This window comes from Meleagris gallopavo, chromosome 1, assembly GCF_905368555.1.
Source record: "Meleagris gallopavo chromosome 1, MGAL_WU_HG_1.1, whole genome shotgun sequence".
In the NCBI taxonomy this organism is placed as follows: domain Eukaryota; kingdom Metazoa; phylum Chordata; class Aves; order Galliformes; family Phasianidae; genus Meleagris; species Meleagris gallopavo.
This window is the reverse complement of record NC_139404.1, coordinates 128320133-128464311: the sequence shown is the minus strand read 5'-3', so window position 1 is coordinate 128464311 and position 144179 is coordinate 128320133. Positions and strand designations below refer to the sequence as shown.

Below are 144179 nucleotides of genomic sequence, written 5' to 3'. Positions count from 1 at the left end.
TAGATTTGTTATGGCCAGTTAGCATTAGGTTATTGAGAAAGAGATTTCCTGGGCTCAAGCTAAAGCATTCAATGCTGCTGCAAAGCAGTTTGTCTAGCAAGGAGTTTTTAAAAAGCAAGAGGCTTTTTACTTTCCTATCAGAAGTTGAAGCATCAACTGCACTTGTGTGTATCACATACAGCCAGCCTAAAAGGAAAGGAAAAAGAAACTCTCAACATAGCTGAGAGGTACTAGAGAACTGACCTAATAAGGAGAGAAGCATATTGTGAAGAAAAATTTACAACATGGCTCAGTGAATCTGCTTGTATAGATCTCAGGGCAGCTCAGAGCTGCCCTTCCTCACCCCAAATTCCATGTCCTGCCTTCAAGCCCAATCCCCAGGGCTTTTCAGCTCCAGAGCTGCTGGGGTAGCTTTGTTCTTCATGGCCCTTGTTGGACTTCTGCAGCATGAATTTGCTCAGCTGCTTTCTGAACCCAGGAAAACATCAAATATTCACTATTTACTGTTGCAAAATGTTCTTGGAGGATGAAAGATCATTGAAAATGATGCTTTATTGAAAGGTCATTGCTGGACAACTGCAGACATTCTGGTTACAAGCAGGCTTGAAAGATAGACTCTAAATTATCAAAAGTCCAGAGGCTCATTGGAAATACAACAGAGCTCTCTGTTCAATCTAAAGCTAAATTTTTATCTGAATGTTCATTCATCCCAGCATATGATCTGATTTTGGGAATTCAGCTGTTGATATCTACCAGTTGGTAGTACTGTACTACTGTTGGAGCTATACTAATTTCTGCAGACAGATTGAACCTATCTGTTGTTGCATACCTCTTGGGTCAGCGCAAAGAAGATTGGCAGTTTGTGGTAAGGGCATTCATTTCTTGCGTGGAAGATGCAGCTTCGGATTTCTTACTTCTCTGAAAGACTTGTAGCCCTCTGAAGTCCCATACAGAATAAAAACAATTCCAGCTGGGAGGGATCTCTAGAGTTCACACAATCCAACCCTTGCTCAAAGGAGGTCTGGCTTCAAAGCTAGGTATGGCAGATAATAAACAATTAATGATGGATCAGATGGGGTACTCAAAGCAGCCTAGGAACTCCCTGAGTTCGTGAAACCAATGTGAGATGAGATATGAGTACAGAGTTTGTGCCTCCCACAGTGAAGCTTATCAACACAGCCACCAAGCCGTCCTTACTACCAAATTAATTATTTTTTCTCAAAACCAGTGGGAAAGCTTTGGAATTGTTACAGTTTCTGAGGACCGGAAGACTAATTCAATAGTGGAAGGAATCAGGCAGAGATGGGTATCTCCCTAATCATAGAATTGTTTGAGTTGGAAGGGACCTTTAAAGGTCATCTGGTCCAACTCCTCTGCAATGATCAGGGACATAAATCAGCTTATGAGACTGGTTTTCAAAACCAGTGCAAGTCCTTGTTTTATCAAGGTACTTCTTTAAAGCTTATCCTCAACCTCATCCCTGCAAGGCACTGCCAGAAACTACACCACATACCAGGCCCCCTAGCAGAACATTTACTGAATTTGAGATCATGATTTTTGCAGCAAAGCATACCAGGCGAAAGCCGGGCCCTGGCACACATGACAGCAGCGAGTGTACTTGGCTGACACTCATTCCTCAGCTGACTGTCCTGATCATTATGTAAAATTCCTCAGCTGGCAGAGCAACGCTTCTGGTGAGATACAGCCGGCCACAGGAACAGCTGGATACAAATTCACAGCATGAGGAGGCCTCATTCCCCCGCATGCTGACAGCAGTCCCTGAGTTGCTGCTCTTCCAGGGGCCTGGGCTGTCACGCAGACAGAGCTGCAGCTCAGGTGATGGATAATTGTCCACTACTGGATACAGAAAAGCATTTTTTTCTCCTGGGTTTCTTAGTAAAACATGCCAGGAAAAATTATTTCAGCATGAAATTGTATCTGCGGGGTGAAGTACCAGCTTATAAATTAAAGTAGCCAGATCCAATGCACTATGCAATTTTAAAGTAAATCAAGCAAGCGCGTGCAAACACAAGACTGGGGTTTGGGAGGAAAAAGGTAATATAAATTCAAATATGAAACATAGCACAAAAATCAAGGGAGTCTTGCTTTCAGTGGATTATAACAGGTTGAGTATTGCTGAAAAGATCAGGTCCTTGACTGAATCGTGATATATACTTGGGGGTATTTAAGGGTCTTCCAATAAGCTTTCTTGTGCCTATTAAGTGAGTGTGTTCTGCTGCCTTCTATGCAAAAGTGCTGCTGAAGCGTCTCTTCCTCTCTCCCCTAAACTGATATCCAGGAACTTTATCTCTGATGTGCAAAGATGTCCCCAGATAGAACCCCAGACAGAACCCCAGACTTCTATGTGTTGGGTTGGTTTTTTCCTTCTTCTGGCAATATTTTTATTCAAGGTTCTGTAGTTTGCCCACCATCCTTCACTACAGCCAGGTGAAAATATGCCTGCTGATGATGAGAAAGGGCAAAAAAAAAAAAATTAATTACCTAATCAGGAAATGAGGAAATTATTAAGAGTGGTTTATGAAGGTGTCTATGAAAGATAAATAAATAAATAAAAAGGTTGCCAGAGCTACAAAACAGGTACAAACTTTCATAGTTTAAATGCAGTCCTCTTAACCAGAAATGTTGTTGTTTCTAAATAGAATTGGTAGGTATTCAAAAGTGCTGTGTGATAGGAATGGTGACGATAAATATATACCACTTCAGCAAATATTTCTGCCTACACAATTCTAGTTATGTTGACGAAAACAAATCTCTAAAGTAGCCATTGATCATGAGACCTCCACAACACTCTAAAATCTGCAGAAGCTCCAGTAGCATAATTTCTGCCTGGGACTAAAATTAAACAGCCCTGCAAAGAATCACAATGTCTGAAATTACCAGACAGCATTTTTAAAATCAATGACTAGGATAGATACACAAACACTGAAACATCTCATCCATAAGTGCACAAACTTTGGCTGATGCCTCTACAGACAAAGAAGTATTGCCTCAGCTAAGCATGAGCCTATAGATTACACATCTTGCACTGCAGAGCCCGTAGCTTAAGAGCAGTCTTAGGCTGAGAGCAGTCTGTCGTGTTGGATGCTAAACAGTTGCAATACCTCCTCTTCTTGAATCTAAACTTTCTTTTGGCTCTTTTCACCTTGAGCACTACAATGTTCCCAAGAAAATTTAAAAATTATGTACATATTGGAGTGCTTGCGTTATGACTTAAGTATAGTGTTAGAGAATCATTCTCACCAATTATGCTGTTTTGCTCAAATCCCCTATAACACTCTTCAGGTGTGTTCAGAGACGGGTACCAAATGTCATAACTGAATTTCTGCTTTGCTTTCATCTCAGCAATCAGCTTCCAATCAGCTTCTCAGCATCCCCACTGCAGCTGCTGAAGCTCCTGCCTTGCTGTGCTCACCCCACTGCTCCTGACAAGGCACATAGCACAGCAAAGGTGTACAGCCGTCTTGAGGGATGGCAGCACTTCTCTGTGCTGTATTTAACGGTTCCACACTAATCCATCACAATGAATCCTAAACAAATCATGTAACTGCATTGGCTTTCTGACTGGGAGGAAAATGTATGCTCTGAGTCCTCCTGGTCTGATGACAGAAGAAAAGGAAATTTTAACAAATCAGCCCATGAATAATGGAAAAGAAAATACCACACAGGCCAATAAAATGTTGTATCTGATTTAACATGTCTCAAGGTGACACAGTTTCATTGTTTCAATGAAAAGGGCCTTATATAATGAAGCGAAAGCTTCAGTGGACAATGGAAGGGCAACTGATGTCGCCTATCCAAACTTCTGCAAGACCTTTGATATGGTCCCACACCACATTCTTGTCTTTAAATTGGAAAATACAAATTCTAAGGATAGACTATTCAGTAGATAGGGAATTGATTGAGTGGTCGCAGCTAGAAGGTTGTGGTCAATGGCTCTACATCGACGTGGAGGCCTGCAATGAGTGGCATCCCCCAGTTCTGTCTTGGCCCCAGAGCTCTTTAACATCTTCAAAAATAACACAGACGGGGATTGAGTGCAGCCTCAGCAAGTTTGCTGATGACCAAGCTAAGTGCTGCAGATAGAACCATAGAGTCATTAAGGTTGGAAAAGACCACTAAGATCATCTAGTCCAACCCATCACCACCATGCCAATTAACCATGTCCCCAGGTGCCACATTTACCCTGTTCTTGAAACCCCAGGGATGGTGACTCCACCATCTCACTGGGCCACCAGTTCCAATGATTGAATACTCTTTCTGAGAAGAATTTTTCTTAATATCCAACCTGAACCTCCTCTGGCATAACCTGAGGCTATTACCTCTCATCCTATCGCTAGTTATATGGGAGAAGAGACCAATAACCCCTCACTATAACCTCCTGTCAGGTTCCTTCTCATTACTTTATGATAATATAAAAGCAGCTATATTGTAATATGAAAGTTTCACATGCACATCCTCCCTCCTGCCTTACCATTTAGGAGCAAGAATTTAGAGGGCAAAGAGAGTCTCAGTACTTTCTCCCACCTCTGGGAGAACTAAGCATCAGGATAGCTGGGGGCAAAGATGTCACTAGATCATGGTAATTTCTGGTACCAACCTGAAGTTACATACGGATCCAGAACATCAAAGCAAACATGTGAGAATGAAATGGGATTCCAGTAAGGACTCTGAACTTCACATCTCCTGCAAAGACAGAACTGCCAAACCTGGTAACTTTCAATATCCAAGCCTCTCAGCATTTCCTCAAATATACAAACTGCACAGATCATTTGTTAAGTATTACTTAATATATCTTGTGTATTAACAGAAGGCAGTTCTGCTGGGCCTGAGCAGAATTCAACAGCTGGAAACTAGCACAAAAAAAACAACTACTATAACAGGAACAACAACAAAACTGCTGTTTCTTTGTGTGAGACAATAGAGATTGCAGCCCTGTCAACCAAAAAGGAATAATCAAAGCTGTTGTCAATTTTGAAATTACTACATTATAAGGCTTATCATGCCAACAATCCTTATTTGATTAAAATAGTAATGTAGCAGCTGGGCTTTCTGTGTTAAATTAAACTAGTAGCTGTAATGATATGTGTAAAAGAGATGAAGTTCTCTGCTAGCAATAGATTGCATCAGTGAAGGGAAATGATTACAAGAAATCTCAAATGCAGCACCCATAGGGTGTGCTGGTTGTCTCATAGATCAAGCAAGCACAACAGTAATTAGCCCTCCCAAGAGATCATGTGTTTATTCAAACTAATAAAAGGAATTGAGCATCAAATGTCTATTGTGTTGAGCCACCCAACACTGAAAACCTCTGACTTGTGACATATGACCATGAAAGATAGGGGTAATTGCTATTAATGGAAAGGGAGGTTGGAAATGTAGAGTAAAAAATCTGCACATGACAGATGCCTCCATGACACAGTCACATGCCATGTAGCTAAAGAGTGTTTTATGACATTTCAGTAGTCCCTGGACCAGGTATTTCTTGTTCCATTTTAAAAGACAGCTTGAGATACTTCAGGGCTCCAGAATTCAAAGAATCATTAAGGTTGGAAAACACCACTAAGATCATCTAGTCCAACCAACTCATCCCCATGCCCACTAAACATCCCTCAGAACCACATCCACATGCTTCTTGGACACCTCCAAGGACAATGACTCTGCTATCTCCCTGGGCAGCCTGTGCCACTGCCTCACCACTTGTTCTGAGAAGAAATCTCCCTAATATACAACCTGGATATCTTCCATATTAAGGCCATTTCCTCCATATCGTTGTTATCTGAGAGAAGAGGCCGACTCCCTGCCTCACCACAACTACCTTTCAGGAGAACCTTATTGTTCACCTGAGGCGAACAATAAGGTCTTCCCTGAGCCTCCTCTTCTCCAGACTGAACAATCCCAGTTCCCTCAGCCACTCCCCTTAAGGTTTGAGATCCAGAACATTCACTGTTTTGTTCCCCTTTTCTGGAAACAGTCCAGGGCCTTGATGTATTTCTTGTAGTGAGAAGCCCAAAACTGAATACGGTACTTGAGGTGCAGCCTCATCAGTACAGAGTACAGGGGCACAATCAATTCCCTGCTCCTGCTGGTAACACTATTTCTGATACAAACCAGAATGCCATTGACCTTCTTGGCCACCTGGGCACACTGCTGGCTCATACTCAGCCAGCTGTCTGCTAACACCTGCAGATATTTTTTCTTCCATGCAGCTTTCTAGCCACTCTGTCCCAATCCCATAGAAATGCATTGGATTTTTCTGATGAAATTGCAAGGCCCAGTACTTGGCCTTGTGGAAATTCATCCCATTGGCTTCAACCAGTCTGTCCAGATCCCTCTGTAGGGCCTTCCTACCCCAGGCAGATCAGCACTTCCTCATAGCTTGGTGTCCTCTGCAAACTCACTGAGGGTGTACTTAAGCCCCTCATCCTGGTCATCAGAAAAGACATTAAACAGGACAGGATCCAGTACTAATCCCTGGGGAACACCACTCGTGACCAGTTGCCAGCTGGATTTAACTACATTCACCACCTCCCTCTGGGCCTGGCCATGCAGCCAGTTCTTTAGCCAGCACAGAGTGTACCTGTCCAAGCCATGGGCTGCAAACTTCCCAAAGAGAATTTTCCTGCTGTGCCCAGTGCTGCCAACTATCTAAGTCCTCTTGACAGTACTTATTCTACTCTTTCTCATAGGCTCCTGAAATAACAAGGACATGGGGCCGAACCCATTGAAAACTGCAGGATTTCTGCTGGTTTAGGTGTTTTCTCAATAGGTGCCATGAAGATTGTTTCCAAAGAAAAAAAAAAAAGTAATGCATGCCAAAAATCCATTAAACAACCAAAAGATGCTGCATCCTACATATAAGCAGGTTCACTCATTCATTTGTTTATTTAATTATTATTTCTTACTGTATTACTCATTTGCTTCATTTATTTAACTCTACGCTATCATTTTTTCCTCTAAGATGACATCTCTTTTTCTGCCTTTTTTTTATAAGAACATGCTGGGTGCAGTTATATTCCCATAGAGATCAAGAATTTCAATGTTTTCAATGAGATCACAGATCTGAAGCATGGAAATGAGAGGAACATGAAAGCCCAAATGTTGATTTATGAGTGAATAAGTTTATGTTCCACACATCTTTGAGAAAATGAATGGTTTTGGCAGCACTGTACAGTTCTTCTGTGAACAGAATGTTTTCTTTCTTCTCTCAAGCAAATTATAATATCACTGGGTTTATTTCTCTTTCTTGTTTGATCTGTGCCTAGATAGACAGAGAGATTTTAAAGCGTGTGATGGTCCTGCAGTGACCACATCGAAAATGCAAACATCTGCCAACCGTTACCACAGAGTGGTTTCTGAAATAATGCTCCATTTGTCCCCACTCAGAGTAGAGATACACACAGCATGCAATCCCTAACTGTAACAGCAGGTGCCTGTCAGAAAACAGTAGGGTTTTTGCAGTGTTCTACCCTCTTTGCCCCAGAATCACAGCAAAGATCATCCAACCTTTGGCACACAGACTTCAGTAGTTTTCTTTGGTAAGTATGGCAGGCTGATGTGGTTTTGTAAAGGTCTTGAAAAAGAATCTGAGTCGTCACTGTATCAATAAGCAAACTTTATGGCACTATTAATGATATTCTGCAAATGTAATTTGCTGAAGTCCCAGCAGCTTAATCTACTCTGTGAGAGAAACAATGGCCAAGTCTCAACAGTAAGAACCTAAAGGCTTTCTGCTGTAACAGGATTTAGCAATAACTTTTAATTGGCAGTTCAAAGTTAATCCTCAAGAGAAAATGCGATCTGGCGAACGTACCCAGTCACAAAGAAAAAGAAAAATCATTAGACTGTGGAGCCTTTCTCAGCATTTCTTCAGTTATTGTTACTGGGAAATTTTATAGGCATAATTGTTGCATTGTCTCAGACTAACAAGGGTCTTCTTAGCTAACATATTTTATCCCTTTTGTATTTTATTTCTCTAGCAATGAAAAAGATGGCAGTAAGTTCAAATTTTTCAGTGCTCCTAGTAGGATTTAGCCTTATCTAATGCACTTTCTAAAGGGAAAATCAAAGGCAAATCCCCTCAACTAATGCTCTGCTCTTTCTCTTTTGTCCCTCAGCTACAGTTTCAGATGTCCACACTCTCATATTATCCTTCCATCTCCACTCAAACAGCATCCCCAAAGGCTTGCAGTGAGGAACCATTTTTCCTCCTAGATTAAGTTGAAGGAAAAGCCCATCACCCAGGCAAATCTTATTAACTCACTGGGATCTGTTCAACTCTAAACTTCAGCAGCTCTGTCATCCATGATTTCCCTTCTTTGTTCCAGCAGTATTTAAGATTAACTCATAGTGAGTTGCTTAACTCAGAATAAAACATATGGATGCCTCCACTGAGAACAGATGAGGTCCAAATCAGCCTCCTACCAACAGATCAAAGCCTGCATACAAAGTTGAGTTGTCAATTAAAGCTCTGGAGCTGCCCTCAAAAAAACACCAGAAACTCTGATGATAGGATATGCTTTGGCAGGAGCTCAGGTTGCAAATGGCTGTGTTTTCCATGAGTGTTACTGAGACATATGAAGAAATTCCAACACATCAACTGATCCACGCTTCTTGAAAGGTGCAGCTCTTCAATGCCTGTTTTGCATGAGTACTATTTAATTCTCACAAAAATACATTACACAAATATTCACCGTAACAGTTACATAGCCCACTTTAAGTGACTGATCCCCTGAGCTCTTGCCTTAACCTTCATTGAAATCCAAATGCTCACATCCAGTTTGTAAAATGTCAAACTCTGAGGAAGGCAGGCGGTTTTACCCTCATCCTCACACACCAAATGCCATGCTGAACAGAACAGAACAGCCCATTGTTGGTCATACAGACTGCTCTCTTTCCAGCAGACTGCTCAAACAAGACGAGAAAATCACAACAGCTTGTTACAAGTACAGCCAACATGAGTAAAATCCATGAAAATGAATGCTTCAGAAAAGTAGTGGGAGTACATACATACTTTGTTCACTTTTTATTAAATTTTTTCACTTAAGAGATGCATTCACTCTACAACACCCATGTGTTGACTAACTGTGTATAACTAAGCACATTTTCAAAGCATAAGCGTTTCTACTTTACAGTGTTCCTAGCCCAAACTGTAAGCTCAAACTAATTCTTTTATGCGTAAATGGAATAGGAAGGGTAAAATACATACATCAAAAAACATAGCAAGTCTGAGCCTCCAAAGAATCTACAATCTTATGTAAGTAAATTAGAAAAATCTTTTAGATATTTAATATTCTGGGAAAGGCTGATGGTTGAGACAATGCAAAGCTAAAACAAAGTGTAACTAAAAAAAAAAAAAAGTACAGAATTTTATAACATATACTTGATGTGTCTCACTAGTGTTTTAAAATGCTGAATGCTCAGGTACTGATGTTAACCTGCTGTGCTATTTGCAAAGTTCAAGTAACTTTTAATATGTATTATTTGAATGCCCAGATCAAAACTACTCTCGAAACAACAGAACTAAACCATTCTAGAAAAAAATGTATTAAAGAAAGATTGCATTTTACCTGCTTTTTAGAAGAATTCTTGAAGCTTGAAAATTCTTTTACTTGAAAATAGAAATTCCAAAAGGGAAAAAAAAGAAGAAGAAAAAAAAAGAAAAAGAAAAAAGAAAAAGAAAAAAGTGTACAGGCGCTAAAAATGAAAGATCTGCTGAGGGAGTTGCAAGATGCCTGTCGTTTGGTGACTATAACATTTATTTGGATGGATGGCTTTGTTGATGTGGAATCCAGCTCAGCTGTTTGTAGTAAGCATCTCTGGATAAGGAGAGAGTGACATTACGTCCTGTGCACTCTCATAAATGAAGCAGGAATTCCCAGATTTGCTGTCACATGCTTTCAGTGAAGAACTAGCACTCAGTTTACACCCAGCCCCACTACTCGCTGCCTAAACAGCACTCATCTGAAGCCTGAGATAACTAGAACAAGTGGCAAAGATTGAAAGGAAAAACAGATCGGTGTGAGCTTCAGTGAGTAAATGCTTAACATATTGCCCTGAGTTCAGGCAAGAAGCAGGAATAAATATGCTGGGGAGAACAAAGCAGACATACCCTTTTTAAACTACCATGGGAGTTATAAAGGAGCAGATTTAACAGTGCTCACTAAGAAAAACTGAAAGGGAAGAAAAATCGAATTCTGTTTTTCCACCATAAGAAAGTACTAAAAAGATTATCCTGACAAATACTCATTCTCATTCCTTATATTGGAATTTCAAAGATCTACACATTCCAATACAGAACTCAGTGCGAGGTGAGTTAAGCACCATACCAGCCAAGCTCTTTTTGCCCTGTCAGAAATAAATTGGTTAAAAAAAATAATCATACTCCTGCCTGTCTACAGTCCCTACAAAGTATATGCCAACTGAAAGAATGAATGCTACATTAATGATAGCTATGAGCAGAATAGAGAAAAGGAAGATAACATAAAATCCATTCTTCACAAAGAGAATGATACTATTGACATTTTGCCATACAGAATTGTACATTATTAAGTATTAACAATGATTTTTGTTGGCTGAGCCTTCTGAAATAAGCAATTGTTCTTCAAAGATGAACAACTACTTTTGACCTTCCATGACTCAAGGCAGAGATGAACACTTCCAATTCCACTCATGATTATCCATAAGGTCATCAATAGTTATGTTCAACGTTCTCTTTTGATGTAAATCTAAAGCCTGTTTCTTCTCTCTTGTTGCTGGGGAGGTGCTCCTTACATGAGTCTGGTGAGGAAATGCAGTAAGGTGGAGCATCACCCAATTTCTGTTACACTGTTCCATTTGTGCTGTTGCTGGAGGTTCTTAACTATCACTTTTTAGTGGTTAGGCTTTTTTGGGTGATTGGTTAGTTGGTTGATTGGGCATTTTAGGTTGTAGAGCACATGTAATGGTTGCTCTTTTGCTGTAAAATATGTTCCAGTTAAAAAAAAACATGACAGCTGTTTAAAGCTCTAGGAAGTTACTGACAGATCTGTAACTCAAGAAACGTCCAATCATGTTTTGTGAATGTAAATCTAGTTATACCTTTTCTATAAAGGCCTTTTGCATAAATGTCAACATCATCGCCACAAAAATTGCAATTTAAAGGTATCTTATAAGCAAAGGTGATATTCCATCCAATTTCAAGATGAGTTATGCTGGTTTGGGGTGCAGTAGAAATCATTTTTTTGTAGTAACTTGTAAAGTGCTGTTTGGGATTGGTGACAAAACAGTGTTGACAACATGCTGATGTTTTCACTACTGTTGAAAGCAGCCTCAAGATATTCTTCATTTTTCACACCATCTCACCAGCAAAGAGACTCGGAATGCACAAGGAACTGGGAGGGGGCCCAGCCAGGATCACTGACACCACCTGACAAAACAGATATCCTATACCATAGCACATCAATCTGAACAGTGGAGAGAAGGAAGAGGAAGAGAGGAAGAGGAATCCAGTCCAGAGCTGCAGTGTTTGGCATCAGTTATATATGCTGGAGCCCTGCGGGCCTGGAAATGGCCTGCTGACAGGAAGCAGTGAATAAATTCTTTATTTTGCTTTGCTTGTGCAGGCCATTTTAGCTTTACTTATTAAACTTTGTCTCAATCCATGAAGTTTTTCACTTTTGCCCTTCTGATTCTCTTCCCAATTCTGCTGGGAGGGGTTAAGTAAGAGGCTGTTTGGATGAAGCTTAGGTGTCTACCAGAGCTAAATCATGTGGGAAACCAGTGCATCTTTTGAAGATGAATGTGATACCAAGAAAAAAAGGATCCTTTTATTAAGATAAATGATTCACTTCAATCAATGTCATCATTTATCTGTGTTTCCGTTGCTTAGATGCTTCAGTTGTGGCTAAGGACCCCAAAGTAGGAGATGCTGCACAAGCATACAAAAAGATTGCATTTCCATTTCTGCAGGTGATGTGCAAGACACAAGTTAGCAAACACAGTCAGAAGTGGCAAAGACATCACCAATCAGCATAGTAACATCATATCAGAAAGGCACACATCTAAGGGGTGAAGACTACCCTATTTACCATAAGAGTTCACCAAACGCCCATCACTTCATTCAACCTACACTATCATTACACTTTGTACTTGAAAATTGCCACATCAGTATAATAACCCAGAGCAGAAGAGCAGAAATGGAGGCCTGATGGTGGCTGCAGCTCCTCACAGGGAGCGGAGGGGCAGCGCTGAGCTCTGCTCTGTGTGACAGCGACAGGGCCCGAGGGAACGGCATGGAGCTGTCAGGGGAGGGGCAGCTGGGAAAGGGGCTGCACCACAGGGCGGTGGGCATGGAACAGGATGCCCAGGGCTGTGGGCACAGCCCCAAGTGCTGGAATTCAAGGGGCGTTTGGACAATGCTCTCAGAGTACTGGGTCTGGATTTGGGGTGGTGCTGTTTGGAGGCAAGGGTGGGCCCCTTCCACCTCCAGATTGTATGTGATTGTATGGCTAACGGTGGATGGCCAGACAGAAATCCCAAGAATTCAAAATAAGTATTTTCTGTGAAGTTTATACCTTTGTGGTGGTTCGATCTTGTCTGGTTGCCATATGCCTACTCATCCACACTCTCCCCATCAGCAGCAGAACAGGAGGAGATGAAAAAGCTTGTAGGTCAAGATAACGACAGGACCACCACTTCACCAATTATTGTGATGGGTAAAGCAGACTTGACCTGGGGAAAAACAATTTAATTTACTCTCAGTTAGTAACAGAGCACTGAGAAAGGCAGACAAACTAACACAACTTCCTTCCCACCTCCTTTTCTTCTCAGTTTCAAATTCACTCCTTCATTTCTGATTCTTCTCCAACCTAGTTCTCTTGTTAAGTTTAAGGAAAAAAAAATTAAAAAAAAAATGAAAAACAAAAACAGCATAGTAATACCATACGATTGCACCAGAGAAAGTTATACTTTCGTGTCTCAGGTATCTAAAAATAATTCATTTAGTATATACTGAGGTAATATAAGGAACATCACACATTGGGAACAAAATATAAACACACAATACTATTAAATTATGAAATCATGTCTGCAAAAGGTTTCAAAGAGAAAACTGTGATGTTGCTCAGTTTGATTTAGGATTTCATGCCCATGAGGCTGAACAGCGAAGTAGAAGCTAACTGAGGTCTGGACTCAAACTGATTTTTCTAATACTGAGCTTTGACAGTGCTCTGTTTCCGTGGAATAAAACTGAACACAACTGGGAAAGCAAACCAGGCTTGGTTTTAGCTTTATGCTCTGCCTTCAGAGCAAAAACAGGACTACCAGCATTTTCTGTAAATGTTTTTATGGAGAACACTACCATGCAGTTCTGTTTTTCTTATTAAGACACATAAATAAATAAGATCAGTAGTCTCAGCAAGTCCCAGCTGTAGCCCTGGAGCAAACATTATTTTCTCAGTAGGGAAGAAGAAGCCTACAGTCAGGCTGGCCATTGTGTGAAAGTCATGTAACTCAAACTAATGGAGAGGGGCTTTTGCATTCCTGAGAGACTTTCCAGAAGGTGAGAACTGCTCATTCAACACATGGGGGAAGCCAGCTGGACTCAGCTATGCCCACAGGACCACCTCAACAGTGAGCAGCCTGCACAAGGCACGGGTTGCATGGAGCAGGGCACGCACCAAATGAGGCCAGCAGGACCTGCCCTGGGGAACTTGCTATTTTAGGAATCCTGTATCTTCTTTTGGGATTTATGAAAAACACGCAATGGACTCGCAGACAAACTTCAGCCCACTGATGCACAGAGTTGATACTGCTTGTGGTTTTGATCAGCACACGTCCATGCTCAAGAAATCACATGAGGCCACAACTTCCATTAAATCTGTTTAAAAGTTTACCGTTGAATCTAATCAATCAGTCTCCTACACTTAATGCAGATACAAACAACTAATGGACAAATTGTTCCATCATAAGGTAGGAAGAGATTCCTGCTGGCAAATTTTAGAAGTCAGTGTGAAATCTGAAGGTCTCAGCTCCCACTTGTGGTCCCTGAAGGTGCAGATTTAATGCAATTTATGGAAGGAATGCTGCAACCACAACCAAGTATCTACTTCAGGGTTAGATTAAAAACTCTCAAGTCTCTATTGATTGGGAGGGCTTTGCTCCACTGAAGGTGGTGTCTTGCAGCAGCACCCCTGTTTGCCCACGTTTTCTGGAGCTACGTTGAGCAAACACACTGAGAAAAGGCTCAGGCAGGCACAAGACCATCTGTGACTGGGCTTTTAACTAGTCTCAGACTCTTTTAATCTTTTCTCCTCAACGTATTTTTTTCTACTTATGTGTTTCTCTCATTTCCTGGCAGGCAACCCTGTGATCTTTTTCTTTTACAGTGAAGCTATCAATACTGGTTGTCTGCAGTATACTATCAGTCCGCAGTGATATTAGACAAACCTACCCCAGATGGCTACTGGTGGAGGTCTCCAGGGCTTCATACCAAGGTTTGCACCATATCAATCAGCCTAGCACTGTGTGCCTGACTAGCAGTGGGAGGAAGAGCAGAGCACTCATGAGCATTCCATCCCCCCTCACAACACATTGCTGGCAAGGAGATAGGCAAACATCCCAGATTTCTCATCTCTGCCTGCATGCACTATGAGAGGCTCCATGCACCAGGTCATAAGATGCAGTCAGGAAAGACACAAATCACAATGGCAGCCTTTCAGCTCTAGACCCTGAAAAATGGCATTGATGGTCTGCCCAGCACTGATTGGCTCCACCACAGCCCCTAGCCACCACAGCCATCCTGCATGCCGAGCACTGCCTGTCCTTGCAGGCCAGGAAGGTTGCCAAACAGCCACCGTTTGCTTCAGGGCTACAAGGAGAGGAGAGCAGCATCCTGAAGATAGAGAAAGGGCTGTTTTGGATCATTCAGTGACTTTCTATATAAGATGTAATTACATACATACAGCCATACGTCAAAACAAGCATGAGACAGTAGTCCTTGCATAAGGAAAGGTTCGTTTTCAAAAGTCATCTCTTGTCCTGAAGGTTAATCATAATTCAGCTGAGGAAATTATAAAGATAAACCCTCTTTTAGGCTGATATCCCATTTCCACAGAGAAACAATCAGTGACTAGCTCCAGTGCCCCATCTCTCAGTGCCTGTCTCCACATCTGTTCCAGAATAATGGCATGTGCCCCTCTTCCATTCCCCATCTAGCAATAATATGTAGTGGAGCAAGAGGAATAATTACCCCAAGAGATTAATTTAACCCAGTGTTAAATTGGGTTATGCTGTCATTATTTCTGTGTGCTGGGCAGAGCAGATGTTATGTCTCTGGAAGATTTGAAACCAGTTTGCTTAAACTGGGAAGTTTTCTCAAATTTTGTAAAAGAAATTTAAGAGTAGTTCATTGTGTTGAGGGATATGGTTTAGTGATGACTATTGGGATAGATGGATGGTTGCACTGGATGATCTTGTAGGTCCTTGCCAACCTTGGTGTTTCTGTGATTCTGTGATAAGACTTCTTTCTTCCCATCAAAGTTACTTATTCTTCTTCTTTTTATTTCTCTCAATAAATTTGTATGATTTATACATACATACTTTATATACAATTCTTCTAAGAAATTTAGAATCACAGAACCATTAAAGTTGGAAAAGACCTCTAAGATCATCTAGCCCAACCCCAGTACATTTCCACCATGCCCACTGCCCACGTCCCTCAGTGCCACATCCACACAGTTCTTGAACACCTCCAGAGAGTTACTGCACCATCTTCCTGGGCAGCCTGTGCCACTGCATCACCACTCCTTCTGAGAAGAAATGTTTCCTAATACCCAACCTGAGAGTTGTAATGTTAATACACATAACAACATATCCCAGCCCCATTTTCCAGAACAGAAAATTCTCCCAGTTCTGCAGGGTCTAACTCAATATTTGACAATGCTGGTGAAATGAATTTTCTCTCCAGTAACCTTAACGCATAGTTGGCTCATATAAGCTACCCTACATGAATATCTCACCATAAATCTTTATCTACATATCTACTTGAACAGAGGTGTATTTGACAAGTTACTGTTTCAACTCACTTCACAGTTTTTGTTTCTGACTTCTTACTCTACCAGGAAGAGGAGCATTCTCATCTTTGGGAATGACAGAAAGATCTCACATTAACATCAGTAGGACTGTTAAAAGCTCCAGACTCAACAGTACCCACTGGCTCTTTTGGGGCTTCTCCTGCTTTTCTACCTGCCATATTGGTTGTTTTTTTGTTGTTTTTTTTTTTGTGCCAGTCACAAACTGTCAGGTCTCTTCAAGAACTAACTCATCATGGTTAACATGTGCCTTTCACTTCTTTAAGGGTCCAGTATCCTGTGGCAGAAAAATGCGGAGTTATAATGAACATATAACAATTTAGTAAAAACTCTATTGCCAGTGCAAATCCATCAGATCAAAAGCCATGGCAGCTCTGCCTCATCACAAGGGGCATTCTCCAGTGACCAGAGCCAACCTCATGTATCTGAACTTCATGAGAATGCTCGTCTCTGATGAATGGATTTCCTCATGCATGGTGCAAGGGGGCTGGACTCAGTGATCTCCAGAGGTCCCTTCCAACTCCTGTGATTCTATGATTCAATGACTGGCAACCCAAAGTACATCCCAGTGATAGGAAAGCATCATTTCACTTTCTGGCAATTCATAATTCACCAAATGAAAGTCCTCTGTCATGCAGAAATCTCAGATGACCAGGGGAGCTCATCTTCTGGAGACTGCCTGCTCAGTGCACAGCTATGGAAAAGAACCAGAAAATCACAGGATCACTGAAAGGATGAAGTAGGAAGGGATGTCTAGAGGTCACCCAGTCAATCCCCACCTAGAGCAGGTTGCCCAGCAGCAGTTAGCACGGGCAGTGGCATAGTGAACTTAGAAGGCAATGACACCTTAAGATTTTTGCAAGACTAAGGAGATACACTTTCCATCTATTCCCCGTAATGTGTATTTTATTGGGCTGGTGAGCACTGGTGCTACTTGTCCTTGCTCCCTTTTCCAAGTAGCAGCCTTCTGTAGGTAGGAAGAGCCGGATCTCTGCAGTGCACTGATTGGTAGGAATGACCCATCAGCCCCATCAAAGAAATGCGTTTAGCACTCCTGTGAGATTGCTCTCATCAATGAAGCCTATGTGTTGAAATGGCTTTTCTGTATAATACAGGAACTTTGATCTCCTGACTCCCAGTCCTGTGCCTTAACCACAAAGCTTGAAAAGCTCCCACAGACTTCTCCGGTCATGCCCATGCACGGGTTTCTTAACACCGCTACACACTGTCTGGGTTTAAGCAAGGCCATCTTGAATTTGGATCTATGCACAACACACTGGAAAGACAAGTTACCTGGCCACAGGATGGCATCTTCCCACTGATGTAGCCAGGGCCTACACTACAAAATTCATAGCAGCTTCCTGTGAGTTCCAGGGCACCTGGTATCTAACCTCACAAAGGGCTTAATAATATCTATAGGTAATCATTTGATCTAGTTTACACTGGTAAAATGTGTTCACACAACATTAGGTTATTCATGCCACATGATTGTGGCATTTTGCTGTGACAGCAGCAGCCTCAAGGAGTCCCCAGTCCTCTGCCCCAAATACACACAGTTATCCCTAAGATGGAGCTTGGAGGAGAGCAGATATTTTGCAAGATATTAACAGTCTCAGGGAGTTGTTACTGAGGAATTACAGGAAGGAGTCAAGGGCAGGGACATGGTAGAGGCATTCGCTTTCCCCTGTTCCTGGTCTCCCATCTCCATCTTACGGGGCCAATGCAGTTGGTAGCTGGGCCACATTATGCATCAGAAGGAGGAAGTGATTTCATCACAAAACAACCAAGAGAAGCCTTGGAACAGAGGATTTCAATGCAGAAGTGATTCTTCAAGAAAAATAAATAAATAAATAAATAAATAAATGTGATGGCTTAACCCACCAATTGCTTCCAGAGCTGCTTGGAAGACTGCCATGAGGTGCTTTGTTACTCCACCATTCATTTTCTGCCCTGAGGCTGACAGGTATAGCCACACTACTGTCTGAAACAGAGCTGGCAGGAGAGGGTCACAACAGCTAATTTATATGTGAGCAACTACGTTGTGAGACCATAAAACACAAACGCAGATGCAAGGAGAACAAAGGGAGGCTCCTGGAGCACTGAGCTGCAGTGCATCTGTATCTTCCACTGCAGGATAAATCAGCAAGCCCAGATGGAGACAAGGAGAGCTGTATGGGCAGAGGAGCTAACACCTGGTTGAGAACAATGTTACGAAAGAACAGAAGATCTGTCTAGCTGGTGGAGGGCCACTCTGGAGAGCTGAAAAGCTTCGGTGTCTTCACTTAGAGTATGTGATGGGGATTTCAAGATTTTTGTCTACAGTAAATTTGGATGTCTTTGTTAGAACATGATGAATAGAGTACTATTAACAAAACTGTCCTACTCACAGGAAAAGTATTTTAGAGATAAAGAATAAAGCTCTGCAGGAATAACAAATAAGCTGTAAGGACTCAAGAAATCAGTTTGGGCCTTACTGAAGGTAGATCAAGTATTGCTAGGTCATGACCAAGAGATGCCTAACAACGTTTTTAAAAGTTCTCATTGACCCAAATTCATGATCTGCCAAGACTGCATTTGGGTGGAAAACTCTCCACAGTAAGAAGTGGTAATGATGAGCATCTGGTGTTTCTACTGTGAGAAACCTATTTCTTCCAGACCTGTTATGAATAACCATGGAGAATGATTGTTTCCATTTTTATCCCAAGGTTTTAAACACTGAAAGATTCATCATGGTGCTTTTATCCAGCGTTTCTGCATCAGAGATTCCCACTCTCCAACCTCGCCATTTTTTTTCCAGCACTGTCAGAGGTTTGATTCCCTCTGTGCTTCCCCCCGAGGTGATGTTGGTGTCTTAGGAATACTGAAGAGTATTCCGGCCAAAGCTTTTTTTTTTTTTTTTTTTCCTAAATCTATTATTTATTTTTAAAATAGACTTTATGACTCTAAATAGCCACTCAACTCCTTGGAAGGATAATTGTTCTTTTTGTAACTGCTGCTCATTGCTGAGTTGTTCAGTCTGAGGTCCTCAAATCCCTCAAATCATTTTCTTTGCTAGCATAGCCTAAGCAAGAAACTCTTCCAAGGTGTGGCCCTGAACTACCGATAAAGGATTATGCGCAATCAGGACATCTTTGAGAAGGTGAAGGCCACATCTTCACTTGCACACATCATGTATCCAGAAGAGCCAGTGGTTCATAGATCACGTTTGTGCCACAGAGGCTAAACGCATCAGAACAAATGTTAGGAGATTTATCACTTGAAATTATGGAAAGAACTCACTCAAACAGATTATCTTCTGAAGCTGAAGAGCATATTTTCCTGAACATAGTGGTGAAACACTTTACAAGGAGAAATAAATTCAAATACGCATCTTCTAGGTAGACAAATAGCAGTTTTGTCTACTTGGTTGTCTTTTATTTCTCCCTTTGTGGATCTTCGGACCAGTGAATACTGGTTTTGGAAGAGAAAAGCAAGGCTTATCACCAGTGGTGAGTATTTGACACCAACCCGGTTACAGAACAGACCTTTAGATTCTTTAGTGGATTTTCTATTATATCCACCACTCCACAGACAAAATTTTGAAAACACTGCTGTTGAAACATTTCTCAGGATGTGATGTGAGCACATAACGTCCCAACTCATCAGAGAGAGCTAGTCATGAATTACCACAGCCAGAAACCAGTCAAGACAATGATGGTCTGTGTTCCTAGGAACTCCTTGTCCAGGCTCTCTGTGCATCAGATGACTAAATACAGAACGGATGAACTTGCAAATATGCCATCAGTACTCCCATTTGAGACAAACAGGTAAATCAGCAGACTCTTCTGCAAGCTTATAAGTCTGTGTGTCATATTACGCTGCTTTTTTCATAATCTAGAATGCACATCTGAACATTTCTTTGACTAACATAATGGTTAGGAACAAATACAGGAAAATTATGTTCCCTATGCTCTCTGAGGGGGCTCAGTGATGTCCTGTCCAGTGATACCATTAAGTGGTTTTAGAAGAATCAAGAATTAACATAGGAAGCAAAATAACTTTGAATACGAGAATCACAGAATCATTTTCCAGCCAAGGTTGGAAAAGACCTTCAAGATCATCCCGTCCAACCACCCTCCTCTCACCAATAGTTCTCACTAAACCATGTCCCTCAACACAAAATCCAACCGTTCCTTGAACACCTCCAGGGTTGGTGATTCCACCACCTTCCTGGCAGCCCATTCCACTGCCTGACCACTCTTTCAGAAACGCAGTATTTCCTAACGTCCAGCCTAAATTTCCCTTGGCGCAGCTTAAAGCCATTCCCTCTAGTTCTATCACCAGTTACACAAGAGAAGAGGCCGACCCCCAGCTCACTACAACCTCCCTTCAGGTACTTATAGAAGCAATAAGGTCTTCCCTGAGCCTCCTCTTCTCCAGACTGAACAATCCCAGCTCCTTCAGCTGCTTCTCATAAGGTCTGTGCTCCAGAACCCTCACCAGCTTTGTCGCCCTTCTTTGAACCCGCTCCAGGGCCTCAACGTCTTTCTTGCAACTAGGGTCCCAAAACCAGACACAGTACTTGAGGTGCGGCCTCACCAGAGCTGAGTACAGGGGGACAATCACTTCCCTGTTCCTGCTGGCAACACTGTTCCTGATGCAAGCCAAGATGCCGTTGGCCTTCTTGGCCACCTGGGCACACCGCTGGCTCATGTTCAGCTGAGCATCAATCAATACCTCCAGGTCCGTTTCCTCTACGCAGTCTTCCAACCACTCCACCCCAAGCTTGTAGCGTTGCCTGGGGTTGTTGCAGCCAAAGTGCAGGACCCGGCATTTGGCCTTGTTGAAACTCATCCCATTGGCTTCAGCCCAGCGATCCAGCCTGTCCAGATCCCTCTATGAGTATGGCCTCACTACCCCCAGGCACATCAACACTTCCAGCCAACTTGGTGTCATCCGCAAACTTACTGAGAGTACACTCAAGGCCTTCATCCAGGTCATCAATAAAGATATTGAAGAGGACAGGCCCCAGCACCAACCCCTGGGGAACACCACCCGTGACAGGTCGCCAGCTGGATTTAGCTCCATTCACCACCACTCTCTGGGCCTGGCCTTCCAGCCAGTTCCTTATCTAGCCAAGAGCGTACCTGTCCAACCCATGAGCTGTCAGCTTCTGCAGAATACTGTGGGAGACAGTGTCAAAGGCTTTGCTGAACTCTAGGTAGACTACGTCAACAGCCTTTCCCTCATCTACCAGACAGGTCACTAGATCATAGAAGGAGATCTGGTTGGTCAAGCAGGACCTGCCCTTCGTGAACCCATGCTGGCTAGGCCTGATCCCCTGGTTGTCCTGCACATGCCGCGCGATCTCCCTCAAGACAATCCGCTCCATAACCTTCCCTGGCACCAAGGTCAGGCTAACAGGCCTGTAGTTCCCCAGATCCTCCTTACAACCCTTCTTGTAAATGGGAGTCACACTGGCAAGCCTCCAGTCTTCTGGAACCTCACCAGTCAACGAAGAGCACTGATAGATAATGGCGAGCGGCTCAGCTATCACCTTTCGCTAGTTCCCTCAGCACTCTTGGGTGAATCCCATCCGGCCCCATGGACTTATGACAGTCCAGCTGGAGTAGTAGGTCTCTGACTGCGTCCTGCTGAATCATGGGGGGTTCTGTCTGCACTCCAGTTGACACCAGGTCAGAGAGTGGAGTATCCTGAGGATAACTGGTGTGACCTTTAAAAATAGATGTAAAGAAGACATTCAGAACCTCTGCCTTTTCCTTATCCTCAGAGGTCATATTCCTAGCAAGGGTTTCTTGTTCTTTTAACCCCAGCGGCCAGGTTGAGTTCAAGCTGGGCTTTTGCCTTTCTGATTTTCTCTCTACACATCTTAACAACTTCTCTGTACTCTGAGTCGCCGTCCCTTCTTCCACAGAAGGTATATTCTCTTTTTCTCCCAGAGCCTCAAGAATAGCTCCCTGTTCATCCACGCCGGTCTTCTTCCCCACAGGCTCATTTTGCGGCGCAGGGGGACAGTCAGCTCTTGTGCCTTTAAGACTTCCTTCTTGAAGAGCAACCAGCCATCTTGGACCCCTTTACTCTCTAAGACTGAAACCCAAGGGATTCCCCCTGCTAGCCTTCTGAATAATTCAAAGTCCGCCCTCTGGAAGTCCAAGGTAGCAGTTTCGCTGTTCCCCCTCCTGGCTTCACCAAGACTCAAGAACTCTACCATTTCATGGTCACTCTGTCCAAGACAGCCCCCAACCTCCACATCTCCCACCAGACCTCTGTTTGCAAACAGCAGGTCAAGCAGGACAGCTCCTCTCGTCAGCAAGTTATCCTCCATACACTCCAGAAACCTCCTAGACTGGGAGGGAAAGGATTTGTCTTTTAGTCTCCTGTAATTTCCTGATGGTACAGCTTTTATAATAAATCTAATCATCTGGCCCTTTGGTTTCATAGGGAAACAACGCACAGAGGGGAAAAGAACACTAATACTTCAATCACCTGTTGCAAAGCTGTTTCTTTTCCCTCTCAGACTATGAATCTGCATCTAAAAGCTGAGTAAGAGCAATTCCCATTTTTTGGCTACTTGAAATAATGACTTTCAAGAGGAAAAACTGGCTGCTCAGAAATGCTTCAAGTCAGACCCTTAGGTGACAAGCATTGTGAAAGGCCATCTGGGACTTCTGATTAGGATGGGAAAGCAAAGAAGGAAGCTTGAAAATCTTCCTTTATTCCTCCACAAATTATCAGTGTGAACTACCATCTTACAAAAAAGTATTTACATTTTTTCCCTCTACTGGGGGAAGAAAGACTGATATTTGTGGTATGGGTTTTTGGTTTCTTTTTTCCCCCCCTAAAAGTTACAAAACTTCAATGTTTTATCGTAGCTCATATGTTCCTGAAATGAGGCTTGAATTCAAGAATGGTAGTTGAATGCAGCCTCAGTCCTTGGGCCTGTGGCATTTAGATACAATTTACCGATCACCATCTCCTGAAAAGAGGGCTACAGCATCTCTTTGATCAAGCTGAACGCCTGAAGGGCTCCTGTGTTTCCATGGCAAAGGACATCAGACAACCACATGAGCACTGCTGTACCAGATTATCTCCTGATATCCAACCTAAACTCTACCTCAGAGTATTCAGGAGAAATTCAATTCAGCAGCAAAGGTAAAAGAGGTTGCTTAACGTTTTGAGGACTTGAATATTTTTTAAGGCTTAGAAAAGGCTCAGCTTTTTCAGCAGAGAAAGTGTGGAGGAATGAGCACGGGCCTGCATTCCGGAATCACCACCAAGACAGAGGATCAGGACAGGAGCAGTCACCACAAGAGAACTTCAGCACTAAATAGAGTTCTCCAAAGCTGACAAGTTTCAAAACTTGGCACATTTAAAAACAAATTATTTCACCACCATTTGGAAACATCAAGTATGCCTCAGGAAAAGTGATTTCATGATGACAGTTAATATATTTAAATCAGAAGTTGGAATAGGAGCCATATATAAGCACTAAAGAATCAAGTCTTGATTGTACAAGGTTAAATATTTGCATATTGCTATCCTAATAATTAGTGAAGAAAATGTTAACATTACTTTCTACTGATTTTGAAAGTAAAATACTAGTGACTTGGCACAACTAACTCTTATTTTCCTATTCTGAAAATCTAGTGTGCTCACACAATACTGCCTGAACGCCACTTGACTTCAACAAGTTATTCAAAATATTCAAACTCTGGACTCACATCTCAAGGTTAAGCCTTATGAAATACTCTGAATTTCTCAGGGACATCCATCCCCTGCACCTCCTGAAAAGCAATTTTTTTTCCCAGATGTACAAGAACAAATTTACCATTACAGACAACAGCAGCATTAGAATCATAGAATTGCTCAGGTTGGAAAAGACCTTAAAGATGATCAAGTCCAACCACAACCTCACCATACTACCCTAACTCAACAACCCTCCGCTAAATCATGTCCCTGAGCACCACATCCAAATGGTTTTTAAATACAACCAGGGATGGTGACTCAACCACCTCCCTGGGGAGCCTATTCCAGTGCTTAACAACTCCTTCTGTAAAGAAGTGTTTCCTGATATCCAACCTAAACTTACCCTGGTGCAACTTGAGGCCATTTCCCCTCGTCCTGTCACCTGTCACCAGTGAGAAGAAACCAACCCCGTTCTTACTGTAAGCACCTTTGAGATATTGGAAGAGAGCAATAAGGTCTCCCCTCATCCTCCTCTTCCCCAGACTAAACATCCCCAGTTCCTTCAGTCTCTCCTCATAGGGCATATTCTCCAAGCTCTGCACTAGCCTTGTTGCTTAGGAACTGCATAAGCAAAGTGTCCATAATCACTGCTGTTAACACATTGTGCAGACTTGCTCTGAATTTACTCTATTTCCCTACTACTCTTGACATATATTGGTTGAACAGCAGTTCATGACAAACAAATGTAAGTGGCAGGAACATTTCTACCTGCGTTGAAAAATGCTCATTCCACCGAACAGCTGGATGACCATGAAAAACACATACTACTTTTTTTTTCTGTGGCAGAGTTTTTATTTGGAGGGAAATTATAACTTTTGCATTTACATGGCACAAATTATATACAGTACACTTTCCATGATAAGAATTATGATGCTTCACAGAAAGGTATCAAATTTGAGATAAATAATGCATAAGCTAAAATATACAAACCTGGGGTGGAGGTGAAACTATTGGCCATTTGTATTATCTATAGAAGAATTTCAAGGAATAATGTTAATTCAATGTTCAAAAAATTTTAACAAACTTCTAGTAAAGTTAATTGAAATATTTATAATTCCATTCAGTTGTTGCACAGTATTTCCAATATACAATCAAGAAGATGCACAGAACACAACACAATATGAAAAAACCTACTGCACCCACAAATTAAAGGTTTCACTACCTTTTGGATGCTGCACTACCTTATTTATATAAACATTTACAACACTTCAGTAAACACAAAGGTTCTAAATGTAGTGCAGCATTATGGGAGGCCGCTTTCAGCTCTTGAAATAAATGTTAAATGCCCATATACTGTGCCATTTATTCTAAGCTGATGGTTTAAGCTGTCACCCTTAATTCCTACCACGTGTAGCAAACACTCCCAACTTTCAGAAGATTACCATTCTTCTGACACCACAATCTATACTCTGAATCCTACATTGTCCTTGGCTTCACTGTCATTTTGGCATTTTGCCTCAGTGCTTGTAACAGCTATCCCTTACGTTATTTCTGTTTTAATGCCCTGTTAAGTAATCCTGTGTAGAATCTGAAGCAAAAGAATCTGCATCTTCATTATCAGAATCATCACTACTGTCATCAGCAGCTGGCTCCCCTGTCAGCGCTATCCGGGCATAATCATCAGTGTCTATAGATTTGCAGAAATGAATGGCGTATTTCAGTTTTTCCTCTAGTACTTGCTTACAAGAATACCTGGGTAGCTTCAGGAGAAAAAAGCAAGTGTATGACTCAGGAAGGAAATGGTCCGGAGGATTGTATTTATCCAATACCTGTCAAAAACAAAGAACACAATGTTTTTTTATTTGTTACCCAAATCACAAATAAATATTGCCATGGTACTTGTGAATTTTTCTTAAAAGAACAGTAAAAACACCAAATTCATCTTCCCTCCACTAAGCAGATAAAAACATATGCAGAAGCTTTCTTGATTATAAATATGTGATTGGGAACAATCTAAGATAGATTCTGTTGTTCTGAAAATGCCAAAAGATCAATCGAACACTGTGATTTCTAAATTTAGCTGAAATGGGTGCTGAGCTGAATGAAGTACTGAACAAAAGCAGAAAAAAACAGTTGATAACAGATAGTGGAAAATAATTAACATCTAAAGAAGCAAATAGCTGGTGATCAGAAAGAGTAGCCAGTTGCCCAAATTAAAACAAGAAAATAAAAAAACAGATGTTTTACATCTTCATTGAACTGCCAAATCTACAGTACAATTTCACATCAGTAATAAAATTGGCCTGTTCTCCTCTTCTATCACTGCACTGGTTTTGGCTGGTACAGAGTTAATTTTCTTCATAGTGGCCAGTATCTTGCCACTGTGTTCTGGGTTCATGATGAAAACAGTGTTGGTAATACACTAGTGTTTTATTTCTTGCTGAGCAGTGTTTACATGGAGTCAAAGTCTTTTTTTGCTTCTCATGCTGCCCTGCCAGCAAGGAGGCTGGGGGTACACCAGGTGGGAGGGAACACAAGCAGGACAGCTGATCTCAAACTGACCAAAGAAAGGCTCCAGACCATATGGCATTGTGGTCAGCAATAAAAGCTCAGGGGGAAAGTTTGCTGGGGCTGCCATTGCTCAGGGGCTGGCTGGGCATTGGTCAGATGGTGGCGAGAAGTTCTGCTTCTCTTCAGTTTCATCCCTTCCTCATCTTCATCACCCAACAATTTATTAAACAGTCTATGTGAACTGAGGAGCTGTCAAAATTTTTTTGCCTGATTCCCTCCCCACCACTCTGCAGCATGGCTGGAGCAAGCAAGTGGCTCTGTGGTGCTCAGCTGCCTACCAGGGTTAGATCAGAGCAATCACGCTACTTCTTTCCCATAACTAGCTACATAAAATAAAATCCCCACACCCCATCCACCTTACCTGAATAACAAAGTCCCTCCCTCTAAAATCTGCAATAGTCCTGGGCAGCCTTGTTCTGCCCCATACAAAACGTAGAAATAGAGATCGCTCTGTATTGGAGAATGACTCCATCACTTCCCAGAACCACTGTATCAGTGAAGCAGTTGGTTCAATGCCTTTGTAAGTTGCTACAGACTTCAGAAGATGAAGTGGAATATCTGGGCTTCCACATACCTAAAAAATAAAATACAATGATAAGCTAATAAAGTCTGACCAAATCATTTGCAGGTGATTTGTTTCCCTCCCATTCTCTTTAAATGTTTAATCGGTTTTTACACTGACAAAATGAACATTCAGATATTTGAAGTGCTGCGCAGAAACTTTTTTTTTTTTAATCTCCATAAATCATTCATTACATCAATGCTCAGCTATATAAAAAAATAACCTTTTGAACACTAAGAGAACAATTAAACTTTTTCTAGTATTTCCTTGAGCAAAGTGTTTGCAATTACAAGCAAGCACTGCAAACAGCATCACATGTGGGGTTTATTATTCAAATTGGGATTAATAAGACTTAAATGAAGAACACAAATCAGTTTTGATAGAGGTAGCAAAACAGAAATTGATACCATAGTTTCCAGTTCATATCCTGTAAAGAGCGAAAGCAGAGGAACTGGAACAACACGGGCCATTCCCTCACGAACTGCTGCCACCTGTTCATCAAATTCATGAAGTCTGCAGAGACATATTTCCAGAATTTACGTGAATGCCATTTCTAGTAATTATTGGAACTAATAACTATTGCAATATTTAGGAACCTTTACGCTTTCTCCTTAGGTCTCCAGCTATGTTCCAAGGAACACTTATCATACAAGATGCCTGACCTATACCGGTTTATCAAACAATCCATACTGCACAGCACATATCTCACTGTATATCTCTCACTTTTTGGTACTTTATTATTTATGCACTGTGCCTGGCAAGAATAGACCAATACTCCATATTGAAATACCATGCTCTTGGGAAAAGAGCATCTGCGTCCTCGAACAATCCTAATACTAGACAGGCATGGTAAAAGAAAAACAGGTCTCACATAAAACATGATGTCTGAGGAATGGATATGCCATCTTTTCAGATAGTGATAGATTGCCACCCATGATTTGTATTTTACCCTTTTTTTTTTCCCCCATCAAGTTAATTTTTAAAACATCAAGTTCTGCAAAGCAGAGTTTCACATCACTGCCATGTCCTGTCTTCAGGCTTGTCATCACCAAAGTAAGCAAAGATCTCAAGACATGCTTTTACCTATGCATCCACATGGATTCTATTAAGATGCCAGATTTGCTCTCAAAGAGATTCACATAATTAAAAATTTTCATATTTAAACATTTTTCTTAAAAGATTTCTAACTGCTGGTGTCCTCTGAGAATAGCCAGAATTTTGAATAGAACAGAAGCATTTTTTTAAGTTAATGTAATTCTTTAGGATCCATTTGATATTTTATATCGACCTATAATTAATCCATCACAAATAATACTCATGCCTACTGTCAAAAATAGCTTTAGATAGTGGCTCAGAACTGCTTATAGCAAAAATAAATAAAACAGTAAAGCAAAGACTATAATTCAGATAATCGTTGGCAGATACTGCACTGCAAGCTAATAAGCATATAGCAATGAGATAATCTTGCACAAGTATCCTCTAAAACAGATGACTGTGGTGAAGAGAATAAAACAACTATGAATCAGTTTTTTGACAAAATTATCTTATCTCCATAATTTAATAGGAAAGACGGCTACTAGGCTCCCTGTTTCCCATAACAAGATGCCTGAAGTTCAATGTACTGGTCTAGATTTAGATATTTGGGTATCTAACTAACCAAATGTTCAGCATTTGTGAAAATGGACAACTACATCCCACAGAGTTTAGAGCAAAGTTCAGCTTTTGGCACCTATGCATGAATTTAGTTGTCTGCACATAGATGTCAGGATTATTTTACAGGGTCCAGGGTATAAACGTTTTGTTTTGCATATTCTATCTTATATGAGAACAGGAAAACCATTCATCTAGGACCGTTCTTGGCTAGATTATCTTACTGGTCTTTTCAAACTTTAATGATTCAATAATTCAATTGATGGTATTTAAAAACAAACAAACAAAAGCCTGTGAGAGTAGTAGCACTGAAAGTGCTATTCACAAGTTGCTAAATGATCAAAATACATAAGAGAATGCATGCAAGGTAAGGCTTCAAGCCTAATTCTTTGAAATGAAAATGCTTATTCATTTAACAATTTGAATGACTTATTCAACAAACCTGTAGTTTATTGCCAGCCTCACATATTCAGCTCTGTTATCCAGTGTAATATGAGTGTACTTGGAACTCAGCTGAATATCTTGACCACTTGCATTAGGCACAGTGAATGGAAGGCTCATAGCTTCAAACTCTTCTGATGTAGCTTCATTGTCTCGAATGTACATAAGTCCAGGAATAAAATCTTTATCAACCTTTTGAAAAAATATGCCTGAGTTAAAGTCAGCTTATTAGCACCCTACAGCATTGTGTCCTTCCTACCAAAAGCATGACATCGTGTGCCATCTACCAAAAGCATTGGGTAAAACGTCTGACCATACCTCATCTAAGTGAATTCCAAAACAGCAAAATGGCTCAGTCTATTACATGAAATTTCATTATGCTGAAATGTTGAAAGGTACACGTGTTCTGGATTTCAAACCATTCAGGGAACATTTGCCAAGAAACTGTATTATATAAGAAAATGGATTTAAAGCTTAAAAAACACGATCAACTCTGTAAAATCCAATGGTTGTTTTGGTTCAAAAGAAATCTCCTTACCGACATATGAAAGACCCAGTACTTTTACAGTAAGTGCATTTCCAGACGACAGCAGTTGAAAAGCAACTCATCTTTGTAACAAAAGATCTAACTCTTAACTCCACATTTAGTGAGTTCAGTAAACAGGAAGTTTGTGATTCTCAGTACATTGACTCAGACTATCTTCCATAGTAGTTTGAACTCATTTTCAGACACTAACAGCTATGGACACATTTTCTGGCAAGAAAGAGTTGGACTACAAACATTTATCTAGTCAAACCCACAAGTGGATTTGAGAATGCTCTCAAATTCAAAGAAGTTATTTAATTACTTCTGACTTAAATTTACAGCTTTAACAGAGAGTACAAGCGATCCTTATGTATTGGCTCAGAAATGTGAAAGGTCAGACAAAACACTACAAATATGCACAGCAGGGAAGCCAATCACCAGAGAACTGTTTTATATTAGAGTCTGCTTGTCTTCTGTAAGTTATAACTTACAAAGAAATAGCACACTTACCTCACTGAGATCAGCAATTGTTAGGTTCATTCCTGCAAGCTGTTTCCATACTGGTTCAGCGAGGTTGAGGCTCAGAGGACTGCCAGTCCGGATAGCAATACCCAGAAGGACACCTGTAAGTTTAAATAAGGGTGGGGAACTTTGTATTATATATTTTTTTGAATAGATTACTAATATTCTGAACTTGTAATGCAAGTAGAATGTCACAGCGTTGCTAATTACCCAAGAAACGGAACATGTTCATATGCAAAAGAGACTTGGCAGCAGGATTTAGTAGGAAACAATCTCTGTTTGCTCCAGATTCATCTCTTCCATTTGGTGTCACGATTAACAGAGGGGTCAGCCCATTCTGAAGCTCCTCACACATTTCTGCTATTGATTCACTGTAACCTCCACCGCAATCATCCACAGATTCACCTTGGAGAAGAAAACAGGCTCATAAATTTACATTATTCCAAAAATATGTTTACAAATGAAGTCTTGAAATGAACTGGATTTCCTTTCACATGGATAACTGTGTAAACAAAAGTTTACTAAAAGCTACATCTGTTCTTCTGAAAACACCTGATGTTTTCCTTTGTATTTGGATTTCTCCAGTTTCTTGGAAATAGTATTGTTTTAGAAGATTATCAACAACATACCAGAGTTTCAAAAATATTCTTTTGGCAGAGCTTAACTACCAGTTTTGTTTTAAATACTTGTCAAAATAAAAGAGATGGCAAACAGACTCCTGTATGTCATTTTAAAGTAGATACATTCTATATATTTTAGTAGATACAGTGCAGACTCAATCTAAATTGTATTTCATCAAAAAATTCAAAGAGACATGCAAATTGTGAAAAGAATGATGGAAGTAGGAACAGCCAGTCTGAATTATTTTTGGATTCTGACAACCGAAAAATAGGCTTCGGTTTTGCAAATACCCTTCATAAGTAAAAGAGTTGCCTTCAGAATTTGAGGACAATTACAACCCTGTTTCCACTAATCTTAAGGGTTGTTTGCAGATTTTTGGTTGTTTTTGTTGATTTTTAAATTATTTTTAAAGGCTTTATTATTTCCTAACATTTTAAGCACATTCCTCTGCCAACATGCTGTTTTACTGTATCCCTTCCTTTCCTCAGATCCTTCAAAAATAAAAGAGAAGAAGCCAGAAAAAGATAGGTAGAAAATAGTTGAGACAAAGATGGTACGAAACAAAGAATTCTCTTACCAACAAACTTGACTTTCCAAACACGATGAGGAAGCAGAAGGCTATCAGGGCTGAAAGAGCTCATTTTAGCACACATCTGTCCAAAAACTGACTTTGTACCATCTGGCCCAGCCAGTCCACCTTTACTCCTAGAACGTTTTACCTGTCAATTAAACACATGATAATAGTCACTACAAGAACATATATCAGCCAGATATATGTTGCAGATCAGAGATGAGATTATAACATTAATGTGTTTAGTGAAACATTTGTAGAGGCCTACCCTGTATTTTGTATACATGTATATTATAAACAAAGTAAGAACCAAGCTTCAAATTACAACACTGCAATATTTTTCTCTGCTATTTCATATCTAATCAATCCTGGATATAGATATTGCAGATTCTTATTATATATCTTCACCCTTTAAAAGAAGACAAAAGAATTTAAAATTTGTAGTTATTAGAAGGCCAGAACTATTGAAGAATAGCTGAGGCTAGAAGGGACCTCTGGGAGCCACCTGGCCCAGCCCCTGCTCCAGCAGAGCCACCCAGACCAGAGTGTCCAGGGCCAGGAAGCTTTTGGAGATCCCCAAGAAGGAGACCCCACAGCCTGTGCCACTGCTCTGTCACATGCACAGCACGGGAATGCTCCTGGTGTTCATTGGGAGCTCCTGTGTGCCAGTCTGTGCCCAAGACCTCCTGTCCTGGGCACTAAGATCTTACTTAGCTCCACACTCTTTCCAGCCTCCATTCATGTGTATTATACTCATTGATAAGATACTTTGAGCCTTCTGTTTTCCAGGCTGAACAGTCCCAGATCTCAGCCTTTCCACATAAGAGAGATTGTCCACTCCCTTCATCTTTGTGGCATTCCTGTTGGGCTTTCTCCAGTACTTATATACCTTTCTTATACTGGGGAACCCGGAACTGGACACAGTGTTCCAAGTGTGGTCACACCAATGCTGAGTGGAAGTATCACCTTCCTCAGTCTGGTAGCAATGACTTGCCTAACACAACCAAGTTTACCATTAGTCTGCGTTGCATCAAGGTCACACTGCTGGCTGATGTTCAGCTTGATGTTCATCAAGACCCCCAGAGCCTTTCCCACCAAGCAGCTTTCAGGTTGGGCAGCCTCTAGCCTACATTTGTGTGTGGGCCAGTTCCTCCTCACATGCAGGACTTCACACTTCTCCTTGTTGAGCCTCATGAGAATCCTATCAATCCACTTCTCCAGTGCACTGAGGTCCCTCTGGATGGCAGTAAGACCCTCTGGTGTATCAGCCACTCATTCCATAATTATCCTCAGCAAGTTTTGTTGCTGACACACACACTCTACCTTATATTCCAGATCATTAATGAGTATGTTAGAACAGGACTGGACCCCATGATATGCCTCTACATACTTGCCTCCAGCTCGACACTGTGCCACTAACACCTGACCCTTTTAGCCTGGCCATTCAGTCACTTCTCAACAACCTCACTGTCTGCTCATCTAGTTCATACTTTAATCATGTTGTTCCCAACAGGTGAAAATAATGTATACCTAAACATCAATCAGAAAAAGATGCGTGCCAACTTCCACTAGGTCTTATTTCTGTGACATAGCTGTTTAACTGTGATTACTGTAATCACCACTATTAGCAGAAGAAATTGGCACAAACATGAAAAGCACAGTATCTGGTTACCTAGGTGCTTCCACACCACATCCTGCATCAACTGAATGACTGTTCTGAACAGGTTGGTTAGATCTTAGTAATTTTATGCTTAGAGCTGGAAACATGTGAAACAACTAGGGCACGTTCCCTGCAGCTAGACAGAATGATTCTTACCAGCCCTACTGACAACTCTGTGGGCTTTCTTCCCTAGATAAGGAATTTTGTGTTCCCCTCAACCACCAGTAACCATTTTTAACTTCAAATGGCTCATTGTTCATCTGTCTCCACTCAATATTTTATCTGTTCATATTGGAAGCAAATGGAAAGACAGTGGAATGCCAGTAACAAAGTTTTTTTATTAACAAAGTTTTCTTCCTTTATTGATGAAGAAAGAAATAATGATTTGGTATATTTGTTTTTTGTTTTGTTTGTTTGTTTTTGATTTTTTTTTTGGGGGGGGGGGAAGGGCTTTTTGTTTGGTTTTGTTTTCCTGGATTGCAATAGTCTTCTCATTAGCAAACTTGTTTTAATTTAATGGATCTCTAAAGAATTCAGATGCCTAAGAAATTTGAAGTTGGGAAGCTGAGAGCCTTCTCTTGAAAAGATTAGGTATGAGTAGGTGGTCTGTGAATGCAGTAGTTAATTCACTGTTATTTCAAATCTCAAACTGAAAACACAAGTCAAGTGACAATAAAATGGCCAACAATCTAGACTGAAGTCAATAGGAAAGCACTCATAATTGCTATTCCTATTGTACATCTTATTTAGCAATTGTTCACTAGCTACACAAGGTTTGCATTTAAATCTGATCACGTAGATGCTCGAATAGTTAAAACTCAACTTTAACAAAATAATGTAAGTACATCACAAGGGATTATTGACACTTCTAGCACTATGATATTTTGCTGTGCCAACACAGACAGATGTCCATATTAAAATGTATTAGGTTATTAGCAAAGAGCAGAACTCTGGCAAAATTCAAACAAATTTGTTTAGGCCACATTTCAGCACCGGTGTTTTAACTTTTCATTGTAGAGGTCTAGAACATGAAGCTTTGCTCCTGTTTCCAAATTGTGTCCTTTACAGATGTAGTAAGTAAACCGTGGAATCCATTTTACTGAATAGGATAAACAGTTTCAGATATAATTCTTATTTACTATGTCTCACTAAACACAGATTATGCAACATAAAAAATTTTTGAAATACAGTTCTAGCATTTTTGCTGTTGAGGTAGCTTTTTAGCACAACACATGCTGACCAGAGCCCCAAAAGAGCTTCTGTAAAACAGTCAGCCATCAGAAGATGCTAGCCTATGGAAACGCAACTTTTCCCGGACCAGAGAGAAATGCAGCAGCTCACTAGCAGCATACAGCAATGTGTAGAGGAATCAAGTTCAAAAATGTGCCTCAGTAAATAATCAGTTATTGTGAGCACAATCACTGCAACAAGGAGGAAGCACTTAAATTCATCTCTTACCTGGCTACAGCATTTTTAAATAATGAAGATCAAAATTTAAGTTCCTTCTCCAAATCTGAATAAAAAGACCTATTTGCCCTAAACATCCTCCTAGAACTAGAGAAATACCAGCCATCCTGTGGGACCATCTCCAGTTTCAGCCTGGTAGAAGTGTATTATGTCAAGCCACACACTTAGGGACTAATAAAAATGCTTATGAAAAGATGACAGTTTGTTAGTTGGAATCAGCTAAGAGAGAGAAGAAGGTTCTGTTAACACAGAAGACATCTATGAAGAAAAGAAACACCGTTTAAGGAAATGTCATGAAATCAATTTTCAAAAGCAGAAAAGAAATGTCAGCATGATAATTCCAAGAGTACAGACGTCATCTGTATATTGAGGTTTCAGTTAACTATGCTCAAACTGAAACAGCAGTGAAAAAATACACTATCAAAAGATAAGGAGCACTGAAAGACCATTCTACAAAAACAGACACACAAAAAATCTTAGCTTATTCAATGTAGGAAAAAGAAAGTTGATGTGTTCTTTAAAAGCACACTTGGTTAAGGTACAAGGCAATAACCAGGAAGGAGGAATGTCACTTAAACTGAAGTGCAGCACTTGCAAAAGAAGAAAACATTCATTCATTCATATCTCGTATAACTTAACATATCAGAAGTGCAACATTCCTCCTAAGAAAGCAGAAGACACTGAACCAGGAGTACTCGTTCTCCTTAATAACTAAAATTTCTTTGCCTATTAAAAGGAGGAAAGATCACAAAATACAAGGCATGCTCTGAAAGTAATGCATCCTGTTTTATTATGCTAGCCCATGGACGAGGCGGATGTTGGTGGCAGAGCAGTGGAGGTTGAACCTTCTCACTAATATTGTTACATTTTTTTGCCGTGCAACAATGGCAGCAGAGGGGCATGTGAGACTCCAAATGGAGACCCCAAACAGGACCTTCACATGGAAGTGTATATGAGGCAAAGGTGTGTTACTGAACTCCTCCATCTGGAAAAAATGCTATCCACTGACATTCACTGATGCTTGCTAAACATCCACAGAGATCAGAAAGTGGATGTGAGGCAATGTGTGGTGCCTTGCAGCAGTAGCACGAGATATGATAAAGATAAGCCATGTTCCAGAAGGCCGTGCACAGCTGTCACCTCTTCTGGAGCAGATTTTTACAAGTGCAGCGTGCAGGCTCTTGTCCATCACTGACAAAAATGCATAGCTAATGCTGGTGACTGCTGAAAACCATGTTTTGTGTTGAGAATTTTCTCTATCAAACAGAGTTTTTTGTAGCTGTTGTAGTTTCCATGGAAATAAATAAGCACTGCTTTGGAACAACCTACGTATTTTAAAGAACAAGTCAGTATCTGAACAACTTTAAATTAAAATCTCACTCATTTATTTTACACAGAGGAAGAAGTAGTGAACTGACTGCACCACATAATTTACAAACTGCAAAAAGTATCTTTTGACAGCAAAGGAATTTTCAAGTCTTACTACAGTTGAACTCCCATCTACAATTAAATTGAAAACTCTGTAGCTGTTTGAGACTCCATAAAGCAGCTTTGAATCGCTACTTAAAGGATCAAATAATTTCATTCAAATAGATCTTTCACTCAATTGTTTCATTCTCTCCAAGACCTAACTCAAGAGATTATAATCCACATTTTGTACTGTATAAGCAGGGCAGATTACGAGTACGGTCTTTTTTAGTCTTGGCTAAATCTTGGAAAGGCTTGTGTTACAGAAATATCCCATTTCCTAAAGAAGCTATGAAAACTGAAGCCTCAATGTTACCAGTTTTTTTCTGAATTTATGAATTAAATATGATATGAATTAATGAACAGGAATACAAGAGAAGCCCATCTTTAATAATTAACACAACAGTAGAAGAATACTAGGAAACAAGCCCCAAACCCAATCATTTGTTTTCAGCTTAAAGCTAAATATTTGCACTGCTTATTTTGAATTCCGCCCCAAAAAATAAAAATAAAACTCTAGCTTCCCAGAGTATGTATTAAAGCAACATATTTTAATCACATAACGTTAGCAGAAAAAGTTTTAAGAGCCTGTGGAAAATGGCAAATGAACAGAAAGTATCATCCAGCCAAAACAGAAGGTATTTCAGCTCACTGAGAAATAACTCATTATTCAAAGGTTTTGCAGCTTCTCAATTCTAATTTCACAAAGAGTAAGTTTTCTTACTTCCTAAAGTATATTTGAAAAAATGAGAAAAACCACACGACTAAAGGAAAGAAGCATATGAGGATTCTGTAATACCAAACATCAGTCCATTCAAACAAAAACGTTTTAGTATTCTATGTTACAAAAACATCTATGGACAAAAAAAAAAAAAAAAAAAAGCTCTATTTGGCCTAAGGCACAACATTACATTTTCTAATGTCAATGACAATAAAAAGCCCTTTTATATCAAACAGCTCTGCAATCGATATATGATCACATGCAGTGACCTGATTCTTAATCATACTGAAGCGCCTTCTTCCTGTTCTCCCTGTAACCCTTCATGTCCTCTGTTCTGAAAGTAACACTGGAATAATTCATGTGATCATCTCGGAAGGTAAGAAAGGCATCAGAATCTCTGCTCTCTAAAATCATCTAATACAGTGAATTTTGAAAAAGCCATTCTTTGTCAAGCAGGACATACTTCGCTCATTACACTCCAAATCATACACTTATTTCAACTGCTCCCTCCCCTCCCCATACATCTATAGTCTGGATGAAAACCTACTGAAAAGAAAAAAAGCTTCATTGTTGTATCCACCAACGTAAACCCGAGTCCGCAGTACTCAGACACCAAACAGCTGAAACACGAAGGGACCTGAAGAATGTTAAGCACTGGTGACTAAACATATGTACTAAAAACCAAACTTTGGATACCTGTATTCTATTGAGCTCAACAACTGGCCCATGCTGACGATCTCTCACCATAGTTGCTTGCACAACCTTTCGGAAAGCTGCCTCCTAATAAAGGAAAATATAAAAAATTAAGTGGTAAGATTGCAATCAAATAAAAATACCGCATATATTTGACAGATAAATATATTCTTAGTTCAATTAAGGAAAAAGCAAAAAAAGACTCTTCAACGGAACAGAGAAACTGATGCTATTGTACTATTCTTAAGCAATTTTTTTCCAAGTACATCACAAAACACTGAAAAGGCATAAAGCCCTTGAGACGTTCTTTAGAAAACATGGAAACAAACGTCAACTAATTCTGAAACGCTCAAAAATGAACAAGAGCAACAGAATATAAAATTGTGAGATGTTACTTAAGGAGCATGTTAGTTTGAGCTAATGCAATCCATACTTGAAACACCTGAAATACTAAAAACTAAAGAAGAAAATCTCTCCTGCATCACACAAAATAGTGGCTTGAAAAGTTCTACTGCATCCAGATTCAGTTATTACTAGACAACCAGTATGCTACTGAGTGTAAATTAACTTATACTGCACTAATATGAATGTAATTAAAAGTTGGAAAAAAACAATCAAAAAGTCAAAGGGGAGACCATCCTGCCAAGGAAGGACAGAAATAAACAAAGAAACCCACAATTTTTTTTGGTGCAAATTTAATTATCTGTATTTCTCTCACTAAATATTTGAATCCAATTTTACATTGTCAGTTTCAAGAAAGGTTTAAAAACATTTTAAGTTTGTTTGGTTTTTGTTTTTTAATATCCCTCATCAAAATGAGGTCAGGATGCCTCTTGTAGCTGAAGCAAGGAGGCCTCATCCACAGGCTCCCCACAGTCAGGCAGCCTGTAGCAGATCCCAACCACCAAATGTCCTTCATTGGTCCAGCCAGCAATTTTAACCCACAAGCTCTCAAACCAGTCATGGCTGTTTCTCAGAGGCTTAGAGCTCTTCACATCCTATTTGCTTATTAACATGGAAGTCAATTCCCCTCCCCTCTTGCTCTACCTATCCCATCTAAAAAGTCTGTAGCCCTTAGTTGCAGTATTCTTGTCATGCAATATATCATACCATGTTTCTACAATAGCAAATACAACATTTACAATTTCTGGCATCCCTGATGATTGTTTTTGGCATAAAATATGCCTAATACCACATTTTATCTTCTATCTGAAATCTTTCGACAACTGTTCTTCACACTGTAAAGATATTGAATATTACTCCTACACACAAATTCCTGTACTTATACCTAAAGACTCCCATTAATAGCATTAAGATGCACAAGTATCATGAATAGAATGGACTTCCCTTTCGCTCTTTTGATGAAAAATTGCGGTGTTCTCTTGGCCCACGAAGCATATATTCAGCCAGATTTCTTTTCTACATAATTTTATTGGGGTCTAGAGAGACTGTGAGACAGTGTGTTCTAAAGAGTCTAATAGTAGGTCATGTGTCTTATTTAAGGATACAGAGCAGCACTGCAGGAAAAAAAAATTGCTTCTAGTTTCAATTAGATCACCTAGTAATTTTTGCCTGTTTACATATGGCTATCACTTTTTGTTAGATTAGACAAGTTACTAGGACAGCAAGAAAATTCAGATCCAAAGCTAGTGATCATACAGAAGGCCAGTCATCTTTTTAAAGGCTTTCCATAACTGAAGTTTTGAATTAATGTTGCATCCTTCAAGAATCTTAAATATCTTATATGACATAAATATCAGTCATGAAGTCTGACTTTCTATATAGCTGTGTATTCTATGTTTCTTTATTCATTTGAGATTGGATCCTAGGTATCCTTTCTTTTAACATCATTTAAAGCCACAGAACTTGCTTTAGATCAAGTATTATATCATCTGATTATTGCAACTGAAATACAAAAAGCAGACAATGACTATTTGAAATATATCTTGTTGTTTGTTGTTGGCTTTTTTTTTTTCCCTGATTATTCTAAAAGAATTTGGCTCTAACACAAACATAAGACCTACAACATACAGTTATTTTTAAGACCAATACGCAGTCCAAAAAAAGGCAGAGGAAAACCTAATAAAGAGAACACATTCGCGAAGAAAGATATGTGCATAACCAGAATGCATACGTTCTGACATACAACTTACAGAATAAATTAAGATAGAAGTTCAGTTTTCAGAACTTCAGAAACAGTTTAAGCAGTACATTTAAACAGTATAGTTACAAGTGACTCCTTTAAAAATCTATTCAGATAAATACCTTTCCCTGTGATATCAGTATTCCCCGTAGTGTGTCAAACCCAACTGATGGTCCTTGGCCAGTTTCATCAAGTCTTCCTTCAAGATCAAACATTGGAATACAAGGACAAAAGAGTTCTGAAATGTGATGCAGCAGTAGAAGCCTGTTTCTCAATGAAATGATGGGTATTTCCTGTAGATGGTTGTACTCCATAGGAACCTATAATAATGTAATTATATCCAATAATTTAGGATTATTCTATCCTTTATTTTGTTAAACAGAACAGAAACTTAAGACTGGTAGGCAAATTTGTATCAGAAATTCAGGAATTGCTTATTCACAGTGTAAAATCTTAATATGGAATCCAGTTGTGTCTAAAAGATATGTAGAGTATACATCTAAACTGAAAGCACCTGCAAGTAATAAAATACAACAGTTACACTATTCTTGTCATTTCAAATTTTACTATTCTCTTTATCCATAAATAAACACATTTTACATCCTGTCACCACTCCACCTAGGCATTATGCACCATTATTATAGCTGAAAAACTGAATGTTCAAAAAACATTCTCAGTGCAAAGCAAGCAATGATGGATTCACGTAGAAGAGGTGGGATACAGAATTAAAATTCCTTCCAGTTTACTCTTCAGTATCAGATTAACAACTGAATGAAGAATCCTTTTCACTCGAAAAAAAAACAATCTATCTTTGGAAATACAGAAGCAGAACACTGTCTCCAAGCCAAATTAAAGCACACTAAACTGATACAAAGATTTAGAAAGGAAATATATCTGCTGAAAGATAAGCAACAAACACTAGTACATTAAAACAACCGAATGCAGTAAGCCAAAAACATCACCTGTGTAGGAAGCTTGCCAGCATTAGCAGGTTTACTGGTTGACCAAGCTAAAGTATGTGCTGAGCCACAGGCAACTCTGTTGATCTTTTTACCCTGGAGTGCTGCAACCAAACGTGGTCTTTGGATGGCATTAGTTGTTCCATCTCCAAGCTGTCCTTCATCATTATCTCCCCAGGTATACACTTCCCCTAAATCAAGAAAAAAAAAAATTATTTCTGAAGATAGAAATTTGTTTGTTTGTTTTAAATAAGCATTTAGAAATCATTTAACCAATTGAAACCATGGATAGTAATTAAGATTTCTAGAACTGACAGCTGTCCTGACATCCTGCAGGTAAAAGTGAATGACACAGTTACAGCTGTACAGCAGCTAGTATTAAATGCATCAATTTCCTCACAGTTTATATAATAAAGTTCTATTGCAGAACAGTAGGAAATGGTAGTGCAGAAAGATAACAACAGATACACCAGAAACAGTCTGTACTTCACAGTTTCATAGCAAAAAAAAAAAAAAAAAAAAGAAAGCTAAAAAAAGAATTAGAAAAAACATCATTTTGCGTAAGAGTCTGTAGTAGCTTATGTTATTAGAGTGGACAGTAAAATGGGTGTTTAGTGTTGTAAAATTGGAAAATATTTTTTTAAAAAGCAACTTTGATTCAGAGCTTTCATTTTCTGCAGCTATATCCTATTATACTAGCATCTACAAAACAGTTCTGCAGATCTGTTACTTAAATTTGGAAATATTCAGTATCTCAATCTATTTTAGAAGAAGCAATATTGTTTGTGCAATGCTTCATCTACCAAGTTAAAACACCCAGGCAATTCAGACAACCCTATAAAAAAAAGCTAATTCCATTAATTCTACTCCTTGATCTACTCATAATTACTTTTTAAGCTGTGTTTTTCTTCTACCATCAGCATTTATGAAACTTAATTTTTATTAATTCAAAACCTTCAGTTGTTTTTAAGTGATCTCTGTAAATCAATGACATGCTTTGTGCTCAAGAAATATGCAACTTCTGAAAACCCAAAATATGTAGATGCACATAGAGGATCAGCATTTTTAGCAAGGACAGCCTACCAATACTCAACTTAAAGTTTCCTTTTTTTATTCCCTCTCCAAATTTGGTACTAAGTAACATATTTAATTTTTATACCATCTTCAGTGCAGCAAACACAGTGTAAAGACCCAGTAGCAATTGCAATGACTTTCTTTCCTTGCAGACCCTGCACTTGTCGTGGTCTTCTAACATGGTCATCAGATCCATGGCCTAGGCGATGATAATCTCCTTTGCCCCTGCACAGAGAAGACAGAACATTTCAAAACTGAGTTTTAATATTAGAAAGAATGAAAACACGGAATGTGTCATATATTTGGCCTGGAGAAGTATTTATAAATATCAGGCAAAAATATTTGATATTTAGCAGAAACAGTACAGTTCTGACTCCAATTATTCAAAATGAATAATCCCTAGTTCATAAGACATGGATGTGACTCTGCTGTTACAATAAAAATACATGGTTCCAGCTTGCTCTTCATAGGTTCTTTCACCACATTCACATGTGTTTTGTTGTTTTTGTTTTTTGTTTTTTGTTTTTTTGTTTGTTTCTCTTAAAAAAGACTCGAGGACTAGGCTTCTATCAGTTGCAAAAGCAGTACCAACCTCAGAGACTAACTTCATACAGTTTGAGGATATCACATGGAGGTAGTGTTTGGAAGGTATTTTGTTTTGTTTTTCTAAACACTTCAGTCTGGTAGTTGTTTAAACTACCAGAATTGCACAGGAAGATTAAAACAACAAACTAGATATACAAATTCTTAGATAAGAAAGATTTTGATAATATATGAAAATGTTATTTACGCTGTCATCTTCCAGACTGCATGACACTTTGAGCTTACATTTTTAGTGATCTCCTTTGAACTTTTGCATTTTATAGTGGTCAATGTCTTGAACAAGAAGTCTGTGTTTACATCTCCATGACAAAACACCTTAGTTTTTCATGCAAATAGCACTACAGTATGCTCCTCAAACTGCTAGATTTTATTACTAATCAAAACAGAGAAATTCAGAAGAGTTTTCCATATGGGAGAAAAATCAAAGCAGCGAAGGCAGCATAACAGTAATACTTGTTGCAAAGAAGGCTACATTTAATGCTGTCCAAATAACTAATATAAAATACTTACCAGGTATATACTGCTCCAGATTTGGTAAGAGCCACAGAAAATTGTGATCCACATTCTACTTTAACCACTCCAAGGCCTGTGAGAGAATCAATCTAGGAAAATAATAGCAAATAAAATAACAATCAATTATGGAGACTACAGTTTCATCATCCATCCAGTGTTTAGTCATATCTTAAGTACAATAAATTGTCTAAATGTTGCAGTACCTATAAGTAAGCTTATAAATTAAAATGTTTACGTAGATCATTTAACAGAATTCCACTGCTTTCATCTTTCTATTATTTAATACTTAAACCCTAAAAAGAAGCTCAGATTTGGAAAACCACTGAAGATCTTAACTAGTATTTTTTACCTGCAGCAATATCTCCTTAGTAGAAATAATAAGGCTCTGTCTCCAGCTACTCAACATTAATTATCACTAGCTCCTCTGACACGGATGTGGTCTTCTGCCTTTGTAAAAATACTTGAACCTGCAATACGCTGTTCCTATTCGTTCTGTATGTGCCCTTACATCATTTTATCATCAATCCTATGGATTGATCATCAACAAGACTGATAAGCTATGTTCAAATTGTGTTACATCATGCAATAATTAAATAAAAAACACCCCTACTTGGAACAGGCCAGTAGACTGTTCTTTAGGAAAGGAAATGGAAACACCTGCATCCATATAAAGAGGTGCAATTCTGGATTAAAAATATAAAATCCACTGTGCATAGGTGTGCACAATGACACTGACGTAGTTACACGTTATTCTCAAATACAAACAGTGCTCATCTCTATAACAACTGCTATTATTCAAATTAGTTGGCTACATGGATTTTGTTTGAAATATGAAGATTCCTTGGGAAATTTCTAACCTTTCAAAACGAAATAACATTAAAGCAACAAACCAGAAATGCTCTCCAAATAACAAAATCGTAAAACCAACTGTTACTCAGCACAAAAATTGAAGACTAGTCACTGTATCCTACAAAGCTCATTGTTAACATCAAAAGGATCCTGATGTCCCATGGTGGGAGGAAATTTGCTCATATTAATGTATGTCTTCACTAATTTCTATTAACCTTATGGTTTATAAAACAATTGAAAATATGTATTCAAATACCTTCATCGGCACTTTACAGCCATCACTGCCTCCTCTCCCAAGTTTTCCATAATCTCCATCACCCCAAGACCAGACTGTATCATCATCCGTCAGGCACAATGTCTGTGCATCTCCACTGCCACAGGCTATGTCAATCACACGATAGCCCTGAAGAGCTTCTACCTGTAAAGCAATCACCAGTTTTTGTTTACAATAAAGACTCAGTCACTTAGTTTCAAGAAAAGAAATCAAACCCAACTTGGAGCGAAGGAAGCATCACTGGAACTACAAGACCGAAATACAACAGAATCTTGCAAATGAATTCAAATCAAAAGGCTTTGCTCTTTTCAAACTAATAAAATAACTACATATTTCACATACTGAATTATTCTTTTTTACTTGGTGAACAATTTTTTTTATTTTTTTTTATTTTTTTTTATTTTTAACCTTAAAAAAAAAAAACACCACAGGGAAAGTAACTCATACAAAACATGTAATGTTACCAAAGGCTATATTCTATTTATGTGTTCAGGTCCTCTGCTTCACTCTTGTGTACACTAAGCACTGAATACACTGCTTATTTTCAAATAGCCTCTTACTATTTTACAATTCCACTGTTTTCTGAATTAAATCAACATCTTGACTTTTGAAATGCTGCCATCTAGTGATGATGTATGGAATTGAGATTCACAAAGCAAAAGAACTCTTGACACACAAACTGCATTTTCCTAATCCACATCCCTCTTGAAATAAGGGATTTGAGGAAGCTCAATCCGTCATCCAAACCAGGATGGAACTTCACATACTTCAAACTGATCTACGGATTTGTTATTTTCATTCTAATCAAGAAAATGGAGGAATGTTATACAACAAAGTCAGGTAGACTTTGCTTTGGGGGGCAGGGGAATGCAAACACCTGATTACTTTCAGTGCAAAGCACTCCTGTGGAAGGTTGCAGGCAAGTTAATCCCTCTTCAAGATACCTCCCACCCCTCACCCAAACTGGAACCAACAACAGCATGTAATCCGTTTACAATTGGTACAGGTTACGTCCTTTGCACTCACAGAATTGTTGTTTGGCTTTTAGAGCTGCTGTTTTGTTTGGCAGGGAGGGTTAAGTCCTCTCCAAAACAAATTCTTTATAAGCTGCTTAGTGATCTCTAGCAAAGTTTTGCAGCTCAACTTTTACTGCATTCTTACAAACCACTTCTGTTCTCTGAAGCAACCACTGTTTCCTCCTATTTTTTTACAATGCAGAAATACTGAAAGTCACAGATCAGAAGTTAAGAACTGGAATAAAAGACCACACAGAATTCCAAAGGCTTCTTACCAGTTTAGGCTTCAGTTGGTCTTCGCTATCTCCGTGCCCAAGCCGCCCATATCTTCCCTTTCCCCATGTGAAAAGGTCTCCTGCAGCTGTAATACATGCACTGTGTGCTCCACCAGCAGCGATGTCAACCACTTCTATACCTCTCAGAGATTCAATTACACGAGGACGATCACAAGGGCTGAAATGAAAATACTTTTTGACACACCTTTTGGAATAGACAACTCACATAAACCAACGTATAAAGAGCTTTGCAAAATGAGTATGAGGACATCTACCTCACTATTTACTTTTGTTCCAGATTAACATCCTCAGGATTTATGTTAAATTATTCATTCTAAAAATTTTTAGAGGTCTATAAAAGCTGGAAGTATTTTACTACCTGTTCTACTAAAGCATAACAGGTTAAATGAAGCTACAGAAACATTTCCATTAAAACTTAAGAGTTAAGCATTTACTGTGGAAAAATCAGTCTAATTTATTATACATTATTAAAATTTCTAGCATAGCATGTACTGATTTTCTCCATGGACTCGAGCATTCTTTTTTTTTTTTATATCTAATTATTGTCTATAACAACAATACCTGTGTTAAAGCTTCTTTAACACAGGTAACTGCAAGTGAATATCAGAAGCAGAATGGTAGTTTTGTTTCCTCCCTGAAGTGCTACATACACACAGTGTAGATACCAAAGGAAATCCCCTGGACTTCAGCATCAGCAGATAAGCTAGAAGATAATATTTAGTCACAGAAATCCAAGTAATTTTATCTGACAAAAATTTTGTGGTTCTGCAACTCGAAGACATACATTTCTACATCACTACTTAACACTGACTTCTACACACAGACTGTATTCATGTAACACTTCAAATACATTTCAACTATTATAAGTATTCATTCATAGTTGTAAAAAAAAAAAAAAAAAAAAAAAACAAAACAAAGCATTACCTTCGGTTTCCATGGCCAAGTTTACCATCTTCTGCTTCACCCCAAGAATAAACTTCTCCCTCAGAAGACAATGCCAAACAGTGCTTCCCTCCTGAGTTCACTGCAACTTTCTTTATAAACACATGTTGAATGGATTCCAGTAAAGTCGGAGTAGAAACTGACTCTGTTCCTCCAATTCCAAGCCTACCACCTGCTCCATATCCAGTGGCATACAGCTTTAGAATAAAAAGTAAAGTTTAATTTTGTTTATGTCTTGAAGACCATTCACTATGGCTATAGAGAAGAATGCTTAATGTGTACTAAAACAGAATTGATGCAAAGGCCACCTCTATATCCTCCTTTGGAAATTTTGAGAACGTATGTATTAACAGGAAGAGGTTTTTCTTTTTTTCCTTTCAAAATAAAAGTGGCATTGTTTTAAAGACTTAATTTAAGCAAGCAACATCAGTACATGTTCTACACTGAAGCTCCTGAATGTGTGGAAGGAGAAGAGGGAGTACTCAAGCTTTCATTTTGGCCTCACAGTACTATATAACAATAGTCTAAGGACAAAGCCAAGTAAGTTGAAGCAGAGGTCATATTCAAGATCAATACAGATGTAAAGAGGAGACCAAGTTTAGGCAACAAATTCTTCGTCAAACCTGAAGCAGAAACAGCTTACATTGCACACAAATATAATCTAAGAACAACTCCTCCAGTACACATATCTCTTTTCCCCTTAGAAAGGACACTTGTCATTCAAGGCCCCTTTCCTAATAGCGTGATCTCTACTGCATAGACATGAGCTTCTTTTGCTTTCAGTCTGCACTTAGCTTTAAAGTCTTCTGCTTTTTACTACCTGAAGAAGATCTTCTGTGTCCAAAAACTGTCTACTTTTCCAACTCCACAAGCTGGTCTTGGAAGAAAGAGAATAATTCTACCTATCAATGTAACTGTGACTTAATTTTGCTTATCAGTTGTTCAAAGGAGCTCTTTCCCATTGTAATTCAGGTGAATTTTCAAGCCCAATCAGACAAGACTCAGAAGCTATAGCTTCCAACTATTCAGTTTCACAAGAAGAATTTAACACTACCCTGCTTCAACATACCAGGTCAGGTGCACATACATATGTTCTGGAAAAACAATTTTCCACACTACTTTCGTAGCAATACAATCTAACCCTTAATCAAGGAAAAAATAAACACAGACATTTCTTGTCAGCAATTTCAACCTGTGTTGCCAAAAAAATCAATCAGAAAATGCATGATTATGTAAACATACAAATAAAATTCCACATTAGATTTTCAAACTTGTACTGAAGTTTTATAATAACTGATGAGCTCATTTGCACACATTCTCCATAAAAATTGAATTTGTTATAGAAGGTTTTACACTTTCAAAGTTTCTAATCCTGTCCCAATAAACCAGAGATTCTAGACTCCTATGCATTTAGTTTTCCTTATCCCATAAACATTCAATTACCCATTCTTGAAAGTACAATACATGGAAGTTAGTACCTCTTATGTCAGGAATGAAAATATGGCTACATTCAAGTTAATATGAGCTGTCAATGACTAATGCATTTTATTTTAAATCCCAATGCTGATTTTGTGAAAATATCAAGAAAATATAACTTTGTGTAATAACATTACAAAACCACCTACCATCTGCGGGTGTCTTTCAAGCATTACTACTCTAGTTTTCTTTCTTCCATGGGACACACACATTCACAGATGCTTCTTTGTACTCTGTCCCACACAATTCTTTAACTACAGTACTGCTTTTTAATCTGTTTGTCTATTCAAAAGTAATTTACCTCAACACGATTATGTCAAAAGCAATGTCATTAATCTGTCTCTTTTCCCTTGGTGAAAAATCAAACAACGATGATACTGACTGTCCAGGACAGAGCTGTTACAGTGTATCACTAGATGAATGTAACTGCAACAAGAAAGTTCAGCTACAATTCTGTACCATATCTACAAACAAAGCTGCCATTTGTATGAAAATTAAGATATCTTCAAATTCACAAATCCATTTTTTTCCCCTACATGACATTACACTAAGTGATCCATCCTCAACATTGCGCATCCAAGTATCTGCAGATTAGATACTGCAATATCTAACTTTCAGAAGTCAGCTCTGAACAAAGTCAGATCCCATTTACATCTCTCTCCTGTCAGGGAGAAATCATCACCATCACATTTTACTGTCTGTCATGTTGTACAAGACTCTGTGAGCATGCTACTTGTATTCTTTATTTTCCAAAATCTGACAGCAGTTTTGAATCAAGAACTAAAATATGCATTACTAGTTTCAAGTTTAACGCTGCAGTTCACTGAGTTCTTCTGTTTTAATGGCAGAATGGGTACAGTTTAGTTTCTTTAACATACATTTATATATAGATATATAGATATGTATGTATGTTTGTATGTACGTAAATGGTGAAAAACACACAACAGGATGAAATTTTTACAAGGAGTTTAACAAACATTTATTGTACACTTACCTTTCCATCAGCAGTCACTGCAAACAGTGTCTGCTCACCACCAATTAATTGCACTGGTCTAAGAGTAGCAAGAGCTTCACATGGAGTTGGGACTTTGACTTTTGCCCCTTCAATTCCACCAAGTTGTCCTCTGTGATTATGACCCCAACCATAAATGGTTCCACTGCCTCCAGCAGAAAGCGTCCAATCGTCAGGTCGTCTGTGTGACATTCAAAATAAAGCATTATAAATGAGCTTAATGAAAGTCATGAAAAAAGTTTATTTGTACAACAACAAAGCATCACAAGACAAAACAAATGACAGTTGAAAGAAGTAACCTATTCATCCACTGGACAAGCTGTTCATCCTGTTCTCTCTTAAAGACATCATGGCATTCATGAAGAACATCCATATGTTCGTTATCTGCCATTAATTCTCGAATTTTCTTTGCTACCTGTAAAATATTTTGCATTAAACAAAATTATTCCAAATATACCATATTCTGATCACAGCTGGCATAAACTAATTCAAATCTCAGTCTTTTAGATGCAATGCTTTTCTAAGTTCCATGAGCTATTTAAAATACTCTGGCAATACCTCATCGAGGAAAAGGCGAGGTAATGGTGTCCTTTTATCAAGGGCCACAGCAACCCTGGATGCCATACAGTATCTTCTGAACCAGGCCCATTTGTGTGTCTCAGCACAGCAAGGGAGAGTATCCAGCTCTAGATCACAAGCAAGAGCCACAAGAACCTGCAGACAAAACAGATTTTAGAGCTGCAACAAAAGTACGTAATAGAAACTAACACGCATTTGATGTAGCAGAACAGCTCATAGACCAGCAGGGCATCAACAGTCTCAGAAAATGTAAAGTGCAGGGGACACTAAGAGCTATCCACCTACATTATCCTCACTGATGGGGCAGCATCAAGTGTATGCAAGCTGATCTCACACAGTTAGATATCTAGGTTTCCTCCTCTAATACAGGAATTTTCACAGTACACCTGTGACAAACATTCCTAGATTAATTGCCTTTTCTATATCAAAAATGACATGCTGAACATTTTATCTTCTATTTCTAAACTAAGTAACCTTCCTCCAATTAAATCAAGTATTTCAGTGTGTTACTGGCAAAGACATTATATAATGGATTATTTCTGCCCTGGAAAACCTTTTACATATTTTAAAACTTCTTTTCTTTAAGACAGATAAATCCTTTTACATTTACTACAGTGGAAGCTTTTTTAAGCCTTTTTATTCTTGTTGCTCTTCTCTAGACTGGCTCAGCATATTTCTCTGTACTTTGAAGTACATGGCTCAAAATAGAAGAGCTCTCCTTTTACAATATTCTTATTTGTTCCTACTGGAGGTAAGTAATACCCTCAAGGATATTTTAAAGGACAAAAATATATAAATATTCCTGTTAGGACAATTCAGATATCAATTGTCAAAAGTATAGCTGAAGCTGCAGTGTACTACACTTCCAAGATATTGTTCTTAACTACCTACCTCAGTCTAGCCAGATGTTCCTGATTTTTGTATCTGCATATTTGGTTCTCATTTTAGAAGTAGTATTCTGATTTTATCATTAGTCAAACTAATCTTAGTGACTTCAGACTAATTTTTCAAAATCCATTAAAAGCAGCCTTTAAATGAAGTTTTTTCTATCAGGATGAAGTGAGCTTGTCACACACACCAAAAAAAAAAAAAAATCACAAAAAAATTTTACTCATGAATTCTTTACTGATTGTATCCCATTACCTTAAAGAAAGGGCTGTGGAGTAGTTGCTTGCCACCTCTCACAATGGGGTCTTCATAGTCAAACTGTCGCTGCAATGCTTCTGGAAGACCCTTAACCAAAGCAGCTAAAGCACTCCCTGTAAAACTCTAGAGAAATCAGAGCAGTTGAAAATTACACTGTGTGCTATAGGAAATTACTTAGATGGCCATGACAAATCATTAGTAACTTTCCAAACCATAGTTTGCTTTGTGAAGCATCAGTTCCATCCATTTCCTAATACAAAAGTATTTCTATCATCTTTAGCAATTCCAAAATTACATGGATATAAAACTGGAATTAGCTTTAATTTTTTTCTAAAACAAAGCCTCTGTACAAAGACTTGCAGACATGCTCAAGTAGGCTATTCATTTAGCACATTTCCTATTTTGCGGTTACCAATAAAAATCTTGTAAATAAAGGCCAACATTTTTAATGCTTCACAAACATCTTAATGAGAAAAATGTTAGAGGAGAGCTTCTGTGCCCTCTTACCAAAGTTCGTGCCTCTCCATCATTGTCTCCAAGAATCCGGTTGATGTTAATAGACTGGCCAAATTCTGTTGTGAGCAATTTCCGTAGTCTCTGCAAAGCCCACATTCTATGGCCAGCAGCTAAAGAAGCAAAAAGCACACAATACCCGGAATTAATTGAAACAACAATTTTAACTTCAAAAAAGTAGGTTTAAAATTAGGACTTACACCTACCTAAGGCACTCAGTTGAGCACAAGCTGCAAGAGAAGCTGCCAAGCGAGGAACTATACTCCTGTTGGAAGCAAAATTTAAACGAAAATCCAACAAACACGTAACCAAATCCATTGAGGGGCATGAAAGAATGCAACGATCTGAGAGAAGATCTTTGGGGCCTGCAAGAAATATAAAGAAAAGGTAAAGAAGATTTGATGATTTTTCCCCTTTTACTGAAATTAGAACAGAAATAAGAGCAGGATCTGCTGAACAAACACAGCAGTCTACAGTGCCTGAGTTGGTCCACTCCACCTCCCTTTGAAGGAACTGGAAGAAAGAGCCATTTTCATTACTTACAATATCTTGGGTTATAATGGATCCACACAAGGATCACTGAGGACAACTCCCAACTCCACACAGGGAAACTTAAGAGTTAAACAATCCATCTAAGAGTATTTTATCCTAATGCTTTATGAACACCAAAACATTTAGGGTCATGACCACTTCCCTGAGAAGCCAGTTACAGTGCTTGACCACTCTCATCTCAGTGGGGAACTGTTCCCTAATACTCAATATGAACTACCTCTGCCTCTTGCTTTAAGCCATACTCTCGAGTCACACCAGTCATCATATAATTCACCTAATACCCTGGATTCATTAGGGAAAATACGTGTCTGTCTGTCTCTCTCTCTCTCTGTCTCTCTCTCTCTCTGTCTCTCTCTCTCTCCCTCTCTCTCTCTCTCTCTCTCTCTCTCTCTCTCTCTCTCTCTCTCTCTCCTGTCTCTCTCTCTCTCTCTCTCTCTCTCTCTCTCTCACATGAAGTAGCCTCCCCTCACAGACAGACAAACAAGAGCAACTACAAAACATTTTTCTCTCCCCCATGTGCACCTCTCAAGCCTCTGCTGAAAATGCTTGCTATGTATGAAAGAAAACATTTTCTTAGTATGAATACAAATGAACAATTAACCTTCGGCATGTAAATATTTAAATTACATTGGTAAATATACTCTCACTCTTTTATAAATGAGACATATTACTTTACCTGCAGCTGGCATGATAGGATAAACAGTGAATCGCCATCCCCATCCATTTACAGAGCCATCACTGATGAACTTCCACTTTAGTTCATCCCCTGGAATTCGCAACTCACTAGACCAATCTGACCACTCACGACCTGTTACAGTAAGTAATATGAACATGTTCACGTACGCTGATCACGCCGATCCAATCTACCCAGCAATAACAACTTCTCTCTATGGTTATTTTAATATTACAAACATCACATAAACATATTCCAAAACAAAAGTGTATGTGAAGCACATGTACATACCTATAATGATGTTACATAACCAAAATAGAAGTCTTAAACAGTTCAATTATCACTTCTATTGTATGTCTTCAGTGCTTTTCATACCACTTTCAGAAGACAATTATGAGCTCTTACTACAACCGCACTGTCCTATCTTCAAATTATCTTTTCATATTACAAAAATATATTAAAGCATTAAGCTTTAGGTCTTTTTCCAATCAAAAACAGCTCAATAATAAAGCACATGAAGAAGTGCATCTGAAACAGGTTGGGGAAAAAGTCATTCATAGTAAAAGCTCACATTATAGGGTGTCACATTACGTGCTGAAAAACGTTAAGTATAGGTAGTACTACTTAGATTCTTGCACATGATGTCACAGATGGAAAGGGTTAAGGTAAGATTTGATGAGATTTCAAATACTCCTCTATCATCTACACAAAGGCAACAGTGTTTAAAAATGAAATCATAGACAACGGAATAAAAGATGTGGAGATTTCACATCGAGTCAGGTACATAGACCAGAGCAGAAAACAGAAAGACAGAGCCTAGATTCTATTCTGGGCATTCAACAGAAGAAGATCATTTGTCTTGACTGTAAAAAAAAAAAAAAAAAAAAAAAAAAAAAAGCTCAAATTTCTGCAACTATTACTTGAAAAACTCAAAGGGTAGCAAAAAAAAGTATTCTCTTCCAATTGTTTTCCAATTTGTTCAAATATACTTTGATTATGCAGAAAATCATATATGGGCTGTGAGCGCTAGAAACTTTTTTTTTTTACATTCTAGCTGCTCTTAGAAAAAATATAACAACATATATGTCTGAGAGTCTATATATTCAAAGATTCAAGTTCACTCTTGTATATCTGCACAAGATCATCCTTCCTTTTTGATTTAAAATGGGACATCAGCTTATACGTTTTCCTGCTTTTTAATGGCACATCGCTCACAAGGACTATGTCACAGTGGCACATTTCATTCAATGTTTAACAGTAAATCACACAAGACACTTTTGAAAAGCACCTGATCGGACGGAAACAATTCTGTTGACACCATCCATGATGGTGAGTGGATCATGACGCCGCTCTGTAGAACACTGGCGATCAAATTCTACTCTCAGTCCCTCAGCACCTAAACAGCAACAAAGAATTTACACACTTCTACAGAGCAATCAATCCCACAAGCAAACGCAGTTCTTTCGAAATCCACATGAAATCAAATGCAATTGTTTGGAAGCCATAGTGCTCATTAATAAAAATAGAAATGTGAACTTGCTTTGGTTTAATGACACTGTTTCTAACTTCTGCTTGAAAGACCTACATTACAGGTAGCTCACATGAATCGGGGCTAGCATACAGCAGACTACGTTCAGAACATTCCCAATTGAAGTTGCCACAGCAAAAAATGTCTATTTACAGTTAAGACAAATATCAAAAGGTAAAGGCAACAGAGAGTTTAAGTATCAGTACTGGAGAAAGAACTAGATGAAAATACAGCACAGAAGGAGAAAAGTATTTTCTAATGATCGAGGCTACATGATGAGCATTCAGTTACTGACCCTGAAAATGACTGCAGTCATTCTCAGCTTCATAAATGAACAGAAAACAGCAGTAATACACAGCTGCAGAGAAGCAGTGTACAGAATTCAGTCACAGGACCCAAACTTGGGTAAATGTGTATTTCACATGACTGAGATGTTCGTGCAGTATACAAGTGTTTTAAGAAACGTTTTATTACAGCAATAGAACACATAATATGACCTTAGAAGTTCAATACTTATTTTTGTAAGCTGAGAAAAAAGGATTTACATATGCAGGCTTGCAAGTACCTGAGTTTTAGCAATATAACTCTAGGAATCCTATACCTGGTATTTTAACTGTGCCACTAGATGATGTATCATCAGTATATGGATGGCTGCTTTCTACCACAACTGGCTGCGAAGAGAGGCGGCCACTCTGTGAGTCAGTTGCCACATCTTCTAACTCAGTAACACACAGCTCCAACAACATATCAGCAACCTAATTCAAGAAAAACAGACACACACCTAAGAATCAAGCTTATGAAAACAGTGCATGGTTAGTCCAAGAACTCTAAGCCAACTATCATTCTTTCTCACTTAAAAGAAAAAAAAAAAAAAACATGTATTCTGATTCATAAACTACCACATTCATTCAGAATATGAAAAAAATTAAGTAAATGCCAAAGCAACTAATGATTTCCATTGCAGAAAAACTGAATTATAAAGCATAAACCAATAGATTAGTGAAAGAGGTAAGTATATAACCAATATGCAACATTAAAATGTGTTGTTTAGAGAGAAAACCTCAATTATACTAATTTCTGAAGAGCAGTTTCAAGCAAAAATTCTGAGTAGGAAGAAGAAATTTTTAATTTACTTGTTAATGCTTGAACAATTCAAAAAAATGATATGTAAATGCATGTATTTAATTGGAGTAGGAGGAATACGACTACATCTCAACTCCAGAATAGAATATCATTGATATACATACGATCATTGATACATACGGTCATTGATATATATATATGATCATTACAAGGAATTTAAAGATTTGAAAAAAAGGTGTTTAATAGTTTCTGAAATACCACTTTGTTACTCTTATAGCATGTGTTAGAGTGGCCTCGCACAATCCTGATTTAATAGAACAGATACACCCTAAGACTTCATTTTTTAAAGTACAGCTGTCTTGTCATTTATATCACTAATTAAAAAACCTCAGAATACTTAGCAAAGTCATTATTTATCTTTTTGATTAGTGAAAAAAGAAATACAAATGAGAGCTTTGCACTTCCAAAACATGTTTCAAAGCAGACTCTAAGCAGTGCAGAGCCATAAATGAAATGTCATATCAGCATTTTAAAGCAAATGCATCATTACTCATTAAAAAAATATTAAAGAAACATTAAACAACATTCAGTTCATTCCCATAAGACGACATTATGTGCAACAGTTATGACTGTCATATTCTGTTGTACAGCTTTTGGTAGCCAGTATTACAACATTCATTCACAGTTTGCTAGTTATCCAAGAAAAACTCACACCCATGAACATTTTACAAATATTTCTCAACTTCTTAACTTGGTTGATTCAGCTTCATGCTTTGCCAGAATGATAAATCATATATGATTTATATATGAAATTATATATGCATATTATGGCATAAATATCCAACATGATTACACTTGTTTCAAATAAATATATTTATGAAGCATTTCCATTACAGTCATTAAGGTTCAGATGCATTAAGTTCAACTCTAATTTTCATGCTTACTAATCTTCCCAGTATATCAAACTATACCTCAAATAGATGAAAATATTCCAGTAAGCTAAAAATATAAAGGACATAGTTAAAAATGCAAGATAACAAAATCTGACCTGTGGGTAAGCTGTGCCCATACCAGACAGAACAGCTGAGAGAACATCTCTTCCCTTTTCACCTGCTCGGTTGGACACAGCAAGCTTTAGCAGGTCAACCATGACTCGCGTGTCATCTGGGACTAATAGACTAGTAAATTCATCCAAATACTGAGGTTCTGGGCCAGACACTTTACTTTGGCTTTCTACATCCTACAAAACAAATTCCAGAAAGATTTAGACAGGGAAGATGAAAGAGGAATCTCAATGAATACAAGTGTAGTAACTTGTCTGAAGAAGTTTGAAAGTAGTTTAAGACAATTCGCAATTCTGGGACTACGTGGCCTCAGAATTTACCTACTGTTAAACCAGTTTCTCAACCAAAAACCTTTCCTAAATTGAATTCCTTCAGCTTCGGAAAAAAGGAAGAAAAAAAATAAGTAGCAGTAATCACCCAGTCTCTGAATATACTTTAAAAATGCAATCATTTATAGACTAACTTCAAATGATCTAAAACAGAAGAACTGTTCAGTAAATGCATTATAAGGACTTAAGTTTTAAGGAAGTCATTGACAACATTACTTCTTTGGTTTTTGTCATGGTTTCTGCAATGATGCTGGCAGCTCCAGGATCATCTGTGACTGGAATGAAAGGACGGGAAGAGGCAGCAGCAGCTGAGGGAGTTACGGCAGATGGTGTCACAGCATCTTCTGAAGAAACAACCTAGCCAAAGCGAACAAAAGTAACAAAGGCTGCAATGAGTGCAACAAATCCTTTAGGAGTGTATTTATTTTTCAGAAGGGTTTGTGTTCAAAGACAGCAGCAATTCAAAAACAGTCAAATTCAAATACAACAGATTCATTCCCTGTTTTTCTAGTCCTATTTTATGTTCCTAACGTGATAAGTCAGCAATGACATCCATATACTACAAAACATACACAGTAAACCATCAGTGTCTACAGTGGAGTCTGCAATGCAGAAGACAACCCCATAAATACATGTCAAATTAGTAGTCTGTGAAGGAAAAGATCTTCAGCAGCAAGTCTTTCTTTATGGTTCTACTAGCAGTTCAGAATCAAGAGAGTGGAAACCCATTTACGCTCTTCTGTCTACATTAGTTAACATAAGTTTACAATGATATTTCATTAAAAATTGTTGAATAGTCTTTTAATCCAGATTTTTAATCAGTCTTGCAAAATTACTTTGCTATCTGACCAAATAATAAACATTTTTAAACCAACTTTAAAATGCTGCTATAAATCATAATTGCATTTTAATGACATACTGCATGCTGAAAGTTCAAAGTTGATTCCACCAAAAATTTGTTTTTCCAAATCTGACATACATAAAGCATCCACTCCATAAATTAGAGCATGAAAACAACTGTTTAATCTCTGCTGCTTTACCACCAAACTAAATACTATACAGTATTTTTCAGTTTTACTCTTAAACAATGTTGAAAAAAATTCATTAGACACTACCTCCCCTCTCCTGTCCTGCCACGGGTTTGGGCTCAGCCTCTCTTCTATATCTCCTACAAGCATGCATTCATCTCCACTTGAAGGAGTTCCTGTAGAAGTAGCATCTGATGGGGGGGCTGGTGATGAAGAGGGACATTCTACTGGTGCAATCATACTTGCAGGCATCAGTGCTCCAACAACTGCGTCCCTGAAATCATTTAGGACAGATTCATATAAGCTTAACTATACTCCTTTGTTAAACGAGAAAAAAAAAAAAAATGGCATCAGCTTGGCTTAATAAAATAAGCAAAGGTTTCCACAGGTAGAGTTTAGCTCCATTCTCAAAGTTAAATGCTTAAATATTGTGTCTTAAGGTCATACTATTTTACATGAGCTCTCCTCTAGGTAAATTTTAACAGCAATACTCTGTTCTCTATCAACAAGGAATGGTAAAGTTTTATTATTCTTTCAACCCTGTTCTCTGCTGCTTCTTCCACTACACCTATCGTGACATATTTATACCCCTATTACACAGCGTACTTGAGCATTCCTGAATAAACATTTTTCCCCAGGTAGTGAAAGCTTCTTATTCTAAAGAAATCTAATATGAACATTGAAAGAAAAATTAAGTGAAGCTTGGCCCTATCCTGAGAAGTCCAAACTCGTAAAACCATTTACAGCTGGCTCAAGAGACAGTGAAACATGGCACAGTATGACATATATTGCTCTTTAAAAGAAAGGAATATTTGAATGCCTACCTGGCATACATGATTTGTAATGCCATCAGAATATGAGATAGTGCCTGCTGTTTGGCAACGTTCCCGTCAAGCGACAGGAGAATCTTAGCAAGGGAAGGGCGATTTGGCTTCAAACTATTTGCGCCGCTAATCTTGTTACTGGCAGCAGAAGAATCTGCATCTGAAGGAACACCTGAAGTAAGGGGGGGGGGGAAAAAAGAGAAAGCAATTGTTTCTGTTTTACTGAAAGTGTACTACATAATCGGAACTTAATCTAATTTCTTGGTAGATCATTACAGATCACAGAATCATAAGATAGTTGACACTGGAAAGCACCTCTTGGTCCATCTGCTTCAAACCCTGCTCCAGCAAAGCCTCCCAGAACAGAGCACCCAGGCAGCTTTCAGGAGGTGCCTCTCTGGGAATGCTGTGCCAGTGCTCTGTCATATACACAATAAAGTGGCTGTAAATCTAAGCCTAAAGGACATTTTTAAACTGCAGTTTCTACAGTTACAAAATACTGGAATCAAATACTGAAGCTTTTCAGCAAATGCCTTCATAAAATAGTGTTCCACCTTTTCACTTATTCATGAAGAATGGGATAACAGATATAAATATTTTAGTGATTGGCATTTAAAACAAATTGTACTTAAACAGAAACTTTTCAAACAACATTAATGTTAATTAGGTATCCTAAAAATACTAAATAAATATTCTATATATATAGTTCTTACTCTCTTTAAAATACACAGTTTTCAAAGAAAGCAATTAGCAAAACGTTTGGATCTTTTATGTTTAATATAAAACTTCTTTGTCTTTTCTCAGTAATTCTTAGTCACTTACTTCAGAAACAAAAGATAGCAGTAGTAAAAACTACAGCAAGAGATGACATGTAACAAGGCCAGTATTACAGTAGCATCCATCTACCATGTCCACAAAGCTCTACTCTATATTAAAAGATAAAGACTTTGCAGTGTTCAATAAAGTATGTTGCACTTTACTTTTGAGCAAGCCCTTTATAAATCTCCATTTCCAGGAAGAGGTTTTGTTTTATTTGGATGGGGGCGTTCCTCATATTGGATGCTTTCTGATCTTTTGCTTGTTTGCTGTCTTTTAGTTTTCTTTAGACAGTGTTCTTTTTGTACTCTTCTATCAACTGCCAAACCACACACACATCTAACTCTACTCTGACATTAAAAAAACCATAAGATGATGTCTACCAACCAAGATAAGAAGCACCTAAAGGGTCCCTCGCTGTCTGAAAAAGTACTGGTTCGTGAACAGATGGTGTAGCTACATCCACTGTTGTCCATGCTACACTGTGGGAAGATCCACAAGCAACCCGGGTGATTTTCTGGCCTTCCAAGCCTTGTACAAGAGTGGGCTTTCTATTGACTGTAGTAGTTCCATTCCCTTGTTGCCCATGGTCATTGTCACCCCAAGCATAAACCTGCCAGAAGACATTTCAGTTCATTAATTCACCTCAATGAATGCCTCATTTATTTTCCTTACAACTCTACAGAAAAATCTGAGCAATTTGTATTAATAATCCAGAATACTTTATAGAACCTATTACTTCGATTTATTTATTTTTAAATAATGCAGGTATTGTCATATGTTAAAAAAAACAAAAAACAAGGTAACCCTTTATTAGGTGATTCATAAATCACTGCAGACTCATAAATCATCAGCTCAATTATACAATGCTCAAAGTGAACAACTAAATTGAAAGAATCAATTTCATAGTAATTACTCCAGATATCTGAATCAACACCACAATAATTACAATGCTGGTTAACAGCAGAAGAAGCCATCTAAACATTATAACTACTACTGCATTTTAGGAGTGAGAAGCAGAAAACGGATCATGTAGATAATCCACAAACTAGGAAAATCTTACAAAAGCTACTAAGGTGACATTTAAAGTCCAATAGTAACATGAGTTCTAATGTATTTTAATTATAGATTTAATCACCATTTAATCACCATTGATGCTATTACAGTCTTCTTCAACAGTTTGTTTCTTTATGGATGGAGGAAACAGGGAAAAGGAGGGTGATAAGTAACATACCTGTCCAGTGTCAGTAACTGCTAGACAGTGGAGGGCACCTACTGCCACATGCACGATCTTTTTGCCCCTCAGACCCTCCACTACTTGTGGCTTTCGTACATGTACATCAGTGCCATGGCCTAGCCTGAAGTAATCTCCCTTACCCCTAAAACAGACACAAAAATAAAAGCAAAATTTAGGACAATTATAATGCTCACACTATTCAAAATTGAATAAACAAAGGATTACTGCAATTCTATGACCCCAGTACATCAGCCATCATAAGGTGCAGACACGCACAGGTGGAACAGAACAACAACAAAAAAAATCTCCTTGCCATCCTGTAAGGTCATGAAATTATGCAAGAATTTTGCAAAACGTTCTTGAAGACTGCCAAATTCCCCTTCCTCGTACTCCTTTCATCACCACAACAACTTAATAAAGGGGAAAAAGAGAGAGACAAATATGGTTTTTAGTGGCCAACAATGAATGAGAACTCTTCTAAAAGCTTTTCTCCCTTTTAATAAGAGAAGTAACTTTTAAAAGTATAAGTTTTGTGGATTTCTCTATATTATTCGTAAGTTGCTGACAAATTACGTAACAACAACAAAAAAGATTTTACATCATCCTAGTTTTTACATGTGCCAAACAGGTCAATTTATACCCAAAGTAATACCTTGAGCTGTAGAGATCTGAAATTGATTTGCATTACAGAAATTGACAAATTTTACAGAAAGATTTATAAACTTAAAAAGCGAGTCTTGTGCTCAAAACAAAAGCAGAAACAAAGAAAGAGGAAAAATAAAAAAAGTCACTGTTGACAACTCCATGGCTTTCCCACCAGCAATGAACTCTGCAGTGTCCTGCGTGTTTTCAAGGTAGTCCTTTCTATCCGTTCTGCACTTGCTCATTCCTGTAACTCTTCATTCTTGTTACTTTCTGACTCTACCAATCTCTGTTTTAACTACAGACTATGATTCCCGTGTTCTCTTTTTCCCCACTCTGCTCCAAAGTCTTAATTTAGCATTCTTTTGCATACTTCATTACTCTCAAGAGAGAAAATGTTCAGTGAGACTCGGGAATTCTAGCAGAGTACAACACGTAACTCAGTATGCAGACACAGTGAGCAACTGAACAGATCACAGCTTTTCTCAAAGAGCTTCCTATTTAGAAGACAAAGTCAGCACACAGATGAAGTACAGATGGGGCAATCAAATAGCAGTAAATACAACACGTACTTAGCAATTGCTTTATTAATATTTTCTGGCAAATTTCACATACCATGTCCATACCACTCCTGACTTGGTCAATGCCAACGAGAACTGTGCACCACACTCAATCTGACAAACGCCTTGGCCATTTAGTCTTTCAATGTTCTGAGGAATGTTGCATCCTTCACTTCCTCCTCGGCCCAGTTTTCCAAAATCACCATCACCCCAAGAAAACACCAAACCTAACAAACATCAAACCGTAGGTCAAGCAATGATCACAGTATTCCCATGTGCCAGAAAGATTCTGGAAAAAGATATTCCTACCTTCATCTGTCAAAGCAAGAGTCTGAGCATCTCTGCTTCCACAAGCAACCTGAATTACTCTGTGGCCAAGGAGCACTTTAACCTGCAAAAGAGAGAAACAGATATTTCAAATACATTAATTATGTTTTTAAAACTTTACAAATATTTTCAAGCTGTTACACTTGATGTCCAGGTTTATCAAGTCCTGCTTACTCAAGATCCAACACTGCTCAGTGACAGCTATGTCTCAGAACAGATGCATGACACGTATGTTCAGAACAGCACTAGTTGCTCTAAGTAATATTCCAAGAAAACGCAAGAGATACTCCACTTTTTGGCCCTCCTGAAATACTTAGCACATCAGAGGTAAGTGTACCAAAACCTGATCAGATCACTCCAAAACAATATCTTCATACTGCACTTATGGTTTTGGATTTGCTTTACCTTTATTTTACAATTTACTAAATGAGCACATTTACGTTTCTTCAGAGATGAGAAACATTTATTTTACCATCTTCGGCTTCAGCTGTGTAGTATTATCTCCATGTCCTAACCTTCCATATTCTCCAAGACCCCATGTATACAGTTCACCGCTAGAGGTAATGGCAGCACTGTGGGAGCTGCCACAAGCAATATCACGGATACGTTTGGTTTTCAGTGCTTCTATCAATCTGGGTTTATCACAATTCCTAAAGAAAGTAAATAAACAATATATCATCATTTTTTGAAGAGCTGCACAGTACGTTAAATTCTACGATTCAAAAATTTTTGTACTTAAAATCAGCAGTAACCTACAGATAAATAAGATGCAACTCGTGATTCCAATATTAATTCCTTATTACCACCACAAGTTTTAAATTTATACCATTTAAACATATCTTAATGTATTTCAGTGTACTTTTTCTAATACTGTTGTATAAGATAGCATAAGAGTCACTATTAATGTTTTATGAACATTTATATGGCTTCTGCGAAACACTGAAATTCTCCCATGAAATGCCTACAGCAAGAATTCCAAGTTTCTCTTTTAATATGTTACAAAAAATGCAAGACATTTGAACGATAAAATAATAACACTGCTCTAAACTGGACTTTCCTTTTCATAGGTTCGACAATGACACAATTTAGAATATTTATTTGTTGTCACATCTACAAACACTGAGTTGAGCACTGTAATTTTCTATGTATTCTGAGCAGCTTTTTGGAATATACCAGAGTGATAAAGATTCCTCGCTCACCATGGGCTATATCTATTCTTTTTTTTCCAAAACTTTATTCCATGTCACATATGAAGAAAAATACTGACAAATTTAATTTTTTCCTCACTATTGTCACGTGGAAGACTGAAATAGTGAATTTATTTCTAGATGTCAAATTTGTGAATTCTGGTCAAAGAACAGGGCTACAAAAAAACTTGCAGAGTTGCAATAGGTGCTGTTAGTGCTCAGGAATGTAAAATCAGTACAGTTTTACATGTCAAGGTAACTCAGTAAACCTCATAACAGTAACAGAAAACTCAAACTCCAGAAGTATATTATTCCATCAGTAACATTCAAAAAAACTAATAAAGAATTCTACTGAAACTGCTACCAATGCTGCACTGTTGATGTACACTGCTAGAAAAAAAATCTTTTCAGAACACAGACGTTTTATTTCTGTTAAAAATTCTGCCATTGTCAGTAGTGGTATTGCATGTCACAGCACAGCTATAAACAAATCTTCTCTTACTACAAGCCAGATAAAACTGGTGTCCTTACATTCGACTGAAGTGACCAAGTTTACCATCATCTCCTTCACCCCATGAAAATATCTTTCCATCTACAGTTAATGCCATAGCATGCCGGCCACCTGAAAGTATAAACACAAATTTATGTGTTCAAGCAGGAAGAGAAAGTCTAGCAAAAATCTCAAAAGATCTGACATTGCTTTGTATTTACGATGTAGCTGCATAAGTAGATACAGTTAGTTATGTTCTTAGAAGCTTCAACGTGTTTTAATTTAAGACAAAACGTGATTGTAGGCTTCCTGGCACATTAAAAATAGAAATAACAACTTAATTTGCTATTGTCAATGCTGCAAGGAAATCAGCAAACAAACCCACTATTTAACATTTAAAAATGAAAATACTTCCTTTGGAGTCTACTATAAGTTTTCCAGCAGGTAAGAAACTAGGTATGGTCTAAATTCATAGAATTTAGTATCTTACACAGAATTTAACAACCTGTACTCACTAAAAAAGTAACTAAAAAAAAAAATCAAATATTCTGGAGCATTACAGCTCTAAAGAAACCACAAAACAATTTCTATTTTTAGGCTTAATGTTCCAGTTATATATGTAGGAATAACAACAGACATTACCTGAGTGAACAGCCACCTTCTTTACAACATAGTTACTGAGAGCTGTTATCTGGCGGGGAATAGGCACAGTTCCACTGGATATTCCTAAACCCAACCTTCCGTTTGTGGCTTCTCCACAAGCATATACCTTACCCTCTACAGTCACTAAAAGTGTGGGGAGAGGAAGGGGGGAAAAAAAAAAAAAAAATAGTTTGTAATACCATCAATGTTTCACAAATGTAAATTTATTTCTGCCCTTAAATAATGATACATACTTTACACTTGTATTACCTGCAAAAAGGCTTTTGGATCCTCCAGCTACTTGTACAACATTCAAGGCAGATAGGGTTTCAGAAAATGAAGGAACCTTTATCTAGAGTATACAGGAAACAGAAATCATTCCAATATATTTTGTAGTTGTATATATTATAGAAAAGAGCTATTCTGAAGTGATAAAACTCTGACAGTTATCACTTTTATTATATATGAAAACTCCTCATATTATTTGAATGCTTTGCAGATACCCATTAATACAGATCACACAAAAGACAGGAACCAAGAAAAAGCATATAATATAGAAACCATGATAAATATAAACTCCAAGAGAAAATGAATGGGAAAAAAAACAATCATTTTCTTTTTAGTATAGTTATTTTCTTGAGGAAAAAAACAACTTAGGTCTGAAGAAAAGCATAACAGCAAAATGAACCTAACTGACAGTGTTAACCAACACACTTTAAATCAGCATACAGAAACACAAGTACACTTTTCAATAGCAAAATGCTTTAGCAATCAGGATTGGAGACCAATTCAAGAAGGAAAAAAACAACACACGCAACCTATTTTCCTTATTACTACAAAATAGTCTTTAATCAAGGAGACTTTATATATGTATTAAAAAAGACATCAAAGCACACTTTACAAGCACTTTAAATCAACACACATTAAAACCTGGCTTATTCTCTTTTATAAAAGAGAGGCAAACATTCAGTTATTTTTAAGCAGTTGAAACTTTTACAACAGACTATTTCACTGCAGTATATGAGTAAAAAAGTTTGTAGGGCATTTGTAAACTAGCATTGAAATTACTATCCTAATTAATCAATTTATGTAACTTTTAATACTAATACTTACTAAGACCTCAAAGATAAAGTGTTTAAGTTCATAGTAACAAGATTTTTCCACCTAAAGAAGCTTAATCTTCATAGATTTCATTCATATTTATACATGCATTTTTTTTTCTTCCCTCACATCTTCAATTTAACTGTCTTATAGTTCTCCCCTTTTCTACAGGGAGACAAACACTTCAGTCGAAGGAAGTCAGGATGATTGGGGCACTTCAGAACTTAAGCCTTCACTTTATAGATCAATAGAAGATTAAGAATCACAGAATCACAGAATTGTAGGGGTTGGAAGGGACCTCTAGAGATAATCGAGACAAACCCCCCTGCCAAAGCAGGTTCCCTGCACCAGGTCGCACAGGTAGGCGTCCAGGCGAGACTTGAATATCTCCACAGAAGGAGACTCCACAACATATACAGTACAAGAATACAGTAGCTTTACCTTTCTTCTCCTGAAAAGCACACCAATTGACAACAATCCACATTATTTACAGCATAAATTAATGCTTTTAGCATCCCTCCCATCTTCCATCGTATCAAAAATGATGTATAAGCAGTTGCATACTGGCCTGAAATTTCTCTCAAATTGCACTAAAATGTAATCAAGTTACACTAATGAGAAGATATTAATTTGAATTCTTTTTTTGTTTTATTAATGAACTAGCTCCATTTACAGGTAATAGAAAAGTTCACTGCTATGTACATTTTACACATGCAAAAAAACTTTAAAAGAACAAAATATACAGAGTGATACAGATTTTTAAAGAATTAGTTCACTATCATGTAAAATAAGTAGTTAAGTAGCTGCTTAAAAAAAAAAAAAAAAAAAAAAACATACTACATTTCAGGGAAACAACCAAAATGTAAATTTGCCCAAGGTTTTCCAGCCAGCACGTGTCTGAACATCAAAAAGCCATAAAATAAACTTTAAAATTCTGATTAAATTGCAATTAAATTTGAGTTGTGTGAGGCTTGCACATTTTATTTTTAGCTGCTTATGTTTTATACTAAAAATATTTAAACCACAAACATACCTTGGAACCTTTCAGTCCTCCCAGCTGATCTTTGTCATTCAGTCCCCAGACAAAAACTTTGGTTCTTATTGTAGCTGCTGATTCCAGCCCAGCTGCCTTTTTTCTAACAAGACTGAGTATATTTAGGGAAAAAAAGTCAGTTTAGCAATCTATATACTATAGCACAACCATATTTTTATTTCATCTATTTATTTTACATTTCTGAATGGTTTCAATATCCAAATGAAGTCATCACAATTGAGTGGTATCAGTGAAAAATAAAAACATAAAACTAAACAAAATATCTTTATTCTCCTGAGCAGTGGTAAATATATATATAGATATAGATATATTCACTGCATTTTAAGATTTAACACAGGAAATTTTCAGTTTCAGAAATCAAAAGGAACTATACAAAATGCTACCAACTTACCAGTGTGATAACTTTCAAGAATTTATCAACAAATGAGCTACCTACAGTTGTGACAAGTGTATTTCAATTTCAACCTAATTAAGTTGCACTCCTCATGATTAATCTTCTGAATAGAATATATAGAAACTAAGTCTGTTTGCCAACTTTTTTCCACCTGCAGTTACCTACCTCCCAGTATTAGCTTTATCATCATCCTCTTCCTCGTTATCAGAAGCAAGGAAAGGGACCGCTGCCAAATCCTCATCCTCTGCACGTATACGTCCCAGTATGCTGAGGCCATGTATTTTGCAATCGATTCCAGAGCTTCTGCACTGCTTGATTGCAATCTCAATATACCTGTGATACTAAGAAGAAAAAACTAGATCACCATCTTTTGGGTTCTCTGCATGTTCACAATGGACAGAAAAGATCTTGAACTTTTGCTCGACTTCGTCACCATAACAAAATTAATCTGTGACTTCAAATATTTTGCTTTTCAGAACTGTACACTCTAAGATAAACATTCGGCCTCATAAATTTAAGAATGATTTTACTTTAAATCTCCTGAAAATTCAGTACATATTCCTTCTTGCTGTTACTGAAAACATTCAGAATTACTATGTTAAATGAGCTTTATCACCCACTAAAATGAACCCCAGATTTACTTTTACTGGAATGCCACCTTGGCTCAAAGGTATACTGAACTACATCAGAAAAAAAGCCTAAAATATATTGACTGCTAAATATATTGTAGAGTTGCACTGTGATTTACAGTAGAACTCATCAGGATAATTAACTTTACAACTGCCAGAAATGCTTCTAAGATGCAGGAACAGCAAGAAACCACGCTTTAATAATCACAATAGTGCTTTTGATCCATCTGTTGCAACAAAATATTTTTCAGTTTGCAAACAAAAATAATTCTCCTTACAGAAACTTCACTTACTTCTGTACAATCACTGAGAAGAGGCACTGTGGTGTCTGTAGGATTTATGTTGATTGTCTTTAGCTCTATAAGGTTATTTAAGGAACTGCCTCCTAGTGAAAAAAAGCATTGAAAGAAAGACACAGTAAAACAATTTGTGTCAGAAACAGACACTACACATATTAAATAGATAAATGGATATTAAATGAAACTAGATAAATAGAAGCTGTTGGACATTAAAGAAAGTATTTTTCAAGCTTCTCAGAGAACATTCACATACCTGAAACTACAACTAAAGAGGGCATGTAGCTGCTGTCTGCAGGATCCACTACCATCTTTAGTCTGTGAACAAGAACATCTGGAAAAATCTCCAAGCGAATCCAGTGCTAGGGAAAGAAATAATTTCATTTTCAGATAGTATTCTTAGGACCATTTTATGATTAATAAGAATACACATACTGTTTTTCAATAAAGAATGAAAAACATTCTTGGGTAGTATAAAAAACATCTACAAGGGTGGAAATCTGGCCAGTCTAACTCTTACTACAAAAGAAACATCAGCAGCAAGAATTGATTTCATTCAAGAGCAACACTACTGAGAAGACTGAGAAAGGACACTGCTCTTAACGTCAAAAAAATGGAACACAGCGTAAATCTCTGACTGGTTAGTGAGCACCCACAACCTGAAAGAAGGATACTTGGGGATATTTTCAGCATAGTCACTAAGAGAGCACACTGGAGAGAAGTCTAGCTGCAAATCCCAGTGCCTACACTGGCCATCATGCAGTGCTGTGGGCCAATAAGAACAGGATAAATAAAGGAGAACAAGTGAGAAATAGTCAGAAACAGTTTTACTCAATAAGAACAAACTCACTTGAATAAAACATACACAATAATTGCTAAGAATTGTCATCAGTTACTATAGTGAATAGGCTGTTGAAATTGCCTATGGCCAACCACAGAATAAAATAATCACCCTGTGCTCCAAAAAAAAAAAATCATAAATTATCATAAGTTTTCCTTACAATTTCCATGAAATAATGATGACGCATAGATTAAAAAAAAGACATTTATTATGAAGAAACAGAGTTGTACCTCAGATGTCTGTTTTTTCTACTTAGTCTCTTACTTGAATTAACAAACACAGTAGCAAAGTGAGGTAAATAGTTATCCCCATGAAAAGAAGGCATGCCAAAATCAACCCTTTACAACTTCAGGTTACCTTTCCTTGTGAGCCAGAAGACTGCCAGCACTGCTCACTGCCATCAATAAGACGTGAAGCCTGATTCACAGAGGAAGAGACATTGAGATTCTTCACTATCCTTGACCAATCATCCAGTAACATTCCCCTCTGGCTACTATGCCGTCTCTTCAGCTGTTTTCCAGAACGCCCACAGAACACTGGAGACTGACCTGCATTGTTACATGAAAGAAAATTTGTTTTATTAAACCCATAAGCAATGTGAAAGGAAATAGAAGAAATCAAAGATTTCAGATATATAGTCTCAAGGTAGAAAATGTAAGAATGCTGGCTGAGCTTGAAATTGATTGCTTTTTAAAACGAGATGCAAGTACTTCATTTGAATACACATATTCATGCCTGTCATCTGTGATGTCATATTTTTTGTTCTTATGATTGATTTGTAAACCAAGCATGATTAGTAAAAAAAAAAAAAGTATTACAAAATTACGGAAAATTAATATCTTTAGGAATTACCAAGAGCGATTACTAAAATATTCCTTCATTTTGAAATGTAAATCAAAATTTATGGCCATGCATACATACAGTTCAAAAAACAGGCCCACAACGTATGAATTCTGTACACCAGCAGAGAACATGAAAACTATATAGCCAACTCTCAACAGAAATCCCTTATAGGACAATACACATAGCTATCTTAATCACTCAAAAAATTCTGAAGGTTATTAAGGAATAAGGAAGGCCAGTGAGCCATATTTTTCTTCCCTGCAAAAATTTACTTTTGCGTCCCTTTCACTGATGTTTAGAGCTTCTAGTAAGTCTGACAAAAATAATATTGCAACTCCTCCACCCTTTACACAGCGCAACGAATAGGATTACAAATACACATTATAATATCTGTACATTCGTATTAGCTGATTTCTTAATAGCATGTCTTTCTTGTCCTTTAAACAAACCATCACACAAATGCAATGCATGTTCAAGATTTCTAGTAAGGAATCAGTTTCATTCCTTTTCTAAACTAATCCAAATGGTGAGCATTACCTTGGCAGGTTGTACCTGCTGTCCTGTGGATTCATTCACCTATGTTTAAACTGAAAAGGCTGACTATACTATTTTTCTCATCAGTTCTGACAGAGTTATTGCCATGTAGCCATATTTTTTTAGCTTATTTAACAATACAAAGAATGCTTAATGGTTGACATTTTGGTGTAGTGCATGTGCAATTGTAACATCACTATGATATGTTAAAAACATGCTGTTTTCTAAAGGATGAGTCCAAACACATTTATTATGATAAGAAGCTATAATTCAAAACTGCTATTTTAAAACATATTCATCGTATTTTAAATATATCTATGAAACACTTGGATTCTGAAACTTACCCGGTTCATTTATTCTGCCAAAAGTATGCCGGGTGTTATGTTTCCTGGTTTTAAAACAGGTTTCACAAAAGTCAAAATCATCACAGTTTCTGCATTTGAATCTAGGCCCATTGATAGGAAACATCTGACAGCCATCACACCTGATTTCACAAAAGAACGAAAAGTATATATACTTTGAGCAGTTTTTATTGTAGAAGTTAACTGTGCATCAGTCAAGATAATGGAATCAAGGTAACAGACTAATTCATCACTCACGTGACTCCAGGATGAATGCTGGGGACCAGTTCCATTTCTGACAATAAGCCAGTCCAGTGAGATTGCTGAGGGAAGTCTACAATGACATCTTTTCCATTGGCACTAAAAGCTGTTGCAGAAACATACAGAAAATACTGTGTGTTACAAATCACTCTGAAATCAAACAGAAAGTGTCCAGCACCACAGTCAACAGATTAAAAAAACAAAAGTTACTTTCATAAGGAATCTTTTGTTTTAATGGAGTTATATATTGTCTTGATCAGACACCCTGGGTAAGGGCAGAGAGAAAGAAAAGAGGCAAGAAAAATCTTTAATTTTTATATATAAATACATTTAATATATAGAAAATCTTTAGCTATATATAGTTACTTAGTATATATGATATAAATAGAATATATATTTAAACAGAATACAGAAAAAGTGTATTTAAATTTCTTAACTGAATTCCAAAGGAAGAGAGTACTAAGCACAAATAGAATGACTAAAATCTCTTAAAAAATTACTGAGGCCCTATGGGTAATTCCTATTTCACTTACAGGCTACCATTAGCGTACTGCACTTTCATACAAAGTCTTCAAGTCAGATACACTTTTTAGAGACTAATTACATTTGTGGTTCATCCAGACAAAATATAAATGAAAATTAGGAATGTGCAGGAAGCTGCAGATTCTTAAAGATCTCAAGAAGAGCTCAAAAAGTGGCATTCACAGAGTATGCATCTCTGAACTTATCACTGACATCAAATATATTCTATTGTCTCATCAAGCAACATCCCACACAATAGTGCATGTCTAAAAAATTCTGTCCTTAAACACTGCAGAAAGTCTCTGTGGTTTCCAGTTTTATTACCCATGACCCATTTTGCACACACATTACCTTTGACAACTCCCACACTTCGGTGAGTAACTGATCCCCATTTGTATTTGGGGGTAGTAACCGAGGTTTTCACTCGCACCTTGTCACCTATCTTGATATGAGAGGCAGAACTCTGTGGTGGGAAACCTAGCAGTAGCAAGAATAAATACATGATAAGTGTTCTTTCCACCCTCCAAAACCAATCTTTCTTTGTATACCATGCCAGTTTTTTTATAAAAAGTTAACAGTGAACTTACCTAAAAGCTCAACGTGGATATATCTGACCCAGTAAGTACCACCCTTTTGCTGCCAATCACACTGTACATTGAGGTCATGCAATCCATCTCGATCCAGTTTAATAACTTTGCCTACATCTCCTTCACAAACTTCCTCATAGGTTCTGCAGCACCTAACCATCATCCCCACCTACAGAAAAAGAACAACAAAATGCCATAGCTCTGCAGTGATTAAAAAAAGGATTAAGTTTTCCCTATAGCTTTCATCTCCATGCTTACCTGAATATTCTCTCTCACATATACAGCATAATCATCATTACTCAAGAAATCAGCTCGTTTCTTGTATGTCTGGCTCTCTGTTACAACAGCACCACTGGACTGAAAAAAAAATCCAACACAAACATGTATCAGTCACAAAATCTGTATGCTATCAATTCAAATAAATAGCAGAAAACGAAGACAATCCAACAAATATATATATATATAATATATAATAACCAAGTGATAATGCCAGAACAGCAAAAATCTTCAAATCAACTCTCCTCAGGGCTAGAATTCATGCTCTACTTTAAAGCTTACTTTCCAGAACAACTTGCCAAAGAATACAGCTGCAGATTTTAAGAATGTGCGAAACAATCTATACATTGCTTGTGTGAGAACTGTCTGCCAAAGAAAACTACTGCAGAGAGGATTTGTGAGTAATCTACTTAGCCTTGTATACATACGCTCATATTCCATTCCTTAGGCTGTGTGTTTGCACAGGAAAAAAGAGAACAGTGGCTGAAAAAGACATCTCCATCTTTCCCTCATGAAAGCTATTTAATTGCCAATATCTGTAAAATGCTCTCATGAGGAAAAAGCATATTATTTTACTGGTATCTTTTTGCCTTTCATTCATTAATTCTTTAGCCACACTTTGTTTCACTTTTTATTTTTCAGCGAAAGGAAGTTAAAAAAAAATAAACAAAAGGAGTCCTTGACTAATATTACTCCATTGCACAGACCAATTTACATAAAACAGAACTATCAAATATACATACAGCTACCCATAGTGAAAGAAACACCTGCAATTCCACTTCTCCCGTCTGTGCTTCTCTTACATAAATATTTACAGATTATTCCTGAATTAATTTAAACTATCTCCTAGAAGCACATGGCCAACATGGTCTTGAAAGCCTGGAGAAGCACAAAGTTTCTGAACTCTAACCAAGTACAAAGAAAAAAGAATTACAAAATTTGCAGTCAGTTAGCATGACTTAGCTTTCATGAAAATGATACTTACCACAGGACAAGCAGCTTCAGCCTCTTCCACCTCCTCTGTTATTTCTTCATCTGAATACTCATCAGAGACAGTGTCAGCATCAGAGAGATCAGTAATCTGAACATCAGGGTGATCTAACAACCAGCCAACGAGAGCTTCCACGCCTAACACATAAAACAAGCACATTCTTACTGAGGCATTCTCTGGCATTCTTAGAATAGCATCCAAGTTGATCCATTTTACATAGCATTTTAATCTGCAAAATTTCATTCTCCTTATAATATCATCTGAACAAAATACCTGGTAACCCAGAAGCACTTCCAGAGGTTCCAGACAGAGATTTTAGTGCAAATTCAATGTTCTTCCTAGGAAATCCCATTTCCATAAGTTGTACTACAATGGGGAGAGGTGGAATTGGAGATTGTTTGCGTTTTTTCACTTTTGTGGGTCGGATATGCTGTACAGTCACGGGTGTCGTAGCCTCACTAGAGCTACAGTCTTCAAACACCGGAGTTGAAGGATGAGTAGACTCTACTGCCAGATACTGGCATACTGCCAAAGCAGCAGCCTAAATGAGAACAAATAAATCAATCCAAATAAAACAAGCATATTCAGTACAGGATGTGTGTGCAAGACTGAAATTAACGGTTATTTAACAAAAGGGTTCGCTGTCACTTTTTCTTTTTTAAAAACCATAGCTTAACAAGTTTTAAATGGAATGTGAATAAGAAAGGGTTATTTCCTAAATCATTTATTAAGAGAAAACAAAGACTCTACCTCAAGTTCTTGTTTGTCAAATATTGCTTTCACAGGTGATGGTTGTGTAGCTGCTGTTAAAAGTTGTTGCAAAAGAATCATGGGAGGCTGAGGTCCTTCAGGAGACATATCTCCTATGTCAGGAGAGACAACTGCTCCATCCTCTTGAAACAAAAATAATATTTTAAGTAATAAGCATGTAGTATAGGACAACCAGGGGACTTATTTGGGGGCCTATCAGTAGATAAAACATATTGTTACTTCTCCCACAGTTCTCCATAGGAAAGATGCATTTAAGATTAAATGGGTACCAAAACTTCCATAAAAAAAGCAAATGAGACATTGGTGAATGCTAAACACTAGGTTTACAAAAATTCACTAGAATATGCCTAATAGAAACTGCTCATTTGATGGTGAAAGTGCACAAGTAATTTAAGAGCCGACCTTTTTACAATAACTTCACTACATAGAAGTCCACAATGAACTACTTAGTAAAGAAGTATCTATTTCCTTCTCAAACTGATCCAATAACCATAGTATCTTCGTCCTGGACTGTCATTTCCCTCTCTATTATACCTAGTGTGAAACAATACCAATCAGTATTTACTGTTCCTTCAAAAGAATTTTTTGAGTCAACTGCCTCACAATTCTACAATTCTCCAACTTTCATATTTGACATTATTTTCTTCTTAGCATAAATATTCATGTTTCCTAGATCTTTGCTAGGAAAGATATCTGTGTGGATACCACAGAAAAGTATTAGAATTAAATGGGTGAGAATAAGAGGATGATAAAATATTTGGAACAATAATAGAGCTTCATGCACTTAATACTGTTGCAGGTTTTTTCTCCTTCCTAGAAAAATGATGGTAGAAGTAATATTCCATCCCCAGAGGGAAAAAAAAAAAAAAAAAAAAAGGCTATTCTTGCTGATTTAAAAAATTTGATGATTGAAAATAAAATCAGAAATATGTAACTGAAGTGTAGAATGAATGTACTTAGATAACGCATATAAATTAAAACTACAGTTCCTTAAAGTCCTCCTGAGATTCTGCTAGACATATAATACCTTGGTACTTGTTGCACTGGAAACCACAAAACATCTGAATTTCAAGGAATGGCTATATTAGATCTCATACTTTAAGCTTTGTAATTATAGAAGACCTACAAATTCTGCTAACCCAAATGTTTCAGTTTTAAAAACTTGACCCATTTATTCTCCAAAAGTTAAGCTGAAAATCTGAAGTGCTTTTGTGACAGACATGCTCGATTCCTGCACTAGACTGAATTCTTACGCAGACTTATGAATACAACAGACCACAATGTAATCTCTCCCTACATTGGACAGCTCACTAATAACAGAACACCAGGTGGGTGCTCACGGTTATGATCACAATCCAAGAGTACAGTCCAGTATCAGAGAAAGCTTAATTTGAACCGTCCTTGCTGAAGCAGAAGGGTGCACAGCAGTGATCTCTCTGTGATGAGAGGGATGCCTCTGAATATTACTTCTCAAGATCAAGAAAATTTTTACAACTATGTTTGTGAGTTAAACTTTGATTTATATTAGGATTTAGCAACTTAAGGGGTAGACTGATCACTGTGACTCTTACAATCATAATGGATTAATGGTATCAATCCACTTACAATAATAAATCAAATTGCTGCCATATCACTTAGAACCACACAAATGTTGCTTCTTCTGCATCAGCTTTTAATAAGCAAAGTTAAAGCACTCCTGAATTTTAACCTTTAATTTTTGATCTTTAGAAGGCAAACCTAATTTCTAGGCTCTATCTGCAATTAGCCAGGGTTATAGTAATATGTTCTAACTTCTAAACAGTGACACACTCAGGTTGCATTTCAGAATACCTCCAGGATTTAATGCACTCTCCTGAACAGCTGGCTGAGATAAGATCTGCCTTAATGTATCCTGGTGAGAGAGCAGAGCTCGGCCTGCTTTCAGAATGTACAGCTTTAATTGCTGGCATCTCAGCAGATCCAAATCCACTTGACCTACGAGAAACATTAAGCAGTCACTAGCACTATAAATATTTTCTATTACAGAATTAAAGTGATACTCATACAACGTCAATGCAAAACAATCAGTTCACACCTTAACTCTTTGTGAAAGCTTATGAAATGCTATCAAATATATGTTAGTTTGAAGTCTATATACATTTCTATGACTTGTGATAAAAATACCACTCTTTTTTTTCCACACCTCAGACAACCATGCAGCTAATATATGATACAGTAACAGTAGTTAAGATGTCATATACATACAGTATTTATAACAATTCAAAAGAACAAGCCCAGCCTAGGCCACATTTATATTTTCTCAAAGTAAAAACAGTTTCCCACTCATGGTGAAGGACAACTCTTTTCCAGCTACATTTGTCTCCTAAGTACATATTATCCAACGTTGACTAGGAAACAAGGTAAAGTTCCAGGAAATCCTTTTTCTTACATATGCTAGCTGTTTCCAGTATTTTCCCCAGAGAATATCTAGCCCATTAAAACAACAACAGCAAAAATAACTGTACCTGAAAGACCTTGATTGGGAGACTTCATTCTGTGTTTTTCTATTTTACTTCCAGCCAGATTTACTAGTTGAGCCCAAATGGACAGCATGGGTTCAGTGAAAGGCAAGTTGTTTACGTTAAAAGCCACAACTGGAAGCTGAGTAGAGGAAGAACCAGACAAAAACAAAAAACGAATAAGTATTTTACGAAATCATTCACAAATTCAAATTTTTGTTGACTAAGGAAAAGGAAGAAGTAACATCTGTATTATTGTTCTTTCCCAGGAAGAACTGGAGAAGATTAATATTCCCTACCAAACTCCTAAGCTTGTATTGGAAACACAGCTAAAGCAAGGAAGAACTGCAGTCCCTGAATTTGACTATACACTTTGGTTGTGCATTCACTAAATCCATACTAACCAATTTGAGATTAAGATTCAAGTGAAAACACCTAAGAGATTCGACATTAGTTAGCAAATAAATAAAATAAACAAGCTTTTCTCACACAAGATCCATGTATCAAATTATCAGAACTTGAGGTTTTACCTCAAGTCAAGGACTTCAGCTTAAACCCCTTTTCCTCATCTCCCCAGAAAATGATCTTAGGTTAGCATTCAGAGCACTGTAGGTCTTGAACGTCAAAATATTTACTCAACGAAGAATTAATATTTTCTCTCTATCATAACAGCACCTTTAATTTCACAAAAAACACACCCTTCCCTGTATTGAAGTCCAAATAAAACAAACGTACTGGCTTTAGTTGATTCAGAGGGCACACTCTACATGTTCGCATGTCGTAGAACTGCACAGTGATTTTCCCTTTCGGAGTGATGCGCGTCACCGTGCCTTCTCCAAATTCATCATGAACCACTTGACCACCCAGTCTCAAGCGACTGTCTATGCCACCAATCACAGCTAGCACTGCCATTAGGCCTCCCACCTCTGGATTCTCAGTGTCAGGAAAGTAGTCATCCAAAACAGCCTAACAAAGAACAATAAAATTAACTGTAGGGAGAAAACATATACTTTGATTGCTTTAAAATAAAAGATAATTATACGTACTTCAATTTAAAAATTACAACACAAACATATACGTTTATAAATATAAAAAATGGTTTCAAAATTAAGCTTAATATTGTTTATATTTAATATTTATCATTTCAAAATAAACATTGCTATAAAAATGAGCTTATTTTAAAACGTGGAAACTACCCCTTCTGACTGTTTTCCTGCAAAGATGTGGGTGATGGAGGTTAGCTGAGAGTTGATGTACTTGTTTATGAGTCCATTCCACTGGCTTAGCGAATGGAGTGTCCTCAGCAGTGCCACTATCTCTTCTGCTAAAGTACTACTGTGAGTTGCAGTTAGAGATGCTTGGGGTCTGGCCTTTCTCCTTCTCAGAGTAGATTCTGAAAAGAAAAAGTAATGAGACAACAGTTAGCAGTTTAAAGCACACATTTTCCATATGTAAAAATAAGTCATTGGAGAAAAACTCCTCTACCTCTGAGTAGTGGGATATCTGAAGAACAAGTACTAAGCAGGCTGCCTAAAAAACCAAACAGTTTTTCCACAAGAAATTTCATGTCTCTTGACCTTTCGTTTTTATCCCAGGACGGAAGTACTGCTTTCAATAAATGCACAGCAAGAATCTAAAATGAGAACAAAATTAGCGTTATTCCAGTCAGTTACCAAATATCATGGAAATTTTCAAACATTAAGTACAGAAGAAGAATATTTAACAAGTTAACCTTCCTCTGTACTATTTTCCATCACACAGATTTCTTTCTGGCTATAGCAAATCAGTAGCTCTGTGATTTCTTTTTGGCTTGCTAAGGAATATGTTAAGATATGTTTTATTGTCATATTTTAAGTGAATCCAAAACCTCTGCAATATGTAGTGTAGGAAAACACGCAGTAGGAAAAACATAAGTGACATAAGACTAAAACACATAAGCACATTTCCCATCTTGTTGGTTTTGTTTCCATTTTGTTTTCGTTTTTGAAAGACAAAGCAAAGTAATTTTGAAATGTACACGTTACCTGTCTTTGCAGTGAAGCAGCAGTGAAAGATTCATGCCCCTCAACAATTTTCATTAGCAAAGTTATCCACTGAGATGTACTTAGAGTGCTGCACATCTGAGGCATGAGTGCTATACTTCGAATGAAACCCAATGTGCACCAGCTCCTGTGCTGTTCTTTATAAACCAATTTATTTGGCAAGGAAGCTAAAAATAGAAAGATACATATGTAACAGTTAACTTTTCCATCAGCTATGTAATATACTACAGGGTTGAAGTTCGGCTTTGGTTTCTTGTGTGGCTTTTTGTTGTTTTTTTTTTTTTTTTTGACAAATTATAACACAGAATATATAAAACTGTTCTTATAACTATTAACTTAAATTTCAGAGCCTGTAATTAGCTTCCTTAATCACAGAATCATTGAACCGCTCAGGTTGGAAAAGACCTTAAAGATCATCAAGTCCAACCACAACCTCACCATACTACCCTAACTCAACAGCCCTCCGCTAAATCATGTCCCTGAGCACCACATCCAAATGGTTTTTAAACACATCCAGGGATGGTGACTCAACCACCTCCCTGGGAAGCCTATTCCAGGGCTTAACAACCCTTTCTGTAAAGAACTGTTTCCTGATATCCAACATAAACTTACCCTGGTGCAACTTGAGGCCATTTCCCCTCGTCCTGTCACCTGTCACCAGTGAGAAGAAACCAACCCCACTCTTGCTGTAAGCACCTTTCAGATATTGGAAAAGAGCAATAAGCTCTCCCCTCAGCCTCCTCTTCCCCAGACTACACAGCCCCAGTTCCTTCACTGTCTCCTCATATTCTCCAAGCCCTTCACCAGCCTTGTTGCCATTCTTTGGACCTGCTCCAGCACCTCAATGTCCTTTCTGTACTGAGGTTCCCAAAACTGAACACACTACTCAAGGTGGGGCAAATATGCCTTCAAAAACAGGTAACATGCCTTTAAATATGCCTTTAAAATAGTTCTCATCATTAACTACTCAAAAAGAGGAAACAAACTGTAATTTCAAGAGTAATGCTGAACGAGGAAACGTACACAATTTATCCAGTCACAGTATTCTCTCAAAAAGAGAGAGGGTGCTAAGAAATTCATTATCTCAGCAAACTGCATACATCCTAATCTCAGCATCTCACACATTTCTCCTGCTACTCCTGCTTATGTTCTAAGAAAACATACTTGTAATGTCTACTAACAATTAAACGTCCAAAACCACATTTTTTAGCCTTAAAAGATTAAGAACTAGCACCAGAGGAAGTTTATTGGGCAATAAAACAGAACAGAAACATTGCTGAATCAGACTGTGACTAAATAATATACCTGATTTATCTATTGTACCACTTTCCACAAGCATACGGAGTAGACCACACAAAGTCCTAGTAGCATCACTTTGCATGACTTCAGCATGGACACCAGCAGAGAGACACAATGTCTGCAAGAGGTTCACAGTACTTGTCAACATCATGGATGTAGGGTGAAGATTCCTTTCAACTTGTTCACCTTCTGAAGGAAGACACAAAAGGCAAAAAAATGCAATAGTATCAAGTTATTCTATTTCCCAAAATGCTCTGAAAAAAATAAGATATGAGAAACTCAGAGCAAATATTTTCTTAACCTGAAGAGCCTTTATTTCTAATTACAAGGGCATATTATAAACCAGATATTTTGTGCAATTAATTCAAACATTTGCTACAGCAGTAAACTACTTTGAAGAAATTCAGAATGTGATGGGAAGAACAGGCAAGAAGTCTGAATAGACTATATAGTTAGGCCGTGTAAAAACCACACTTCGGAATGGCATAAATAAAAATGTTCCAACGTATACTTCTCCTAATATCAGTAACCAACTATTTCAATTGGATAATCATGTTTTCTTTGGTTCCACAAATACGCAACAAACACGACACTAGCCTTTTCCATCCTATTTTGTCATGGTAAAGATATTTTATGAAAGATTCTGGTCAGAAATCTACACCTACTAAATTATTCTTGTTACATGCAACATTTTCTCCTGTAAGAGAAGCTTTTTTCATATTTTAAAATGTCAATTTTTGAATTCAACTGAAACTGTGCCTCCAGATTTATTAAAAAAAAAAAAAAAAAAAAAAAAAAAACACTTAGTTTGGTTGTTTTTCAGTGGATTTTGGGTTGTTGTTTTTTTTTTTTTGGTTTGTTTTTCCTTACCAGAATCATCCTCAGTGTCTGAATCCTCTGTTGTGGGCTGAGCTGCTGGTGGTGGCTCAGCTAGTTTGAGATCGTATTTTCCCTCCTTCCCCATTCTGTAGGAATTTGTACTGCCAGTGTCCCACTGCACTCTAATCCAGCCATCTTCACCCAATTCTCCAATTACACGACCCAAACCTGGAGGGGGCCCATCCTGACAGAATAGAATACTTCAGGTTATAAATATTAATATTATTTCATAATTAAAGTTCTATTGCACTTTTTTGCTGCTAACCTAAAGGTTAGGTAGTAAACATTCAACAAGATATCATAAATTGGTGTATAGTAGAAAAACATTTCAGAATCCCTTACGGAAATTATCTAGTGAACTGCAGCAATATTCATGACTTGATCTGTTTTACAATGTACAACGTAAGCACCACACACTTAGTTCAAATTGGGTATTACGTAGTAAGCATGTGGTCCTATTTCATTTCAAATCATGACTCAGAACTTTCTCACTTAAAAAAAAAAATTCATTTCCAAAAATGAAATTAAACAAATAATCTATTTTGTGTAAAGCCTCCAAAACTTTGAAATGTAAAAACATTAGGACGTAAAATTTAAAAACATATGGACTTCATATTTTAACACACCCAAATCTGTATGAAAGAGGCTGTACCTGATCACCCCATTTCCAGTCTACCCCTCTCACCACTCTGGTACCAATTTTCATCATGGCTGCCAGCTCTGGTCCAGAAACAGGGAGCTGAACTGGTGTAGTTTCTTTTCTTGATTCTTCTAGAACTGTGGCAGAAGCTCCATGAGAAGATGCAATCATATCTTCTTCAATATTGTCAGAACTGGGTCCTTAAAAAAAAAAAAAAAAAAAAATTAATAATGACATTTGTCACACTTCAATTGTGCCATAAATAAGGTTTGTGATATTAAAGTTTTAATAATTTTTAGAAATAAAGGGATATAATGATTTTGAATGTAAGAGGCTCTAAATACTTAATTCTGATGAACAGGTAACATTATTAGCCATTAGGTAAATAGTTGTCTAACAAACTTTTTAGAAAGAACTTCATATGTAATCAAGTTTACACCAAGAAACCAAAATTTCTCATACCTATTAGCCTCAGCGTTGTTTGTGTCAGTGCCAGCATACCAGAGTTAAGAAGAAGACTCAAGGTATTAGCACCATGCTGCAGTGTCAACATGTTGAGCATGACCAGCAGGAAACGTGCTTGTGGAATAGTTCCAAGACTTGGTCCTGCTGGATTCTCATTAGTAATTGTTTGCAGAGGAACAGGTTGCACACCTAATATACAAATAACAAAGCCAGTTGACATTTGGAAGCTAGAGTAAAACAGATAAATTTGTTTGATTGGTGGTTTAAAGTATGTCTGGATTCCACACTTGGCTTTAAGAACTTACAAACTGAACTTCCATGGAACTTTCTTGCAACAAATTTAGATTTTAATGATAAAATATCACTAATGAGTAATCAATAACCTGTTGCTAGAAAACAAGCAACATTCTCATAAATATGGAAAAGCGAGTTGGGGTTTGGTTAAGGACAGACAACACGCAAACAGAAAGTCATAATATTTCTCAGCAGAAAGCAAGGGAGTTAATTTTAAAATTCTGATTACTGAGAACTTCAGAAAATGTAATTATGTTAATTTAAAACAGTTTTATCCCCAGTCAAAAGCAACAACAAAAAGATTCACCTAGCTCTTTAAATTTTGCAGAGGCATCCAGCAAGATGTTCCGGACATTCTGAACAGCCCATGCATACAGTTTTCCAAAAGTTACTTCTAGGAGCATTCTGTTAAAAGGTGGTATCAGATCAACGTCCTTCAAGCAGTCCGTAAGAGGTTCCCTTTACATAAGAAAAACAAAAACAAAACAAGTTCAGTATTCTTTACCCTCACTGAATTGTGAAAGCGAAATTAAGCAAAAAAAAAAGTTTTACCCTATATTGGCTCCTTCTGGAATAAGTCTCTGCCATCCACAGAACATAGCATATTGTACAGATGGAAGCAACAAATTTTTTGCTGCCAATTTGAGAATAGTATCTATTCCCTCTAGACGAACTTCTGCTCTTTCCAGCTGCAAAAGGGAAAAAGAAAAAAACTTGTACTTCTATAAATTGCTGATACATTAAAGCCCATTTTCATCCACTTTACCTGTTTTAATAAACATTTTCTCATTTTTTCTACATCTACTGGCTCTTCTTTAAGTGCAAATTCAACAATTGTGTTAAGGAGTGCAGACTGTGGATACAAGCCTTGGACGTTTTGTTTCAGCCATTTGTATTTGTGGACACCTGTAACTGTACTCAAAAGTGGCTGCCATTTATCCTGTAAAATATGAAGGTAACACGTTAAACAAATTTTAAATTACTGTAAACAAGTTATTTCACATTAAATCATGTCTAAACTTAAAATACTAGGAGGATAAAAGGAAATTCTTCAAAGCCAGTAAAAAAAAAAAACAAAATTATTATTAAGTCATTATCTATTTACTTTAAAAAGGCTATGTAAAATTTCAAATTCATTACTATTCAAAAAAGAGAAAACAACTCATCACTGCTTTTATCATAGCATCGCCAAGGTTGGAAAAGACCTTTAAGACGATCTAGTCCAACCATCCACCTACCACCCACTCAACCATGCTCCTAAGTAGTACCTCTACCCTTTTCTCAAACACCTCCAGGGATGGTGACTCCATCACATCCCTGGGCAATACTGACATGAAGCTTTATTTGAACACTTCTGAACATATTCAATTCACATATTCTAAATATCTTCAGCACCCAAGCTTATTGTTAAGAATTATTCCAAGTTTTACTAAAACAATATACCATACTTAGTTATATATCCCAAACATCATTATCGAAATATTAAATGCCAATTTATAGCAATCACCACTTCAGCTAATTTTTTTTATCTTGTTATTCTCATTTGTAACATTGATCTAAAATCTGATATCCTACCTTGGGTGATTTGATTGGCATGGGCCTTTTATCTATAGGTACAGGACTGTGAGGAACAACACAGGATTCTTCTAAGTCACTCTCTTCATTTCCAATTTTGGATTCTTCCACATCAGCAGATTCAGATTTTTTTGGCACTAACAATAAAAAAAATTACTCCTTTTTGAAATCTGACAGTATTTGCAGTACCACATTTCCAGGTTTACATGATCAACTGAGAATACAGAACATATAAATCTGCCTGTGATAAATTGAAACAGTACTCTAGGTGAATACTGGTTCTAACTACTATAAAATGAGATCTGAAAATAACTGCAGTAAACTTATATCTATAAAGACCAATTTGAAAGCACTTCAGTGTTTTTTCTTCACATTAATTGACTTCCAGTTGTACAGTTCTCCGACCACATTGCTTTAATACAAAGTGAGTATTAAGTAAGATACCACTTCTAGTTGAACTGTACTAAAACCAATTCAGAAGTGATAGTGATGGATCACTTTTAACATGCTGGAATGCAAAGAAGCATGCCTCACTTAAACTTTCTCTCCTTTGCCTGATTTTTTTCTACAAACTGACATGTAACCATTGATTCTGACAACATGAAAACACAGCAGAAAGCAAATCTCAAAAAGTACAGCAAACTTTGAAATGAGCTTCATTTTTACCTTTTCAAAGAAAATACAGTATTAACATTGCCTTACCTCTTTTTTTTCTCTTTTCTCTAATTATTTTCTGAACTACTCTCCGCCACCTGGGCAAAGAACTCAGAAGTTTAAACTTAGACATTATGGAGAGATCATTGCACACTGCAGGACGTAGCTCATTGAATAAGAATCTTAAACGTTCAATGACAGGAGCACAAACTTCCTTGTAAGAGCGTCCTTGTTCTTGATGGGTCTGTAAAGAAATCGTTGAAAGATTTAATTACTTTTTAATATACAATTTTTTAAAAGTGTAAGTAACTTTAAATAAAACCACTTAATGAAAAATAACCTAAACTTCAGTAGGTGAGTGGCTTACCTTAATCAGTGAGCATTTTGCTTGGTAGACAACACGACACACATCCACTACAGATTTTGGTAACGTTTTGTGTTTCACCTGGTCAACTCCAAGGGTACCAGGATGAACAAGAGACAATGCCACATGACCTGAATGGAAAACACAATTTTTGAATATGCGTTTCCAAAATCATGAATAATAGAATTTAAACTGGTCCAAACTGTAGTCTGGAACAGCTTTGACACAAGTCTACCTACCCAAATCTTCATGTTTCAAAAGGCAACACAGTAACAAACGTCCTACTTCCTCCACAGGATGCTCAGGAGGGAAAGTGATTGGTGTTGTTAAGTGACACTGTTTACAGTATCTCTCTATTTGACATAAGAAGTCCTAAAAAACACACAAAAGACGCTATTTAACTTTGGTTATAAGCATAACAAAAGGATCCAAAATACACCAGCCAGCATTTAAATAACTTCCACAGCCTGAACAAACACATCAAAGTCAGAGATATCACAATTTGCACAGTAACTAAGGTATACATACACTTAACATCCAAAATGCATTCACATACTAAGAGAAACACATCTTAGTTCAAAAAGAGATGAGTATTACCTGTCGGTAATGCTAAAGCCTGACATCCCAAGTGATGTATTTTTTTTTTCCTCGTAAGAATACATTTATGATTTTTAGTTCTTCCACTCAAAAAATCAGAAGGAAAAAAAAAAAAAAAATAGAGTGGACTAAAGCAATTTTACCCATTACTTGTACTCAATCAATCCTTTCACAGAAGAGTAATTCTGACGTGACAACAACTACTGTCTGGCATAACTTTCAGAGAATTTTCATCAACAAGAATGCTTCATGACACTGCTGTCAGCCTTCAGCATCACTTTATTATCAAGGGCTTACCTTCACAGTGTGATCCTGAATATTATTATCTGCAATAGCTTGGAGAAAGGGTTGTGAATGGTCGCTCAGAGTTAATCGATGTGAATATAGTTTTGATTTGTTTGGGGTTGTGTTCCCAGGTGAACTGCAGTGGTCTTCATCCTTTTCCTCATTGTAACTGTAATGAATCTGACTAGTTTGCAAGCCTCCAGAAAATATAGATGACTTCAACCATTCTAAAATTTAAAAAAATGCAAATGTAAATTCTAAGGAAAGCTTAACTATCAAGACCCAACAAATTCTGGAAATGAAAGCACACACAGCTCAGTACAGAAGGTTTAGCACCTCTTCTATTTGCTGAAGCTTTTTCAGACTAAAATAGGATTCTATAACTAAGAAACAATGAAGTAGCAAAGCTGCCATCACCTGTTTAGAGATAATATGGCCTTAACTATTTTTCTATGGTTTATATTAAAGCATACATTCTAGTCACTAAAATTAAGGTATTCAACCTGATATAATCCAACACCAGATGCTTCAGGCACTCTATAGAGAGTGAGCTTTACTACAGAGATAGTAGTTATGCAGCTTTCTCTTTCAACATTCTGTCTTTTGCATATTACTAAATATTTGATGCTTAATTGTTCAAAATTATCATGTAATTCTTATCTAAATCTTGCTAAATACTTGGACCTTGATGAGCGTAGCAGTAATTATGCTAAGAATTAAGAACTTCAATTTCACTATTCTCTGAAAAACTCAAGACAATCTGTTAATTTGGCTTTATTTTTTTGCATGCTTTGACAAATCAATATAAAGTTTTGCTTACTTGCACATTCAACTTCCAGAGGAGAAAGTGGTGTACTCATTGCTAGGTAAGACGCATGTAGTCCAAGGAGAAGACCCAGATTTCTTTCTGTGTCTATTAAAGGTGATGATAAAGTACTGAGATCTGGTGTTGAAATCACTTCCTGGTCAGGCTGGTTAAAAGAAGGATGAGTTGAAAGTTAGTACAGAGTTCCAACAAGGATACTGAAAGCAAAGTAATACTTTAGTTTAGGAACTGTACATCTATTATGACATTTTTACCTCCATATACTGGCCAACACAGAAGGCATGCATTGACTCTCGTGTGTCCTCAAACTGCAAAGCAGCTTCCAAAGCAACAACTGGGTCCTCACCTGCAAACTGAGCTAATGAGAGAATGAAGCAGTGAGTACAGTATCTGAAAGTCTGTCTATGCCATCTAGTTTTGAAGCAGAAGTTATGTGTGCCTTGAATTCAGATGCTAATTCTCACCAAGTATACTATTGCCAGTTAAAGACTGAGTTTGAAAGTCCTTTATATCATATACTTTCCCATCAATCACAGTCCAAAATCCTCCATCTTTGTTGTGGTTCTCCAGATCAGCTTTACGTATAAGTGTTACCTCCTCATTATTTCTGCAGCTCTGGCCAGTAAAAAATGAACCTATGAGTATATAAAACAGAACAGATAATTCATCTACAGAAAAGCTTTACTGGACATCTTTTTAACAGTAGTTTAATCTCAAACTCTTACTTCTACTCAAAGGTTGCCTATCTTTTGACATGCTCAGAAGTCAAAATAACTATTAACATACTCCTGTATGTATAGTTTGCGATTAAATTGTGCCTATGCTCTATTTTATGCAGTAATGATCAATGTCACACTGAGATAGATCAGGCATTGCACAGCTACACAACTATTTTTGTTTGGAGGCAGAGCAGTACAACTATTCTGGCAAACTACTGCTCTATTTGATTTTCCTGAGAATTACTTCAGTTTAGTACATGCTTGCCTGCAAGATGTTGTATATGCATTTAGTTTCAGTCTAAATCCACATTTTTTAAATACAAAAATGAAATGGGATGTTCTAAATTACACAAAATGCTAAATGCTGTATCTACTTTTCTGAAAAGCTGCATTTAACCTGCTTAACCCTATGCCTAAAATATATATTAAGAGTTTACTAGCAGAAATATTGCCTAATTAATTGGTTAATAAAAATTTGTGCTGTAAAGCAGAATTCCCTTCCCAAGAGATGTTTGTGAACAGAAACCAATTCACATAGCTACTTAATGAAAACAAAAATCAATAGTCCAGATAGTATTTGTACATACCCATTATTCCTGGCCACGCTAAATCCTCATTGTCATCTCTTTCCTTCCCAGGGGCTAAATGGTTAAATCTGTCTAGATGTTCTAGCAAACCAGCCAACAGAGGGATTGCACCAGCTTCCTGCATTAATCCAGCATTTTTGCTGAGGAGTAGCACTATAGATACTACCAATTCTGGAAGAAGGATGCCTAAAGCATGGAAAACACAGCCAGTATTCAGATATATTTGAAGACTTAGATTTGTAGCATCATGAAAATAAATCACCAGGCAACACACTCTACTTTCTATTACTATTTTAGTACAACAGTCTTTTCTCACCCCCCCTTTAAATTTGTTCTCCTTCTCTCTTACCAATCCAAATATTAATTAGACTCCTTTTTTTATTTTTATTTATTTTTAACACATTTAACACTTTCAAGAACATTTACAACATAATGTTATTATCTTATCAGAGGGAAGGGGGAACAGCTAACAACAACCTACCTGTTAAATCTCCATCCACAACATAAGATACTTCTGCAAAATGCCTATGACTAGTAGAAGCAATGCTGGTTGCCACAGGAAGTATATCACTGATGTGTGTGCACAAAAGAGCAGTGTATTTCTTCAATAAAGAGCCAACGCCTAATTGGTCAGGACCTGCATAAAAAGCAGGAAAAGCACAGAAAACCATCACAGTTGTGTCTAAGAAAGACTTCAAAAACTGTCACACTCTTCTGAAATGGCAGTACCTCTTTGAAGGTAACTTACTGTATGTATTAGGGACCTGCCCAACACAGTCTCCTGGATAAAGTTTACTAACAAGCAGACGCTGAAAACGGAGCAACAGGTCCAGAGAAGCAGATCTCTCTCTGCTAAAATGTTCGTGGTCCATGCAGGAAGAAATGCGACGAGCAACATCTTTCAGTTTGGCTATCGTCTGTGATGCGATGTTCCTGATTGGTACACAAGTGTTGTAAAGTACTTAAGAGTTGACAGCAAAGACAGGCCATAGAAATCTAGGCTAAGCTTTTGCTGGAATTTCTCAACAACATACAAGAAAACTCACACAATTTATTTATTTATTTATTTATTTATTGTAGGATGGTGTCCCTTTGTTTGCACTACCAAAAACTCAAGCTTTTTTGGTGAATGTATTTAAAAAAACGTCTGCTCTGACATAATCTAGTTCAGAAGAGTCTCAGTACTGATTAAATGACATAGCTACCATCACACTTAATGAAGAAGTACTCTATTATATGTTAAATACTCAGCATCCTAAAGGTCATGAATTCAACAATTCTTTCTCACTGTCAAGAATTCAGAACTCTGATTTCTTCCTCATCTAAAGCCCCAGCTGGATTCCTTGATACAAAACATTCAGTTCTAAATACATCCATGCAGATCTTCCTACTCTTAAGAGCAAAGTAGCTTGTCTTTCTAGAAATCGGGTAATTAACTGTAGTACTGTACTTCTCTCCTACATAGAATGGCACAGGTGCATACAAGCTAGGAGTATGTTCAATACCTTGAATTCTGTGGAGATAACATTCTAGCAGAAGACTGCATTTATTTGCTCACTAGTCATCCTTAAATTGAGTAACTTATAAAAAATAACTCTAAACAGATCTTAAAATAAAATAAATTTGAAGAAATTACCTTAGTAACTGCTGAATTAACTGAACTAATGGTAAACTTTGCTTTCCTGCAGATTCATAGATTCCAGTATTAATAAGATCTTTGTCCAATGGAGTTCTACTCCTATGAAGTGTAGATGCATTTGCTTCTTGTTCATCAATTTCTTTTTCCTTTTGTGCCTCCTTTTTTGCTTCTATGTCCTAAAAATGTAAAACAAGATTAAGAAAAAGCAAAAAAAAAAAAAAAGAAAAGAAAAAGCAACCGTATTATGAAACATTTTGCTAAAGCAAACTAAGTGTTCATGAAAATAAGATAAAATTACTTCCACTATGCCAGAAATGAAACAATTCCTGCCAGACAAATGTGTACATTGTTTTCCATATGGATGATGCAGGATGGAGTTTTTTGTTTGGATTTTTTTTAAACAATCATAACATAAAAAGAAAAAGCAGAGAAAGAAACAAGGCTAGACAAATTCAGAATTCTGCTTACACCAAACCAAGTTAACAATTTATTTCTATTCTGTGAATGTTTTGACATGACAGCACCTGCTGCACAGTTTAAAAATGAAGGCACGTTCACTCTCTATTTATACATGTAACAAATCCAGTCCACTGCAGAACCTGGATTAGATCTGCTACTAAAATATAGACATACAGAACTCTGTGGAGACTAATTTACCCAAGTTTCAATGAATCAAAATTACCCTGTGTGGTGCTGTATGCTACCACCTACCACCTAGATCACTTTCAGCTTATATCTAAAGCTAGCTCAGGCATCTCTGATCTACACTATAATATACACATGTCCTAGTAGAGGTGGTTAAGAATTAAAAAGTCTTTAAAAGTTTAAAAAAAAAAAAAAAAACACAAAAACACTAATGTTAGTACTAATTACTAATACTAATGCTGCATAAAGCAAAACTTAATGCACACATTTTAAAATGTTTTGATCTGTATCAAAACCCTCCTCATTTACAAACAATGGAGAGGAACAGAAAAAGGAAATACATTAGGATATATTAGCATACTTTCATATCCATATATAAATACAGCAATTTACAGCAGTCTGTAAAAAGGATGTCCCATCTCTGACAGCATACCGGAGAAGGCAATACATGCAAAATATTTCTTTCATCCACTGTATAACTAGTCAAGTTAAACTGAGCCTACAGAAATTTGAAATGTTGCAAAAAATTCACTCGTCTTTAATTTTTAAGTAATTCTGATGATATTACTGCTGGAAAAGTATGGTCGGAATCAAGAAAGCAAAGAACTCAAGAAATCCACAGAAAGTTTTAAAGCACTTAGTGAAACTATGCCTCTTTCACAAATCTTTATGAAAATATTTGTTACAGTTGCTAAAATCATCACTCTAGGCAACAATAAGAAACACTCTTCTAAAAAGGAGAATATGATTCATACCTTCATACAAACACTGGCTCACATTTCAAGTTTCAGGTCAAGAGAGGATAATTCCACTCGATATATCTTCTTACTCTATTTATACATAACTGTCAAGCTGTTGAAGCATACCTGAATTTCCGCAGTAATGGCAGCATTTAGCGCAGACTCTAAGCCTCCATCAGCCATCAAGCTGCCCACCAAGAGGTCGATCATAAATCTACGGCCTGGACTTACATTCATTTCATTCCCTGAAACTAAGAAGAGAAAAAACTAGTAATGACCAAGAAAGGCGAGCACCAAAGAGCTTTTCATCTTAAGACCAACCTGCACTGGGTAAGAGCGCCGAGAGAGCCCGAGCTCGCTCTTCTGCTGTTGGCAGTAACACAGACCATCCACTCTGCAGCACTGCTTGAGCGGCGGATTGCACAGTGTTAAGAACACCAGCGTTGCTTGCTAGTGTTACCACTGTCTGTTTAAGGCTATTGAGCAGAATACCGCCCAAACCTAAGCCAAGACATTCTGGATCCACCTGGTGACTAATGGCAGCATGAAGCTAAGAAAAGAAAAAAAAAAAAAAAAAAAGAGAAAAAAGAAAGAAAAATAAAGGCAAATTTTAACAACAAAGAGACATGGAATTGAAAAAACAAGTCAGTCCTAGAGCAAGTAAGTAAGCTCACTGACCTAGATATAATACATCTCATCTGCAAATCTGCAAAATTTAATGGGGAAATGCTGGCTTGCATAAACTTGTACTAAAAGTGAATGAATACCCAGAGCCTACAAACTATACCCCCAATATTCTCAACCCCAATAACCTGAAGAGTAATGTAAGCATCTTCTCCACTGCTACATTACACTAGAAAAAGTAGCACATCTTCAGCAAGTGTAAGTGTCTTCTAAAGAGGACACACACTTTTGGCAATGCTATTTAAAAATATTAGAAATGCTCAAAATCCCAAAGAGCATAAAAAGCCTAAGCCATTTATATTTTATATTTATAGTTTGTTTTTAATAAGATCCAAATGCTGTGAAGAAAAGCCTTCAGCGAAAGGGAGGTGATAGAGATATTTCTGATCTGTAAAGTAAGTCACAGTTAAAACAACCATCAGCTGCAAAATTTCAGAGAATAGAAAGTGATATTGTATTCATTTCATTTTCTAATCAATAAAAACATTTTAAAGCACATTAAATCTGCTATATTTGTCCAGCAAATTTCCTGTAATATTTATTTCACTGAATGCTCAATATGTAAGAAACTGAAAGTACCTGAAGCCTTAGAAGGTTTAATGTTGCCACAGCCATACACTCCTTTTCCTGAGGAGGAGGCCAGTCAGAAGAGCCATCCATTCCCTCCGTCACTTGCCTCAGTAAAAGATCTAACTGCTCAAATGTCATGGGGCAAACATCCACCACAAAAGGAACTCGCAAGCCTATTGACCATTCTGAACACGATGACCAAGCAAAACTCTACAAATTGAAAAGAAATGCAAAATTCAACTGCTATCTCAGAAATAAGAACATTGATTAAAAAAAGGTAATAGTTTCACACTCCTGCTTTTGAACAGTAACAGAAGACGAAGAAATTATATTAGCACATCTGATGAAGAGAAACCTCTGCTTGCATCTCTACATATAAACACAAAACCTTACTAATCCCATTATTATCACATTTTCCAATGTGCTGTTATGGCAATCCAAATATCTCACTATCTTTGCTGAAGTAAACATTCAGCTACACAGGTTTTCAACTGCTGTATTGGGATAGAGTGGAAGAGAATCAGTATTTCTCAGAATATCCAGAGGGGAAGCTAGTCATCTCTTTTTGGCAAAGCAATTGCATATGATTTGTTGTTTTTTTGTTTTTTTTTGTTTTTTACCAAGCTTTCATCTGTTCAGAATAAAAAATAAGAGAAGTCATGAAAGCACTGAAAGAGAGATTGGGATTAGCATACAAAACTAGTCCTAGAGAGAGACAAAGACAAATCACAAGTAACAAATCAAAAATAAATCTTACCTGAGCAGGCCCACAAGCGATTCCAACAATATGTTTTGTGTCCAATCCTGGGAGAGCTGCAGGCTCTGGTTTAGTGATCCGTAAAGTGTCAAAGTGTTGACACTGATCATTGCTCCCCCAGCTATGCACTTCACTATCTTCAGTCAGTGCTAAACAATGCGTAGATCCAGCTGCCACATCTATCACTTTTTTTCCTGAAAAGTAGGTCAAATATTGAAAACATAACTTAGATTACAATCATTAACAGAAAAATATCAGAGGTAAGGAGAATTTTGCTAATTACAGCTGTACTTCTATGTCAACATATTACGGATGCTAGTAGTAGCATACTGGAAAAGTACAGCAAAAGAAAAAATCAAGGAAATACTTCAAGTTTCTTAAGAAACGACCAAAGTGTGAAAGTCCACAAGTTCAAAACAAACTGCTTCTATTTTGTACCCCTTCTACTAGGATCCTTTTCAGGAAAGGTTTATTAGAAGATCTGCCCATCTATACACTGAGATTGCGAAGTTATATTGTACTCATTAGTTTCAATTAGACCACACACTGCATATGAACAACAGTTTTAGGAAAGATAGTGTAATTAAAGAGGTTTCTTTCACATCCTCTCCTACAGAACTACAGGTTTCTATCAAATTGAAGAAATAATTCCCCCTGTAACAAACCAGTGAAAAATACTTGCATAACGATACAAAAAATACACACACAAGAATTTTTCTGTGAATCCAAGAAAAGCAAAGCATGAGGATGAGTACAACATAAAGACAAGCAGCATTTAAAGTCATCCTAACATAGCAGCTCTGAGCCTGTTGAAATTAAAGGTATAAAAGGCAGAAGAGATGGGAAATATGCATTATTACCTTTTTCAATGCCACTAGCCCAGCATAAAGTATGACAGCAGAGTACGTGATACTGTCATTCTTATAGTTTAGATCATTAGTGTCCAGTTAAATGTCCCATCAACAACAAAACATTTTCCACCTCTGATAATTACCTTTCAGGCCTTCCAGTAGTTTGGGATATCGAACATGTTCTTCTGTTCCATGCCCAAGTCTCTGATTGTCACCTTTTCCCCAGGTGTAAACCTGGCCATCTTTGGTTAAAGCAATAGAAAACTGACTTCCACAGCGTACTTTGACGATGTCCAGGTCTTGGAGCTTTTCTATCAACTTGGGAGTCTTGCAGCCATCACTGCCTCCTCTTCCTAGTTTTCCATAATCGCCATCACCCCAAGACCACACCTGGCCTTTAAAGCAAGAGAAAGAAAATCAGAAATATTGCACTGCTTTTTCATTTGAAAGAATTATCTGCTCTGACCAACAAGTTCTTCAAAACCTGAGATTCTCTAATTAGCACAATTTTCAAATTATACTTTAGGAGTATCAGTTATGAATTCATGTCTAATAGTTCATTAAAATAAGAAGGATGAGAAAGATTTGAACAGTGACTCCTGATCTGAGAAATTCTCAAGTTGACAAAACTAGGCGTAAAAGCGTAATTCACTTAAAGTTCATCAATATGCAAAAAGACCTTCTGAAAAGCATATGCAGTAGAGAATTTGTTGCAAATCACATAACTACAGCTAATAAGAACTTGCAAAATATTTTTTTCCCCATAGTGAAGGGTGGAATTGTCTGTAAAAGTTCTTAATTTTCAGTTCTTGTCATTCAACCAATTTTACAAAATGAAATGAAAAGTGCCGTTGTCTTATTATCATCTTTTGAAATGCACTACTGAATCCAAGCCTTGATTAGGAAATTTCTGAAAAGAAAGCTTTGTTTTACACTCTAGAATGTATTCATTCCTTGTATAAGTTAGTCTGTAAGATACTCTAATAAGCAATGGAAGAATGCAAGAAGGGAATCAGTTTCAAAAAAAAAAAAAAAAAAAAAAAATCAAGTTTGGGTTTTCACTTCCTGGATGAGCAAATCTCAACTTTTAAATTGTGCATGTCACCACAACCAGTTATATTTTAGTAGAAAAATTAGCTTTTGAGAGTTATTTCCCTTCTAAAGAATGACTTGGGTGCACAACCTCACATAGTGAAATTCAGATTCTGAATCTGTCTGGGATGCTGGGAAGTTTGATTCCAATAGAATCTCCCTTTGGCACTTCCTATGGGTTAATGTAGACAACACAATCAAAAAAATCTTGCTGTTGTGACAACATGAGTTATTTAATTAGACAATGTATAAAATGTAGATGTACATATACTAATGTTTTGTTTATCTATTATATATTTACATAGCTATCCAAAATGTATACAAAACAAATTTAAATAAAAAATTTCATATTCTAAATGAATATATTGTATATATGTGCATATAAATTTGCACAGAATATATGTAAAGTAGATAAATGCACATAGATGTATCTCCCCAAAAGAATTTCAGCTTTAATTTTTTAAAGAATTTAAGCCACTATAAATAAGCACACTATCTGCTTAGAATGAAATAAAGCATATTTAGAATGAAAGAAAAAGTTAAGCTTAAGCGTTTCATTTTGCTACTAACCATTTTCAGTAACGGCAAGAGTCTGAGCATCTCCACTTCCACATGATACATCAATAACTTTGAGACCTTTCAGTCCTGTGACCAGCATTGGGATGGTCTGGTCTTCACTGGAACCTTCAAAACAAAACAGCTTTCTGATAAGTAAAACCAATATGGCTTGATGAGTTCTTCTGTTTGCTTCCATTTGGTTGGTTTTGAATGATTTGCTACTTGAGGGGATGAGGAGATGGGGGTGGGGAAAGAGGGGGAGTTATTTGTTTTCAGATTTGAGTATCACGACTGAGCTCCCATACAGTTTCTTAGATATCCAATACAGATTTAACTTACAAGATAGTTTTTGCTTCACAAGGAAGGGAACGGACAATACAATGCAGATTTTTCTTCCCCATCCACAATTCAGAGCTTTAGCATTTTTGATACAATCCTTCTCATAATGTAAGAAACCACTCAGGCTTCTCAAATTAATCATAGATAGGTTGGATAAAAGAATGTTTGAAAGAAGCACTAACAATTACTTGACAAACAACTGATTTTAACATACCATGACCAAGCCTGCCGTAGTTTCCTCGTCCCCATGTATACAGCTCTCCTTCAGCAGTAATGGCTGCACTGTAAGTGCTTCCACAGGCTATATGAACAACATGTTTCCCAGCTTGCTTTCCAGATAAAGCAGATATCAATTTTGGTTCCTCCAGAGGGCTATTGAAAGAGAAGGAAACATATTTCACAAACAGTAATCTGATGAGTAATCATACATTGATAAATGTATTTGTTGGAAAATAATTGATGCAATTCTACCTACAAATCTTAGTAGTAGTCTGAGGTACCAAAATAGAGTTATAAGCCAAAAATAAAGTTCAGATCATTTAACAGCATACAAACCACTGAAGGGATGTCTGACAACTAAGATTTGTATTTCCAATTACATTAATGAAGTGTTTTTCAAAAATAATTTAGCCTACTATAAAAATTATTACCTTCAAATGCTATTTCTGAACAAGTAATTTTATGACAGTTCTAATCCTAGTGTAGTAATTCAATACTTTACAGGGCATTCAACTCTGAGGGAAGATAAAACAACTAAAATGTATCTTACACTTGCACTCTTACAGAATACTCCTTTTCAAAAATAGCCCCTACACAAGAGGAGGACAGTAATGTTACTGTTCAACGTGGGGGGGACAAAAGAGGAATGATGTATGAAGTATGTAACACAACTGCATTTGTAAAGATGATTGTACACTGACATCTGAATCAATGTTCCTAGAGAAAAAATGCACTATGGATTTATAAAACCACGAATAAAAGGCCTGATAATAGTATATTCACTACTACACCCCCTACCTACAAGTACTTCAGAAAGTAGCACAAACACAGAACTAAGAATATTAGGAGAAGAGAAAATATGCAGTAAGAATTTGTTTAATACCACATCTGCAAGTGAAGTACTTAACATAAATGTGAAATACTTAGTAAATTACCAAACCAAATTATTAAAACAAAATTGGACTAAGTTATATTTTATCTTGTTTTGTATAATAACAAAGTCTTTGAGACTATGAATCTCAATCTTCTTATCTAATGGGACTGTCTGAAGTACGTACATAAGGTGTTACATGTTTTGTCATTATGGCAAGCAATTCTTGATAAACAAATTGCAATCATGACAAAACATGTAATGCCTTATGTACATAGGAATGGTCAGTTACTATGCTAAAATTAATAGCTAATTTGTTTGCTGAAATGGTCACAACTATACAACTGGAAGAGCATCTGAAACATGGTTATTAACAATGTCTCTTACTTGCCTAATTTGCCAGATAATGACTGAAAGAGTACACGCATCCTGTAATAAATCACGATCAGAAAGCATTACACCTTTCACTCATGGACTCATTGGAGAGTGCTACATTTCAGCAATAGTTCTTATGGGCACTTGTATACACAACCAAACAGTTTACAGTGTGAATTCAGACCACTGGCCAAAAAAAAAAAAAAAAAAAAAAAAAAAAAAAAAAAATTGTTTATTTATTACATACACTGTGTCACCATGGCCTAGTCTTCCACCATCTCCACAACCCCAAGAGAAAACTTCACCATTTGCTGACAAAGCAAGATAGTGATGTCCATCAGAATGTGCTGCAATCTTCACAATATTTCTGGAAGCTAGACTCTGCACCAGCTGTGGTCCCTGTGAGACAAACAAAAGTAATTAATTTATAACAATTTCTTATGTATTCCAGGCAATATTTTTCCCAAGGTTTTATCAAACATGTCAAATCTAACAAATCAATGTAAGCTTAAGGAAAAAAAAGGGTCAAATTACTATTTAAATCTGATAAAAATTATACTCTCAAGTCATTTTGTTCCCATACGTACAAAGTCATAACTATATAAATGCAATTCTGTTTATCTTAGAGGCAATCTTAGTGACAAATATTTTTGTTTGAGAAACTGCAGTTTGAGAATGGTGTTATACTACTGAGCTAAAATACATTTAATATCTGCCAATTTCTATGCTGTTTCCAAGGCCAGCATATCAGCAAAAGCAATTATCACTGTACTCTAATCCTCTAGCTTGACAGAAACTATGGAAATTAGATACATTTAATTAAACCAATGGAAGAGATCAAAGCCACTACTTCTGAAAATTCAAAAACAGAAATAAAAGCTCACAAAAATCAGCATGCATTCAACTACTCTTCCAAGATATTTAACCAGCAGACCTATGGTACGCCATAATGCCTAAGAGAATGCATTTTTGAAAATAGACAGATAAAACTCACCAGTGTATCACTGTTGTATGCTTGTGTATAAACTCGCCCATTCCTAGATAATATTAGAAAACGTTTCTCTGCGCAGGCAATCTGCACAACACCAAGACTGGCAAGTCCTTCGCACTGAATTGGACCACTCACATTAGCATAGTATTTCCAACCTATTAAACCCCAAGCAATGACCTCCTGCAAAGAACCCTAGAAAGTAAGAAATTCTGTAAGCATTCATTTTGAAACATGCAACTTATTTAGAAAGCATGTAGAAGATTATTACTATTACTGTGTACTGTCAGTAGTCAGTGAAGCGTAACTATTAACGAGGTATGAGAAATAAAGATTTGCATGTATCTTATTCAGTTTAACCTGTAACAGAACAAGCTATAAGTATCTGAATCAAGTATACAGAGATTTTCAACTTGGGAAGCTTAACATTAACTGGGGTTTGAAGTAGCTGAATTTGTTGTTTTTTTCTGTTGGTTTTGTCAAACACCCAACATAGTTACTAAGTCTGGTGTTGAGAATTTTCTCTGATAAACAATGGGAACAGCTGAGAACACAGCTGAATTAGCCTTGGTGTTGTGATAAGAAAGAATGGTTCCCAAACCACAGAATTACATTATTAGGCTGATTCAGAGAGTTCTGAATGCCATTAAAGATATCGAAAGAAATTCAGGCAACTCAAAGTTACTTTGTGAAAATAAAGAAGGAAAACTAGGCAATCTTTAGAGTTGCTAACTTTGAAGCTGAAAATTAGTTACAATTTTAGGAAAAGCATTAAATTTGATGCTGCATGAGTTACCTTATGAGATGTAGGAGAGCTACACTGTGGAGGCATACATGGAGTGGCGAGACGATCCAAGTGGGCCATGATCACAACAGCTGTTTGTCTCAGATCAATTGCTAGTTCATTGTCCTGTGGTAAAGTCAGATACCTAAGAAAACTTTCATTTGGACTCAGAGGATAGGTCAGCAGCTGAAAAAGAAAAAAGAGCAGTCAGAAGAATATTTTAGTATTTCCATGCTTCTACACATACAGATAAAGAGCATACTTGAGTATTTGCACAAGATAAACTGATCCAACTCTGCACATGCTCTTTCTTGAAGGGAAATCTCAAATGCACATGTTGAGAAAATATAGTGATAACTGTAGTGATAACTGAATAAAACAATAAGGTGATAAAATGCAGTAAATAGTTTTATTACTCACAATCTCAGTAATATCTGTTGAAAGTTGTAGTAGAATTAACTATATAAAAACAATCCAAATATGCAGAAAAGATAACAGGCCATGTCTGTAATTACTTATTACAAAAGCATTAGCTCTGGAACACAATGTTTACCTATAATTGTACTATGGAGTTCCTTCACCTATCTCCAAAAACACAGAAGTACAAAGAAAACCAAACACTAGTGAATGCATACATACATATGTACACACACACACACACACACACACACACACACACACACACGTCACCTGGAAAATGCTATTGTTAAAGTAAGCCCAAATTTTGTTTGGATAGTTTTGTTTGTAGTTAATTTAGCCAGCCAATAAAATTTGTCCCTTATGCATAAACCAAGTATAAGTACCTGAATCTCTTCCTCAGAATTGGGCACGTCTTTATTACACACTATACTCTGAAATCTTTGTAACAAAGGTAGAAGGGGTGCACTTGTTCCCTGTGCAGATCGCTCATTATCAGTTTCCCTTGTTCCATTATCCCAAAGCTGAAGCAACAACATAACTGCAGACAACATTTGGCTGAAAGACAAAGTAAGTTCACATCTTTCATTAGTAAACATTTCTCAGAAAACCGTTTTAGGTTAAGATAAGTTACTTTTTACATTTTTAATTTAATAATATCAGAAGCCACATCTTTCCATTTGAAAGAGAGATCAAAATATCAAAAATGCATTTTGCAATCTAGCTAACTTTACTGCATTGCAGAAAATGTTTGTGTGCTTTGAGTCACAATTACATAAAACCAAAGAAAACTGAAGACAGGCATTGCTCAAGGCATTCCATTAACAATGATGGCTAAAAAAAAAATCAGAGTGCTCATGCTACTCACCTTAGCGTGCCCCTCTGCACTGCCAGTTCTAGCAATATAGCAAGTGCCAAGTGCTGGTCTTGCAATGGAATGTTCCCTGGTCCTTTGGTACTGGGAGCTCCATGCACATCTCTGTTTAAAAATCAAACAATATACATTAGCTAAGAAAGAACTAGAAACAATAGATATTTCTTAAACAAAACCTCACACCAAAAACCACTAAACTTACAGAATAATTTAAAATTGTTAACGAAAATATACGTGGAAAGTGTTAGCTTTTTTTCTTAAGGAAACTTTTTGGAGCGACACTAGAATTTAAACTGCCCCAGGCTTCACCATCTATTCTTCAGCTCTCTTAAATATACTAAGAACATGAAAAACACATTTTTCACAGTGAAACACAAATATTCCTTATGATATTTACTATAGAGATGTATTTGCAGTATTCAAAAGAAATTTTTTTTTAACAATTGTAAAAGAGCATATAATAAGTAAAAGTAGGGGAATGCTCCAAGTCTAAAGGGAGTATCTTTATTTCCCTCTCTATACATACAAGTCTGCATTATATTACTACACTGGAAAGGCACAATTAAGTGTACACAAATACTGTATTACCAAAAGCTCCCTTTTAATGGATACAACTTACATTAATGATATAATATTTTTCAGGGAGGATCTACACAGAGTGATTCAGAATACTCAAGTTTAAATTTTTCTTAAAAAAGTTAAAAGAATTAAATCATGTTTAAAGAGCATCATTTCAACAATTTACGTACCATTTACTTGCTTGGTGTAAAATTAGAAAACTTATGTTTTTATTTTTTCAGAAAATATTCTGCTTACACCATCATTTGGTAGGAGATGCAAGTTTGCCATTAAACAGATACTTTAGCAATACTCAAAAAAATAAACTTACCCAGTCACAACAGACCTTAGGAATTTAGTAGCTCTTTCCACCACTTCCAACCATACAGAAGATACTGTCCCTTCATCAAAAAGGGATGCCTCTGGAAGAGCTCGTAGTGCATCAAGTGATTCCTGTAACAGTTCACTGCACAGGTCTGCATCTTCACCTAAGGATTACAGGAATACTAGCTACAACTTCACAGAAGGTATAGAAATTTTTAAAACAGAGTTTTGTGAGGAGATTTTCTCGGTCTCAAGTTACAAGTTTTTTAATAATATGTATGTACCAGCTCTCAATTTTCAAACAAACATTTGGACTGCAAAACTTCTGAAAAACAACCAGCTCCACAAAAAATGCATTCAGAAAGGTGACAAGTCTTAAAACAGCCTGTCCCACTGTGCATCTGCTGAGGTATTCAGAAAAAGAACTAGCCTAGACAAAAATTCAAACTGTGGCAATCTGAACAAACAGCACAGACTGAGACAAATAGGTAAGTCAATGTGACAATTCTCAAACTTTTGAGTGCCAGCCTTTGAAACATGACAGATCTTGACAAGTACGCAAACTAAATACTGTTTTCACACTACTGCTCCAAAATTCTTTTCTAAACTACTACCATCCTGCAGTTACATTGCGACCTATCTTGTCTGAAGAATAAATCTAAATTTTCTGAAACCTGATATTAATAACGTTTTCTTTTTATGAAAACTGAATTTGTATTGCTAAATCTAATGGTAACCCAGCACAATACAGCAGCCATATTGGCTTGGATGGCAATCCCCTCAGGCATCTCTGATCAACAGTATCGCTGGTTTTATAATACCTTATAAACATAAAACACAATTATGGAAGTCTTAACGTACATACGTGTTTGTACAGAGCTATACATGTAATACAGACACATGATTCAATGAATCACCTGTCTTCTAATCAAAAATACATACAATGTCCTGCTACAGGGCAGACCTACCTGACCTCCACGCTCTACGGAGGAACGCAAATGCAAATGAAAGTGCTGCTCGAGATCCAACTCGTGCAAGTCCTTCGACACCTTTGCCTACAGGTCGTGGGCTAAGGGAAAAAAATACACGTGCACTGTGTCTATACAGCTTTATAATATATGTATTTAACAACTATAAAGATTAATAATAATTACACAACGTATGTACTTGACAATTTTATACTTTATCTATATACATGCATATATAATTATACAATTTTTATAGATCATTGTAACTGCCTTAAAATGTCAACAACCAAAATTTAACCTCATCCATTCCAAAACCCAACTAATTCAATCCTTGGCAACAAAAGGCTTCATACAGAACAAACAAACCAGACTGCCATCGTTGCCATAAGAGAAGTTTCTGAAGGTGCACAGAGTGAACTTACTACAGTTTACTAAAAATACACAGGTGTAAGATACTTCACATACTTATTATTTATCCAGGCTGTTTATACTGCTAGTGTATTTGAATTGTATAAACTACAATCACAGACTTCTTTTTTTTTTATGTGAACTTTCAATTACAGATAATTTCATCACTTTTGGCATTGTCTGTCTTTCCACTCACTCATAAATGAGTCCTATGTCTCACTTATCTCAAATATCTCACTTTGCAGCCTCTGTATTGGTTTTGCAGAGAGATAGCTTAAATTTTTATTAATACCCCACAAAACATTTCTATCAACTTTACTTTTTAATCAAACTATTGCATTAATCAAGTAAGCTTTTAATTCTCTACTGTTTTCTCTTAGGAAGACATAATCCTTTTATTTTTATCTCGCATGACAATGAAAGTGAACTGCTTAGAACTTCTTTCAAGAGAGAAATTTTAAACTGGCATTTTTAGCAGTCTGTTAACTTAAATACACCAGTGTTCTTTTGAATCAGAACTCAAAAAACATTCTTCAGAGAATAGACTGCTCAGTGAAAGACATCACTGTCAGAACAATCCCATAATAACTAGTCTACAATCCTACTTACTGTCTCCTTCAATTTTAGAAACTAGAGATAAGCTAACAAAAATTTCCTTGGCTGAATTGATTGTTCAGTCAGACAGCAGTCTAATTCAACAATTGACAAGCTTCTTTAATGCCTCACTTGACAGAATTTTTCTATTTTTAGGTCAAAAAACTATCTTGACATGGAAGGCAACCAGACAATTCAGACAATTCAGCTGGTTCTTTGGAAACATTTTCATGTAAAATGTCTGATAACATTTCTTCTTCAAGCTAAGGAAAACTATGTTCAATTTTAATGTATTTGTATTTTTAAATTTGTTATGCACATAATTGAACAAAAATTAATAAAAAATAAATAATTGGAGCAATGTAACGTCCACCAGCATCATTCATGACATGGCCTCTCCATACATTCTGGCTGAGTAGAACAAAAGGAATACATCAATGAAAGCATGATTATAGCTTAAAGAGTAATAATTACAGTACCAATTGACACTGCGCTGCACAACATCCTGGTCACCAAATTAAAGAAAAATAGATTAGATAGATGGACCACTCATTGAATAAGGAACTGGCTGGATGGTCGCGCTCAAAGAGTTGTGGTCAACAGCTCAATGTCCAAGTGGAGACCAGTGAGGGGTGGCATTCCTCAGGGATCGGTGCTGGGACCAGTGTTATTTAACACCTTTGTAGGTGACATGGACATTGATATCAAGTGCATCCTCAGCAAGTTTACAGATGACGCCAAGCTGAGTGGTGCAGCTGACATGTTAGAGGGAAGGGATGCTATCCAGAGGGACCTGGACAGGCTTGAGAGGCGGACCCATGCCAATCTCTTGAAATTCAACAAGACCAAGTGCAAATTCCCACACTTAAATTGGGGCAATCCCAAGCACAAATACAGGTTGGCAGAGAATGGCTTGAGAGCAGCCCTGAGGAGAAGGATTTGGGGGTGTCAGCTGAGGAAAGACTCAACATGAGCCAACAGTGTACACCTGCAGCCCAGAAGTCCAACAGTATCCTGGGCTGCATCAAGAGGAGCGTGGCCAGCAGGTCAAAGGGAGGTGATTCTGTCCCTTTACTCTGCTCTCGTGAGACCCCACCTGGAGCACCGCATCCAATTCTGGGGTCCCTAACACAAGAATAACATGGAGCTGTTGGAGTGGGTCCAGAGGAGGGCCACAAAGATGATTAGAGTGCTGGAGCACCTCCCTAAGAGGACAGGCTGAGAGAGTTGGGGGCCCTTAAGCCTGGAGACTAAAGGCTGCAAGGACACCTTACAGTGACTTTCCAGTACCTAAAGGCAGTCTTCAGGAAAACTGGGGAGGGCTTTCTTTATACGGGCATATAGACACAGGATGAGGGGAAATGGCTTTAAACTGGAAGAGGATAGACTTAGACTAGATATTAGGAAGAAATTCTTTACTGTGAATGTGGTGAGACACTGGAACAGGTTGCCCAGAGAGGCTGTAAATGCCCCTTTCCTAGAAGCATTCAAGGCCAGGCTGGATGGGGCTTTGAGAAGCCTAGTCTAGTGAGAAGTGTCCCTGCCTACAGCAGGGGAGTTGGAACTAGATGATCTTAAATGCCCCTTCCAATCCAAACCATTTATGATTCTATGAATTATAATAAAAGCCATCAACATCATAAGTAAGTATCTGCCAAGAAGGAAAACTGTATGGTAGATAGCACCAGATATCTTAAGAAATATAAACTTGTCCATGCATGAGAACAACTCGTTACCTTTTCTTGTCCACAGTAGGCAGAGGGATACTATTGCTTTTCCACTTAACTTTGACGTTCTCCTGAAGAACTGTCCTGTTCAACGCAATAAAATATCGTTCCAGGATAACAAGCCTCTGCTTTAGCCGCATAGCTGAAAGAGCTGTTGTGGCAGTTTGTGTGGCCAGAGTCTGTTGTTCCTTCACTAGTACATGTAGGCATTCTTTCAATTCATTCACATCTAGAAATCAGAGAAAGATAAGCATTCATCTTTGTTACATACATTGTCAACCAATGTCAAGACAAATTAAAAACCATTAGTTGACCAGAAGTCTGAATTGCAAAACCCAGTGAAATTCACTGCTTCTATATCTAATGTGCAAATGCTAATTAACAGTATGTATTACTTAATTACAAGTCATATTTAACAGATGTTTAGGCAAAAGCTAAGGTTATCATCAAAACTGGTATTGTGTGAATACATCTGAACCTTTATATTTCATGTCTGAAATTAAAACATCATAGAAAATATTTATGCAAGTGTTCCAAACAAACAAGTTACATGGCAAACTCTCATCAGCAGCAGGCCTCAGTGCTAGACTTCTAAGTACAAGCAACAACATGTAGGGTATACTTTCATTTTCCAATGATATACGTTATCTTAAGTTTCTCAGAAGTCATAGAATAACTCTCAGAAGCTCTAGGATCACTGCCAAGAAGTGGTTAGATTCTGAAACAAATTATGCAAGAAATTTAAAAGACACGGGTATCATCAGCAAATTGAAAATGTGGCCTATGCACCACCAACAGCAGATAACTAATTCTTTGCTAGCCAAAAAAACCATTCATTAGTCTACAGTCCTAATAACGTAATGACAGATGATAGCAACAACAGCTCCAAAACACTGGAAAAATCAGAATTTGGGAACAATGTTTTGTTGTTGCTGTTTGGTTGGCTTATTTAGTTTAGTTTTGTTTGGGTTTTCTTTGGTTGGCTGGTTTCTTTTATGTTCTCTGGAGATTTATTTCCTAGGATGAAGATCAACTAAGCTAAAAAAAAAAACGCAAAAAAAAAAAAAAAAAAAAGCATGTCTACATATATGTAACAGTGTTTGTGAAAAGATGGCAAAGATGGCAACAGCCTCAAAGGAAAAAAAAAAAAAAAAAAAAACACATATTTTGGAGTAGCAATCTCCAAGCTATAGAAATGCACTAGTAGCAGTCTTTGGAGCTCAAAACTGTATCTAATGAGATATGAGGCTTTTTTTTTTTTTTTTCCATATGTAGCTCTACAAAATTCATCAAATTTTTGTTCCCTCTCTGCAATGCGTCTCCGTATACCCAGGAGAGAATTCAAGTGTTCAAGTGGCCTCTTCTACCACTATATCACATTGCACAGTAACATACAGCCTGCTTTCAACACTGCTACTCACATTTCAGTATTTCATGTGTTAAATTCCTTTCCCTGAGGCAGTTTGCATTTTTCCATCTAGGAGGAACAACTTACTTCTTTCAGTAAGAACAGATGAAAAAGTGTTCCTTGTAATCTAGACTTCAAAAACTAGAAAAGAGCAATAGCAGCTATCACACACATCCATACTTTGATTCACAGAAGAATATGACAAAAAAGCCAAACTGTCCTTAAAATTTATCCTATAAATGTATGGTTGACAATCAAGAGATTGCACACAACTACTTCAGATACCTGTGTAAAGTAAGACAAAGCAAATGCCTGTTTAAAGCATTTGGTTTGTTCGGTTTAAGCTTATAGGCAACCTTTAATGGATTAATACGTTAGTTTGCAGCCTGAAGCTCCAGCATACTTTGAGGTCAATAACCACAATTCTGAAGGAAAAGTCTCAGTTGTGAAGTATTAGCACTACTCAGAAGCAAAATTAAAATTGCTGCATGCTCTGAGGCTAATGCTGTTACCTAAAGCATGACTTAGTGTTTATCTTGTAACAGAACACGGTCAGTGCTGACATACCAGTATCATGATCTCTCTACATAAGCCAACAGAAAAGACAAACACTGCTCTTCTTCCCTTCCTAAATACACCCCAGCAATCTCTTAATACCACTGGGACACAACAGTGAAACAGGAAAAACCAATGCCTTGTTTTACAGATAGACTTTTTTAAATATTATTCTTTTTGGGTACCTATTTCATTCTGCAGGTTAATTCCCAATATTCTCAAATATCCACAAGAATATTAAAGAAATAGTCAATCCACTTCTACTACGGCTTATGTCTGGGAAAGATAAAGTCTTCTATAGCTTCTTAGTGCTATAGAAATCAAGCAGACCCCCGATTCAGCAGTCTACAAACAGAGCTATATTAGTCATAATTCCCTCCCAGCAGAAAAATTATTTAAAGGTGAACAGTCCTTAAAATTGTTCCCAAGAGTTAAGAATGACAAAGCCCTTCCTTTCAAAATAACATGTTTACTAAACATATATCACAGGGATAGCTGGAAAGAAACAGAACACACAGAGATGACCTACATTCTGATTACAACTCCTTAATTCCCTGAAATACAACTGCTCAATTCTAGAATTGGTTCCAATCAACCACATTATTTCTGTTTCCAAGATCCCAGCTTCTCTGTTGCAACTGATGATACAAACTACAATACAAATTCTGAATGCATAAAAACCAGAAACCTACAAAAGTACACAGCATATATGCAAGTCAAGCAGAACAAGTTTTCAATCAAACTGTTGCATACACACAATACTGTGTCTGTGTACCTACAAATATGCGTGTGTATACATATATACACACACACACACACGTACATCTACACACACAAGGCCTTTGATACGGTCCCACATCAAGTTCTTATCTCTAAATTAAGATACGGATTTGAAGGGTAGATTATTCAGTGAATAAGGAACTGCTTGGATGGTCGCAGTAAGAGGATTGTGGCCAGCAGATCTATGTCCATGTGAAGGATGGTGACAAGTGGAATCCTCCAGGAGTTTATCTAAGGACACAGTGGAATCAAGTGTACTCCAGGCAAATTTACTGACAATATCAAGCTGTGTGGTGCAGTTGACAGAACAGAAGGAAGGGATGCCATCCAAAGGGATCTGGATAAGCTTGAAAACTGGGCTCACACGAATCCCATGAGATTCAGCAAGGCCAAGTGCAAGCTGTTGTACTTGGGTGAGGACAATCCCAGATGTGTACAGACTGGGAGAAGAACACACTGAGAGCAGACCTGCAAAGAAGGACTTGGGGGTCCTTGTGGATGAAAAGCTGGACATGAGCCAGCAGTGTGTGCTTGCAGCCCAGGAGGCCAACTGTATCTAGCTCTACATCAACAAGAGGGGTGGCCAGCAGGGAGAGTAGATTGCCCCTCTACTCTACCTCACGAGTCTCCGTCTGGGGTACTGTGTCCAGGCCTGGGGCTCCCAGCACAAGAAGGACATGGAGCTGTCATAGAGGGTACAGGTCCATGAAGATGATCAGAGGGCTGAGACACCCCTCCTATGAAGAAAGACTGAGGGAATTGGGCTTGTTTGACTTGGAAAAGGGACTAGGAACTACGGAGACTTCATTGTAGTCCTCTAATACTTCAAGGAAGCTTACAAACAGGAGAGAAACCAATTTTTTTACACTGTCTGATAGTGAAAGGACAAGGAAGAATGTCTCTAAACTAAAAGGGGGGAGATTTAGGTTAGATGTTAGAAATAAACTCTTTTCTCAGAGGGCAGCAAGTCCCTGGCACACACTGCCCAGAGAGGTTATGGGTGGCCCAACCCTGGAGGCATTCAAGGTCAGGTTGGATGAGGTCCTGGGCAGCCTGAGCTAGTAGGTGGTAGTCCTGCCCACAGCAGGAGGTTGGAACTGGATGAGTTTTAAGGTCCCTTTCAATCTAAGCCATTCTATGATTCTATGATATTCATAGTCACACTAAGAAAATTCATTCTCAGCAGTTCAGCAATGCATATTGGTGATAACCCTGTAAGATATCAGCATCCCATTCAGCAATCTGACAACTGATTTATTTGAGAAAAAACAAACATTCTGTAACTTTTTAAAAACCTCAGAAGTTCAATTCTGTTTCAGTACAGAAGATCAACAATACTTCAAGATAACCGGAACTAGATAGACTACAAAAGTTTCAAAAGAAAAATTTCACAGTATCATTTACTATCATTTCAGAAGCAAGTTATTTTGTTTTCCTGTCAACAAATGAAGTCAAATTAAGACAATATAAGAGTTAGTAAATGGAACCAATCACAATTATTGCATCACTTTTTATGCACAGAAAGAATGTCTGGACGAAATCTAATTTTGAAGCATTTAGCCTTCTAAGCATTCAGTTACAACACACCATCTTCAAATACTTCAAGACTACATGCAAAAATAATTTATTCACGTAGAAAATACGACTTAGCCTCACCAACATTCAAACTATTAAAAAACTGAGTAATTAGCTTCAATTACTTTAGCTGAAAAATTCTTCTCCTTTACTCTTCTCACTTGAACCCCAAAACTGTAGCCATTTCAGATTGTGAAGTGTAAGTAAAATCTGGAACAGCTATTTCAGACATAACGTTACCTATGGTAATCCTACATCTCAGTTATCTCAAAGCTGGACCAAGGACTGTCTTACTTCATTAGAGATAAGTTTTAAGGAAAATCCTTCAGTTTTTTTTAAGTGAGCTGTATCTACACACTTCCTCTTCTTTAAATCTACTTTTACTACATAAACAAATTTATATTTTTTAAATAGTTTCCTTTTCAGAAAGATTTAAATACATTAAGGAATGGATCAAGTGAAGTTGGCCAAATCTGAACAATATATATTAACAAGGAACTAAACAGACTAATGAGATAATAGCTTGTTAATAGTAATGATTCAGATTACACCTAAGAAGGTTACAGGGAACTCTTTAACCAAAAATGTTTGTCAACCCTTGATGCTAAATGTCCCTTGCCACACTCTGCTTTGTGAGTCATTTTATGAAGAGTGGAAACATTTACCTAATCCATACGTACAGTCTAAGAGCTGAAGTCATAACATACAAGTTTAAATTCTCAAGTTAACATTAGCAAAATACTTGTTAAGTGACAACTATAATCAGATATGTTTCTGGCTGCCGTGGAGAGATATATAAGGGTTTTACCATCTTCTGTTAAAATTCATCACACCACTCCCTTCCTGCAGCAGCTATCATAACTATATGTTGTCACTTCTTAATTCATCCTGCCAGAAATTCCCTGCATTAGAAGGAAAAATACCAGCAGTGTTTAACCTAGATCATTTGACAGAATAGGGTTAAGGAGTGATGTGCTATTTGGTTATGTCAGCAAACTTAAGGGGGCAAAGCAGGCAGCTAAAAACTGTAACTTCTTAAACCATCTCAGCCACAGACAAAACACTAACCTGACATGAGTGTAAGACAGGTTGCCTACCAAGGCATGTCTGCTCCCTTTTTAGGATTTTAATTGGAATTAACATACTAAATGGCTTCTTAACATTTATGGCAGTAGCTTTTGCAGAGAACACTGCAGGCTTCTAGCAGTAAATTGATGATCAGCAAAAATGCCCCTATCAAACTGAAAAGTTTCAAGGACTTCCACTGAGCCACAAGTCCTAGTAAAGGCAAATACAGATGATAGGATGTAGAGGGATTTCAGACCTAAAAATTCAAACAATTTATGAAGAATACAATGCTATAGTGAGCTCACATTTCCTGACAGCAGCAGAACTTTAAATTGATGCTGAAATACTCAGACACACAACAGAATGGCAAGAAGTGAGCCTCATCTACACCTTCACACATGTGTTTTATGCTTCTGAGGGAGTGTTTTCAGGGATATCCTCTAAAAAGCATAAACAGCAAGCAAAAGGATGCTTGGAGACAGACAGTAACTTTCAAGTCAGATGTAGGGGGGGACTTAAAATTTGAAGTGGTAACAAAAAAAAAAAAGTGAAAGAAAAAACAGGGAGGTAAACATTTTGAGAAGAAAATTACACAGCACAGGAGCTAGGCCCTGATTCCTTTCACTGAACCATTGTTTCTATCAACATTCCTGAATCTTAACTTAAAAAGACCTGATCTAGAATTTATTAAAAACTACAGAAATTTCAATGCTGTAAATTCTTTTAATTTCTTCTGACTACAATATAAACTTAGGTGTATTTACGTAACTAATATCTCTTATAGGATGAAACTTCAACATGTTTTCCCCTTCCTTACATAAGAAAGGCAGAAAGATCCCCTTGCTGTTGCCAGTGATGTGTTTCTCAACAGCAACTCATTGAAATCACACATTTTTACCCCCCCTCTCCCTTAGGTAATGCCTCTGAAGCATTTCTCAGTGCAATTAGCTATGCTAGTACTATCAAGGAAACAAGACACGGTATTATCTATAAACAAGTTCTCACTTGTACATAAGGAGACCTCCAGGAGTTCCATGTCATGACAGTGACTTACTGGCAAAATAGTTGAATTCACTGCTAAAATAAATCGGGCATGAGTATCTGAAAAACAACGATGGTAGTTGTAAAACAAGGCTTTTAAGAAGAATCAGAAGTACTTGGGTAATGACAAACACATAGCCTTGAGGGAACAGGACAAAGGGAAGCTGTTTTAAAGGAGCACTCATGTCAAAATGAGGCCTGAACAGTTCAACATTGACATCAGGTAAGAGCTGAATATGAAATGGATAAACACTAAGAATCTAGAGAAGAAAAAGCAAAGTCAAATAATGACTTACATTTTTATTACTATCTTACGCATTTGAATAGAATTTAACATAGTAAGATCACTGGGGGCGGCAAGGGGGAGAAAGAAAGAAGAAAACAGCTGTGACATCTTTGCCCTGGTTCTGGCAGTACAGTCATCTCAGCATAAATTACAACCGGGGAAAATATTTTCCTTCTCTGAACTCATGCCAGGACACGGAAAGGAAGACAAAAAGCACTGCTTCTCAACATGTTTTTTGAGCAGTTTTTTTGTGCTTTCTCAAAATCCCTCAGCCCTTAGGGAGGAAGAATGTCACAAGGCCTAGTGACTTGGTTGAGCCCACTGAAGTTCAATAGCATGATCCTCCACACTTTATTGGCAAAATAAGACTGTATTCACCACTTTCAAAACATGGATATATACCGTACATTATGAAAGCCATGACTAGACAGTGTAAGACTGTAAATCATTAAATTCAACAGATATAGCTCCGTGTTAACCTGAAACACAGACTTTAAATGCCTCTTCAATTCTTTTTCTAAAAGAACTCCAAGCTCACATCTCTAAATTATACCTTACTTGTCAAGGAATATAAAATACATATATATATAAAAAAAGAGAAAACCCACAGTAAATCTTTCATTCCAACTTGATCAATAGGAATACATTTAAGAAACAATTCTCCTTCTGAAAACCTCCTTCACTCTTTTGACAGACAAATATTCCAGGGTTCATTTTATTTTTCAGAAAGATGACAGAAGAAAAGCTCAAAAGAGTTGCATGTGTTTTATAAAAGAAGAAAAGAAGTACCAAGATTGAAATAATCTTCCATATTTTCTTTTCCAAAAATTAATTACCAAGCCACAGAAACCTGTGATGCAGAATGATGCAGAAGGCAATTGTTATCTCTCCTTCTAACAAACGCAAAATAAAAAGTTACCTACAATCAAGAGCAAAAGCTCCATCACAATGCTCTATTAATAAAACAGAAGTGTGTTTATAGTATTTTTTAAGGATCTGCCTCTCACAGACATTAACTCGGATCAAAGCAATGCAAACTTTAAGCACAAAAGGTAACAGATACCAAGGAATACAATTTAGTATATGAAGCTAATAAATTATTCCTGTAAGCTCCGTACAAACATATAACCCTTTTTAATATTTTTTTTTTTAATATTTTATAAGAAATAATTGGAGGGTGAGCTTGAAGTACCATCTCAATCAACTTGGTCAGTTGGGAGAAATTTCTTATATTTAGATTACCATTTTTTACATTTGTTTTATTTTACTGTTCATCAACAAATACTGAATACAAATACAATACAAAAACAATGTGACCTTTAGCTTACATCTCTTCAACACATTCCCCCTTCTTCAGCATTCCCCCTCCCGCTCCCACTGTAATTGCAATTCTTCTCATTCCTCTTGCATTGCAAAATTCTGTCCCAATTCTAGAGTGACAGCAAGTCCATCTGCCTCTCCGTCCTTAAGAAAAGGGGACAAGCAGGCTGACAAAGAGCAGAGGACAACAGACTGACAGTTGACCTGTGGCTCAACAGAAACAAGTGAAACAGCTTCCCCAGAAAACAAGGCTATGCAGATCTGGATTCTGGCATTAAAGAGATAACCCTCTCACCAGGGACCCTCAAGTGCTTCTGAGTGAGGGGAAAGGAATAGGAGCATAACAGGTGTCTCCAAAGTTTGTACATGACACATTGGGCAACATCAGGCACCAGAACTATAAAACAAACCACTGAAGTGAGACTGCTGTTCACTGTTTCACTGAAGTGGAACCGCTGTTTTCATGCTTAGACCATTTCAGACAGTGAGCTTGCTGTACAGTAATAAGGAGTAATAGGGAACTTTAACTGGCTTCAATATAAAAATCAGTATCGTACAGAGTCACAGGTGAAGAAGTGAACACACACAGACCATTTCTCCTCTGCAATCGCAGGTAATATTACTGTCAGCAAAGGTCACGACAGACAGTTAATTTAATAGATCTTTCCAATATTCCTCCCATGATTCACTCAAGCTCCTCTACCAGACCATGAAATCAAAAAAGAAAAATCACCTATTAAATCTTTATTGCCTGCAGAAAATTCAGGCTTCAGAACCTAAGCTATTTCTTTTTAGGATCTGTATCTCTATTCTAAAGACATCTTAACATTTATCTGTATAACTGCATTTGTTCCAAGTCAGTTTATCACACCTTCAACTAGCATGAGAGGTGTAAACTGACTCTCTAAGTCATGATTCTAATTAAATCTGAAAGCAATTATAGTAAATGTTTAACTTGATTCTCAGTTAAGCACTTACCAAACTTCTTCCACTAGCCTAACAGATGTATCTGTCAACAAGTACATTTGATCCAAGTACTCCGCAATGCTACAAAAGTAGTAATCAACACAGAACATGTATTGCTTCAGCGAGAATCACCAAAACAACTGTAGTACCTGGTTGCTTGCCCCATACCCAACTCTCAACAATCGATTTGGCCCGGTAAGTGGGTGGCGGAGCCTCTTCTTCATCTTTCTTTTCTTTGTCATTTTGCTCTTCTTTCTTTGATGCAGTTTGGCATTCAGTGCTATCATCTAAAGAAGGAAAAAAAAAAAAAAAACTAGTTAAGTTACCTTCTCCTTTAAGTCAGTTCTAGATTAGAAAGGTAAAAGGTGAAACTTGGAGCCCAATTTTTACAGCATGATTGTCTATTATTAAGAGCAAAAAGGGGAAGGGGGAGGGGGAATGTGGTATGTACCATTTAACTGCCACAGGTGGTAGGTCTTACATTACATTTCATAAGACAGTGACCTTAAAATCCAGAAATCACTGTTGTAACCTCCTAGGGAACTTTATTTAAATCCACACCAACACACAAAGTCAGTACTGCAAAGAGTGCACTTGAGGTCAGACTTGGCTCCCAACTACCTGCACTTCTCCTGTATTTACTTTCATATTTCAGCACAGAAAATACAACAAATTGTCTTAATTTCAAAACCAAAGAGGTCTATATATTAGCATTTACACTAATTTCATGCAACAGTATTTCAAAATCTCTAGTGTATCTATCATCTTCGTAATTATCAGCAAGCAATGAAAATAATACCACCACTTTCTCCCCAAGCAATAGAAAAGCATTTGCAATCCTTTTTAAGGACTACTTTCACTAAGACAGAAAACAGACATTAGTCACTTATCTCTGTAATCAAAGACTGCACGAAAGCCCCAATTAGCTAAATGCAGTAGATGTAGACAGCTGAAAGTCTCCTCACTCATAGAGGGGATGTGGATCCCCATACCCTTACCTTCAGCCAGTTCACTGTGATTGCTTTGAAATTCAGGGCTTCATAAGCAATTGCATATGACTATGACCCTCACTTCTAAAAATAATCCTCAAAATTTCTCAAGATCAGCATTTAAAAGAAAGCCCTGAAGAGATTAGTCTCAGTCATTTTTATCAGGCTCCTAGAAACCACTGGTCCTCCACTCCTATCTGCCAGCCTGGATTACACAGACTCCTTTCCAGATGGCCAAGCCACAACAATCCAAACAATCCCAACAACCACCTCAAAAGCAGAAGCACATTTCAGACAATGATAGTAAGAAAGATCCATAAAGCTGCAGCCAGACACTGAACATCTACTGCCTCTGCCCCACACTCCCCCTGTACCTCACTTGGATACCAAAAGCTCTCAGAGCATATAAACACAACCTAATAATTTCCAATACATTCAGTTATTCTTTCCATTTGGCCTGGAATAAAAAAAATAATAATAATTCTCATTTGATTGTAACCAGATCCGTGACTGCCTATTTGTTATAAATGTCTTTGGCTGGAGACAATAGCAACACCCACAGTAAATTTTTCCAAGCTGTCTTATTTATACAAATTTGTATTTAAAGTCCATGTTTTGTAATCTGTAACACACAGTAGTACACAAGAGGTGGCAAACAAAGACAAGGCAAACAGGAAAAAAGATTTTAAAAAAGAAAGAGACAACTGCACAATGCACACTGAGGTTCAGCTTGTGAGATAAGGAAGGGATAGCAGAGGTCACCTGAGTGCAGGATAACATCTGCATATTTCACTTTCAAGTAGAATCTATACTGAATATGACCCTTTCTCTCAAATACCAATGAGCAGCCAACAGTCCAGCAATCATTAGCATGATAAAACACGTCCAAAACACAACTGAATAGAGCTGGTTTTATTCCAAAGCACAAACAAACAATATTAAAAGGCCCAAATTCCACTACACAGTTAAACCAAGCAACCTGTTGTGCCCGAGTAGTTTAAAATATTCCCACACCACCACCATAATCTCAGTGTTTCTCCACTCACCCACACATGTACAGACACACTCCACAGCAGCTGGGATCTCAGTTAGTGGGAAGAAAGGTGTTGTGCCAAGACACTATGTTTTGCAAAGAGCTCTAAGAGAACTTGTTATGCTTTATAGCAGATCCTTGGCAAAGGTTGACAGCAAAGGACTATGAACTTAGCTCCTCACTGCAAACAGAAGAGGTTCCAATCCAGGCTGGAACTTCATCTTTGTATTGTATAAAAATAACCGTGACTTTAAGCACAAGCAAATCCACAAGGAAGAGTTTCTTTAGTTTTCTGTGTGAGCAGAATAGGAAGGGGGGAAGGGGGAAAGGAGGAAGAAGCTGAACTAAAAATCACATTCAAAGCCCATGACAAATTGTTCCACACAGACTTGTCACTATTCTTGCACATAACCACTTTCTCTTTAGGGAAGCTGGTCAGTCTAAATTGAAAGGAGCAGCACAGATCTCAAAATGATGGAAGCTCAGTTACATTAAGGAAAGAGATTTTTTTTTAAAGGAACTCCCTTATTACAAGGAACTTTTTTTACAAAAGGGAGAGGGGGGCAGGAAGGAGTAAATCTTGAGTAAAGCCAGCATAGGCCAAAATGACAAATAACAAGGCAGCCCACAGTACAACACACACCAAAACAAGCAGTAGCTGACAGCCCATTTTAATTTAAAATTAACAGGTTGCCCAAGGAGGCTGTGGATGCCCCAACTCTGGAGGCATTCAAGGCTAGGCTGGATGTGGCTCTGGGCAGCCTGGTCTGGTGGTTGGTGACCCTGCACATAGCAGGGGGGTTGAAACTAGATGATCACTGTGGTCCTTTTCAACCCAAGCCATTCTATGATATTCATTATTATCAGAATGAAGCGTGAACATTGTAGGGGGCAAAAGCAACTGCATTAGTTCTCTGCAATAACTTTCTCTTAACTATATTTTGGATTATAATCTTAAACTTCCAAACTGAAGTAGGTATGTTCCAACTGAGCAACTGAAGAAACTATCCTGCCTCAGTTAAGTCAGCTCCCAAAGCAAAGCACAAGAAGTCACCACGTGTGGCCAATAATAGCCTAACTCCTCACAGGCAGGTAACAAAATGGAAGCAATTAAAGCTGGAAATTACCCTTCTTATTCAGTGAAGAAAATAACTGACACTCTGTAATGGCCTCAGGCACCTCTATTAGAGGAAGATCTTGTGCTGCTCCTGAATTCCAGCAAACCCATCCAATCAGGAATCCTACACAGAAGTAAAAACCTTGCAACTGTTTCCCAGCAGACAGCTCTATGAATACCTTCATGTCAATCGTGAGGCAAGTTACACAGTATGCTTTAAGCAAGGGCCTGCATTTTACAACTACTCCGAAATAGTACTTGGTAATCCAAGATCCAGGAAACATTTCAATCCCAGTACAAAAAAAAAAAAAAAAAAAAAAAAAAAAGGAATCACTGTTCTCTCTGCCAAAGATCAGACTGGACATAACAGCATTAGCATGAAGTTCTATCTATGAAGCCATCTCTTACAGTCCCTTTTCCCATAACCCAGGACCTCAGAGTACCAGCAACTTAACCAGCATCAAGCTGACAGACAAAGGTTCAACTCTCAGTTTGGAGGGGAATAGAAGACGAAACTCAATAACAGGACAGAGGTGTGAAGTTCATTTTATACTTCTGTATTAGAACTTAAGATAGTTAATTGAAACAGGAATTCCACCTATGCAGAAGTTTGTGGAAACAACAAAAAATTAGATTTGTGTGGTTAACTGACATCTTCAAAACATCCAGTTATGACTTCCTAACTTATTTAATACTTTTTTCTCTTTTCAGTACACAGCTTCCAGTACAAGGTATTCATCTGATTCCAATCTCCTGAGGGCAGCTGTCTTTTAAGTACATGTCATGCAACAAGTGCACCTGTATTTGGGCATCACTGCTGTCACGGCTGTGTCCTTAGATGTTACTAGAAGCATGCAAACACATTTTGCTGAATGCATTAATCACACACATCTTCCCAAAAGTGCCATGAAGAAAAAACAAGGCTATTCCTAACCAAACATTTCCACTAATAGGAAAAAAATATATACATATATATATTTGCATTTTCTTCCTAAAGAGAAAATAAATGCTTCACTACCAATAGCATATTCTTCCAGTCTATTCCTTCTGCTGATTATCCACTGCAAGAATGAAGTGCCTCTTCAGAGCAGCACAGCCTGAAATAACAGAGCTGTAGCTCTAGTGAAGGGAAAGGAATTGCACACTAATTATAAGAGCCAGAGGCCTGAGTAGGCTATACTCAAATATCTAAACTATTGCAGCTTCACTTCACCCCTTCAAAGGAACAAAAAGGCAGACTACTCGTGCTATTTAAACCTAGCTAAAGATTCAAAGAAAATCTTTGCTTGCTTCACAATGTCTCAGAAAACCAGTCTATCTAGAGCTAATGCTACAATTTAAAAAAAAAAAAAAAAGATACATGCATCAGCTTTTCACATCTTCAGCTCAGGCCAAACAATGGCAGAGAATCACTTTCAGATGGAGGAATACGTTCTGTGCGTGAAGTTTTCTGAAGGAACACTTCAACTAGCAATATCTTCTGCAAACTACACTACTGATAAAGGCAAAACTAAAGGGTATGCCAAACCAAGCTATTTGAGAAAGCTTAAAACCATCCAACAACAGTTATTAATAAAACTATTCCTTCTGTAAAATCTTGACCTCATAAAATCTCTCACAAAAGAATGTGATTGTTCATCTGAATTGAAGACAAAAAAAGCACCCCATGCTCAGTCAGATTGTGGGCATTTTTCAGCTGATCGGTTAGTCACTTCATGAAGATCACAGACAAAATTAGAAATAGCACTATTGCCTTTACCCCTTCCTCAGCCCAATTCCTTTATACCACAGCCTCAGCTGTAAACACCCTGAGCAAAGTAACCAAGCGGACACTGCCAAGCCTCACTCATCATAACACATCGGGTTATGATGTGTTCAGTTTCCAAAGGCTGAAACAGATTTAAGCCTTCATTTGAAGACTCAGAAATTACCTTCCTGTAGACTTTTAGGCAACCACTTTCAAGTGTACTTCATTCAAAATAAAAACAGTGGCAAATTTATAAGCAGGTGAAAATAAACCAAAAATTCGCTATAGAACAAATTCTGAATTCCATCTTCATCATCATGAATAAAAGAAAAAAAAGAAACAAACATTTAAGAAAAGTCATACCTTTTCTTGGAGGTAGTTCACCATTCTGTGTAAATTCTGTTCCAGGATACATGATCTCCCCATCTTTTACCATTTCATTCCACAAACCACAGAGTCCGTCTCGTGTAAAAGCAAGCTGTTAAAAATAAATTATATATAATTACTTGCAATTGTATTTTTCCTAGAATCAACCCAGACAAAATTAAAAAAAAAAAAAAACACCATGTATCATCTCACTAAATTCTTTGTGTGTGTTTGATAGAATCTTGCATCATCTTCTGATTCTCCAGCTATGCTATTTTCAGACTAAAAGCTGAAAGCAGTCATTTTTAGGTAGACTCAAAAACAGCAAGATGATCTTTCATTTGTTGAATAGTTCTCCTCAAAAGCATGATTTGATCACCTCAAAACTGCACACATATTCAAAATGACATCATGCAGCAATTCAGGTAAATATGTGAGGGAAATCCCTTTCTCCCTTCAGGAAAAGCTATGCTACATAAAATCAAAAATGGGAAGCACGAAGGAAGTCAGCACAGCCTGCTTTCCAGCAACTGAGGAGCAGGGCACTCAACAGAACACATGACAACCAGGCCATGCATTCATAAGCACATTCAGCCAGTTCAAACGACCCTGCTGTGCAGAGCTCTGGTCACAACCTTCCCTCTTCCTTCCAGCTGCTACAATGCATTAATCGGCATGTGAGAGGAGGAAGCATTTGTGTGAGTATCTGCTGAACCAGATCATGGGACTGATGAAGACTAAAGCAGGCTGTGCTCAGGGGAAGAGCCAAGGGCTGTCTGAGCCTCAGCACAGGTCAGCTCCCAGTAAACTAAGTGTGTAGTGGAACAAATACGGTGGATCAAATGGCAGAACCCTGCCAGCATGAAGTGCTCACAAAACTACCAGCTATAAGACTGGCCTCCAAGGATTTACCAATTTGCACCTCCCTTGAAGAACCTCATCGACCAAGTTAACTTAATATTCTTCTGATGATGCTTTCTGCTTTCCAGAATGCTGTAAAACAGGTGCCTGCATCAAGTGAACTCCTTAATAACCGGGAGTTTCAATAACTATTTGAAACCATATAGCCTAAGGGAGAAGGGGAGTGAAACTAGAAAACAGAATGTCTTCGGTGTCCTAGAGCCATGCAATGGAGACATCTAAGGAAAATCCTGAAAGCTTACTTAGAAGCATCTTTGTAACATAACTGTAACTAACATTCAAATCCAAAATGTTTTAACTGAGGAATAATATAAATAACTTATATAACTTCTGCAAATATTTGCCACTATACGTACAAGACCACTTATACTTTATCTTGATCAGTTTCCTAAAGACATTTTAGGAAAGGTTAGAGTTTTATGAGTCACAACCAATAGCAGGGAAATCATTAGCTGATCTAAGTAAGCTAAGATAAGAAAAATTAAAGTAAGTTGCGCCACTGTAGCAAACTGTATTCCCATATCAGCTTTCTGACTTCCTACTGCGCACTCCAGAAATTCAACAAGTCCTAATGATTTCATTCTTTTTTCAGCATAAAATACAAGATCACAAAGCGTATGCATTTCTCACGTGTTATTTCCTGACCTCAAGGGGATAGGAGAGAAAAGACACAGTCTGACCTAGATCTTATTCAACTTACCTGTGATTTACCAGGTGTACACTACCAGAATTGTGCTGTTACCGTACTTTAATGAAAGTGACATTCTCTGCTCTTCAGAGCTAGAGAAGACATAAGCCTTCTGCAGAGATGCTGTGCCTTGCTAAACGCTTTACAGTTGGCTTATTGTTTTATAAATAGCTTATTGTTTAAAATGGGAATAGAGTGAACTAAAGTTGTACTTCAATAACGTAAAAGAAAAGAAAGAAAAAGAACCCTTTTCCATCACTGTTTCTCGCATTGTTCTAGATCTATAAATATTTCAACAGTGAGAGAGAGAGAGAGAGAGAGAGAGAGAGACATCCACCTCTTTCATAAGATGTGGGCATATTCTTTAGTGGAGCACCTAAATTATTTAATTTTTCCAATTCTTAACAATAGCTTTGGTTGAAAAAATACCTAACACAGCTATTTCAGTGGTTTTGGCTCCTATATCATTGAAGGATTTACACAAAAACTTTTGCTTATTGAACAGTATTCTCATACATTTTACTTTACATTCTCAAATCATCGTGATATAGAAAATAATTGTCACTGCCCTTTAGCTTACACACTAAAGGCCTAAAAGCTTTGGATTCAAGGTTCTTCATAACACAACAATATTTTAATGATAGAACTTACTACCTTTGTAAATACAGCTGTAAAGCAGAATGAAAATTCTCTCCATTTCAACCTCTAATCTTTTCACATAGCACAAAGCTCACACAAGTTGTCTACGCAACTAAAAGCTGAAAAAGTAAACAAAATTTCTTCTGCCTTGGGTTTACTGTCTGAATTCTTATCCAAGTCATTTTCTTGGTATGTTGCAGAAAGATAAAGCAACCACCGAGATTATAGGCCAAACACAGCTCCCCCTCCTTCTCCAAATATGTTGCGTGGAAGTTTACACTGTAAGCACTCTCCGAAAAAACAACCTTTCTTTCATTCACTGTGTAGTTAACATTTTGTCAGAGGTTTAAGCCGGGGAGGGGTGGGGGGGGAGCAGAAAGGGAGACAAGTTTGAAGGTAAAGAAACATTGGACTTTTCTTGTAGCGAATAATAGTTATCTTGTAGCCACCTGAAAAGACATTTAAGGAACAGTACTTACAATTAATTCGTATGTCATAGCTGAAGGCAACTCAACTCCAACTGCAACAAGTTCACCATTAATCTATTCAGTGTCCAGCAGACACATTAAACAGTGAATTGCTGCTAAGGTAATCAACAGTTCAAGCAAAGTTTGGGTTTTCAAAGAATAATGGGGGAACAGAGTTGAGAAGCAGTTCTGCAGAACAGATCCTGGGGGCCTGGTGGACACCAAGCTGAACATGAGCCAATAACACGCCCACGCTGCAATGCAGGCTAATAGTATTCTGGGCTGCATTAGGCAAACTACCAGCAGCAGGAGGGAGTTCAGTACTGGTACCCAGTTCTGGGGCACCTCAGTACAAAAGAGACATGGACACGTTGGAGAGAGTCAAGTGAAGGGCCACAGAGATGATGAAGGGACTGGAGTGCCTCTCCGATAAGAAAAAGGCCGCGAATGTCCACAGAGGTCTCAGCCAGGCTCTTTTCAGTGGTGCTTTGTGTCAGAACAAGACACCATGGGAACAAACTGAACCCAGAACCCAGTCTAGTCAAAAGTTAGAGGTAAAGACAAATACACAAGCACATCCACCTCAGTTCCTTCAGAAATCTGGCTAAACACGCTCCAGAAGTTATTTCACATTAACAAAGAACAAAAGAGGTTCTGTCTAAAAACCAGGAGCACTCTGTGCTGTGCAGGTGACGGAGCAGTGGCACAGGCTGCCCATGGGCTGTGGGGTCTCCTCCTTGGGGATCTCCAGCAGAAACCTGGATGTGGCCCTGGGCATCCTGATCTGGGTGGCCCTGCTGGAGCAGGGGCTGGAGCAGATGGGTCCTGAGCTTCCTGCTAACCTTAGCCAGCCTGTGATTCTGTGAAACCAGCAACTAAAGGTAGCAATAAGTCAACTCTACGGCATAAAAGCCAAATTTCTGCTTTGATTACATAGTCCTGGTTGCTTTCTTTCTACAGCGTTTTAAGATTTATCAGGAAATCTAACACATTCCTGGCTTGTCAATTAGTAGGTTTTCTCACCATGTTTTCCAATTAGTTCACTGGGCATGTAAGTACTAATTATTGTATACTAGTATAGGGAAAGCCCGTATGTTTCAATATGAATAAATTATTAACAGACATTTAGTACCTTAGGTTTATTGTGGGAGTTTGTATGTGATACAGTCAATTAAATACACTAATTATTAGAAAAAGAAAGGGTTCATGATGACTTTTCACAGATATTCTTCAGGAGCACATCATACTTTACTGTTCCTCATCACTTCTGATGTACTGGGGTTGCAAGTACAGGAGTACAAGCCTAACATTGTCCCATTAGACACTTGACTTGTGCAAACATCCTTTCCTCTAATAATTTAATAACTTCATTTGTGAATGTTTAAAGAGATTAATTTGACAAACTCAGTAAGTTTTCACTGAATGTTTGCAACTGGGAACACCTCCAGCAATGTAACCTCTGTAAATTTACCACAAGAACCCCAAGTTTGTTTGCCCTACCCACCCACACACTTTCTTCCCAAGCCTGAGACAACAGCAATGCCTTACTCCACCCCACTAAACATTATCCTTCAGCCTCAGAACACGTTCTTAATTCTCTTACACCTTTCACCACATTAAAGGCCATTCCCCAAGCCCAATATCTCCCTCATCTTTCCTATGATACCTCCTGACTTTCTGTCAGGTAAGACTACAGCAATCTCACCTACTACACACCTCATATTTACAAACCGCAGCCCGCTTCCATCATTTACCACATATTCTCATATTCAGATCACGTCTTCTTATCTTTGCACTTCCAAAGTATGGATCACACCAAATTCATACTTCCCTCACAGACCAGGACCTCAGCCCTAACCACTTCTCACAAGTCAAAAAGGGCCTGAAGAGACTTCAAAGTGAACTGTACTGTAAACTAAGCAGACCTCTCCCTAATCTTTTGCTAATCTTATATCTACAGTTAAACTGTAATTTATTCCGTCTGGTACAAGATTTAATTAAAGTCAAAAGTGTATTTAGTTTGCTGACATATGCTGTTGCTATCATCCAATGAGCCTAGCAGTGAAATTCTGTCCCCTCACATCCCTTTCCCACTACCAGCTCTATAGAACAAGGCACTGGCATTACTGCTTCCTTAAATTTCAAGAACACAAAGCATTGCAACCACAAGCTGGATAAGCTTCTGAGAATTCTCAAAGCAAGATTTGCTTTCAATAAGTTATTTTAAAAACAATCAGAAGCTGTGACTTGGTTCTAAAGTCAACCACTTTAAATCAGACAAAGCTTATTCCATGTGGTCCACAGATCACGTTCTTGATGTGGTTTCATGAACTTTCCTGCAACAAGCGTAGAAGCCTCTATAAAACTTAACTGGAGCTCAAGAAAAATGATGCAAGAAAAGAAGAAAGGAAAAAAAACATCACAAGGACTTATCCAGGTAGGATTGCTGTTTACGTAACTGCATTGGAAACATAAGATAATCATAAACGTCATTATGGTTTTAAAATATAAGCTACTTAATAACATTCACCTCAGAACTGTCAGCATTTGAGTGGTGGGGGTGGAGAGGAATCTGTTTCTCTACTCAGCTACTTCTGCATTAGAACATTAATTAAAACAGATTTTTCTTTAGAAACAGATGAAAAATATTTTCAACACAGGAACAGTAAAGAAAATCACAAGAGAAACAGTAAATCCTTTCCCAAATCTGTCTACTATTTTCATTCTTTTGATTCTTCTATATTTGTTTCCTTGTTCTGTTGTCTTTCTTTTCAGTGTTCCATCTAGCTTCCTTCCATTCCTGCTCACATATGCCCTGAGACCCCAGCTGCTTATCATACCTATAAAAAGTACAGTGAACATCATTAGGTTTAACACATTGCTCTAAAGCTCTGATAACAAAGACAATAAAGTTCAGCAGTCCTCTAATTGCTTCAACAGATTTGAGTTTAAACTAGAAATGGCCTTTTGTCAACAGATTACCAGGCTGCCATTTGTAGAAGTTTATTAACAGTTGATAGTTATATGCCAAAAAAAAAAAAAAAAACCAAATCTTACCCTTAAACTTGGAAATTCTCTAACTTCCTCCATTTGCAGAGCAGTAGCTCTGACTAACCCAAACACTTGCACATTGAATTTAATTTCTCCAGCCTTTCGTTTCATATGCAGTATAGTCCTTAACTTTCCCCTTGTTTTGAAGGGACAGCATTACTTCAATTTTTAAATAACTAAAAATTCTATATTGCAAACTTTGCTACCCTTAAAAATGTAGTAGTTTTGATTTGCAGTTTATCTTTTTTTTTTTTTTTTTTTTAAATCAGAATGCTGAGTCTAAGGAGAGAACAAACAGGAAATCCACAAAACAGAAAAAACAACTTTCACTAGTTTCTTGCTTGAAACAGTCAAGATATCATTTATTTGCATCATCTTACAAGCAGGAATACCGATATAGATGCTAGAATAGTTAATCTTTCATAAAAATCTGAACAACAAATTAAGCTTTAGAGAGAAGGTGAAAAGGTTTTGGACAAATGCAACTCTTACAGGTGGCTGATTCATCTTAAGATTTCTCTCAGATCTGGGCAAAAATAAAATGACAAATAGCCTGCCAACCATGAACTCAATGAAAATTGATGAAAATGCATCCTATTCTTACTGTAGATAGCTCTTGTACCTTCACTACTGCTTAAAGTATTTCTCCCTTCTGCAGAAAATGAAAGCTTTTCTCCTCTATCCTCTGCTATTAAGCACTGTAGTCATCCCCAGGATACAGAATAAGCAGACCAATAAACATCAAATGCACACAAGCATCCCATTAGCTGACTGATTCTACTTCTTCATTATTCAACCAGCACTAATTAAAGTTCTCTGTGTAAGGTTCTAAAAGGGTAGCACGGTACACTCACTTAATTGGAACTATTTTAAGCACAATTTGACTTGGCAAAGTGGATATCTAGGTTTAAGTAAACAATTTTAATCTTGCCTTTTTTTTAATGTTTCTCTTTCAAAAATGGATGTCTTTATTAGAGCAGCCACTAAAACACAATCTCCCCTTGCATACAGATTTTGTTATAAACAGTTCCCATTCATAAAAGATACACATAAGTAGATGTTTTAAAATGCATTAATTCAAACCTAAAAAATTATTAGGAATGTAACAGGTGATCTTCCAACGTTAGCAGCAATATCCTATTTTATTATTTCCTAAGATTACTTAGCTGTTAGATAATACAGTATATTATTGACATTTGCATTTAAAAAAAAAGTTACATATTGTATTACTGATGCAATCTCATACTTGAGCTAAACCATCTGAATTTTTCAGCTACTGTAGCAGATTGTATTCTTTCAGACAACGCAGAGCCTAACTTTGATCCAACAGGAATCAGTAATTTAGTAAGAACAGATAAAAATAATAACATTTGTAAAGTAAGACTCACAAAATGAATGTGTCTAGACATTGGTCTAGTTTTAAACTATGCTAGCAGCCATAAAACACAATACCAGGCCAATTCCTTATAAAAATCTGAAATTCCTTATAAAAGATCTGAAACAGTCATGGGCAGCAGGCAGGTCTTTGTAGAGCATTTAGGCTTCCTAGCATAGTATAGCTTAAATTAGTTTCAGATAAGTTTCAGATCAGCAAAAATTATGTTGCTTACATGCAGTTTCTACTAACATTTCATACCACTTCAGTTACTGCTGCAGGATAAACGCTCACTGTTCCCACAAAGGGACACGTGTCTTCAATATTCTCTTAACAACAGTAAAAAGATGCTACAGCACACTGTCCTTGTCTATTAACACAAACATCCTAAAACTCAATAAGGGCATTTAAATTTGGACTGGATACAAGCTAGAACAGTAACATTCAGAGGTGATTAAACACAATCCGTCCTAAAATCTACAAATCATTCTTTTCTCATTACAATAATACCACTATATTACATACTGCTTCTAATGCACATAATGTTATAGTATCATTTATTACATTATTAATGCAACACTGTCTTGAACTAAAGTAAAGAAGAATCCAATGATCTTCAGAGAGTTCAGTGCCTTTAAGCTTTCAACAATAGCTGCCACAGACATCAGTCTGATAGCAGGGGCAAAAAAAAAAAAAAATGGAGGAGTCAGAATTTGGAGACCACTAGCCAACCTAAAGAAATATTATCCTCCAATTCTATTTATATTCCTCACGTTAAGCAACAACAAGGAACTTCAATAGCAAAAAAAAAAAAAAAAAAAAAAACTAATTTTAAAGATAGAATAACCTCTGTATGTCTTCTAAGCATAAAGATTCCTCAGTACAACTTTCTCCAAAGGACCCTACCAACACACTCCTTACCTGCTGTATAACAGAACGATAGATAAAGCTAGCTGCAAAGTAAGGAGCTTCAGAGTCAAATTCTAAGAAATACTTTGTAGTTGTTTTGATTCATTCACTTAAATCGGTGTGTCTTTCTTCAAATCTCTCCTGTGTTACAATCTCCATTACAATCGTAATTTCAATTTCTGTTGACAGTCCCTTGAAAACTGACGAGGCCTTTCTGTAGATAGCAGGTAAAAATATATGCAGCAGGAAATCTGCATGTTCAGAACATAGAGTGGTATAAGATTTACACCTATAAAGAGATCTCACAAGTAGCTAGGTCGTGCTAGTTGATCAGTAGCTAAAATAGTCAATCATGCAACAGAGAAATATTCCCCAGAGCCTAAAACCTCTTTACTTGACAGAAGACATCTGCCATTTAAGACACCAAAAGGAGAGATACGAGATCCATATATACTACTAAACCTTTTTGTTGCTGTATAACAACAATGCTGTGTAATACCAAAATCTGCTATCCTCGTAAGAAAATCGTATCATACCTTGGTGGCCTCTTCACATTCCACAGAAGAGAAAAACGCTTGTGTCCAGGAGATCACAAACGATTACTGTTCTCTTATTTCATTAATCTCATTATTTTGGCTGGAATACGATTGGAAGAAAGCAAAGGGAATACCCTGGCAATTAGAAGGCAAGTAAATAACAAGTTTAACTTGTTATTACTCAGAAAAAAAAAATTATGAAAGAACTTGCTCATAAAAATTTGTCATAAATTAAAATTTCTTATTGTTTAATGGAATTGTTACAACCCATTGGCTGCACAAACATCCCATAAAAGACAAGTACATCACTGCAATTATATACACTTAGTTGAAAATAATCCTTAAGGTAGGAATGGCAACTGAAACTCTGCTGTCAAAAGTGCACGTAAGCAGAAGAAGAAAAAAAAAAAAAGGAGGCATGTTGAAAAAAGGCTTCATAAACAAAAGGAAAAATAGGACGAATCACACCAACAGTCACATTTTTCATCTTGTATAATAAAAGAAGAAGCCAACACACACTCAGCAGTAGTTAAAAATGATTGTCACTCATCAGCTACAATTTTCTTCCATTCTACAATAGCCAAAGCAACACTACAACTCAGCACTCAGTGTCCAGAATAGTATTTTTATATTTCTTCACATATTCATCTTCAAATTGTTTTGTACTACACTTATTTACCTCCAATGCCAAAACAAATAACTCTGGACAGAAACTTTGACGTCTACAAAGAATAAAAGAGAGACAGAATCATCTAGCCAACTCAAGACCAACCTCTGTCATTTTATAGTATTTACATACAAAACTTACTGTATAATGTAACCTTCAAGGCTCTGTTATTCCAGAATCTGATTTAGCTCGTTAGATGTAAAATACTGCAGGTAGCTGCTTCTGGATCACAACTGCACAGTAACAGACCCTTGTCTAAATGCAACAGCTGAACTACCCAGACCATCCAGGATATAATTTTGGGTAAAGTCACTCAGGATGCAATTTATTTTTTAAAATCCTTTATCTGTATCAAAACATTAATATCAGCTTGCCTATCCCAACAGGAACTTCAGCGATTTGAGCAGGAAGTTGGAGGTTTATTCAAAATAAGGCATCTATGTGTAACATCTGCAAGAAGGAAGAAGTCATACAACTCAAGGACTCGCCCATTTCATCCAAAACTGACCTATATCACTCTAATTACTCAATATTTTCCTCATAGCTTTCAAATCTGAATTGGGAAAACAGGATAATGTGCTCATTCTTGCATCACACAACCTAAATAAATAAGCAGACCATCTTCTACAGCAAAACTCCCACCAAACACCAGTAAATCTCAACAAAAACCAGTTTCATTTTGACCACATCTCTTTGACAGACTCAGTATAGATTCAACTCCCTTGGGATAAGAGAGCATTTAAAAGGAAGCCTATGCCCGTTAGCCAAAAAATGACAGTAAAAGCATATCTGAACATAAATTCAAATATAAATTATATTCCTATTATCTTCCACAACAGTTCTCTCGTGCACTAGAACTGCTAGCTTTCAGGCAGACAAGAAGTTCAGCGACAGCCTAAATGGAGAACTTCTGAGTTCAAACAGATGTGTGCTTTGGCTCTCTATAAAAAATAACACACATAGACCAGCTTACTTTTCTGCAGAGAGACCAGAGCAACAATGCAGCTCAAAATGAGTTTGTGCTCTTTCAAGCTCAGATTGATGTATATGCATCTGGCTCAAGAGCACTGCTGCTGATGTCTGTCAGCGGTTTGGATGACAAGCATCCCCAATCCACATCCGAAAGGCACGACGCGGCAGTCCGATGCCTTACCTGCAGGTCTGTCTTCAGCCATTTGGAGTCAAACCTGGCTTGAGCAGCCAGACAGAAAGATTCCGAGGACATCTTCCCTTCTCCAGCCTCCTCTCCAGGCTGGCCGAGCAGCCCCACCTGCCACGCAACGACAGAGACAGCCATCCAGCACGTGAGATAAGCCACGCGAGGTTATTTTTGTCCTAGCCACGATGGCCTCCGCTTCATCTTTCAATACTACCCCCCCACCCCGGAGCTCAGACCCCTCAACGCCGGACAGGGCAACGCGCTCGGAGCAGAGCACCGCCGGACCACCGCCCCCAACAGCTCCGCTTCCCTCCTCGCGACGGCCCGAGGGCAGCGCCCGCGACCTAACGCCGCCCCTCACCCACGGCACAGCGGATCGATGGCGGATTACGCAAGCCACCGGTCAGCGGCCAGCGGGGCCGCCTCACCGGCCGCTCCCTCTCCGGGGCTCAGCCCCTCCCCCGCACGGCCGCCCCACCCCCACACTGCGGCCATATCCACGGGGCTGAGCCAGGCGATGGGGGGGGGGTTTGGCTCCCTTGCTAGTTCACCTCCACTTCGCGGCAGCGGACAGAGACGTCAGGGTACGGATCAGCACTCACCGAGCGCCCGCGATGGTGGTGGTGGTGGCGGCTCCCCGGCCCGCTCTGTCACCGCCTGCTATCCGCGGATTATCCTCGCCCCTCCTTCCCGCTCCCGCCCGTCCCCCCCCCACCCTCCTCCGCCGACAGCGGCGCTGAACGCTCCCTCCCTCGACACTGGAAACTGGGGAAGCACAGCCCCCCTGGCCCCCCATACACACATACGTCAGCGAGGCTATCGACAAATCAGGAAAGGAGAGAGGCGGGACATCCGGTGCGAACCATCGAGAGAAGCGGTGCAATGGAGATAGACGGGTCACAGGAGCGGGATGGGGGGTGGGTGATCCTCGGCCTCCTGGTTCTGGGCCTTGATGCTCCTGTCTCAGCGCCGATCGCGGTGGTGGATGAGGGCAAACTCTAGAGCGGCTGGGTGGTATAGGTGTCATAACGCAACAGCCAGGCGCGGAGCTGTTAATATGCACCGCAGATGGATTCTAAATCAGTCCAAGAGCAGCAAAGTAATAGTCACAGAATCACAGAATGGCCAGGGTTGGAAAGGACCTCAAGGATCATGAAGCTCCAACCCCCCTGCCACATGCAGGGCCACCAACCTCCCCATTTAATACTCGACCAGGCTGCCCAGGGCCTCATCCAGTCTGGCCTTGAACACCTCCAGGGACGGGGCATCCACAACCTCTTTGGGCAGCCTGTTCCAGCACCTCACCACTCACTCAGTAAAGAACTTCCCCCTGACATCCAACCTAAATCTTCCCTCCTTCAACTTAAAAACATTTCCCCTTATCCTGCTGTTATCTACCCTTTCAAAGAGTTGGCTCCCCTCCTGTTTGTAGGCTCCCTTTACGTACTGAAAGGCTGCAATGAGGTCACCCCGCAGCCTTCTTTTCTCCAGGCTGAACAAGCCCAGCTCCCTCAGCCCATCTTCACAGGGGAGGTGCTCCAGTGCTCCAGACCCCTGATCATCTTTGTGGCTTTCCTCTGGACCTGCTCCAATAGCTTCCTGTTTTTCCTGTACTGAGGGCTCCAGACCTTGACACAGTACTCCAGATAGGGTCTCACAAGAGCAGAGTAGAGAGGGACAATCACCTCCCTGTCCCTGCTGGCCACCTCTCTTCTGATGGAGCCCAGGATACGTTAAATATATATATATATATATATATATATATATATCGTATATATTCCCTTTAGAGATCAGCTTCAGTTCCACATAACTAAAACCACAATTTAAAAGCAAAAGGATTAGTAGTGAGCAGTTCATTGGCAACCCAAGTGGCAGAAACAGCCTGAAGGAGTGAGGCCGGAGGGAAGGTTTGTGCTGGATGGAGTACAAAGAAAGGAGCTGGGTTTGGCAGATGGGATGAAAACTGGCCTTGGCCAACTCTAGCATGTGAAACCACAGGCTGCACATCCATGAAATTCTGACGTGACTGGGACCCATACCAGCATTTAGACAAAGACATATAATATTTATTATTACTATTGTTATTGTTTAAGAAACAAGACATGGAGTTGTTGGAGCAGGTCCAGAGGAGGGCCACAAAGATAACCAGAGTGCTGGAGCACCTCTCCTATGAAGATGGGTTGAGGGAGCTGGGCTTGTTCAGCTTGGAGAAGAGAAGGCTCCAGGGAGACCTCATTGTGGCCTTCCAGTAGCTAAAGGGGCCCATGAGAAAGATAGGGAGGGACTCTTTGTCCTGTAGTGTAGTGATAGGACAAGAGCTTTAAAATAAAGGTAGGTAAATTTAAATAGGTTTAAACCAGACATTAGGAAGAAATTCTTCACAATGAGGCACTGGAACAGGCTGCCCAGAGAAGCTTTGGATTCCTATTGTGTTTAACCCAACAGTAGCTCATCATCATGCAGCCTTTTGCTTGCTACTCTCTTTCCACTCCAACATGATACGAGAGAGAGAAACAAAATAGAATTTAAGTGTTGAGATAAAAACTATTTACAAAGACAGAAGAGGGATATGGAAACAGAAATGCAGTGGTATATATACATATATATATATATATGCATACACATATACTTGCCAACCAAAGCCCCACTAGCAATGCAAGGTCTCAGCTGCAGAGCAGCAGCCAGCTGTGGTCAACTACCTACAGCTCCATTGTTTTCCATGTGGTGTCACATGGTATGGAATGGCCCCTGGCCTAATTCAAGCTACATGTACTAATTTTGCCTGGCCAGCTGGGCTGCATAGTAAAGGTGGTGGCTGTTCCTCAGGTGTGCTTCCAACAGTCACAGATTCTTACCAAGGCTGGAAAAGACCTCCAAGATCATGCAGTCCAAATGTCCACCTACCATCAACATTTCCCAACTAAGCCATGTCCCTTAGTACAACATCTAAACGTTTCTTAAACACCTCCAGGGACAGTGACTCACTCCATCATCTCCCTGGTTAGCCCACTCCAGCACCTGACCACTCTTTCAGAGGATAATTTTTTCCTAATATCCAACCTGAATCTCCCTGACACAACATTCTATCTAGTACTATTGCTAGTTACATGGGAGGACAGGCCGGCCCTACCTTGTCACAACCTGTTTCTGATCACTATAGGGAGCTACAAGGTCTCCCCTGAGCCTCCTCTTCTCCAGACTGAACAATCCCAGTTCCCTCAGCCACTCCCCATTAAGACTTGTGCTCCAGACCCTTCACAGCTTCATTGCCCTTTTCTAGACACACTCCAGGACCTCGATGTCTTTATTGTAGTGCAAGGCTCAAAACTGAACACAGCACTACAGTTGGAGCCTCACCAGAGACAAGTACCAGGGGATAATCACTTCTCTGCTTCTGCTTACAGCACTATTTCTGATACAAGCCAGGATGCTATAGGACTTCTCAGCTACCTGGGCACACTGCTGGCTCATGTTCAGCCAAGTGTTGACCAACACCTCCAGGTCCATTTCTTCCACACAGTCTTTTCAGCCACTCTGCCCCAACCCTGTAGCACTGCCTGGGGTTGTTGTGGCCAAAGTGTAGGACCTGGCACTTGACCTTGCTGAACTTCATCCCATCCTTTAGTTGTTGTCAGCAACAACCAGGACTTTGATGTGCTAATAATGCTGTTTGGGCTGAAACCAAAATGATGCCCCATTCCTGGAGATGTTCAAGACAGATTGCATGGGGCCCTGGGCAGTCTGATCTAGTGAGTGGCAACCTGCCCATATCCATGCAACTGGAACTAGATGAGCTTTCACGTCCCCTCCAACCTAAACCATTCTGTGATTCTAAGAAACACTGTAATAATTGTTACTGGTAAAGAATAGTGAATTTGACTATCAGGTTTCATTTTCAAGGTAACAGAAAAGATGCTGCTATGACCTCCCTGAAGTCAAGACCTGGTCTCCTTAAGTGAAATGCTGTATAACATTTCTGAAATCCGTGAAATTTTATATAAAACATAGAAATTTCTAATTTCACATTACTCTCTGAAACTTTAAAATATGAACCTTTAAAAACAAACATAGAAAAATCTGACCAAGTGTGAGCACGTCAAAAGCTCTATGTTAGATATGAGGGAACTGAAAGTTCAGTTCTGTGTTTCATGTCATGTCTTCTCTAGCTAGGCCACAGCCATGGACTAGCACACCAGGATGGGAAATGTTTTAGTCTCCTCTTTCCTAGTAGACTGGAAATGTGAGGAAATAGTTATATTTTCATATTAAAATAAGTTTTAAAAGCACTTTGCAATTCACAGAGGCCAAACTAGAAGGAATTAGTACAACTTGGTTGAAAAATAGTCCCCACTCATTATGCCTATTGTTTGTTTAAATGATTTGCAAGTTGGATCGCATTGAGGTACTTTGCATGAGCTACTTTCTCTGTTATTTATTTGTTTGGCTCTCCAAAAATGTCATTTGCATACATTTCAGACATATTTCTTACTTTTATTAAATAGCAAGCAGCAGTAATCTTCTGATGCTCTTGATGAAAATAGTTTGAAGAGTACATAACTAGCTAACTTGTAAGACTTGAATCTCTAGTCCAATTAACAGGTAGTCACTAGGTTCAAGAAATAACAAAACATATTTGGGTGCAGTAACTATGGAAATTTAACAGATGGAAATACTTTTGAAGAATTTGGGGATTATTTTGTATTTCCAGATTTAGATTTCACTTTTGATGAGTAATTTTAATTTGCATTTGAAATGTGCTGTAATAGCATGGTACAATCTCAAATGGCACTGTTATTTACAGAAATACGATGTACCCATCAAATTTTCCACAGAGAAAAGTATGTTCAGTAAAACAGCTTCAATAATTACTTTGATGACATAAATAAAAATCATTTTATTTTAACCAATAATCGGAAAATAAAAAGGCTCTGATGCCTGCAGTTTGTCCTTATACACAGTATTTTATTAATAATTCCACCAGTAACTAAGTTATTGTGAAGTTGTTTAAATAACAATGCTTTGTTGTTTCTCTACTGAATGACCAAGGCAGTGAAGGTGGTAATACAGGTGTCTGACAGACTTCTGAAGGCAAGCAGCTGAAGTGCTGTTGGCTGTTAGCCACTCCACAGCCAAACACTCCACTCTTATGATGCATATTTCCATCTTAAAGCAGGGTTATATGATCTTTTAAATCAGTTCTCCAGGCATCATTCTCTGTGTGTATCAGCTTGCTAAAGCAACCTACATTAAACTCAAGAGGATGATTAAGTAGATTTGATGCCCCTGTCTTAGAGACACCAACAGCCTCAGGAGCTACAGGGCAGGCAGCTAGTGATGGTGGAAGAAGGCTCTCAGCTTCCACTGCAAGTCTGCCAAAACCTTCATAATATTTTCTCGTTTACTCTAGAGAAATGGACAAATGTGGAAAAATCTAATTTCCATGGACAGATACGGTCAGTCGTTCACATGTATCTGCTTCTAGGCATATTGTCAAATCACTATTAATACAGATTAAAGTAAAAAGTAAATATATCAGAGTGCTTTCTAAGAGGATCTCTTTCTCCGCTGCGCTTCTTAGAGCACTTGCAAACAATACAGTATGCTCTAAAAATGCCTGGCTTTGTGCAAGAGACCTCTCTTTTGCTGTGAACGTGGTGCAGGGGACACAGTAGCTTCCACAAAAGAAGAACAAATGAACAAATGATGAGAATGATTTTTTTTTTAATCATCAGGTAGCAAAAACATCAAAGTGTATCTTTATATGAAATCAGTATCCAGTCCTACCTGCAGACATTTTGGGTATAACTGTTCAATTTTTACTAATAAATATTTTAAATATGTGTGAGCTCCAGGGAATCTTTCTTTTGTTATAACAGCAGTGAAATGTGGGGCATTTCTTTTTTCTCATTTGATCTCAATAATTGTTATGCACGGGGAAGAGACAGAAAACCATCTCTGTAAGAGCAGCACCCAACTGTTCACTGCAAGACAATGCTTTTTTTGTTTGTAATTTTTTTCAAGAGCTATTTGTGTTGAGCTCTCCCACTGAGCTTGGAAGTCTTTGTGTATTATTATCCGCAAAAATACAAGATCCAGTCCATTCTGAGCTTAAAACATGTCACAAAGAATTTCCTGGCTTATTCTTAGTGATGAAGGCTTTCCCAAAGAAAGTAAGAAACTTCTACAATTAGCCTTTATTATTTTAAGCCTTTGAACTGAACTGTGGGCCTAAATTTCAGTTTTACACAATAAAAACTCATGATAAGGACCACTATTTCTTCATTTTATTATTTGTAAAGAATGCTGTCAGTTCAAATCGGTCAGTACATATTATTCCACATCAGTGCTTCCTACTGAGAGAAAACAGAACAGAGTAAGAATGTAAAAGGATTCCCCTCCTCCTCACACACTAGTATTTCCATATAGTCATCATGACGGTTACTCCTAGCCATTTTTATTACTGAAAAAAATATGATTTACATAAGCAGAACAAACAAACAAAGAAAGCAGCTTCCATGTTCAAAAACCAAAGCCCTTCACCATCAGTACCCCCATCCTCTTTCCTTATGCATCCTCAGGACAACAAAACAATGTCCACCTCTACACATGACTTTCTGCTCCTTTCCCACCTGCAGTGCTACCTCTCACGTTTTTCTCTGTTCTGAATTTTGAATTTTTCTGAATTCTCTGTTCTAACCCATAGGCTTCTCATTCATCCACACATCCAAGATGATCTCACTCCACCTTTACTGTACAGTGACATATGCCCATTTCAGTTTGTAAAATGTACTATTCAACTATACCATAGAATTAAGTTAAATCTGCCCCTTCTTTTTGCTTTACCTCGATCTTAATGACAAATATTGTTTACACACAGAACTTCAGCACGCTTTTCTCTTGTAACATTTTTATTTTGTGAAGTATTCTACCTAAAAATCACACAGCATTGTACAGTTGATACAGCTCAATTGCAAAGGTGGTGCTGGGAAAGCAATTTGTGGTATTAAAAAGAAATGAAGGATAGGGCAATTAAAAACTGTCACAATAAAGCCACACTTTCCAAAGGTAGCTAATTAGACTCCATTGTTAATTACATTTTGAATAGTTAATTATTTTTAAAACGATGGTGAATCCTGTCCTCATTAAAAGAAGCAGTACAGTTCTTGTTCTCTTAGCTCAAAATTCAGCCTCATGTACCTTATATTGCTCATCCAGTGCCAAATACACTTGTTTTTGTTCTCCCAGAAGAATGCTACCCCAACAGCTTATTCTTCAGGTGACATCCCCCATTACAGAGAAGAAAGGTTGTTTTGCCTCCCCCAGGCCAGCCCCAATTTTTCTGTCCAGAAATGTTCTTGCTTTACAGCCCAAACCAGTCTGATCTGATTTGCATCTCTGAACACAGGAATAAGGAATTAATTCTCTGTTTCTGGTGTCTGTTCTTTAAATTATCAATTCAAAATATTCATTTCATAAAGTATTTGAGATGGATGTTGCCCTCTGACTCACATATTAGCTTTGGAAATGCCGGCTTGAGTATACTCATTAGGCAGATCTTCAGAAGACTTTGGAAGTAAATGCTACATAAACATTCAGATATCCAGTACAGACCTATGGAAACGAGAAGAATTTGTTATACAGGAAAGGGTATAGCAGAATTTCATACAGCTGTTCATCAAACATTAGATTTTCAAAATCATCAAGATAGCATTTTAAAATCCACCAAAGCATCAAGGCAATGCTACTATTAGTAAAAATCCACTTTGTTTTGCATCAGAAATTGAAATTCATTTTATTATTATTCTGGCCTATAAAGTGAAGACAGAATGAGTCTGTATTATCATAATATTGTGCAAATAGATCATCAGTATGTGAATGCGTTCTGACTGGCAGAAGGCTAGGTGCCTGGTTAATGTTTAGAAGGTAACCCATCACAGACACTGCAACATGCTTCACAATCAGTATCCATTTAGGGCAGTGAGTACATTCTGAACTTCGAGTTTAAGCAGATAAACAAAAATGTTTATTTCCCCCTAAATTAAAATGCAAAGAGTAGTTCATTGCAGAAGACTTAGGAACTTAAGATTTACAATTCTGTGATTCTGTGAAAACAAAATTGAAATGGTTTGGCAAAATGAGAAAAGCATTAGATGACTCGAAGATCTAGATTTGAAGTCTATGCCCTTTAGATAGTGTAGGTGGATGCAGGAGGATGAAATTTTGCTAGACAGAGATTGTTTAGCCAATAATCAAAGCATGAGAAAAATCTCCAACAATAGAAGAAGGTGTGATGCTAATTTTAATTCTTTCCATTTAGAAGCTACCAAGTACTGAGTTTCTTCTAATGCTTGGAAGATGGCCAAAAACATTTTAGCTTTTATACGGGGAAGTTTACGAACACTGATGGGAATCTTTACTCATTTAAACAGGAAAGGAAGCAGTGTTTCTATAAAGAGTTTGTTAACCTACAGCCATATGGTATCCTTCCATACAGAAGTGCTTCATAAGGAAGAAAAAAAAAAAAAAAACTTACTTAAAAAAAAACGTTTGAATATGTTGGGCTTATGCCACGCTTTGTCCTTGCTGCCTTGTGCTAGGAGAAGGATTAGCAGCCAAATAGAAGGGTCAAGGACAGGTTGGTGAAAGCATAAGCCTGGGGATATCAATGGGAATACAGGAGGAAAGGGAATCAAGATAATTTGTTGGATCTGTCCCTAATTTGTACAGTGAATACCAGCACAAAACAGCCTCAATCTGCTTGGCTTTTGAATCAGGAAACTGAACACAGCTCCCCTTCTCAGATGTGTAAGAACAGTTGTAGACAATCTTTGTCGTGTTTCTCTGATGTGACAATTTATAAAGGGAGATTTTTTCTCCTTCTTTGCTTTGCCAACTCTCACCCATTTATTACAATTGCAGGAAGTATTTTATTCTCAAGGGAGAATCACATGATATTTCAGCCGTGTTAATGTGTTTTGTACCCTAAAAATTGAGAGAGGGGATGCCAACATCATGGGTGATCTAAAATGATGTAACTTGTTTGAATAGGAAGGAAAACAGCCCACCCAGACATTGTGTGATTCATCTTGTTCCTGTGCTAGTCTCTGTTGGCTTTGTGGAATGATCTGAGCAAGCAAAATCAAGTATTTCAAGCAAGAGCATTTGCACCTGATTTTCTGCTTCAGGACGGGAGCACTAAATCCTAGGTTGTGCTTGTACCTATCTCCTAATGCTTTCTACAGTGTGGTTGTTTTACGTCACCAGATCACAAACAGATCACAGATTTGTCTCTCTGTCATGCTATTTCAATATCTAAACTATCAGTATTTTTGAAAAAAAATAGACCTTGAAAGTTTTTTTCATCTTATTTTGTTCATAATGCTTTGATGAATATTACAACCAGGGAACCTGCAACACTGGGAAACAAGCCTCTTTAAGTCTTCTCTTCCCTACTTAAGATGAATTTCTAGTCCATTTGCTGCCATTATATAAGATTTTAATAAATGCCTATGAAGCCTTTTCTATGAGATTGATTGACTGCTATGGTATAAAGCTGAGATGCTTACACTGTGATGGTAAGACTCCAGCCTTATCCCTTCACACAGTAGCCTCTAGTATTTGTGTGTAGTTTTGACTCCATGTACACACACATTTCAAAGCACTGAATGTATATGTTCCCACCTCCACCATCCAAAGAGTGTGATCTCTGTTCCTATGTCCATCCCAGATGGTCTCTAGCTTTTGGCATGATACATTTGAGACATAAATGTTTTATGCCTTTACCATATCAAACCTTCTTGATAATTGATGGGACATTCGTTTTACTTCTCCTATATCTGCTTTTCTCTTCAATATTGTTATTTATTCACGCAGCCTGTAGAGGAGCAGAGAAAACCTGAGCTCATATACTACATTTAAATGATATCCAAGAAGTAAATCTAGTTTATGGCCTGGCACAATTACAGCTAACTAGTTCTGAGGCTGGCATTAATGGAATCATTTATTAATATGTTATTAATAAATAACATTTTGTAGGTAAAAAGATCCTTTAACTTTTATGAATTACTCAGTCACGTAAACTTCCTTCCTGTTTTAAGGATAGGCAGTTGAATTTCCATCTGGGGTCGCCTGGGTAATACAACTGGAGATACAAAGTTTGATATTGATTAAATCAGATATAAATGATTTACAGTGGTACATATTACACATAATTGGAGAGGAGTCAGCAGGATTATACAGCTAAAATAGAAAACTAACAGAAATTCTAGAACAAAGTTTTTTTATTGTAATCAGTGATTCTTAACTCTCAACTCACTTTGTAAAATGCAGAGAGGACTCATTTTGGCTAATATCAGCCATTTGCCACTAGTCCTTTGGACTGTCTTGGTCCTCTCAACGATGTTTAAGAAAATATGAAGAAGAAAAATAAGAAAAACATGAAGAAGAAAGGTCACAGCACTCCAGTCTCATTTCTGTAATTAATTCTGATAATGAATTCATTCTACTCACTTCAGTTAGTCCTGTTATGTTGAGTTAGAATTGGCCCTCTGGAAATTACAAACTGGATGTGGTTCACATTCCGTGTGGTTTTTGACTGTAGAACTCCCTGGTTAGAAAATGGTAATTCAGAATGGCCACTAAAAATTCCCTGAAATATCAGAATAGTATTCCTCCGAGGTTTAAACAAATTTTATTAACCTTAACCACTATGGCAAAAATATTGACACAAATGCATTGCTTTGTCTCATAGTAAGTTTTCATTGTTTAATATCAAAATATCAGGCTAGGATAAAGAGTTTCAAGTGTCCCTGTAAAGTATGTTAAGACAAAAGTAATTCCAAAATACAAAATGACAGCATCGATAGCAAATGGGTTACTCCACCTGGGAGCATGTTGGGTTCTTTAAGCCTGCAGACACAGCAGTGCAGCCTGTTCCTTGCAGTCTTCCTACTTTTTCACTTCCTTCTGTTCTTTGGATACAAAAGGAGGCTGAAAAGAATCTGCTGTCTATTTGTGTTATTCATTAACTGCTAAATTAATAACCATTTCCTTCTATCTTTCCTTCTGGGTACCAGATGCAGGAGTTGCTCAGATTGCAGTCCAAGACGATAACATGCCCCTGGGACACGTTGTCCCAAAGGGCATTCTTCTGACATGTGACATGGTGAAGTCACTAGCAGAAGAGAAGTCACAGCACAGAGAGGGTGAGACAAAGCTTGGCTATGGCAGCGCGAAGGCAAATGGACTGAACACGAGCAAAAGGCAAGAGTTAAAATGGCCAACCCACACACACGTTGCTGCACATCAACCAACTCTTTCCCTAGTTTTTCAGCCTTTACAGATTGTCTGGAGTGTTGGAGACCATGCTGAGGTAATGTCCTCACCACTATGTCAATCCCCTACTTATCCTAAATATTGTAAAGTAGAAGATGCTACATATATATATGTGCAAGTGTTCCACATGCTCAGAAGTAAGTGCAAGTTTTTATTCTCATCAACATCTTGAATAAAATGGTATTTTATGACAGATTTTAGCATCCTTTGCTGATCTGTGGAAGTGTTACACACTTTATTAGCTGCAAGTTGGTTTGCATGATTGAGACCAATGGAGCCAACAGCAGCTAACAGCTCTCAAGAAGACCAGACCTTCAACTGACTAGCATAAGTGGCATAAGTAGCCTCACAGATGCTTCAAGTGGTCAAAAGTACATAAGGGGAGAAGTTTTGCAGACTTGCATTTGCACAGCCAACTACAATTCCAGCAGCTAATACATCAGCAGTGCCTCTGCATGTAGGAAAGATTTGTAGATTGCTGGCATTACATCCTGTTCTAGTGGAATTTTAGTAGAAATGAGGGTGTTGATGTAGCTTTAGTATTTCACTGCTCTAAAACAAACAAAAAAAAAGAACGTTCTACAGCTGCCTTTGTACTAATAAACTATTCCCTAGTAATTTTGATGTATTTTAGATTACAATGATCATGAATACAGAAAATGTGGACAGACTCAAAGGGCTGCTTTGCCTTACTTCATTGGCAAATAGCTCCACATATTAAATCTAAATGAAAGTCTTGTTAGTTTATCTAAAAAGGGTTGCTGCTTGGCTGAATTAAGTCAGAGTTAGCCCTTTAAGCATTAAATGTTCACCCTATAACTGCAATAAAGACTAGACTTCACTAGTTTTAATATGTCTAAAATATCATACCAGCAAAATAAAGAATAATAATAATGGAAAGAGCACCAAACAAATAGCTCTGCTAATGAAAATTATTTTGCACATATTAATTTGGCTCTGTTGTTTAGGTTTTCAAAGTCTTCTTTCCGAGCTCTTCCAGTGGCACAGAGTAAATATGATTTTGCATTGTAAAACATTTTTGCCTATGTTATGCAAATATTATGTTCAGAGTAAGCTCCTGTGTATTTCCTTGACATACCTACCTCACACATGGAAACAAATGAGGAATGGTCTACAATTAGTCTGTAGACTGACAAGTCATCCAGAAAATAAAGCAGCAAATGGTCCATTTTTTTGATCAATCAGCACCATTTATCATGAAAGCATTTTGCCTGGCCATCTTAAGTATGTAACAGAATTCCCCTATAAATCAAAGGTCACAGCTCTTGAGAAGTCCTGATCTCCTGTTCTTCTGTCTTTTAGAATGCCATGTTGACCACACAAGCTTCACTGTTGTCATCACTATAATGTATAGCACTTTGCTGTGTACTTCAATAATAATCTGTTAGTTGATTTTTTTTTTTAATTTGATACAGTTCAGAAGCAAACACATGACTTCCTCTATTTTGAGTTACAAACCTTAATGTAAGCATTTTTCTGAAATATGTTCAGAAACCAATGTATTACTAGAGAACATCAAGAAGGTTAAGAAAAGTACAGCAGGTTCAGTGCAGTGAGCATCAGAATGGCACTAAAGGAAAACTGAAAACTGTAACTAAATAGAACAGACTGAATTTCTGAACAATGTTATTACCATCTGTCTGACCATGGCCCACTTGAAGCACATGCTTATAGACCTAATCTGCACAAATCACATCTTTCATTTTCCATCCTACAGGTACTGCAGTGTCATGGCTAAGTCCGGAACAATTTTACCACTGCATTTTTCTGAGCAGAAAGTCTCATAAATTACTTATATTCCTAAAAATACTCTCTAGCATTTACAGCATACTATGTAAGCAGATGAACGACCTCCAGAGCACTTTGAGGAGAATCAATTAAAGATTTCTGAGCTGCAGCAGCCAGATGGCCAAGTTTGAGACCACATCTGGGCTGCCAGAAATTTTAAACAAACCGCGTTATCCCAATGTGCAAAAATATCACAAGAAAAATCCCAGATGATCCAATAAACTTGAAAAAATCCTCTGCAGTTCTAAAATAGGCTTATGGGTATAAAGGGATCGATGCCTGGGAGAGGCGCCAGAGATTTATGCAACCACTGCATTTGAAACTGATCAACAATGAGGGTTAACAGCTTTGGGTATTTTGGAGCTCGCCCACTTACCTCACCCAAGAGATCAAGGGCAGGAGATTATGACCAGCCCTACCACAACCGGACAGAAAAAAAAATTTAGGAGATGCAGCACTGGCTGGATGCTTTACAGGTAATTAGATTCATATTTCCAGTACTTTACCTGCATATTTAGAGGTGGAGTTACACTGCAGCAGTTAAAAATAAATGAATAAATGAATACATTAGATAAATATAAATTGCAAAAAATCTGTTGCTTTCTAGGACACTAGGAGGCTTCCCATGGAGATGAAAGTAGGGTATTTCCATTATAGTCACAAAAGCCTTCCTTAACTTCAAGCATGTAAGAGGTCTGGGGACAGGGACCTATTTCAGTGGTTGATTCAATGCCCTTCTTATATAAGAGTTCTTCTGCGTCTCCATGCCAAAAAAAAAAAACAAAACAGCTGAAATACTCACCTTCTGTATTTTTAGTAGAAAGGGCCATGGCAGAAAGTTTCATGGAATTCAAATATGGCCACTTCTGCTTCTCTGTCCAAGGTCTGTTTATGTAATTTTAAGGATGAACTCAAACACTTAATGAACTCGAGCCCTGGCTCGGAGACCACGTTGCGTGATGCAGCTGAGCCTGCTAAGAACAAGGCCCACCAGCCTGCAGCAGGACCAGTAGGTAGAACAAACAGTGGGCAAGGCTCTGAGCATCCATTCACATGGTGGAAAAGGTCTCTGGAAGATGCTCGCCAGCATCTCAGGGCAGCAGTTAGAGGGCCAGAACACAAGGAAGTGTGACAGAGAAATTCAGGTGCTGTAATCCATGAAAGCAAAACTACTGAGGTCAGTAGAAGAGGACTGAATACTCTGAGCACAAGGACAGCAATAGACTTTGTGTCCTTGAACCAAAACAGACTCATGGTGCACAGGTGAGCAAGAAAAGCTGGCCAGACATAAGGGTTCTTCTTCAATAAATGTTTTCTGATGATCTCCCACAGAGTTGCATTTTAAACACAACTATAACAACTTCAACAAATGTAATAACTTCTGCTACTTGCTTATGCACACGAGCGTAAGCCTTAATTTCAGAATTACTGTATCATCCAGTCCATTTTCCAGTATAGCATAGGCTTTAAAATTTTGATTTGCTGATTCCAATTTTATGTCTTTGAGATCAAACATGAATGCTATAAAATACACACCTGTTCTAGATGTGAAACTGTCAAGAAATGAAGAACTGTTGGAGGGTCAAAGTGTGTCTTCCTGCAGCTCCTGAGAATTGAGCTGCATAGGCTCCAGGCTTATCTGTAGTGCAGCTGCCAAGCTTGTAAGAAGCACTTATCAAATAAAGTGATTTTTGGATGACGCTTCTGGTCTGGGTCACTGCCTAAGCCTCACAGCAGTTTCCCCATGCATGCTCAGTGATTGAGACCCTGACTTGCTGTCTTAACTTCAAGCTTGTTCTCAGAACGTATTCACCACTATGGACTTGTCCAGTGGTCTGGGCTGGATGAACTCAGTGATGTTCAACCCAACAGGTCCAGAGCTCTTATCAGTGCCCTGCTGTCACACCCAGCTCTCCTCCCTTTATGGCTACTGCTACCAAACCAGTTCTTCCATTATTTCTCTTCGGAGCTCGCTTCAAAGGTTCATCACTATTGCTAAGGAAAATTCAAGAAATACACCTCTTTCTAACTGGTAACTACTCACTCTTGATGTTTTTTTCCCACTGAACTGAAAAACATCAATACCCATGAAGGAAGGGTTTCTAACGTTTTGATCAGATCACCCTCTGTTGCCTGCTGAGATGTTGTTTGCTATCAGACATTTTCTTTTATCTCTCAGATAATTTACAAGATACATCACTAGCTTTTCAGCATGTTTTTAAAAACATTATGAGCAGAACTACACATTCTATTTCAGTATGCTATATACAAGCAGTATAGTTATTTGTTCTAGTACCTTCTCTTGTTCAAAATACATTACTTGTCCAGTAAAGCACCTAATCCTATTCACAGCAAACTGCTTTTGAGGATATAGTTCCCCTTTCTCTTTCTACCCAGCTTCCACTCCCATTCTACAAGTGGTAATCCACCATACTTGCTCTTTGGCTGAATTTCACAATACCCAAATTAGCTGACAATGCACGTTTCTCTGAATGATGAGAGCAGAGTATTCTTCCTTCTCCAAGTTTCATTATCTGCACTGTGGGAACAGTTCAGAACCCCACTGGTTCTGTCTATACTCCACAGGGGCACCTGAATTAGTG

The 144179-nt window shown here is 37.8% G+C and overlaps 1 protein-coding gene across 4 annotated transcripts; it reads right to left on the bottom strand.

Moving 5' to 3' along the window:
* Positions 1 to 24602: 24602 nt before the first annotated feature.
* On the bottom strand, positions 24603 to 129171 carry HERC2 (HECT and RLD domain containing E3 ubiquitin protein ligase 2). 4 transcript variants are annotated; one of them, XM_085213479.1, is made up of 93 exons: positions 129036 to 129171; positions 128428 to 128544; positions 118019 to 118133; positions 112919 to 113056; positions 103780 to 103999; positions 101042 to 101142; positions 100081 to 100237; positions 99186 to 99296; positions 98704 to 98875; positions 97913 to 98086; positions 97123 to 97311; positions 96376 to 96527; positions 94878 to 95035; positions 94337 to 94450; positions 92818 to 93069; positions 91824 to 92017; positions 91076 to 91276; positions 90134 to 90362; positions 89939 to 90063; positions 88425 to 88603; positions 87537 to 87721; positions 87270 to 87425; positions 86789 to 86974; positions 85947 to 86117; positions 85737 to 85840; positions 85477 to 85627; positions 84669 to 84883; positions 84014 to 84146; positions 83778 to 83905; positions 83459 to 83654; positions 82757 to 82893; positions 81948 to 82121; positions 81734 to 81870; positions 81489 to 81640; positions 80885 to 81076; positions 80435 to 80622; positions 79774 to 79966; positions 78910 to 79092; positions 77587 to 77771; positions 77048 to 77195; positions 76759 to 76955; positions 76298 to 76528; positions 75569 to 75704; positions 74895 to 75038; positions 73044 to 73186; positions 72567 to 72834; positions 72288 to 72430; positions 71285 to 71383; positions 71027 to 71195; positions 70791 to 70916; positions 69915 to 70023; positions 69660 to 69799; positions 68296 to 68486; positions 67354 to 67459; positions 67095 to 67186; positions 66338 to 66513; positions 65758 to 65869; positions 63894 to 63975; positions 63624 to 63767; positions 63023 to 63113; positions 61777 to 61954; positions 61287 to 61368; positions 61033 to 61204; positions 59773 to 59917; positions 58926 to 59151; positions 57723 to 57894; positions 56986 to 57172; positions 56087 to 56227; positions 55526 to 55717; positions 53996 to 54149; positions 53155 to 53262; positions 51870 to 52001; positions 50848 to 51006; positions 50636 to 50754; positions 50126 to 50251; positions 48962 to 49117; positions 48703 to 48818; positions 48386 to 48584; positions 45898 to 46112; positions 44953 to 45130; positions 43644 to 43805; positions 42536 to 42627; positions 41508 to 41647; positions 40352 to 40539; positions 39512 to 39709; positions 37250 to 37333; positions 31245 to 31386; positions 30257 to 30451; positions 30035 to 30147; positions 29000 to 29190; positions 27315 to 27420; positions 26707 to 26919; positions 24603 to 25603 (listed from the first exon to the last, which is right to left on the bottom strand). In XM_085213479.1, exons 2-93 carry the CDS (start codon positions 128497 to 128499, stop codon positions 25331 to 25333), a joined length of 14520 nt encoding a protein of 4839 aa, XP_085069605.1. In that variant the 5' UTR covers positions 128500 to 128544; positions 129036 to 129171; the 3' UTR covers positions 24603 to 25330. The 4 variants fall into 4 exon arrangements, with proteins under 4 accessions (XP_085069605.1, XP_085069616.1, XP_085069610.1 ...); XM_085213490.1 differs by having other exon boundaries at positions 100096 to 100237; XM_085213484.1 differs by lacking the exon at positions 129036 to 129171 and adding an exon at positions 128795 to 128813.
* Between the last annotated feature and the right edge of the window lie 15008 nt (positions 129172 to 144179).

What these genes read in the sequence shown, in the direction of transcription:
- HERC2 (XM_085213479.1), bottom strand. Translation starts at nt 128,499, where the DNA reads ATGTCCTCGGAATCTTTCTGTCTGGCTGCTCAAGCCAGGTTTGACTCC. An exon ending in ACTACTGGAAGGCCTGAAAG is followed by an intron (nt 92,018 to 92,817) that starts GTAATTATCAGA and finishes CCTACTTTTCAG; the next exon opens with GAAAAAAAGTGATAGATGTG. An exon ending in ATGTGAGAGAGAATATTCAG is followed by an intron (nt 71,196 to 71,284) that starts GTAAGCATGGAG and finishes CTTTTTCTGTAG; the next exon opens with GTGGGGATGATGGTTAGGTG.